Here is a 120,362-nt window from a genome sequence, read left to right as displayed (position 1 = left end):
AGGCCACTCCAGGACCTTGAAATGCTTCTTACGAAGCCACTCCTTCGTTGCCCGGGCAGTGTGTTTGGGATCATTGTCATGCTGAAAGACCCAGCCGCGTTTCATCTTCAATGCCCTTGCTGATGGAAGGAGGTTTTCACTCAAAATCTCACGATACATGGCCCCATTCATTCTTTCCTTTACACGGATCAGTCGTCCTGGTCCCTTTGCAGAAAAACAGCCCCAAAGCATGATGTTTCCACCCCCATGCTTCACAGTAGGTATGGTGTTCTTTGGATGCAACTCAGCATTCTTTGTCCTTCAAACACGACGAGTTGAGTTTTTACCAAAAAGTTATATTTTGGTTTCATCTGACCATATAACATTCTCCCAATCCTCTTCTGGATCATCCAAATGCACTCTAGCAAACTTCAGACGGGCCTGGACATGTACTGGCTTAAGCAGGGGGACACGTCTTGCACTGCAGGATTTGAGTCCCTGGCGGCGTAGTGCGTTACTGATGGTAGGCTTTGTTACTTTGGTCCCAGCTCTCTGCAGGTCATTCACTAGGTCCCCCTGTGTGGTTCTGGGATTTTTGCTCACTGTTCTTGTGATCATTTTGACCCCACGGGGTGAGATCTTGCGTGGAGCCCCAGATCAAGGGAGATTATCAGTGGTCTTGTATGTCTTCCATTTCCTAATAATTGCTCCCACATTTGATTTCTTCAAACCAAGCTGCTTACCTATTGCAGATTCAGTCTTCCCAGCCTGGTGCAGGTCTACAATTTTGTTTCTGGTGTCCTTTGACAGCTCTTTGGTCTTGGCCATAGTGGAGTTTGGAGTGTGACTGTTTGAGGTTGTGGACAGGTGTCTTTTATACTGATAACAAGTTCAAACAGGTGCCATTAATGCAGGTAACGAGTGGAGGACAGAGGAGCCTCTTAAAGAAGAAGTTACAGGTCTGTGAGAGCCAGAAATCTTGCTTGTTTGTAGGTGACCAAATACTTATTTTCCACCATAATTTGCAAATAAATTCATTAAAAATCCTACAATGTGATTTTCTGGATTTTTTTTCCTCAATTTGTCTGTCATAGTTGACGTGTACCTATGATGAAAATTACAGGCCTCTCACATCTTTTTAAGTGGGAGAACTTGCACAATTGGTGGCTGACTAAATACATTTTTTCCCCACTGTAAAAGTATTAACCCCTCGTTCCATGTGTCTCTTCTCAGGCCGGTGGTAGCTGGCCCACTCCAAGAAAGTGAGATCAGGGAGACTCCTCCGCCCCCATTGGACATCGAGGGGGCACCGGCGTACTCCGTGAGGTCCATCTTGGATTCGAGACGTCGGATGGGGGGTCTCCAATATCTAGTGGAGTGGGAGGGGTACGGTCCGGAGGAACGGTGCTGGGTGCCGAGGAGAGACATTTTGGACCCGTCTCTCCTGACGGAATTCCATCGTGGGCACCCGACGCACCCTGCTCCGCGTCCTCCTGGTCGTCCCCGAGGCCGGAGTCGGCGCACGTCTGGAGCCGCGCGTCAAGGGGGGGGGTACTGTCACGGTTTCGGCCGAGGCTGCTTCTCTTCCTTGTTCGGGCAGGCTTCGGCGTTCATTGTCTCCGGAATACTAGCTGCCACCGTTGCATGTTTCTATGTTCGTTTGCTTTTGTCTGTTTGTTGTGACACCTGTTCTCGTTTAGTGTAATTAGTGTCCTATAAGTTTCTCGTTGTGTTTGTCTAGTGTTGTGTGTGATTGATTTATTTCTGTCGTGTGTTGTGCTTGTAGATTTACTTATTCGCTCGGTTGAGCTTTACTCCATTGTGTTGGAGCGTTTTACGCACCTGTGTAGTGCGCCTTTTGTTTTGTCGTCTTCGTGCGTAGTTTCGCCTTCGGGCGAGTTTGTTCGATTTTTCCTTGTTGGAAATTGCACTAAAGTCTTTTGGACTATACTTCGGTGTCCTGCGCTTGATTCCACCACTACACCCACCTACAGCATTACTGACATCATTGGTGTTACTGCCTTGAAAATAATTTATTACAAAGATATACAAGGACCTTGAGCATTTTCTCATGGCAAACTGAAATCGGGGGAGGGGACTATATTAAAGAAAATTCTTAGCTAATCACACCATTTTAGTAGGCCTATGTCATAAATGTGAGGATTCCATTGATAATTTGGTGTTTCTAAATCCAAAGTATCACTTGGTGTTAGTCTATTTAAATGAAGGGAAAAAAACATTGTGAGCAAAACGATTAATCATATCACTTTAGTAAACTATTTTTAAAGGCTTGATTACCTTAGATTTGAGCATTTGTGACCTTTGTGGACATTTAAAGTTAGCCAATTTATTGCACACATTTTTTTTATTATAGGCTAACCTAAATGTATGCCTCTGACCAAAAAGGGGAGATCAGCTATACCCCTGAACAGTTAAGATATTTCATGACAGATATGCAAACATAGTGTTCAGTAGTGCGTAGGCCTACAGCGGAGAGCATAGAACTGTTTTCTCACACCACTGCTATCAATGTTAATTGATGTTAGAAGGGATTTGGCAAGCATGGAATCATGAATCAGCACTGAAACTTGAGTAGGCCTAGGCCTATAGTTGTCGGGTAGTCTGTTGGCATTCAGGCAGGTCTCTATTTCAGTTTATGCTTATTGTAACAAATAGTCTGACTTACCAGACACCTGATAGGGAGTGTCTGCTCTGTTGTCTGCTCTATTGTTAATCCCCGACTCCGTTTTCTGTTCAGTTGGCCCCTCATTTTATTTAATTACTTTTTCTCCCCAAGTTCGTTATATCCAATTGGTAGTTACAGTCTTGCCCCATCTCTGCAACTCCCGTACGGCCCGGGATCGAACCCTGATCTGTAGTGACGCCTCAAGCACTGCGCCACTCGGGAGGCCCCCTCCTCCTCATTCTATGCACTGAGCATGCTATGACAGGTGCTGGGGTGTGGTTCAATGGGATATGAATTCTGAATTGATGCCAATCCCCTGCCAACAGCTGTTGCTAATCAGGCTCGACCTGTTACATTAGACTACAGTTTGTTTAGTTGAAATGACAGGATGTTTGTGTGCTATGGGTCAGAGGAGACTGGATGGCAATCGATGAAAAAACCACAACTTTTCTTTGGAAATGTGACAGGGAGGTTCTTCAATACACACACACACACACACACACACACACACACACACACACACACACACACACGTGTGTATTGAAGTCCCTCCCTGTCACATATACAAAGAAAAGGTTTTGGTTTTTCATTGGTTGCCATCCAGTCTCCCCTGACTATGGCATGGCACACAAACATCCTGTCATTTCAACTAGTGTTCCCAACCGGGGTGTGTGTGTGACGACCCTCCCACTCTGTCTGCCGTATTCTCTTTCTTTGCTCTTGTTGCCTTATTAGGATGCCGGTGGGCGGATTTGGGAGGGTCGTCAGCTACATGGGAAACACCTGGGCTTAGGTGTGTCCCAGGATAAATGGACCTCTTCCACATTCATTGAGGAGACTTTCTCCATGCAGATACCTTGATTGATTTTTGTTGTGGTATTTTTGTGGCTTTTTGGTTGTTTGCTTTGGCACCTTTCAACACCTTGCGTTATTACATTTATGCCTGCAAAACACTCACTTACACTACTGATTACACACACCATTGTTAATTGTACTTAGTTTACTTTAGTTAATAAATATATATTTTGGGTATTCCTTGTCTCCACGTTGTCTCCCTTTTGTTACGAACTTTGAGCCGGTTCGTGACAGTGTGAGAGCGAAAGAGCTTGCATGCGTGTGTGTTATAGACTGTAAAAGATATGGATGAAGCCATCAATGACATCATCCCATTGTTTCCTATGTGACATCACAGTAGCGCATTTGAAGATCAGGACATGTTGTTTTTAGTATGGCTCCATCTTGCTACATGAAGGAGTCAGTGACATGAGGTCAGTGGTTTGGTAGGCACTGGCCAGATTTACTCACAAATAAACATTGATACGCCCAAGTTCACCATACAACAGTTAGCTACAACAATCCAGAGTGACAAAGACCTATTCAGCAAAATTTAAGAAAATAAATTACCCACATGATGTAGCCAAGATACACTAGTGATAGTCTTCGATGACCGCATTTCATATTATCCTACAAAATCACACACAGCTCAACTAACAGCCGTGGCCATCCACAACCGATAGGTGTCACTAAATACCAATATATGGACAATAAGTAGCACACTCAGGGCGTTTTCACACAGTTTTGAGCTTTAGTTCGAATCAGAGTTGGACTATTTGTTACATTGTATATTTTTCATTTGGTCAAATGTCAAACAAACTAAAATTCCTAAACAACCATGTGTCCATCCACATCATTTTTTATTGGACAAACATACTCAAGTTAAATCATGGGCAGATTGGCCGTCTAGCAATTCTGGCAAATGGCAGAAGAGCCAGACCATCTTTTATAATTGTGGGCTGGTCAAAAAAAATAAAACAAAACAAATTATAATAATGGACATGGCCGGTGGCCCATGAGCCATTTTTTTGAATGACTTTTGCGCTATTTCTCTTCTATATTGAGCGTTTGGCTGTCCGGAGGGCTACGGCTGGCTCCCCTACCAATCCGTTTTTTGATTGGCTGAGCTAAGGTTGCGCAAATTCTCATTCAAAGTCAAACACGCATCATCAAAGAGAGTGAGACGCGCTCTGACTGTCAGTCATTCTGTAAAAACAGAAAAATGTAAGGGTGGTGGCAAAAAAAGTTATGCCCCCTCTCTGATTGTCCGAGTGTGACCCCCTCCCCATGGGTTACTGCAGCCAGTGTTGCCAGCACTGCCACTACCTGGGTGAGGGTACCCCACCGGAATCCCCACCGGCTAGGTACAACGTCGTCAAGGTTCTCATTAGCAGCTTTGAGAATTTCCTTATATATTTTGCTCTCCCATCAGGGGGCTCTGGCTTTGTAGGACCAACCCTGCCAGGCAGGCTCAGAATCTTGAGGAGGCGGTGCTGCTCTAGTTGGTCTCTGACCGCATGGTCACCATTTATGAATCATTACGCCCACATCAATAAACCATTTACTAATCATTAGTAGTCTTCTTGCAGCTATATATACTTTATAAATACTAAATCAATGTTTTGAGTGACCAGTGTAATTTCTCACAAAAAGATGGGCATGGCATTGGTAGACTTTCCTGCTGGTAAAAGAACAAGCACACAACATAAAATGTTGAAGGAAATTTACAGTGCATGCGGAAAGTATTCAGACACCTTGACTTTTTCCACATTTTGTTACTAAAATCTTATACTGAGATGGATTTAAATGTGTGTTTTTTCTCATCAAAGCAAAAACAGGGAAAGATAAACGGAGCAAAGTACAGAGAGATCCTTGATGAAAACCTGCTCCAGAGCGCTCAGGACCTCAGACAGGGGCAAAGATTCACCTTCCAACAGGACAACGACCCTAAGCTCACAGCCAAACGAACGCAGGAGTGGCTTCTGGACAAGTCTCTGAATGTCCTTGACTTGGGACTTGAACCCAATCGGACATCTCTGGAGAGACCTGAAAATAGCTGTGCAGCGACGCTCCCCATCCAACCTGCGAGAGCTTGAGAGGATCTGCGAAGAGGAATGGGAGAAAATCACCAAATACAGGTGTGCCGAGTTTGTAGCTTCATACCCAAGAAGACTCGAGGCTGTAATGTGCTTCAACAAAGTACAGAGTAAAGGGTCTGAATACTTTATTTTTATTTTTAATACATTTGCAAACAAATCTAAACCCTGTTTTTGCTTTGTCATTATGGGGTATTGTTTGTAGTTTGAGGGGAAAAAAACGATTTAATCCATTTTAGAATAAGGCTGTAACGTAACGAAATGTGGAAAAAGTCAAGGGGTCTGAATACTTTCCGAAGTCACTGTATATAAAATGTCTACTCAATGTAAATGTGTTATTCTAGCGTCACCATCTTTATTGAAAAAAGAAATACAAATAGACACAACTTTAAGGTACATATTCATTTGACAGAGGTAATAAACTGCCCATTGATCAGCACAGCAATTGATAAAACAGGACCATGTTTGGAAAACAAATGTTTATGAGCTTATGTCAATATTACACAGGTAAGCTAACGGTTACAGAAATCAGGAATGCAGACAGGCTCTATAGACCTCTATATATGAATGACTGTGTCCAACACACCACTTGGTGTTATGTTGGACACCTACTGACCCAAACAATATTTATGAAATGTTTTTTTTTCTCAATTACATTTATTGCTAGGTAAAAAGGTTTAAGGAAATACAGGCAGGCACCACATTACTACAGCTCACGCAATCAAGCATGATGGTCTTGTATGTATAACAGCAAAGCTTGTTTTCATATAATTAAAAAAAGCTCAAAGGTAGTGTAATGGATTAGTGTGGTGTGTGAGGAATCCAATACTTTCTTGTATGCAGTACAAATCACATTATTGTGGGATCACCTCCTCTAAGACTATGAATTAGATTGTTTGAGAAGGGTTGAATCCTAAGCAACATGCATACACATTGCTTGAAGTAATAGACCAACATAGCTACTATAGTAGGTCAAAGCTGTGTGCTGGAAAACCTTGGAAGAGCATGGGTGGAGTAGGCATTGTGGTGCTCATGTGAATTTCTTTCTTTATTGGCTTCAGACCAATACCTACTTCTCACTTAAAACACTGTTTTCTGTTTTTTAATTTGTATAATAAACCAGTTTTAAAAAACAATATACATGTTCATTTAACAGTGACCTGCTATTGCAAAGGAAAATGCATTTAGGCCTACCTCCACTTATGTAAAATTGTTTGAGGTGCATAATATCAATTTTGTCAGTATATTGTTTATGCTAGCTAGCTAGCTAGCTAGCTTTGTTAATGTTAGCTGACACTAAGGGGATACCAGTACCAAACTATGTAGGCACATCCACATAAGCACTGTTTATCCATCAACATGTTTAAAGCAATATGCATGCGCAAACTAAGAAATTAGCTCAATGAAATGAATTAAGCTAGCGTCATAGCGAAAGCAGCAAAGCCCTATGTCCATCAACAGTGACTGGAATCAGGAACGTGCGCATGCGCCAACAATTTGAATGCATTTCAATGAAGGGGAAGGTAGGCACTGTATACGGCGATCGGCAACTCAAAACTGATTTTGAATCATAAAACCATCCAAATCATAGAGAAAAAAGCTAACAAAAAATTATTTAATGTGTTTATATAATTTATTTATTTATTTGGTTTTTCACAACTGCCTACCATGACTCCACGTCACTGGAAGGAGTTTTTTGGAAACATTGCATGCACAGTTTGAGCTACTCAAGGCGGACGTTGCAGGCTATGTCAGTGCTGCCCCGCTCATTGAGTATCTGAAGTTGAAGGCCGACCATGGTACTGCAGGCTGCCATTATTAACTAAATTGTCAGCCACTCCGTAAATTGTCAGCCACTCCGGCCACCTGCGGCGGCTCCACTTTTGCACCAGGGGCCTCATCCAAGCAGAGGAAGCTATACTGAGCCCCTCACCAGAGCAGTATGTCCAGTTCCCACCCCGGCCCCTGCGTCCAGCGACTTGGGGGAAGTCTAACGGATTCCGTCTGCTCTGCTCTCACCTGTTTGGCCAGGGACCTTGGCAAAAAGTCAGCAAATATTGATCACAAACAACGTACCAATAACTGCAGATAACCCTATGCCTGCCTTAATACAGAGTAGCCCCTCTGCTAATATAGCTGAAGAAGACACAAGAAAGCCTGATTGAACTCCTCAGAAACCCACCTAAACAAGCCTTAATCCTTGGAAATGCTCTGTGGAACAATTAAACAAAATTAGAGCTCTTTGGCAATAAAGGTCAGTGCAGTGTTTACTGATGACCAAATGTAAGCATTCAATGAAAAGAACCAAAAAGCAACATACAAAAAAAGTGTTTTTGTGATTCCCTCCATGGCTGTGGATGACACTCTAGCTACCTCTCCCTGTCCTAGTCAATCAACTGCCTGGGCACAGCCTGGACCACCGCGGCCCCCCTCCGCTGGGCCCCACTCTCTGGATCAGAGCTCTGTCCCTTTGGCGGTTGAGGCCTGCACGCAGGCGGCGTCTCAGCAGTCCTCTTCTCAGGTGCGTTCTGAGGCTCTGGCCTTGCAATCTGCTTCGAGAGACAGCAGAGGCAAGATCATTCTGGCGATTGTGATAGGGAGTTCGATAGTGAGGCATATATCTGTACCTGAGGCAGAGACTTTGTGTTTTCCTGGGGCAAAAGTTCAGGATATCACCAGATTGCTTCCCAAGGCTGTGAGTCAGTCACTGGGGGCTGATACTGTCATGGTTTATGTGGGGTCAAATTATATTATGAAGGGCCGCTCCGAACAGCTGAAGATGGATTTTAAAGAACTGATTGGGTCTCTACTTGACACCAACAAACACCCCATAATATCTAGCCCTCTGCCCTCCCTAAATCGTGGAATTGAATGGTTCAGCAGACTTTTAGCTGTCCATAACTGGCTACGAGACTATTGCAGCTCTGTGGCTGTAACATTTATTGACAATTCTGATACCTTCTGGAAACAAAGCTCATATTATAAAGAGGATGGGATCCACCCAAATCAGTTGGGTTCCTGGATCCTTTCACAGCATTATAAGGCTGCGTTGAGACAATGACTTATCAATGACCCAAGTCCAGCTCATTTAGTCCCTACCATTGTGTCACTGAGTTGTCATAATGCTTCAGCAAATGTACATTATCTTAGGGGCGTTGGAAGACACAATGTAAATAACCTACTTTATGTCCATCTTACTGCCCGGAATGCCTCTGCTGATCCTACAGCTATTGTATGCAGTAATCATATGCCTATGAACCAGAGTAATACTGTTAGCACTGAGGTGGTGTGCCCTAGTAGGAAGTCCACTGTGTGCAGCTCACCCTGTACTAATAAAAATAACCTGAGTATGTCTACCTCTGCTAAGCTTCCCAGTAAAGCAAGAAAAATAATCAAGCATCCAAGAAAAGTGTTTAAAATAGCCCACGTTAACATATGTAGCTTAAGAAACAAGGTTCATGAAATCAATAATTTTCTAGTAACAGATTACATTCATATTCTGACAATCTCTGACACTCACTTAGATACAGTGGTAGCAATACAAGGTTAAAACATTTACAGAAAATACAGAAATGCCAACGGGGGCACCTGTAATATGGCTACAGGTTCCTCTGCCTCACCTAAATCCCATTCTGGTGGAAAACTGCTATAGACCACCAAGTGCTAACAGTCAATATCTGGATAACGTGTGAAATGCTTGATAATGTATGTGATATCAATAGAGGTATACTTTCTGGGTGATTTTAAATATTGACTGGCTTTCATCAGGCTGCCCACTCAAGAGAAAGCTTCAACCTACCAGGGTAGTTACAAACAGTACAGGAATGAAATCATCAACATGTATTGATTATATCTTTACTAATGCTGAAGACATTTGTTTGAAAGCAGTATCCAAATCCATCGGATGTAGTGATCACAATATAGTAGCCATATCTAGGAAAACCAAAGTTCCAAAGGCTGGGCCTAATATTGTGTATAAGAGGTAATTCAATTAGTTTTGTAGTGATTCCAATGTTGATGTAGAGAATATTTGTTGGTCTGTGGTGTGTAATGATGAGCAACCAGACACTGCACTTGACACATTTATGAAATTGCTTATCCCAGTAACTAATAAGCATGCATCCATTAAGAAAATGACTGTAAAAACTGTTACATCCCCGTGGATTGATGAGGAATTGAAAAATTGAATGGTTGAGGCAAAAGAGATGGCAAATAGGTCTGGCTGTACAACCGATTGGCAAATGTACTGCAAATTGAGAAATCATGTGACTAAACTGAATAAAAAGAAGAAACTACACTATGAAACAAAGATAAATGGCATAAAGAATTATAGTAAAAAGCTTTGGAGCACCTTAAATGAAATTTTGGGCAAAAAGGCAAACTCTGCTCCATCGTTGAATCAGATGGCTCATTCATCACAAAACCCACTGATATTGCCAACTACTTTAATGATTTTTTCATTGGCAAGATTAGCAAACTTAGGCATGACATGCCAGCAACAAACTCTGACACTACACATCCAAGTATATCTGACCAAATTATGAAAGACAAGCATTTTATTTTTGAATTCCGTAAAGTAAGTGTGGAAGAGGTGAAAAAAGTATTATTGTCGATCAACAATGAATGACAAGCCACCGGACAACTTGGATGGAAAATTACTGAGGATGATAGCGGACGATATTACCACTCCTATTTGCCATATCTTCAATTTAAGCCTACTAGAAAGTGTGTGCCCTCCGGCCTGGAAGGAAGCAAAAGTTATTCCCCTACCTAAGAATAGTAAAGCCCCCTTAACTGGCTCAAATAGCCGACCAATCAGCCTGTAACCAACCCTTATTAAACTTTTGGAAAAAATTGTGTTTTACCAGATAAAATGTTATTTTACAGTAAACATATTGACAACACACTTTCAGCAAGCTTATAGGGAAGGACATTCAACAAGCACAGCACTTACACAAATGACTGATGATTGGTAGAGAAATTGATGATAAAAAGATTAGGGGGGCTGTTTTGTTAGACTTCAGTGCGGCTTTTAACATTATCAATCATAGTCTGCTGCTGGAAAAACGTATGTGGGGAGAAGTCTGTCTGTACTAAAGCGCTACTCTGCATTCTTAACAGCACTATCAACAAGGCAGGTCCTACAGGCCCTAGTTTTGTCGCACCTGGACTACTGTTCAGTCGTGTTGTCAGGTACCACAAACAGGGCAGTACGGCTGGCCTTTGGATGTACACAAAGAGCAAACATTAATAATATGCATGCATGTCAATCTCTCCTGGCTCAAAGTGGAGGAGAGATTGACTTCATCACTACTTGTATTTGTGAGAGGTATTGACATGTTGAATGATCCGAGCTGTCTGTTTGAACTACTGGCACACAGCTCGGACACCCATGCATACCCCACAAGACATGACACCAGAGGTCTCTTCACAGTCCCCAAGTCAAGAACAGACTATGGGAGGTGCACAGTACTACATAAGCTATGACTACATGGAACTCTATTCCACATAAGGTAACTGATGCCAGCAGTAAAATTAGATTAAAAAAACAGATACAAATACATCTTATGGAACAGCGGGGACTGTGAAGCAACATAAACATAGACACGCATACAAACACACAATGATATACGCACTTTACACACATGTACACATGGATTTTGTGTTATAGATATGTGGTAGTAGAGTAGAGGCCTGAGGGCACACACTTAATATGTTGTGAAATCTGTTATGAATTAATTGTAATGTTTTTAAAATGTATAACTGCCTTAATTTTGGTGGACCCCAGGAAGAGTAGCTGCTGCCTTCGCGGCAGCTAATGGGGATCCATAATAAATACAAACAAAGTGTAACATAGAAGAGCAACAATGGTCCACATAAAAAATGGCAGCAGTTGAAATGATCAAAGTTTAAAAACGACATATGAATGAGCATCGAGTCAGTCTTTGGCATTTCTTGACATTCTTCGGCCCTGAGTGACAGTGATTGTAGGTGTGTGCGCATGTGTGTCCAGATTTCACTGTTCTCCATCAGACATGGGTCAGTTAGTTGGAGAGAGAGGGGTCAGATCTGAAAGAGAAAACACAACATAAACTGGAGTACATAAAACCAAGTAATATAATTGACTGGGTATCATCAAAGTTAATTTAAAAATTGTTATATTAAAAGACTGGAAAGGTCTCTTGGATGTAGAAGGAAGCAATCTTACATAGAAATAGAACATACAGTCCTTCGGAAAGTATTCAGACTCCTTGACTTTTCCACATTCTGTTACATTACAGCCTTATTCTAAAATGGATTAATCCTCAGCAATCTACGCACAATAACCCATAATGACAAAGCAAAAACAGGTTTTAGAAATGTTTGAAAAATGTATTAAAAATAAAAAAACGGATACCTTATTTACCTAAGTATTCAGACCCTTTGCTATGAGACTCGAAATTGAGCTCAGGTGCATCCGGTTTCCATTGATCATCCTTGAGATGTTTCTACAACTTGATTTGGAGTCCACTTGTGATAAATTCAATTGATTGGACATGATTTGGAAAGGCACACACCTGCCTAGATACGGTCCCACAGTTGACAGTGCATGTCAGAGCAAAAACCAAGCCATGAGGTCGAAGGAATTGTCTGTAGAGCTCCGAGACAGGATTGTGTCGAGCCACAGATCTGGGGAAGGGTACCAAAAAATGTCTGCAGGTTGAAGTTCCCCAAGAACACAGTGGCCTCCATCATTCTTAAATTGAAGAAGTTTGGAACCACCAAGACTCTTCCTAGAGCAGGCCGGCCGGCCAAACTGAGCAATCGGGGGAGAAGGGCCTTGGTCAGGGAGATGACCAAGAACCCGATGGTCACTCTGACAGCGTTTTAGAGTTCCTCTGGAGATGGGAGAACCTTCCAGAAGGACAACCATCTCTGCAGCACTCCACCAATCAGGCCTGTATGGTATAGTGGCCAGACGGAAGCCACTCCTCAGTAAAAGGCACATGACAGCCCGCTTGGAGTTTGCCAAAAGGCACCTAAAGACTCTCAGACCATGAAAAGATTCTCTGGTCTGATGAAACCAAGATTGAACTCTTTGGCCTGAATGCCAAGCGTCACGTCTGGAGGAAACCTGGCACCTCCCTACGATGAAGCATGGTGGTGGCAGCATCATGCTGTGTGGATGTTTTCAGCGGCAGGGACTGGGAGACTAGTCAGGATCGAGGGAAAGATTAACAGAGCAAAGTACAGAGAGATCCTTGATGAAAACCTGCTCCAGATTGCTCAGGACCTCAGACTGGGGAGAAAGGTTCACCTTCGAACAGGACAATGACCCTAAGCACACAGCCAAGACAACGTAGGAGTGGCTTCGGGACAAGTCTCTGAATGGCCTTGAGTGGCCCAGCCAGATTCCGGACTTGAACCTGATCGAACATCTCTGGCGAGACCTGAAAATAGCTGTGCAGCGACGCTCCCCATCCAACCTGACAGAGCTTGAGAGGATCAACAGAGAAGAATGGGAGAAACTTCCCAAATACAGGTGTGCCAAGCTTGTAGCGTCATACCCATGAAGACTCAAGGCTGTAATTGCTGCTAAAGGTGCTTCAACAAAGTACTGAGTAAAAGGTCTGAATATTTATGTAAATGTGATATTTCACTTTAAAAATAAATAAATAAAATAACATTTTCTAAAAACATGTTTTTGCTTTGTCAATATGGGATATTGTGTGTAGATTGATGAGGGGGGAAAACTATTTCATCAATATTAGAATAAGGCTGTAACCTAACAAAATGTGGAAAAGTCAAGGGGTCTGAATACTTTCCGAAGGCACTGTATGTAAAGTATTCACACCCTTGACTTTTTCCACATTTTGTTGTGTTAAAAAGTGGGATTAAAATAGATTTCATAGTAATTTTTTGTCAACAATCTACACTATTTTTATTCTGTACAGGCTTCCTTCTTTTTACTCTGTCAATTTGGTTAGTATTGTGGAGTAACTACAATGTTGTTGATCCATCCTCAGTTTGCTCCTATCACAGCCATTCAACTTTGTAGCTTTTTTAAAGTCACCATTGGCCATATGGTGCACTCCCTGAGCGGTTTTTATTTTATTTGTTTAATTTAACTTTTATTTAACCAGGGAAAAACACATTGAGACCTAGGTCTCATTTGCAAATATGCCCTGGGAACAATACAGAAAATAGAATTATACACAATTTAAAACATAAAATTAAATACCATTTTTGGTATTTGGTATTTTATTAGGATCCCCATTAGCTGTTGCAAAAGCAGCAGCTACTCTTCCTGGGGTCCACACAAAACATGAAACATGACATAATACAGAATATCAATAGACAAGAACAGCTCAAGTACAGAACTACATAAAAAAAATGTAAAGGCACACATAGCCTACATATCAATACATACACACAAACTATCTACAGTTGAAGTCGGAAGTTTACATACACTTAGGTTGGAGTCATTAAAACTCGTTTTTCAACCACTCCACAAATTTCTTGTTAACAAACTATAGTTTTGGCAAGTCGGTTAGGACATCTACTTTGTGCATGACACAAGTAATTTTTCCAACAATTGATTACATACAGATAATTTCACTTATAATTCACTGTATCACAATTCCAGTGGGTCAGAAGTTTACATACACTAAGTTGACTCTGCCTTTAAACAGCTTGGAAAATTCCAGAAAATGATGTACTGGCTTTAGAAGCTTCTGATAGGCTAATTGACATCATTTGAGTCAATTGGAGGTGTACCTGTGGATGTATTTCAAGGCCTAACATCAAACCCAGTGCCTCTTTGCTTGACATCATGGGAAAATCAAAAGAAATAAGCCAAGACCTCAGAAAATAAATTGTAGACCTCCACAAGTCTGGTTCATCCTTGGGAACAATTTCAAACGCCTGAAGGTTCCACGTTCATCTGTACAAACAATAGTACGCAAGTATAAACACCATGGAACCACGCAGCCGTCATACCGCTCAGGAAGGAGACGTGTTCTGTCTCCTAGAGATGAACGTACTTCGGTGCGAAAAGTGCAAATCAATCCCAGAACAACAGCAAAGGACCTTGTGAAGATGCTGGAGGAAACAAGTACAAAAGTATCTATATCCACAGTAAAACGAGCCCTATATCGACATAACCTGAAAGGCCGCTCAGCAAGGAAGAAGCCATTGCTCCAAAACCGCCATAAAAAAGCCAGACTACGGTTTGCACATGGGGACAAATATCGTACTTTTTGGAGAAATGTCCTCTGGTCTGATGAAACAAAAATAGAACTGTTTGGGCATAATGACCATCGTTATGTTTGGAGGAAAAAAGGGGATGCTTGCAAGCCAAAGAACACCATCCCAACCGTGAAGCACGGGGGTGGCAGCATCATGCTGTGGGGGTGCTTTGCTGCAGGAGGGACTGGTGCACTTCACAAAATAGATGGCATCATGAGGAAGGAAAATTATGTGGATATATTGAAGCAACATCTCAAGACATCAGTCAGGAAGTTAAAGCTTGGTCGCAAATGGGTCTTCCAAATGGACAATGACCCCAAGCATACTTCCAAAGTTGTGGCAAAATGGCTTAAGGACAACAAAGTCAAGGTATTGGAGTGGCCATCACAAAGCCCTGACCTCAATCCTATAGAAAATGTGTGGGCAGAATTGAAAAAGCGTGTGCGAGCAAGGGGGCCTACAAACCTGACTCAGTTACACCAGCTCTGTCAGGAGGAATGGGCCAAAATTCACCCAACTTATTGTGGGAAGCTTGTGGAAGGCTACCTGAAACGTTTGACCCAAGTTAAACAATTGAAAGGCAATGCTACCAAATACTAATTGAGTGTATGTAAACTTCTGACCCACTGGGAATGTGATGAAATAAATAAAAAGCTGAAATAAATCATTCTCTCTACTATTATTCTGAGATTTCACATTCTTAAAATAAAGTGGTGATCCTAACTGATCTATGACAGGGAATTTTTACTAGGATTAAATGTCAGGAATTGTGAAAAACTGAGTTTAAATGTATTTGTCTAAGGTGTATGTAAACATCCGACTGTATATTTTTTTATATGTATATCTTTGCTATATTTGCCTGTTTGTTTGTTTACCTTTCACGTGACAAAGTCACTACTGGCTATCAACTATCAACAGCAATTGTAGGCTATAGCTATATATATTTGGGAGCAGTAACGGTGAGTGGACATTCTCTTTATATTGGAGCTTTTTCCAGCTGCTGTGAAAAGTTTGGATGTGCGTAAAACCCTCCATAGTCTACTTTGTCTTAGGCCTATAATTATATGCCCAAGGGAGCAATTATGGTGCCTCTAACTGTATTAAGACAGCCTATTTAAAACAAGTTGTTGTTTCATTTTATTAGAATTTTATTAGAACTATTCACTGTCTTTTTAGGTCATATCAATAGTGAATTTAATCTTTCTTATTGACGTTTGGCAATTCCATGGCTCAGACATAATCGATTTTACAGTAGGCCTATATCAGTGTGAATGCTATGTTAAAAAAATATTTCCATATTGAAGCCATGCAATTACTGTTCAAAAACACATTCAACATACACTGAATAAAAATGTAAACGCAGCATGCAACAATTTCAAAGATTTTACTGAGTTACAGTAATTATAAGGAAATCAGTCAATTTAAATAAATTCATCAGACCCTAACCTATGGATTTTATATGACTGGAAATACAGATATGCATCTGTAAAAAAAAGGTATGAGCGTAGATCAGAAAACCAGTTTGCCTCATGCAGCGCCACACATCTCCTTTGCATAGAGTTGATCAGGCTGTTGATTGCGGCCTGTGGAATGTTGACCCACTCCTCTTCAATGGCTGTGCAAACTTGCTGGATATTGGTGGGAACAGGAACACGCTGTCGTACACGTCGATCCAGAGCATCCCAAACATGCTCAATGGGTGACATGTCTGTTGAGTGTGCAGGCCATGGAAGAACTGGGTCATTTTCAGCTTCCAGGAATTGTGTACAGATCCTTGCTACATGGGGCCGTGCATTATCATGCTGAAACATGAGGTGATGGAGGCAGATGAATGGCACGACAATAGCCCACAGGATATCGTCACGGTATCTCTGTGCATTAAAATTGCCATTGATAAAATGCGTTTTGTGTTTGTTGTCCGTAGCTTATGCCTGCCCATACGCCTGGGCCATGCATTATCATGCTAAAACATGAGGTGATGGCGGCGGATGAATGGCATGACAATAGGCCTCAGAATTGTATTCGTGGTCCGTAGCTTATGTCAGTCCATACTATAACCCCACCGCCACCATGGGGCACTCTGTTCACAACGTTGACATCAGCAAACCGCTCACCCACACGATGCCATACACGCTATCTGCCATCTGCCCGCTACAGTTGAAACCGGAATTCATCCGTGAAGAGCAAACTTCTCAAGCGTGCCAGTGGCCATCGAAGGTGAGCATTTTCCCACTGAAGTCGGTTACAACGCCGAACTGCAGTCAGCTCAAGACCCTGGTGAGGACAACGAGCAAGCGGATGAGCTTCCCTGAGACAGTTTCTGACAGTTTGTGCAGATATTCTTCAGTTGTGCAAACCCGAAGTTTCATCAGCTGTCAGGGTGGCTGGTCTCAGACGATCCTGCAGGTGAAGAATATGGATGTGGAGGTCCTGCGCTGGCGTGGTTACATGTGGTCTGCGGTTGTGAGGCCGGTAGGACATACTGCCAAATTCTCTAAAACAACGTTGGAAGTGGCTTATGGTAGAGAAATTAACATTCAATTCTGTGGCAACTGCTCTAGTAGACATTCCTGCAGACAGCTTGCCAATTGCATGCTCCCTCCCTCAACTTGAGACATCTTTGGCATTGTGTTTTGTGACGAAACTGCACATTTTCGAGTGCCATTTTATTGTCCCCAGTACAAGGTGCACCTGTGTAAAGATCATGCTGTTTAATTAGCTTATTGATATGCCACACCTGTCAGGTGGATGGATTATCTTAGTGAGCATTTCTCCTTTACTAACAGGGATGTAAACAAATTTGTGCACAAAATTTGAGAGAAAAAACACATGATATCACATATGTAAAGTCACGTGAAATCAAGTGAAAATGTGGTTTTGGAACACTTCCTGTGACATTTCGCGTGGTCCTCTGTAGCTCAGCTGGTAAAGCACGGCGCTTGTAACGCCAAGGTAGTGGGTTCGATCCCCGGGACCACCCATACACAAAAATGTATGCACGCACGACTGTAAGTCGCTTTGGATAAAAGCGTCTGCTAAATGGCATATTATTATTATTATAAAACGTGGTTTTGGAACACTTCACATGTAAAAATGTGGTTTTGGATGTTTGTAAGAGTTTGTTTCACCAGTTGTCAGGACGTCATGATGGTCCCAGATGTTCTTACACCATCCCAAACCATTATATGTAAAGTAATGAAATGGTATGGCAGTTTTAAAGTTAGTGGTACACTGTTCAGCTAAAGTATGACCCCACCTGGCATTTGAACAAAAAAACCTTTGGATTTGAGATGCACTGATCTTTCTGCTGCACCACAAAGTCTGTAACATTCCTATACACATTCATTACCTATAATACATCTCTGCACTTAGCAAAAGAGTTCCATCTGCACTGCTATTTTAGTTATCAATTAATATGACTATTCGCTCATCATTGATTTAATTTACTTATTGCAGCAATTTGAGGATTTTCTGTATAGTTGTCTAATGTTGTTGGGGCATATTATTCTGTTTTCAATATTATAAATGTAAAATAAAAACCTTAATGTAGCCTATAGATATCAATTACACATTTATGGATTTCTTTATGCATTGTTTTCTCTTTATTCAACCTGCCCGCAACCCACCCAAATTGCAAGTAGCCTAATGGGGAGTGAGGTATGACAAACCAGCTCATCCACTCAGCCAGGCAAACAAAACAGTATTATTGTTTTTCACACTATACATTATAGTGACAAAGGACACATACAGCGCATTCGGAAAGTATTCAGACCCCTTGACTTTTTCCACATTTTGTTACGTTACAGCCTTATTCTAAAATGGATTGAATAAAACATTTTCCTCATCAATCTACACACAATACCCCATAATGACAAAGCAAAAACAGGTTTTAAAAAATGTTTGCAAAAAAATACAATAAAATGTGGCACAATTTGGGGGATTTTTCATACCTAGCCGAGCTATTAATGCGCAATTAGACTACCCTTTTGTACTTTAATGGAAGGTGTGAAATACTACACAACTTAATTTGTTCCTTTCCGACAGTCTGTCTCTCTCTTCTCTCAGTTTTTAATTCTACTGAGAGAAAATAAGCAAAACTCAAGCTTGATTGTTTTTATATGTACAGTAATAGATAAATATAGCTTCTTTTGAATTGGGGTCAAAATCATTTACATTTCACTGTGATTATGAACAGTAGCCTAAACACTTCTCTCCATCATGTCACTGGACTTGTTGACCATGGTGCACCACTCTTAAAATAATCATTGATTACCTGTACAGTGCCTTCGGAAAGTATTCAGACCCCTTTCCTTTTTCCAAAAAAATTTACGTTACAGCCTTATTCTAAAATGGATTAAATAGAAAAAACCTCATCAATCTACACACAATACCCCAAAATGACAAAGCAAAAAAAATAATTGGGAATTTTGCGAACATGTATAAAAAATAACCTGAAAATGACATTTACATAAGTATTCAGACCCTTTACTCAGTACTTTGTTAAAGTACCTTTGTTAAAGTACCTGGCAGCGATTACAGCTTAGAGGCTTCTTGGGTATGACGCTACAAGCTTGGCACACCTGTATTTGGGGAGTTTCTCCCATTCTTCTCTGCAGATCCTCTCAATCTCTGTCAGGTTGGATGGGGAGCGTTGCTGCACAGCTATTTTCAGGTCTCTCCAGAGATGTTCGATCGGGTTCAAGATTCCCCAGATTCAAGTCTGGGCTCTGGCTGAGCCACTCAAGGACATTCAAAGTTGTCTTGGCTGTGTGCTTAGGGTCTTTGTTCTGTTGGAAGGTGAACCTTCGCCCCAGTTTGAGGTCCTGAGCAATCTGAAGCAGGTTTTCATCAAGGATCTCTCTGTACTTTGCTCCATTCATCTTTCCCTCGATCCTGACTAGTCTCCCAGTCCCTGCCGCTGAAAAACATCCCCACAGCATGATGCTGCCACCACCATGCTTCATCGTAGGGATGGTGCCAGGTTTCCTCCAGACGTGACGCTTGGCATTCAGGCCAAAGAGTTCAATCTTGGTTTCATCAGACCAGAGAATCTTGTTTCATGGTCTGAGAGTCCTTTAGGTGCCTTTTCGCAAACTCCAAGCGGACTGTCATGTGCCTTTTACTGTGGAGTGCCTTCCGTCTGGCCACTCTACCATAAAGGCCAGATTGGTGGAGTGCTGCAAAGATGGTTGTCCTTCTGGAAGGTTCTCCCATCTCCACAGAGGAACTCTGGAGTTCTGTCAGTGACCATCGGGTTCTTGGTCACCCCCCCTGATCAAGGCCCTTCTCCCCCGATTGCTCAGTTTGGCTGGGCGGCCAGCTCTAGGAAGAGTCTTGGTGGTTCCAAACTTCTTCCATTTAAGAATGATGGAGGCCACTGTGTTGTTGGTGACCTTCAATGCTGCAGACATTTTTTGGTACCCTTCCCCAGATCTGTGCCTTGACACAATCCTGTCTCGGAGCTCTACGGACAATTCCTTCGACCTCATGCTTTGGTTTCTGCTCTGACATGCACTGTCAACTGTGGGACCTTATATAGACAGTTGTGTGCCTTTTCTCAATCATGTCCAATCAATTGAATTTACCACAGATGGACTCCAATCAAGTTGTAGAAACGTCTCAAAGATGATCAATGGAAACAAGATGCACCTGAGCTCAATTTCGAGTCTCATAGCAAAGGGTCTGAATACTTATGTAAATAAGGTTTTCAGTTTATATATATATATATATATATATATATACACACATACATTTGCAAACATTTCGAAAAACCTGTTTTCGCTTTGTCCTTATGGGGTATTGTGTGTAGATTGATGAGGAAAACATTTCATTTAATCTATTTTAGAATAAGGCTGTAACAAAATGTGGAAAAGGTAAAGGGGTCTGAATTCTTTCTGAATGCGCAGTATGCCTCGTCGCATCTTGGAGCTCTACGGACAGTTCCTTGGACTTCATGGTATAGTTTCTGCTCTGACATGCACTGTCAACTGTGGGACCTTATATAAACGGGTGTGTTTCTTTCAAAATCATGTCCAAACATTTGAATTGGCCAAAGGTGGACTCCAATCAAGTTGTAGTGACATCTCAAGGATGATCAAAGGAAATTGGATGCACCTGAGCTCAATTTGGAGTGTACTGAACAAGTCACATTTGTACAGTAGGAAGTTTTTGTTGCTTTTCTTGCCCATGTATAGTCATTGCCATTGTACTGTATGTATCCTGCCCAGTTCTTAATTCACAATTGGAAGATTATAGTATTTGATAGCCTAATAATATACAATAAAATATATAGTTCAATTTAAAGTATGAAGTGTATTCACAATTGCATGGCATGATGACCTCTGATCAGCTTCAAATGCCCTGATTACTAAATGGAGTAGATGTGCTCCAACATGCCCTCTGGTGGTTTGGACAAGCATTAATGGCAAGCACTGTAACGCACAGTAACAAACCGTACCATGATGCAACTTTTAATTGAAGAACCACTGAGTGTACAAAACATTAGGAACACAGACTGACCAGGTGAAAGCTGACCAGGTGAATCCCTTATTGATGTCACCTGTTTAAATCTACTTCAATCAGTGTAGAATGAAGGGGAGGAGACAGGTTAAAAAATGATATTTAAGCCTTGAGACATGTATTGAGTATGTTTGCCATTCAGAAGAAAGAAGTACCTTTGAACGGTGTATGGTAGTAGGTGCCAGGTGCACCGGTTTGAGTGTGTCAAGAACTGCAATGCTGCTGGGTTTTTCATGCTCAACAGTTTCCCATGTGTATCAAGAATGGTCCACCACCCAAAGGACATCCAGCCAAATTGACACAACTGTGGGAAGCATTGGAGTCAACATGGGCCAGCATCCCTGTGGTACGCTTTTGACACCTTGTAGAGTCCATTCCCCGACAAATTGAGGCTGTTCTGATGGCAAAAGGTGGTGCAACTCAATATTAAGAAGTTGTTCCTAATGTTTTGTACACTCAGTGTATACCTGTATGCAACCTTACCTCTGAGAGTGGGCGGAGGACGTGTGGGTTTGATCAAGTTACTCTGAGAGAGAGCGTCCACCATCCAGGACAGGGCACTAGAACAGTACTCCAACTGGGAACAAGAGAAGGGATGGGGGAGAGGGAGAGAAGTTATTTTCCCTAACCCTAAATCTAAAACTATACCTAACCCTAACCTTAATTCTAACCCTAACCCCTAAGCCTAAAATAGCATTTTTCCTTGTGGGGACCAGCAAAATGTCCCCACTTTGAATGTTCCTTGTTTTACTATCCTTGTGAGGACTTCTGGTACCCACAAGGATAGTTCAACCAAAACACACGGGAGGATGGTGACCAGAGATTTCGACCGAGGTGGTGGACCTAGAAGCACAGGTGGCATGGGGTAAGGACTCAATAGCTCCGCTCCTCCACACACACACAAAGCCACCCCCCCCATTAAGGACCACTGAAACCTCAGACCGCTGAAACTCATTGCCACTGGGCAGATAAAGCAGTATGTGTGTGTGCTGCGACCAGTGGGAGCGGCCCAGGCTGACACTGACCTTGGTCTCCAGCATTCTCAGCCTGCGGTCGTGGTCCCGGATCTCTGCCATCTGCTTTAAGACACTGTCCATCCTTCAGACACGACCACAACACAGGACCACAAGACAGGTTAGGGGTCAATTCAGGAAGTGAATTGAAGTCCTATTCATGAAAATAAAATTGAATTGAACCAATCTCTAACACAGGAGGACCAATCTCTTTGGATAATTGTTCAGAAGAATGTGGTACATTTTCACAACACTTAGTACAAAACTCAAAACAGATCATCAAAAAGGCATTTGTTTCAAAACTAAGCACATTTTCAATTGACGAAGTACAACACACAAAATCAGTCACTTTTTCACCAAACTTAGTCAGTGTTTCATCTAAAAATACACATTGCAATACATGTTCATATAAAGTCATTGCTGTTCACAATGCAATGGTCACATTACTTTTGATATGATTGTGTTCTCATTTGTTAAAATACATTTGACTATTACTTCATCTGACTGCTGTTATTTTATAATCACTTTAACCATTTGGTGAACCTATAGATTTTAAACTGGTTTGTCTACAGATTTTGAGAACTACATAATGAAAATATATCTTTGTAAAGTATAAGCATGATACTGTAATGTACTATTATGATGATGACTTCAAAAATCTGGTATTGACACATTTTTGTACTATATATGTATGACATTACATACTCTTTTGGCCAGACAGCATTAGATACATGGGCTACACATACAGTGGGGAGAACAAGTATTTGATACACTGCCGATTTTGCAGGTTTTCCTACTTACAAAGCATGTAGAGGTCTGTAATTTTTATCATAGGTACACTTCAACTGTGAGAGACGGAATCTAAAACAAAAATCCAGAAAATCACATTGTATGATTTTTAAGTAATTAATTTGCATTTTATTGCATGACATAAGTATTTGATCACCTACCAACCAGTAAGAATTCCGGCTCTCACAGACCTGTTAGTTTTTCTTTAAGAAGCCCTCCTGTTCTCCACTCATTACCTGTATTAACTGCACCTGTTTGAACTCATTACCTGTATAAAAGACACCTGTCCACACACTCAATCAAACAGACTCCAACCTCTCCACAATGGCCAAAACCAGAGAGCTGTGTAAGGACATCAGGGATAAAATTGTAGACCTGCACAAGGCTGGGATGGGCTACAGGACAATAGGCAAGCAGCTTGGTGAGAAGGCAACAACTGTTGGCGCAATTATTAGAAAATGGAAGAAGTTCAAGATTACGGTCAATCACCCTCGGTCTGGGGCTCCATGCAAGATCTCACCTCGTGGGGCATCAATGATCATGAGGAAGGTGAGGGATCAGCCCAGAACTACACGGCAGGACCTGGTCAATGACCTGAAGAGAGCTGGGACCACAGTCTCAAAGAAAACCATTAGTAACACACTACGACGTCATGGATTAAAATCCTGCAGCGCACGCAAGGTCCCCCTGCTCAAGCCAGCGCATGTCCAGGCCCGTCTGAAGTTTGCCAATTACCATCTGGATGATCCAGAGGAGGAATGGGAGAAGGTCATGTGGTCTGATGAGACAAAAATAGAGCTTTTTGGTCTAAACTCCACTCGCCGTGTTTGGAGGAAGAAGAAGGATGAGTACAACCCCAAGAACACCATCCCAACCGTGAAGCATGGAGGTGGAAACATCATTCTTTGGGGATGCTTTTCTGCAAAGGGGACAGGACGACTGCACCGTATTGAGGGGAGGATGGATGGGGCCATGTATCGCGAGATCTTGGCCAACAACCTCCTTCCCTCAGTAAGAGCATTGAAGATGGGTCGTGGCTGGGTCTTCCAGCATGACAACGACCCAAAACACACAGCCAGGGCAACTAAGGAGTGGCTCCGTAAGAAGCATCTCAAGGTCCTGGATTGGCCTAGCCAGTCTCCAGACTTGAACCCATTAGAAAATCTTTGGAGGGAGCTGAAAGTCCGTATTGCCCAGCGACAGCCCCGAAACCTGAAGGATCTGGAGAAGGTCTGTATGGAGGAGTGGGACAAAATCCCTGCTGCAGTGTATGCAAACCTGGTCAAGACCTACAGGAAACGTATGATCTCTGTAATTGCAAACAAAGGTTTCTGTCCCAAATATTAAGTTCTGCTTTTCTGATGTATCAAATACTTATGTCATGCAATAAAATGCAAATGAATTACTTAAAAATCATACAATGTGATTTTCTGGATTTTTGTTTTAGATTCCGTCTCTCACAGTTGAAGTGTACCTATGATCAAAATGACAGACCTCTACATGCTTTGTAAGTAGGAAAACCTGCAAAATCGGCAGTGTATCAAATACTTGTTCTCCCCACTGTACATGTCATCTGCCTCAGCCTCGACGACGATGGCAGTCTTATCAGCAGCACCTGTCTTTTTACTAAAGAAATGTGTTTTCTTTATTTCAATTTTCTCTGCCCTGCTCTGAAAGCTCTTCATTGCTGCAGCTTAATTTCAATGAAAGTCACATTTGCGATCTGTTAGGGTGGAATAGTCCGTGGTTAATTAATGACACTTGTCTCTACTATTATGAGGAAAAACGTGGATTATATTAATATTGCTATAAAATATATGTACATAAATTATTGTAAATTATTGATCCATCATTAATTATTATTTGGCTGTATGGATTAATTTACTTTTTTGGAGGCCTTTTTTATCAACAATGGCCAGGAAAAAAAAAAACCTTCCTCCCCATTTCCTTTGCAGATTTTGCTGCTGCTGAACCAGCCTGCTGAAGCAAGACTGAATGAGAGCGATGAGCTGAGCGACAGCAGGTTGTTTGTCGGAGGGGGTTGGGGGGCCTCATGTGGAGCATGGGGGGGCCTCAAGCGGATAAATTACTATTTGTTTTTAAAGATTACGAGTATTGTTTTATTTTATTATGCCCAGCTCACGAGGCCTCTTGATGATGTGAGGCCTGTTCTGCTTAATGGTAAGTCCGCCACTGAAAGTGACAACAGTTAAGTCCACACATTTTGTATGTGTCCCCAATCAAACCCACTGTGGTACTCTGATGTAGCTATAGCTAGCTAGCCATGCTCTTACTAATTGAGCCATACAGGACCACTACAATTCATAAGTACGACACAATACTGTTAAATACAATACATGATTACAATACAGGTGGAGGGTGTATGATTGCCATCCCCATCTATGTCAGGCTTGGATTCGCCATGGCAAAATATTTTTCCCCTGGTGCATGAACAATGAGGACATTTTACTGTGATGTCAATAAGAACCTATGGCCAAATGCTCAAGACAGGCTTGATGCAAACTAGTGCCTGATAAATGTTATGTTTCTTTCTTTCATTCATTGCATTTGTTTAATTTGATTACAGTACACCTATAGTGTAATTATATATGAACAATAAATAAAAATGTTGCATCAATGACTGTGAAAGATGTCTTCGATGATCACACCTTTGACCACACATGGGAGATAAATTATGGAAATTAGATTTGAAGTTTTGATGGGTAGTGTAAGTGTATTGCGTAATGTGAAAACAGTGTAATGTACTGTAATTTACAGTACTGTAGCATACTACATTCAAAAGGCAATTTTGAAACATTGGATTAACTGGTTAGATATCATTATGATGTGTTTTGGTGTTTAAATCAATGTTCTCATGGTATTTCACAGTAAACTTGTATTTTGGATCAATGGTTGAGTGGTGAAAGATCTTTCCAAACAAAATTAATGCACAAATAAAGGTTTTAAATATAAGACTTTCTGCATTACAAGTGTTACCAGTTTGGACCGTTGTACTAAGAGTTTAGAAAATTCACCACATACTTGTGAACATAGCACCAACGCAATTGGGGGAAAAAACTAACTAAAGCTGTTAAATTAATCTGGCATTTAGTCTATGACATAAATAAGTGGCCGAGGGAGAGAGCTGGAGAGATGTCTCACTTGACGGAGGTATGTTTGAGTCTCTCTGAGTCGCTCTCTCTCTCTCGTTTGTTCTGGGCAGACAGTATATTCTCCTTCTGGATGGCCTCCCACATGTTCAGTTTCCTGGCCTGCTTACCACGTATCTCCAGAACTGAAGGAGAGATAGAGGAGAGGAAAAGGGAGGGATTTGGAAGAAGATAAAATTATAAAAAAAATATTCAGCTATTCAGATAATTTTTGACGACAATGGGAGTGGACTTCTAAAACACTAGTAATTTATCAACTGTGAGCATTTTCATTTCACAATACATCACATCTCTAGTGGCTCTCCTCGTCTCCCTCCCTCTCTCACCAAAGTGTTTGATCTTTGTGGAGGGGATCTTGCGGATGTGTCTCTTGATGAAGAGGTGGAGGTGGGAGATGAGGATGAAGGGTGGTGCCAGACAGGGTCTGGAATGGTACTCCATGATCAGATTGTAGCGCTGGAACTTCCAGTAGGTGTCGCTGTGCTCCTGCACTTTGGAGAACGTATGACTGCAGTGAGGAGAGCGAGAGAGCCAGCCATAGTGAAATGTTACCAGCCAGAACATCAGGGAATGCAGCACATTTGGAAAGTATTCAGACCCCTTGACTTTTTCCACATTTTGAAACGTTACAGCCTTATTCTAAAATTGTTTTTTTGTCCTCATCAATCTACACACAATACCCAATAATGACAAAGCAAAAACAGGTTTCTAGACATTTTTGCTAATTTATAAAAATAAAAAAACTGAAATATCACATTTACATCAGTATTCAGACCCTTTACTCAGTACTTTGTTGAAGCACCTTTGGCAGCGATTACAGCCTTGAGTCTTCTTGGGTGTGATGCTACAAGCTTGGCACACCTGTATTTGGGGAGTTTCTCCCATTCTTCTCTGCAGATCCTCTCAAGCTATATCAGGTTGGATGGGAAGCGTTGCTGCACAAATATTTTCAGGTCACTCTAGAGATGTTCAAATCGGGTTCAAGTCCGGGCTCTGGCTGGGCCACTCAAGGACATCCAGAGACTTGTCCTGCATTGTCTTGGCTGTGTGCTTAGGGTCGTTGTCCTGTTGGAAGGTGAACCTTCGCCCCAGTTTGAAAACCTGCTCCAGAGCGCTCAGGACTTCATCAAGGATCTCTCTGTACTTTGCTCTTTGTTTATCTTTGCCTCGATCCTGACTAGTCTCCCAGTCCCTGCCGCTGAAAAATATCCCCACAGCATGATGCTGCCACCACCATGCTTCATCGTAGGGATGGTGCCAGGTTTCCTCCAGACGTGACGCTTGCCATTCAGGCCAAAGAGTTCAATCTTGGTTTCAACAGACCAGAGAATCTTGTTTCTCATGGTCTGAGAGTCTTTAGGGGCCTTTTGGCAAACTCCAAGCGGGCTGTCACGTGCCTTTTACTGAGGAGTGGCTTCCATCTGGCCACTATACCATAAAGGCCTGATTTGGTGGAGTGCTGCAGAGATGGTTGTCCTTCTGGAAGGTTCTCCCATCTCCACAGAGGAACTCTAAAGCTCTGTCAGAGTGACCATCGGGTTCTTGGTCACCTCCCTGACAAAGACCCTTCTCCCCCAATTGCTCAGTTTGGCCGAGCGGCCAGCTCTAGGAAGAGTCTTTGTGGTTTCAAACTTCTTCCACTTAAGAATGATGGAGGCCACTGTTTTTTGGGGGTACTTCAATGCTGTATAACCCTTCCCTAGATCTGTGCCTCGACACAATCCTGTCTCGGAGCTCTATGGACAATTCCTTTGACCTCTTGGCTTGGTTTTTGCTCTGACATGCACTGTCAACGGTGGGACCTTATATAGACAGGTGTGTGCCTTTGAAAATCATGTCCAATCAATTTAATTTACTACAGGTGGACTGCAATCAAGTTGTAGAAACATCAAGGATGCTCAATGGAAACAGGATGCAGCTGAGCTCAATTTCGAGTCTCATAGCAAAGGGTCTGAATACTTATGTAAATAAGGTATGTTTTTTATTTTTAATACATTTGCAAAAATTCCTAAAAACCTGTTTTTGCTTTGTCATTATGGGGTATTGTGTGTAGATTGCTGAGGATTTTAGAATAAGGCTGTAACGTAACAAAATGTGGAAAAAGTCAATGGGTCTGAATACTTTCCGAATGCACTGTAGGTGACACTCGCTCATATAAAATGTTTTGGTTTTATTATACTTTTTGGTTAATGACATTATCGTCCCAAATGTCGCATATGAAAGCCGAGCCAGAAAAACATTTGGCATTTTGATAACACTCAAACACGCAATGCTAGTGGCAAATAGTTATTTAGATGTAATTTAATTCAATCAACTATCATTTATCCAATCAGATCAGTGGTTCTGAGAGAATAAACAACACTATTCAAGACACAGTGAGGAACTAGATAAGAGGAATTCAGCCCACCGATTAGAGGGGCCTATTGAATGCGTGATGATCTGTTGAGGGGAACACAAAGAGAGTGACACAGGGATATGGAGGGGGGTGCTAGATGGGAAAGAGGCACAGAGAGTGAAAGAGGGAACGATAGGGTGAAAGAGGGACAGAGAGAAAGAAGAACAGAGAGGGTGAAAGAGGGACAGAGCGAGAAGGTACGTTACCTGAACATGGCGATGAGCAGATTGACCAGGAGGATGTTGGTGACCAGCAGGTAAATGACCAGTAGGATGACCACCAGCCAGTTGGCGTAGGTACTTATGCAGGGCTCTGCCCCCGCCTCAATCAGGGTGGCGTTATTGGTGCACTCTCTCCCCTCCTCCAGTTTATCAGCTACGGACAGAGAGACAGGGAGAGAAGAGGGGATGGAGAGAGGAGAGGGAGGGAGACGGTGAGAGGGTTTGAAATATACTGAACAAAAATATAAACGGAACATGCAACAATTTCAACGATTTTACTGAGTTACAGTTCATATAAGGAAATCAGTCAATTGAAATGAATGCATTAGGCCCTAATCTATGGATTTCAGATGACTGGGCAACCATGGGGGGGGGGCCTGGGAGGGCATAGGCCCACCTACTTGGGAGACTGGCCCACCCACTAGGGAGCCAGGCCCAGCCAATCAGAAAAATGGCTTTATTACAGACAGAAACACTCCAGTTCATCAGCTGTCCGGGTGGCTGGTCTCAGACGATTCCGCAGGTGAAGAAGCCGGATGTGGAGGTCCTGGGCTGGCATGGTTACACGTGGTCTGCGGTTGTGAGGCTGGTTGGACGTACTGCCAAATTCTCAAAAACGACGTTGGAGGCGGCTTATGGTAGAGAAATGAACATTCAATTCTCTGGCAACAGCTCTGGTAGACATTCCTGCATTCAGCATGCCAATTGCATGCTCCCTCAAAACTTGAGACATTTGTGGCATTGTGTTGTGTGACAAAACTGCACATTTTAGAGTGGCCTTTTATTGTCCCCAGCACAAGTTGCACCTGTGTAATGATCATGCCGTTTAATCAGCTTCTTGATATGCCACACCTGTCAGGTGGATGGATTATCTTGGCAAAGGAGAAATGTTCACTAACAGGGATGTAAACAAATTTGTGAAAAAAAATTGAGAGAAATCAGCATATGGAACATTTCTGGGATCTTTTAATTCAACTCATGAAACAATGGACCAACACTTTACATGTTGTGTTTATATTTTTGTTCAGTATAGATGGGAACAACCAGGGAGAGGGATGTGAAGAAAAAAAGTCAACAATTGAAATGATAAGGTAAAGAGGGTAGATTGGCCAGCGTTTAGGATAAGAGATTAGGAGGGGATACTGAGGGAGAGGGCTGAAAGAACAGAGAAAGAGAGAGCACAGTTAGATACTATTGCTGTAGGTTTCAAGTACACACAGAGACACACACACACATTCACATGAAAAACCACATTCGTACACAAACATCAACGCACCATCCATTTCGTGTATGGGGATCTGTCCAAATATGTGCAGGTATGGCCTGTAGAACACTCTGCGAAATATCCAATTGGGACGGGGGTCATAGGAGTAGAGCAGCACCTGATTGGCTACACCATAAGCCATGAGCCACACCGCCAGGAAGAAGAGGAAGAAGAAGATGTCCTTCATCTACCAACCAGGAAGAGGAACAGATGATTAGGAAATGTATCGCTAAAGCTGAAATAACTCTAAAGGACGTTTGTACAGACCTACATGATGTCGACTCATAGACTTTAACACAGACTCTCCATTTAAAATACTTGAACAGGAGTAGATATCGTCAGTGGTTAGCTTACCTTACCACACAACACAAGTGTGTTTATATACACACTGTACAAAACATTATGAACACCTGCTCTTTCCATGACATAGACTATCCAGGTGAAAGTTATGATCCCTCATTGATGTCACCTTTTAAATCCACTTAAATCAGTGTAGATGAAGGGGAGGAGACAGGTTAAAGAAGGATCTTTAAGCCTTGAGACAATTGACACATGGATTGTGTATGTGTGCCATTCAGAGGGTGAATAGGCAAGACAAAATATTTAAGTGCCTTTGAACAGGGTATGGTAGTAGGTGCCAGGTGCACCGGTTTGTGTCAAGAACTGCAACGCTGCTGGGTTTTTCACTCTCAACAGTTTCCCGTGTGTATCAAGAATGGTCCACCACCCAAAGGACATCCAGCCAACTTGACACAACTGTGGGAAGCATTGGAGTCAACATGGGCCAGCATCCATGTGGAACGCTTTCGACACCTTGTAAAGTCCATGCCCCGACGAATTGAGGCTGGTCTGATGGAAAAGGGGAGGGGAGGGTGCAACTCGATATTAGGCAGGTATTCTTAATGTTTTGTACACTCAGTATAGATAGCATTTGAAATGTTGAAATGTTTACACAATCTTCATCACAAGTTAACATCACACAATCATCTTTCAGTCGACAAAGACCATCACACATAGTTTTAAAATATCACTTACCATGTTGCCGACGATGATGATCTTGGGTCCCAGCTGTTTGTGGATGGCGAAGATGTGGATGAGACGGAGGGTAAACACCATGTAGTCCACAGCCAACACAGCACGGCCAAACTCATAGGACCACGGGAACATTCTAGAACACACAACAAACGCCTGGCTATAGTCACAGGGACACACACACACACTCACAAAGATACACACACACACACTCATATACAGTCAGTGGTCAGTTTATGGAAATATTGATCACTCCTACAGACAGTGACTCACGTGGCCGTGGCTGCTATATAAAGCAGGCAGACAGGCATCGAGGCATTCAGTTACTGTTCGATTGAACATTAGTATGGGGAAACTAGTCACATACAGTGGGGAAAAAAAGTATTTAGTCAGCCACCAATTGTGCAAGTTCTCCCACTTAAAAAGATGAGAGAGGCCTGTAATTTTCATCATAGGTACATGTCAACTATGACAGACACATTGAGAATTTTTTTCTCCAGAAAATCACATTGTAGGATTTTTAATGAATTTATTTGCAAATTATGGTGGAAAATAAGTATTTGGTCACCTACAAACAAGCAAGATTTCTGGCTCTCACAGACCTGTAACTTCTTCTTTAAGAGGCTCCTCTGTCCTCCACTCGTTACCTGTATTAATGGCACCTGTTTGAACTTGTTATCAGTATAAAAGACACCTGTCCACAACCTCAAACCGTCACACTCCAAACTCCACTATGGCCAAGACCAAAGACCTGTCAAAGGACACCAGAAACAAAATTGTAGACCTGCACCAGGCTGGGAAGACTGAATCTGCAATAGGTAAGCAGCCTTGTTTGAAGAAATCAACTGTGGGAGCAATTATTAGGAAATGGAAGACATACAAGACCACTGATAATCTCCCTCGATCTGGGGCTCCACGCAAGATCTCACCCCGTGGGGTCAAAATGATCACAAGAACGGTGAGCAAAAATCCCAGAACCACACGGGGGGACCTAGTAAATGACCTGCAGAGAGCTGGGACCAAAGTAACAAAGCCTACCATCAGTAACACACTACGCCGCCAGGGACTCAAATCCTGCAGTGCCAGACGTGTCCCCCTGCTTAAGCCAGTACATGTCCAGGCCCGTCTGAAGTTTGCTAGAGTGCATTTGGATGATCCAGAAGAGGATTGGGAGAATGTCATATGGTCAGATGATACCAAAATATAACTTTTTGGTAAAAACTCAACTCGTCGTGTTTGGAGGACAAAGAATGCTGAGTTGCATCCAAAGAACACCATACCTACTGTGAAGCATGGGGGAGGAAACATCATGCTTTGGGGCTGTTTTTCTGCAAAGGGACCAGGACGACTGATCCGTGTAAAGGAAAGAATCAATGGGGCCATGTATCGTGAGATTTTGAGTGAAAACCTCCTTCCATCAGCAAGGGCATTGAAGATGAAACGTGGCTGGGTCTTTCAGCATGACAATGATCCCAAACACACCGCCCGGGCAACGAAGGAGTGGCTTCGTAACAAGCATTTCAAGGTCCTGGAGTGGCCTAGCCAGTCTCCAGATCTCAACCCCATAGAAAATCTTTGGAGGGAGTTGAAAGTCTGTGTTGCCCAGCGACAGCCCCAAAACATCACTGCTCTAGAGGAGATCTGCATGGAGGAATGGGCCAAAATACCAGCAACAGTGTGTGAAAACCTTGTGAAGACTTACAGAAAACGTTTGACCTGTGTCATTGCCAACAAAGGCTATATAACAAAGTATTGAGAAACTTTTGTTATTAACCGAATACTTATTTTCCACCATAACTTGCAAATAAATTCATTAAAAATCCTACAATGTGATTTTCTGGATTTTTCTTTCTCATTTTATCTGTCATAGTTGACATGTACCTATGATGAAAATTACAGGCCTCTCTCATATTTTTAAGTGGGAGAACTTGCACAATTGGTGGCTGACTAAATACTTTTTTTCCCCACTGTAAGTGACTTTGAGCGTGTCATGATCGCCGGTGCCAGGCAAGCCGGATCCAGTATCTCAGAAACGGCCGGCCTCCTGGGCTTTTCACGGTTTACTGAGAATAGTGCGACAAACAAAAAACATCCAGTCAGCGGCAGTCTTGTGGGTGAAAACAGCTCGTTGATGAGATAGATCGAAGGAGAATCGCGCAAGCTAACAGGCGGGCCACAAACAGAAAAATAACGGGGCAGAACAACAGTGGTGTGCAGAATGGCATCTCGGAATGCACAACTCGTCGATCCTAGTCACGGAGGGACTATTGCAGCAGACGACCACAGCAGGTTCCACTCCTGTCAGTTAAAAAATAAGAAGAAACCGCTCTAGTGGGCACGTGGTCACCAACACTGGACAATTGAGGAATGGAAAAACATTGCCTGATCCGAAAAATCCCGGTTCCTGTTGTGTCATGTTGATGGTGTCAATGGTACAGGCTGGTGGCGACGGTGTACTGGTGTGGGGAATGTTTTTCTGACACACGTTACGTCCCTTGATACCAACTGAGCAATGATTGAACGCTATGCCCCAAATAATTCAGGCTGTTCTGGAGGCAAAGGGGGGTCCGACCCAATACTAGATGAGTGTACAGGCCATATACATCAACACACAGACACATATAAACACATCTAAATATGAAATATACACACCTGCAGCACGTACCCAGGGCAAAGAGTGAGATGGCCGTGATGTCACACTTATTCCACATGTCCTGGATGTAGAGATTCATCCTCTGATATATAGTGTTGCTGCCCACGAAGAACGTCTGCGAGAGAGAGAGGATGGTCATTAATATGAATGTATATGTTCTTACCTGTCAATTGTGTGTGTGTGTGTGTTCGTGTGATGTGTCCTACCTGTCGAAACTCCTCACAGACCAGGGTGAAGACCCAGAAGTAGAGAACAAACTCTAAGGTGGATGGGCCGTGAGGGGGCGGGGGCTTGAAGTCCACCAATAGGATGTAAGCAAACAGGGCGAGGAACAGGAAGTACATCAGCACGTTGCCTAGGAACGAGGTGACGGGCGCAAACCAGAACTCCCTCCAGCGCATCAGTACGAAGGGCCTCTTGGGATTGGAGGCACCTTTCAGTTTGGCCCTTAAAGCAGCATATTCCTCAGCATCCTCTTCCCTGAGAGGACAATAATGAGAATAATTACTGTGTGTGTGTGTGTGTGTGTGAGTGTGTGAATGTGTGTGTGTGTGTGTGCTTACGTTTGCATGATGTCGGCGAGAGGGAACACGGTGGCATCTCCTCCATCCAGACTGTCTGTGTCTCGACCATGAGTCACCTCCTCCGACTTCCCCTCCTCCTCCTCCTGTTCCCTGAGACAAAGAGAGAGAGAGAGAGACCGACAGACAGAGCGCAGAGTGAGGAAACTTTCCTTCATCACCATCTTCTCTGTATCGTTCCAATTTCTCTAACACTCCATGTATTGAAAATGGGATTGATACAGAGAAGGGAAAGCAGGAATTTGGAATGATACTATCGTGCAGAGTGAAGAAAATAAGCAGTGCTTCACGTATTGGACATTTTCCTGAATCATTCCAATTTCCAACTTTTTTCCCTTCAGCGCTGGTCAATCTTCTCTATATTACTCCAATTTCTCTGTACGCACTGAATGAGGAACATACGGAAAGCTCCATGGATTGGAAATTGTCAGACAGACAGACAGACAGACAGGTAGCCACTAACCTGAAAGTGATGAGGTTGGTGTAGATGAGGGGGGGTAAGAAGAAGGTGAGGACCAGTTTCCAGACCTCCGTGCTCCTCTCCATGTCTCCCCACCAGATCTGCGACAGCAGAGACTGCCACGGGAAGAGGTAGGAGCAGAGTTAAGGCTCTGCATACTAGGTTCAGTTTCCTCCTAGCAGAACCTGGCTAGGCGAAGTGAACGTCTGTGCTTCACATACTCCCTTAAAAGTCCTTTGCTTGAAAAACGAGAACAAAGCGGCAATATTACTGTTTGTCCCTCTTGAGGAAGCCACTCCTCAGTAAACAGCCCACTTGGATTTTGCCAAAAGGCACCTAAAGGACTCTCAGACCATGAGAAATAAGATTCTCTGGTCTGATGAAACCAAGATTGAACTCTTTGGCCTGAATGCCAAGCATCACGTCTGGAGGAAACTTTGCACCATCCCTACGGTGAAGCATGGTGGTGGCAGCATCATGCTGTGAGGATGTTTTTCAGCGGCAGGGACTGGGAGACTAGTCAGGATCTAGGGAAAGATGAACAGAGCAAAGTACAGAGAGATCCTTGATGAAAACCTACTGCAGAGCGCTGAGGACCTCCGACTGGGGCGAAGTTTCACCTTCCAACAGGTCAACGACCCTAAGCACACAGCCAAGACAACGCAGCAGTGGCTTCGGGACAAGTCTCTGAATGTCCTTGAGTGGCCCAGCCAGAGCACAGACTTGAACCCGATCGAACATCTCTGGAGAAACTTGAAAATAGCTTTGCAGCGATGCTCCCCATCCAACCTGACAGAGCTTGAGAGGATCTGCAGAGAAGAATGGGAGAAACTCCCCAAATACAGGTGTGCCAAGCTTGTAGCGTCATACCCAAGAAGACTTGAGGCTGTAATCGCTGCCAAAGGTGCTTCAACAAAGTACTGAGTAAAGGGTCTGAATACTTATGTAAATGTGATATGTCAGTTTTTTATTTTTAATACATTTGCAAAAAAATTATTGCGTTGTCATTATGGGGTATTGTGTGTAAATTGCTGAGGAAAAAAACAATTTAATCCATTTTAGAATAAGGCTGTAACTAAACAACGTGTAAAAAGTCAAGGGGTCTGAATACTTTCCGAATATCCTAAAAGGCACCAAACAGTACCATGTGAGATCATATGTGTACCTCTGAAGGTACATTATGTGTATTTTGATATTTTTGTACCCCAGGGAACAATACTGTACCCTAACCATACCCTTACTTCTGAGAGTCCACACACTCTGAAAATCTAAGTGTCTGGTTAGTTTTACAAAGATGAATGTCAAAACTAAGTTTCTTAAAGTTTTGATAACAAATCAAAAAAAATCCAAGCATGATCTACTGCAGGTAGATTTTTGGAATTGTTTTAAATATATGTGTTTTGGCATGTACATTGAGTGATTGATTTACTAATCTTATGCTACAAAAATATAAAGAACATACATTTTTCTAAACTAATCAAATCATATTTAGATATTTAGCACCTGTTACTGAAATGGTTGTTCCAGTTTTAAATGGTTTAGGTAGTCTCCTCACACTGTTCTTAACCCTGGCAGTCATTATGAATGCAGGTTGGCGTGAATAAAAATGTCAGCTGTTGGATTTCCTAACTCTGGCTGGATTCCAATAGGAATTACACATCCCTTTCCAAGCCAGCATAATGTAACTTGCTGGTAGGGTTGCAAAATTCTGGTAAATTTCCCAAGTTTTCCAGAAATCCCAGTTGGAAGACTCTTGGAAATCCTTCAACCAGGAATTTTTGAAAATCAGGGAATTTGGGGAAAGTTACTGGAATTTTGCAACCCTACTTGCAGAACTGATGTAGCTCGTAAACCAAGAGTTTCAGGCCACTGTATTAGAGTAAAGCTAGGCCTTAAAATAATGTCTTATGAGATATGTAATGTATTGTCATAAAGAGTTTAACTATAATGATAACATTAACCTAGGAACTCACTTGGGGAAGGCCACAGGACTGAAAATGTATGAATTCAACAACCACATTTCTGTCGCTAACAAATACAGTCATGGATGTAACTCTACAATTCACTTGAAAAGTTAAGGCACACTGGGAAATTATATTGTAGGCGTGGCTTAGTGGGGGCGTTACTCAACATTTTCAAGCTGATACAACTCAAATCTGGACCCCCTACAGGGTCACAGTGACTCTGTTTAAGTAATGACTACAAAATCACTTTAAGTAACTGTACTCAGATATATTAAGTGCAACGGGTATCCTCAAAAGTTTTGAATAATGACAGCACATTGGGGTTTACAGTGATAAGCACGCAGGCACGCACGTATAGCCGCGGGAAGATGTTTGGGGGTGGGGGTGCTGTGCAAATATTGATATAATAACCATCATATCGGAGTAAACTTGGAGTCATGCGATCTAAACTCGGGAAACCATGCAGTTTTTTAGGCTACAGATGAAATAAGTTATGATGAACTTCACAGGGTGGTGAAAGTGCATGGTGATCTTGATGTTAAATATTGAGGGTCTAATTCTGGTGACATGATGATCCATGCTAGACTGCCATTTGACAAAAAAAATATTATCCATAATAATCTCATCATGTAGACTAGCCTACCCGCACTGTATCTGTGAGCTGTTGGCTAGAGCGCACGTGCCAAGACCGGAGTGGGCACATTTGCTTTTTAACGCAGCAGTTTTTGTGACAAAACTATCGGTAGAGTTGAAAATGCGATGGAAACATATTGAACTTTAGATTTTTATTCGGTACATGAAAACCTAAGTGAAAAAGTACATTTTGTGTGCACTACGTCATCACGCACTGATTTTATCTGAAACAAGTCAGTTTGGTGGAAACACACCACTGGTGGGAAAATAGCACATTTTCTTTATGCGGATTCAAGAATATTTGCATGAAAATCTAGCTACTGAGAGAGTTAAATGAACACAGAATGTGTTAAGTCTGTGGACCCATATAGACATTGGAACAGTGTTAAATTAACACTCTGCTTTGTGTAAAGCCTTATTCAAATATTTCCCAGAGTGCATTGCCTTTCGAGTAAATTGTAGAGTTACCACCCATAATTGTATTTGTTAGTGACAGATACATAGTTGTAGCATTCATAAATTTTTGGACCTTTTGGATTTTACCAAGTGAGCTCCTAAGCGAATATGTTATCAATAAAAAAATACATTATTTAACACAATACCATACATTTTTCATAAGGCCTTATTTTGAGGGCCTAGTTTTACCCTAATGAAGGGACCTGAAACTCATACACATCACTTTGAACTAAAACCCCGCCCATCATTATCATATTTCCCAGCATCCTCTATTGCAGGTTAATTTTTTGAATTGTTTGTTTAAATATCTATGTTTGTGCATGTACATTGATTGATAGATTAATCTTATGCTACACAAAGATAAATTAAATACATTTTTCTAAACGGCACTCGTTACTGAAATGTTTTGTTCCAGTTTAAATGCCTTAGGTAGTCTCCTCACAATGTTCCTAACCCTGGCACTCTTTCTGAATGCAGGTTGCCGGTGAATAAAAATGATGTTGTATCCTAACTCTGGCTGGCTTCCAATAGGAATTAAACATCACTTTGCAAGTCAGCATAATGTGACTTGCTACCTGCAAAGAAACTTTACCAAAATGTACAGGTTTTCCAGAAATCCTGGTTGGAAGTTTCCTGGAAACTGAAGCAGGCAATCTGAAATACTTCAACCAGGATTTTTAGAAATTCTGGGCATTTTGGGAAAGTCACCGGATTTTTGCAAGCCTGAGGTATGAACTGGGGTACAATTATGCACTTATAACTAAAAGGCACAAATGATGACCTGACAGAGACATGTGTTTGTACCCCTTTAGGAACACATCTAAACCTTTTTTTCTGAGAATATAATACCCAACACCACATGGTTTACAGGCCACATCAGGACTGGACGTCAGATTATGCTGGCTTGCAAGGTGATGTGTAATTCCTATTGGAATCCAGACAGTGTGGGGATATCCAACATTTGGCATTTTTAATCAACCACAACATGTATTCAGAATGACTGCGAAGGTTAGGAAGACTAAGCTATGAGACAACCTAAAGTATCTAAATTGGAATAACCATTTCAGTAACGGGTAAAATAAATCCAAGAGATTCGTTTAGAAAATGTTTGTAATTTATATTTGAGTAGCATAAGATTAATTGATTACTCAATAAATCAATGTAAATGCACCAACATAGATATTGAAACAAACAATTCAAAAAATCTACCAGCATAGAGGATGCTGGGAAATGTGATAATGATGGGCGTGGTTTTGGTTCAAAGTGATGCGTATGAGTTTCAGGCCCCTATATTAGGGTAAAACTAGGTCCTCAAAATAAGGCTTACTTTATGATAACATATTCGCTTAGGATCTCACTTGGTGAAGTCCATAGGACCGAAAATGGATGACTGCAACAACCATGCCGCTTCTTTTTTTTACACTGGAGAATTTGCTGTGTGCATATGGCGGAGGAGTGTGTGAACGCGCAAATGGAAGACGGAGGGGAGAGGGGAAGGGGAAGGGGGTGATTTGGGATTCAGCTACACACACACATACACCTTGACCCCTGACCCCTGGGTTTAGTACAGACCTGCACGCCGTCATGGCTGAAGAAGAGGCGGGCATCAGCTGCGGTGGCCATCTGCAGACAGGTAGCTCCGCCCCACACCGGAGACTTCCTTATAAGGAGGGTGAAGGAGCGGTTTTCACTGCTCTGGTAGCACTCACTGAACACGTCTAGAGAGATGATTAAAGGTTTAACACTCAACACTCACTGAAGACGTCTAGAGAGAGAGGAAATGGGTCACAGGTTTTCAAATGAAGTTTCCCATTAGGAGTGCGGATATGTTTGCTTCAGTCCTCATCTTAAAGGTGTGAAAGCATTGCAAATGGTCCCAGACTGGGATGCCATCCAGCAGACTTTCCAAACAGGTGGTCCCTTACGGTCTGATGTGGAACTGCTACAAGGCATTATGGTGTAACAACCTTCACTCACAAAATACAAGCTGCTCACAGTATGCATAACAGAGTTGATGGCTACTACATTGACATCCTCACAGAACAAACACACAGCAAGGATAAGGCTAACCCACCATGGGCCAAGTTCTCAAACTTCTGGGCTAGCACGTTCATAGAGAGCTTGGTCTCCGTCTCACTCTCCAGCTTAGACAGCTCCCTCAGCATCCTACAGCCTGCCAGAGCACTGTGGACAGACTCCCCAGCCTGGGGGGGGAGGGGGGAAGAGAGAGAGAGAGAGAGAGAGAGAGAGAGAGAGAGAGAGAGAGAGAGAGAGAGAGAGAGAGAGAGAGAGAGAGAGAGAGAGAGAGAGAGAGAGAGAGAGAGAGAGAGAGAGAGAGAGAGAGAGAGAGAGAGAGAGAGAGAGAGAGAGAGAGAGAGAGAGAGAGAGAGAGAGAGAGAGAGAGAGAGAGAGAGAGAGAGAGAGAGAGAGAGAGAGAGAGAGAGAGAGAGAAGCATTGTGCATTGGTAAATTAAAGGTAGACTCAGCGAGATGATGCAGATGCACAAAGTAAACAGCAGTAGTGGGTCAATTTCCACAACAACTAAGAGCGTTGAAGCGCGAGGCTAAACCACTCCACTGTTTCGGTCCCGTACCTACCACGTTGTAGTAGCGTGAAGCGAACCCCTGCAGATACTCTGTGTGACTGTGTGAGAGCGAAGTTTTGCATCGTGCTCATCGCAATATCAGCGGTGCTGCTCGTGGCAACGTCATATCGCTGAGTCTACCTTTAATGAATGGCCTTTGGAGTCCATGTCATTTTCTACAGATTAGACTGTTGAGTGCGCACATTGTTTATCACTGTCATTACAGCTGCCTGGTCCCATATATTCTTAACTGACTCACCCGGTCAGATAAAGGTTCAATTAAATAATTAATAAATAAATTACCATCTCCCAGAAGTAGACTGCCATCTCGCTGCGGTTCTGAAGCACAGCCCAGATGAACAGAGAGGCCCAGGGAGAGAGGCAGCTCTGCTCCTTGTACGGACACTCCCCCAGCAACAACTTATTCATGTGCTGAGAGGGGGGAGAGAGTGAAGTAGTCACAGTTACATTCTATGGCCAGTAATGCAGTGGTATCACCATAGTAGCATTGATCATTCAACTATATTGGTGGAGGCTACCCTATCACTGCATCACTGTACCTTGTCATTGAGAACAAATGCATTTGTAATTCATGTCTATGTAGAACAGTGCTGTGAGGGGACACTACTAGAAACAATGGTTGCATCCTAAATGGCACCTATTCCCTATATCGTGCACTACTGGGCAGGTACACTAGCAGTTAAGGGAGTTGGGCCAGTAACAAAGGTTGCTGGTTCGAATCCCTGAGCTGGCAAAGTGGAAAAATCTGCTGTTGAGCAAGGCAGTTAAACCCCAGCAACAACTGCAGCCCCCCGCACCGCTCTGATTCAGAGGGGTTGGGTTGAATGCATTCAGTTGTGCAACTGACTAGGTATCCCCTTTCCCTTTCCTTACTTCTGACCAGGGCCCTGGTCAACAGTAGTGCACTATATAGTGGAGAGAGTGTCATTTGGAATGCAACCACTACCTTCATTGCTCTCCTGGTGCTGGTGCTCTGGTCCAAACCCAGAAGGCTGTAGTAGAAGGGCTCACACACATCTCCCAGGATGTCCCATAGAAGCCGTGACACCTTGAGGGAGAGGCGAGAGGAAGTCACATAGAACTGAGATGACTACCCACATGAAAAAAATACTATAGAATTCTACAATACTTACTATAGAATGGTGTAGTATACTGTAAAATACTATACTACACACTGTAGTAACCCTCGATCATGTGTAGTACTTACTATAGAATGGTGTAGTATACTGTAGAATACTTTAGTAAATACAACAGTAATGTCCGCAAAAACACTACACTTTTTAAACTATAGTAAATACTACTGTATTTAATTAGCATATACCCTGCCCATTTCCCTCCACCATATCCCAATTTGTGCCAACCATAAGTGAGAAACCTACATATCAAGTATAGACCATATATTGTGTTCCCTACAGGTTATAGAAAATAGCAGAAGCGCTGAACTATCTGTTCAGATTATGGACAATTTGCTCTTTTAGGTTATGGAAAATTTGCTCTTTTAGTATTTCTCCAGTAGGTTTCCTCAAGGAGAAAGCCTCCAATGTCAAAGATAATAAAACTAAAACACTATAGTAAATACTACAGTATAATACAAGCCGCAAACACACTACATTAATTACTATAGTACAGTGCATTTGGAGAGTATTCAAACCCCTTCCCTTTTTCAAAATTCTGTTACGTTACAACCGAATTCTAAAATGGATTAAATCTGATTATTTTCTCATCAATCTACACACAATACCCCATAATGGCAAAGCAAAAACTGGTTTGTAGAAATGTTAGGAAATGTATTAAAAATAACAAACAGAAATACCTTATTTACATAAGTATTCAGACCCTTTGCTATGAGACTCTAAATTGAGCTCAGGTGCATCCTGTTTCAATTGATCATCCTTCAGATGTTTCTATAACTTCATTGGAGTCCACCAGTGGTAAATTCAATTGATTGGACATGATTTGGAAAGGCACACACCTGTCAATATAAGGTCCCACAGTTGACAGTGCATGTCAGAGCAAATTTTCCGTAGAGCTCCGAGACAGGATTGTGTCGAGGCACAGATATGGGAAAGGGTACCAAAACATTTCTGCAGCATTGAAGGTCTCCAAGAACACAGTGGCCTCCATCATTCTTAAATAGAAGAAGTATGGAACCACAAAGACTCTTCCTAGAGCTGGCCGCCCGGCCAAACTGAGCAATCGGGGGAGAAGGGCCTTGGTCAGGGAGGTGACCAAGAACCCGATGGTAACTCTGAAAGAGCTCCAGAGTTCCTCTGTGGAGATGGGAGAACCTTCCAGAAGGACAACCATCTCTGCAGCACTCCACCAATTAGGCCTTTATGGTAGTGGCCAGACGGAAGCCACTCCTCAGTAAAAGGCACATAACAGCCCGTTTGGAGTTTGCCAAAAGGCACCTAAAGGACTCTCAGACCAGGAGAAACAAGATTCTCTGGTCTGATGAAACCAAGATTGAACTCTTTGGCCTGAATGCCAAGCGTCACGTCTGGAGGAAACCTGTCACCATCCCTACGGTGAAGCATGGTGGTGGCAGCATCATGCTATAGGAATGTTTTTCAGCGGCAGGGACTGGGAGACTAGTCAGGATAGAGGGAAAGATGAACGGAGCAAAGTACAGAGAGATCCTTGATGAAAATCTGCTCCAGAGCGCTCAGGACCTCAGACTAGGGTGAATGTTCACCTTCCAACAGGACAATGACCCTAAGCACACAGCCAAGACAACGCAGGAGTGGTTTTGGGACAAGTCTCTGAATGTCCTTGAGTGGCTCAGCCAGAGGCCGGACTTGAACCCGATCAAACATCTCTGGAGAGACCTGAAAATAGCTGTGCAGTGACGCTCCCTATCCAACCTGACATAGCTTGAGAGGATCTGCAGAGAAGAATGGGAGAAACTCCCCAAATACAGGTGTGCCAAGCTTGTAGCGTCATACCCAAGAAGACTCAAGGCTGTAATTCGCTGCCAAAGGTGCTTAAACAAAGTATTGAGTAAAGGGTCTGAATCCTTGTGTAAATTTGCAAAAATTTATAAAAACCTGGTTTTGCTTTGTGATTATGGGGTATTGTGTGTAGATTGATGAGGGAAAAAAATAACAATTTAATCAATTTTAGAATAAGGCTGTAACGTAACCAAATGTGGAAAAAGTCAAGGGGTCTGAATACTTTACGAATGCACTGTATATACTACAGTTTGCTTTTACTACAGTATTTATACTATTGTGAACTGTAAATACTACAGTATACTACAGTAAAGTCAGCAAAACACTACAGTGAATACTATAGTATTTATACCATAGTATACTATAGCATTTTTTCATGTGTTGAAGCAGATTATCAAAGAAATCTAAACATTTGATCAAATGCTCCTCAACTCCACACAGTGAGTGACCCCATACATCCCCTTTCCCCCTCCCTATTTGATCATTTTACCATTTAATTTCTCCACAAATACCTAGTCACATCAGTACTTTAAAAAAGGCTGCAGCTGCAGAGCCGACTGACTTCTTTTTCTCCCTACTAAAGATTCAGAAGTTTCTGCGCATGTGTTTCTTGACCTCTACTTTACCCACACATTTTGTGGTCTCCTTGCCTTGACATTTCTCACTGTCAATCGTGAATGATACGTTTTACCGGTGAAACGCCCATGCCAATAATTTGATCTCAATCAGTTTCATGGGGATATGCATTTAGATATTCTTGAGTTATACATTGTTGTTTCGAAGTAGCTTACACTGTTGTTTTATATGATGTACACTGAGCGACTTTTAGAGCAGATGGTTTTAACAAACTGTAGCATAGCCTACCTGTGTATTTTGCCTAGTATATTGCCACGCTGTTGAGTCTTGGCCATATGAGAGAAAATGCGGTGGTGTTTTTGTCTTACTTGCGTAGAATACTAGCATTATGTTATCTTGCAGACATTGATTCACCTATGACCTAACTTTATTAAACAAGCACCATTTGCCAGAGTATCCTGTTTTCTACGAGCAGAGACCGGGAGTAAAGTAGAGAATAAACAGAAGCTTCAGGATCTTTTGTCTGGAGAAGAAAAGGTCTGATAAAAGTCGGATCCGCAGCCACTACGATAAAATAAAGTGCAACCCCTCCTCACCTCATACAAGCTGAGCTCTTTGGCCGACGAGGGTCCTGATATGGGGCTCTTGAGGGGCGAGGGGCTGTCCGGAGAGCAGGGGACGGTGGGCAGGGACTCGGCCAGGCCCTGCCTCTCTGTGAGGCGGCGCTGGAGCAGCGTGTAGGCCAGAGAACTGTCGGATAGCGAGCGGTACAGGCCCTCCAGACGCCGGTATGTCAGGTAGTGCAGGATGTTGAGGCCGTTCTCAGTGAAGAGACGCACGAACTGGGGCTTGTCGTTGATCAGCGCGTCCGTCATGGAATCCTCTAGGTCCTCGTACTGCAGGAGGATGTTTTTTAAAATATGTCCATCTGTCGATCTATCTCAAATAAAATTGTGTATCTGTCTGTCAAAATTGAAACAATACTATCGTATCGAGTGATAAAAATAAGAAACGCTCCACAGATGTAACATTTCTTTCACCAACATCTTCTCTGTATCGTTCCTTATTTTCCTCATATTATCCGATACAGAGATATTGGAAACATACTGTGTCTGTCATTTTGTCATAAATACCCTGTCAGCTAAATAACATCAAAGAAAATAAATGCTGTTTAACAGTGGTGATAGTGGTGATCGTGAGGAGCAGCTCACCCTCCATTGGATGTCTCCGTTGAAGAGTTCACTCTTAGCGATGTCCACCCTATTCCAGGCTACTGCTAGCTTCAGCTCCTCTGTGTACTCACTGGCATCACTTGACACACGTTTACTAGCTGACAGAAAAATACATCGAGCGAATGAGTAGTTTGACCAGGATCATGTTCAACATCTCTGTCAACAGATATCAAACGCACACACACACCATATCCACACGCGCACAGACACAAATAGACATGCAGATGGAAGAATGCATGCACGCACGCACGCACATACACACACACCCCTACCTCTGACGAGAGCCTTCAGTAGCACTGTGTCAAAATCATCAGGACCCTCCTGCTCCCCGTGGAACACTGTTATAAGATCTCTGTTCTGATAGATACTCAGAGCCTGGTGAGGGAGGGGAGGGGGGGTTAGAGAAGAAAGAAAAACAGTAAGATTATTATCACGTACACAAACTTGCTTTCTCTCTCACAGACACATAGCAGTACTTCCGTCCCTCTCCGTGACCCAAACTGGGCTTGAACCATGGACCCTCTGAACACATCACCAACTGCCACCCAAGAAGCATCGTTACCTATCGCTCCACCAGAGTAAACGGAAACAGCTACATCTAGGTCTCAGAGTGGGTGACATCACCGATTGAACGCTACTAGCGCATCGCTAACTAGCCATTTCACATCGGCCAGACACACACACCCATCCACACACACAAACACATGCACACACACCCATGCACACACACAAACACATGCACACACCCATCCACACACACACATCAGCAAGCTCTCACAGTCTCATTGCAGAATTAAACGTTTATCAATTTCGAAGTGTTTTTGACACCCTGGGTTGCTCCTACTGCTCTGTATCATTCCATTTCTCCAAAAGTCACATTTCTAAGTTAATGGTTAAGTTTAGGCACTCAATCTGAATGGTTAATGTACGGGTTAAGGTTTGGGATTGGGTTAAAACAAAAAACAACAGTGCCCACCACCGGGATCAAACACACAACCTTCTGATCCAGAGTCATGGGATTATTCCCATCTGCTATCCCACAATGCCACAAGTCTACTTGATGGTACTAGTGCTCACTGCTGCCCCTAGTGGCCGGTTTTGAAGGCATTTCCTGACGTCCTCAGTGTATATATAGATAGACCTCCAATTTTGAAGTCAATCTTTAATGATCTCCCTGACACACACACACACACACACACACCCATCCACACACACACACACACACATCCCAGCCCACCCTGCCCCCACTCACCCTGTCCACCAGCTTCTCCAGGTCTGCCTCGGCAGTGAAGTGCCTCCGGACCCTCTCACGGGCCCTGTCACGCAGCTCCGCACTGGGGCTCTCGCTCCCCTCACCCTCTGGCGGGGGAGAGGTGGGGATCATGGGCATGGCTGACAGGGCATCCAGCAGCTCACAGATGAGATCCGCCGCTGGACCAGAACCATTCAACACCAGCCAGGGAGTAGCCTTCTTCAGAGAGAGATCCACCCTCTGAGGGAGAGAGGGAGGGAGGGCGAAAAGCAGAAAAGAGAGTGAGAGAAAGTGAAAGAAGGAGAAATATGAGGGAAAGGGAAATTCAAAAGGGAAGGAGAGAGAGAAAGAGGGGATAAGCGAAAAGTTCTGGTCATGCACAGTAATTTACTATAGGCCTAGTGATGTCATGAAAATTAAAGTAAGTCAAAGTGATGATAGTGATGTTGCCATAGCTTACCTCCAGCATGGCAGCTTCCCCTGAGATGAGCATACACAATACAGGGACATCTATACTGCCACTACCTGGAAAACAAAAGGTACAGGGCATTGTCAAGTTTTTTTTGTCATGAGTCATTCAGTACGGTCATATACACACAATAATATGATTATTGTAAATAGTCAGATTAAAATAATAGTTTGAGTTAACGTTTACATGCTTTGCAAGAAGAACGATTTTTCTTTTACATGGACACATCTGAAATCAGGCTACCTGATTGGACTTTGATAAATGAAGAACATCTGCAATCAAAATAAACGTTCTACCAAAGCGACCATGTTATTTTTGCGAAGCATATTTGATTCTGACACATAAAGTTTGTATGTAAAATTCTGAGATGCATACTTTAAATATTTCCGAACTCCCTTCACTCGCGCAAAATAATTCAATTTGAGCTGCTCGTGCTAGCACATGCACAGATCAAATACACTGCTATAACTCTGAGTAAGGCGTTTACATGTCCTGAATCATTTGAAAGATTGCTCAGAGAACCAGATGTATCGGTTTATGCTTACTTTGATTATGACCGTACGCCGATTAAGATAAGCAGAGTAAGGTGTTTAAAGGACTAATGCCGTACTCGGCCTACTGCCATAATCCGTTTAATATCTCATTATTAGTGTGCATGTAAACGTGATCTTATTGTGAATGTCCATCATATTAATGTCAATGTGTGAATATTTCATTATTTACTACTTATATTAGAATATAAGACTATGTATTTTTACACAAGCATCATTAAATTATTTCCTTATAAAAAATAAAACACAATTGGAACGCTTCACGATATGTCCTACTTGCTTGCGCCTGTTGGAAGGCGGGGAGACCATATTCATCTTCTGTGTATCGATTGAATTTTAATTTGTGCACCGACGGATCTCAGTCACAGAAGAGAATATTGCCAAGTATTTATAGTGTTGATGTCAACAACAAAACTCCCATGGGTTGCTCGCCAGATGAGTTCAACTTTGGATGAATTGTTATATATTGTTAACGTTAGTCTTTCTTACTGAAATATATAAATAACCCACCGAATATTAGCGATACAAAAGAAGTTACACAAGCATCATTGAGTTTAATATCATATCGCAAAGGACATTAGGACATGTAGGTCTGGAAACTCAAACGTTACGAAAATGAAATCAAGTTTTATAATTGCAAATACGTGAGAATTGGATAGGTGCTTTATCGCGTGATCTAGCTATCACATTATTGTGGATCTACTCATTGAAATACATTCATCTAGTCGTATTTACCAAACGCTAGCAAAGCAGGGCTGGCGTTATGGGCGGGCCTCCTTGCCCATCAAAATAAAATATTTAAATATTGATAATTAATTTGACTGAGATGCGCGCCAACAGAAAGATGCATCAATCTCAGACAAAGCATCTGAGAGAGCGAAACAGCGCCCTTCTGTCTCAGTAAGTGTAGCCCATGTATCGGATGCTGTCTGGACAAAAAGAGTATGGCATGTCATAATTATGTAATCACCAATTGTGATTGAAGAATGGGGAGGGCCATTCTATTGTATTGATCTATTATAATTATAATCTCAAAATGATACGTAGTCTACCCTCTATAAATCCACCGAATACAAGCAGTTTTATAGTCTACTCTGGCCTACTTTGAGTACACAGTGAGAACGTGCGTAATTTGCAATGGCAAGAAGACCAAGATGAACGGATGCACATGCTGCGTTAGCGTTGCTACAAAATCTGAATCAAAACGACTCAGATGGTGGGGAAGAAATGAATCATGATGACATCTCTGATGATTATTCTTATGATTCTGAGCCTCAGCTTGAACCTACAGCTCCGAGGCCTTACCGCAAAAAAAGACAGAATGGTGCGCACTGAGCAGGTGGTCGCACAACGACCAAATGAAAGGAAGGGACAACACCGTTTGGATAGAACAAGCTGGTGACAATGCTACTGACCGATTATCAGCACAAAATGTAATCACTGTAGGCAGGCCTTACATCTAAAGCAAAAAACAAAATCCGCAACCACTCACCAGCTTTCGTTGTTTATGTGACATGGACATGCTCCAACTGATAATTGACTATTTTTGACTGCTGTCATATTCATTATTGATTATAATGCCATTATTGCTTTTGTGCTGATTTTCACTATTTATCAAGCACACTTGGCATATCTTATTTACATAAGTATTCACACCCCTGAGTCAATACTTTGTAGAAGCACTTTTGGCAGCGATTACAGCTGTGAGTCTTTCTGGGTAAGTCTCTAAGAGCTTTCCACACCTGAATTGTGCAACATTTTACCATTATTCTTTTCAAAATTCTTCAAGCTCTGTCAAATTGGTTGTTGATCATTGCTAGACAACCATTTTCAGGTAGACTTAAGTCAAAACTGTTAACTCAGCCCCTCAGGAACATTCACTGTCTTCTTGGTAAGCAACTCCAGTGTAGATTTGTCCTTGTGTTTTAGGTTATTGTCCTGCTGAAAGCTGAATTCATCTCCCAGTGTCTGAAAATGTGAAGAGTTGTACTCAGTAATGTGTTGTGTTGGATTTTCCCCAAACATACACTTTGTGTATTCAGGACAAAAAGTTAATTGCTTTGCCATATTTTTTGCAGTATTACTTTAGTGCCTTGTTGCAAACAGGATGCATATTTTGGAATATTTGTATTCTGTACAGGCTTCCTTCTTTTCACTCTGTCAATTAGGTTAGTATTGTGGAGTAACTACAATGTTGTTGATCCATCCTGTTTTCTCCTATCACAGTCATTAATAAACTCTGTAACTCTTTTAAAGTCGCCTCATGGTGAAATCCCTGAGCGGTTTCCTTCCTCTCCAGCAATTTAAGTTAGGAAGGACACCTGTATCTTTGTAGTGACTGGGTGTATTGATACACCATCCAAAGTGTAATTAATAACTTCACTATGTTCAAAGGGATATTCAGTGTCTGCTTATTTTTTTACCCATCTACCAATAGGTGCCCTTCTTTGTGAGGCATTGGAAAACCACCCTGGTCTTTGTGGTTGAATTTGTGTTTGAAATTCACTGCTCGACAGGGACCTTACAGATAATTGTATGTGTGGGGTACAGAGATGATGTAGTCATTCATGTTAAACACTATTGTTGCACACAGAGTGATTTATTATTGCACACACAGCTATCACATTTGGTTCCTTGGAAGTTGTGGGAACGTATGTTTTTGGTTCCACATTGGTTGAGGGAATGAAGCCCTACATTTCTGACCGCCAAAACGTTTTTTAAACATTTCGAGAACAGAAGTGAAAATTTTGCCTGTTCTGGGAATGTTTATTTTTAGGTTGTAGGGAAGTTCTGAGAATGTTATCTTGGGAGCTTTTATTAACGCTCTGAGAATGGAAATTATAGGTTATTTGGAGGTTTTTTAACAACTTCCTTAAAATTATAACTGAATGTTTCAATAAGACTGCTAACTTTTTTTGGATTAACTTTTTTTGAACTCCAAGCACAGATAAGAAACATGGAAATGAATTTCCTTAGGCATTAATCATGCAAACACATTTTTTTTATTGTGACAGAGCATCAGTGAAATTCAAACCTATGAGCTTCTGTTCTCTAGCCATGGAATTAGACCACGGCGCAACTAGGATGGAGCTAGCATGCTATGTTTTTTTACGCATACAAAGCTGTTAATTGTAGTCTATTCAAACAGACCCCATTTCAAAGGAAACAAACACTCATTAAGATCAGGTGTGGCTAATTAGTGGGCGTGGCCAACACACCTGAACACATTTAACAAGATAGAGGATATAAGATAGTATTGTTGATGCTCATAACGGAACGTTCCCAGAATATAATAAAAATATGACATTAAATAGAACCACATAGGCACTTGTGTGGAATGTTCTGTGGAAGTACTGAAATTCCCACAGAAAAACGTTTTTTCTGAACTTTATCGGAACAATTTGAGAACATGTCTTTAATCAAAACCATGAGGAAACCTGTAGGAACCTTTATGCTGAAGTACTAAAATTCCCACAGAAGAACATTGTTTCCTAACATTCCCTGAACTATTCGAGAACATTCACAATGTCAAACCAGTTGGGGAACGTTCCTAGAATTGAAATTAAATGTAACCATGTTTGAGCTTTTAGGACACGTTCTGTTGAAGTAATGAAATACCAAGAAAATAAAGGTTTTTTTGTCAAGTTCCTTAAATGTTCTGAGAATGTTCCAAAGCCAAGCAACTATCCTGCACCATTCCCAGAAAGTTGTGGGAAGGTTGAATGCAAAATAACCATAGAACAACCACGCTCTCACCAAGCTCTAAGAAACAGATGGTTCTCAGAACGTTATGTGCTAGCTGGGCTGTGTCTCACCCCAGATGCCTGTGCGTTGGTGGGAGATGTAGTCCTCCATCTTGGCCCAGAAGGCCATTTCCCCTCCCCGCCGGCCTACACTCCCATCATCCACCAGCAGGAAGGCCTGGTAGTTACTATCCAGGGAGCACGAATCATGGGACGTGTTCTGGACATAATACCGCGCTGGAAAACTACCCTGAGGAGGAGGGAGGTAGAGAAAGAGAGATAGGGGGGGGGGGGGGGGAGAGAGAGATCAGGGATAGAGAATGGGATCAGAGGAGGAGAGAAAAGGGAGAGGGGAGAGTGAGATCAGGGTAGAGAAAGGAGGGTAGAGAGAGAGGGAGAGAAAAAGAGAGAGAAACATAGTGAGAGAGAGAGAGAGAGAGAGAGAGAGAGAGAGAGAAGACATTGTGATTCCCATCCCTTGTGTAATAAAATGTCCTTATTGTTATTAATTTGATTTCCTGTGGTTTTGGCTTTCTCTACGTAAAATTACATCTTATTGAACTGAGAGAAAGAAATAGAGTGAAAGACAGTAGGGATAAAAAGAGAGAAGGACGGGGACAGAAATAAATTAGGAAAGTGAGTGAGGAGCAAAGAGGGGAGAGATGAAAGTGAATGAAATTCTATAATTGTATACAGTGCCAGTGTACAGTAGTGTGTTCCTAAGCATTCCTGTGTGTGTGTGTGTGTGTGTGTGTGTCTGTGTCACGTGCATGTTTAATTCTGTATACATTGAACAGTGTGTGTGCGTGTGCATGTACCCGTGCGTTGATGAGGCGCTGTCTGTTGTGCACCAACCCCCAAGGGGCCACGCCCACAGCGATGACTTTCTTCTGGGACAGGGAGGAGGCCGCCGCTGCATGATCCCTCACTGCTTCCCCAACACAATGACTAACCCCCTCCCTCAGCCCCCCTGTCACTATCCACGCCCCTGGGAGAGAGGGGGGAGGGAGAGGAGAAGGGAGAGAGAGGGAGGGAGGGAGAAAAATAAAAGAGGGAGGGAGAGATATGGGGGGAGGGGGAAGTGAGGGATTGAGAGATTGAGAGAGAGCATGAGAGAAATATTTATGGTACAATAATAATATGCCACTTAGCAGATGCCTTTATTCAAAGCGACTTGCAGTACAGTGAGTGCATAAATGTGACCCCTGCGGGAATTGAACCCACAACCTTGGAATAGCAAGTACCACATTCTTACCAACTGAGCAACCAGGATCATAGACAATGGACAATAGACAGATAAGGAACAGAAGCTTGTTGGTTATGAGTCAAGGGCACTGTGAAAATATGTGACTGGCAGTGAAAGATGTATCCTGTTCCTTCTCTGTACGAGCACTCATCTGACCTTCTGGTTGGCCTCTTACCATTGCTGTATCTGCTAACTTTATGCTCTATGGACAACCTGCTTATTGCCCTGCCTTGCTTTAATCAACAACTGTCTGGCCTAGATGGTCATGTGTCCTGTAAACTTTTAACCCATACAGCCAGAGCAGGAGGAAGAGGAGGAGAAGGAAGAGGAGGAGGAAGACGAGGAGGGTAAGCTACAGTAGCAACTCTAATTGGTAGAACGGACATACTTTTAATTCCACCTGATCCGCTCAGTCCCCACAATACGTTATGAAAGTAAAAAGCTAATGTAGTGACGTCATAGGATCATTGGAGACAGTTGATATCGTCAATACCTATCTATAAAACAACCATGCTGTTTGTCCTCAGTGGATCTTGGGGCTAGGTACAGTATTTCTGCCAGAAAATCATTAGTTCTGTCCATAGTGTTGAAAAAAACTCAAGATAGCATAAGGGGTTCATAGATACTTATGACAAAGCGTATAACGCATTATAACTGCGTCATGATGCATATTTCCTGTATGTTACAGAGATGGTTCATCTTAAGGGGATCACATGTATGAATTAATTATATATTAAACAAATAGATTAAACGGAGTGGGCGTTGTTCTCACCTGTGCTTTGTTCCGCCCTGACCAACCTCAAACCCAGGAAACCTGGGTGTGTGTGTGTCAAATCAAAGTTTATTGGTGATGTATACAGATTTGCAGATGTTATTGCAGGTGCAGCGAAATGCTTGTGTTTCCAGCTCCAACAGTGCAGTAATACCTAGCAATACAAAATAATACACACATAATCCAAAAGGTAAAAATAAAGACATTTAGAAATATCAAAACGAGCAATGTCAGAGTCCGGAATATATATATACACTACCGGTCAAAAGTTTTAGAACACCTACTCATTCAAGGGATTTTCTTTATTTTTACAATTTTTTACATTGTAGAATAATAGTGAAAACGTCAAAACTATGAAATAACACATTTGGAATCATGTAGTAACCACATAAAGTGTTAAACAAATCAAAATATATTTTATATTTGAGATTCTTCAAATAGCCACCCTTTGCCTTGATGACAGCTTTGCAAAACTATACTAAATGTATTCACTTCACCAAATAATTGATTAAAACACTGTCACGACTTCCTCCGAAGCTGCCTCCCCTCCTTGTTCGTCGTCACCGGCCTTCTAGCCACTGCTGCTCCATATCTCATCATTCCATTTGTCTTGTCTTGTCAATTACACACACCTGGTTCATATTCCCCTCATTAGTACATGTATAAGTGTTCCCTCTGCCCCCTTGTCCTTGTGGGTGATTGTTTCATGTGAGATGAGTGTAGCTTGGTGGAGCTACCTGTACGTTGTTTTGTTTTGGTATATATTCCCTGTGTGCCTGTATTTGTTCCAGTGCGCCTGTTTTGCGCACTGGACTGTTGACGCTATCCAGCGTAACTGTGTACGACGGAATAAACTCTGTATTCTGTGATTTACCCTCCTGCGCCTGACTCCTTCAAATCACACTCTCACAAACACACTGTTTTGCAATTAAAGTCTACAGTAGCGTCAGCAGCACTCTGTAGGGTTGCACCATGGTGTAGCCGGAGGACAGCTAGCTTCTGTCCTCCTCTGAGTACATTGACTTTAATAAAAAACCTAGGAGGCTCATGGTTCTCACCCCCTTCCATAGACTTACACAGTAATTATGACAACTTCTGGAGGATGTCCTCCAACCTATCAGATCTCTTGCAGCATGAACTGACATGTTGTCCACCCAATCAAAAGATCAGAGAATGAATCTAGTACTGAAAGCATAAGCTACAGCTAGCTAGCACTGCAGTGCATAAAATGTGGTGAGTAGTTGACTCGAAGAGAGAGCAAGAGAGAGAGAGAGAGAGAGAGATAGATTTGGTTGTAGCTAGCTAGTTTAGCCTACTCAAACACCCGGCTCAAACAGAAAGGGAGGCTATGTTAGCTAGCTGGCTATCCAACACTGGAACTCTTCCAAGTCAAGGTAAGCTTTTGGTTTTATACATTTATTGCCACGGGGGCCGCCGGTGTAACTGCTACACTGCTTTCTGAATGTACACTGTACTGCATGATTATAGCGGGTTTACTAACGCGTTAGTTCTTGACAACGATGTAGGCTGTGTGTAGCGTTAGCGGTCATGATATGAAGGTTTGGCTTGGAAAGGTGTTTTCGCCTGGTCACAGACATCTGATGTGTTGTGCACTGAAGTCCACAAGCGAAGGGAAAAGGTGAGAGGAGGAGAGCGCGTAGATAGTTGCGAGAATTAATTATATATACAACGAGCAAAGTGATCATGCTGATTTTATGTGGCTGCTATGATAATGAACTGTGTTTTTTATTATTTTATTTAACCAGGAAAGGCTCATTGAGATTTGAAATCTATTTTTCAAGAGCGTCCTGGCCAAGATAGGCAGTATCAAGTCATTACACAATTACAGACAGACATCATGAAAAACGACTGTCACGTCTCCTCCCGTTGCTCCCCTCCGGCGCTCTGATTCGCCGGTCTACTGAGACACCAGTCTGAGCGCACCACCTCGGCAACACCGGAATGGAAACCCAACGCACCCTAATCACCTCCAGCGCACCTGCACCTCATCATCTCATCACCACCCCTATATAGCCCTGGACTGTTCAGTGATGTGTTGTGTGTGATTGTTAGTGTCTTGTCGTGTACTCGCTCTTTGTTGTTCTCTTGCTCAGTGTTAAGTAAACCTTTACATTGTTGATTCCTGCGTCTGCGTCCTGCCTCTTCGTATCCTCAGTACTTGTTACAACTACAAGTAATCTAGTAAACATCCATAGAAATCACAGGAGCATAACAAAATCATAAAACAGGAATTTAGAAACATTGACAGGTGAAGGAATCAGCCTCAAAATCCTTCATCAATGATTTAAAAACACCAAGTTCTTCCAGTTTAAAAGTATATTGTAAGGCGTTCCAAGCCGATGGCGCAGAGTACATAAAAGCCCTTTTACCAAATTCAGTTAGGACATTTGGAACAGTTAGCAGGATAAAGCCCTGCGAACCAAGGGAGTACCCACCAAATTTCTGAAGAATAAAAATGGCTAGATAAAATGGTAGTAAATCCAAAATGGCTTTGTAAATAAAAGTATACCAGTGGCAGAGCCTACAAGTGACTAGAGAAGACCAGCCAACCCTGGTATATAAAGTGCAATGGTGCGTAAGGGTTTTGCAGTTTAAAATACATCTCAATGCTCCATGATAAAGGGTGTCAATTGATCTCAAACACTGAGCGGAAGCATTCATATATAAAATATCTCCATAGTCTAGTATAGGCATAAATGTAGCTGATACTAGCCTCCTTCTGGCTTCAAAAGAAAAACAGGCCTTATTCCTAAAATAAAATCCCAACTTCAGCTTCAATTTTTTTGTAAGTTGTTGAATATGCTATTTAAAAGAGAGGCTGTCATCAATTAACATTCCAAGATATTTATATGAGGTTACAACCTCAATCTCATTGCCCTGACAGGTAGTAATAGGTGAAAGGTTCAGTGGTCTGTTTCTTGCTTTAGAAAACACTATTAGTTTAGTTTTGTCAGCATTGAGGATAAGCTTCAATTGACACAAGGTATGATGAACAGTATAAAAAGTAGTTTTCAAGTTCTGGAAAGCTTTAGTGAGAGACAAGGCACAACAATAAATAACAGTATCATCAGCATAAAAGTGAAGTTGCGCATTTTGCACATTTTTGTCTTAATTATTTATATAAATAGTGAATAAGAGGGGACCAAGTACAGAGCCCTGGGGCACACCATTACAGACAGACAATTTAACAGACATGAGCCCATCAAATTGAGTGCACTGAGTTCTATCAGACAGATAGTTAGCAAACCATGCAACTGCATGCTCCGAAAGACCTACACTCGACAATCTCTGCCTCAGTATAGCATGATCAACTGTATCAAAAGCCTTAGAGAGATCAATAAAAAGTGAGACAGTGCTGTTTTTTGTCAAGGGCTTTTAAAAGTGGTAGGACAAATGCTGATTTACAGATCCTTGGAATTTCATTACATTCCAGGGTTAGACTGAACAGATATGTAAGTGGTTCAGCTATGAAATCAGCTGCCAGTTGTAAAAAGCAGGGATCAATAAGATCAGGACCTGCAGGCTTTCTCTGATCTAAGGATTTCAGGGCTTTATGTACCTCCTGCACTGAGAATGGCAAAAAGCTAAAAGTTTGACCAGCTCTCATTGGTTCATCCACACAAGGTTGTACAGAGACAGAGGATACTGAATCAAACAGCCTACCAGATGATACAAAGTGCTCATTGAAACAATTCAGCATTTCAGTTTTGTCATATACAGCAACAGAGTCCTTCAATACACATGACGGTATTTCATTAACATTACTATTACCAGACATAGACTTAATAGCCTTCCAAAACGTTCTAGGGTCATTCAGGTTATCAGTGGTAACAGACATAAAATATTCAGACTTGGTCTTCCTGAGAAGAGAAGAACACTTGTTTCGTAGCTGCCTAAAAAGAAGCCAATCAGCATCAGAACATGACTTCCTTCCTTTAGCCAAGGCTAGATTACGTTTGTGAATAATACAGTACAGCTCAGAAGAAAACCATGGATTATCCCGCCCTTTAACTCTGAACCTGTGGAATGGGGCATGTTTGTTTACTATTTGGAAAAAAAACATCATGAAAGAACTTCAAGGCAGTTTCCACATCAGGAATAAGCTCAATCTTGCTCCAGTCAAAATAAAACAAATCATGAAAGAAAGCCTGCTCATTAAAACTCTTAACATTTCTCTTACGAATAAAGCGTGGGTTTGTCTTAGGTACTTTAGTATTTCTAATAGCAACAACAGCACAATGGTCACTTAAATCATTACAGAAAACACCAACCGCAGAATATTTATGTGGAACATTTGTCAATATCTGTATATAGGATAAGTCATGACTAGAATACAGTATATACATATAAAGTGGGTAAAACAGTATGTAAACATTGACCAGTGTTCAATGCAGCGGTCTCTAAGGTGCAGGGTAACGTGTCTGTGTGTGTCTCACCTGTGCTCTGTGCTGCCCTGACCAGCCCCTGTCTCAGCACCTCCCTGACCCAGGTCTTGACTTTCTCACGCCCCTCACCCCCCACCACAGAAACCACCAGGTTGGGGGAGGGTAACCCCCAGTGGGCTGTCATCAGGGTGTACACGATCTGAGGGGGGGTGTCGCACGACAGACGCAGGAACTGATCAATAGGAAGAGAGAATGGAAGAGGTGGAGGAGGGGACAATGAGTATCGCAATAAAGTGATAATAATCAAGAGAATGTGGTGAATACTGGTGCGGCTACATAAAGTAATTGCTAATTGGTTATTTTGCCTATGGTGTAGTTAATCAGTGGCGAAGAGATATCAGTACAGGTGAGAATATTCCGTCTGACTGAGCCAATGTCGTGAGGCCTGGCAGCACTGCTAGAACACTGACTCCTCTACCATCATTCCATAGAATGCCAGACAGACGTTCTGCTGTGAAATGAATAAATATGACAGCCTCATACCTCACCTCTGCTACATCAAAGCTCTTTCTTTGTGTATATGAAAGACACTTCACTAGCAATTTACAGAGCAACCAGGCCCGACGTAAACGAGCAAGAGATTGAAATGAACTATGTTCATATTTTTATTCATTTAGTGTCAATTAATGCTTGAGTGTCATATTCGTTTCATAACTTATAGCATCTTATAACATCATGAGATTAGGTAAGTAAGTAAACCTTGGAGAATTATGCTTTGTCCGAGCCAGAATGGCCCACAGGGCAGTAGCCTCCTGTTTCTTTAGCGTGAGGCAACTTGATGTACAAGTACACCCCCTAATGCTGAGTGCCGAGCATGGGCATCAGGTCCCATTTCTTAGAGTCTTTGGTATGATCTGACAAGGGATCGAACCCCCAACCTTCCAATTTTAGGGCAGACATTCTAACCACAAAGCCACTAAAATGGTAAATCATGAGATTAGCATAAATTCAATCACTCAGTAGGTTTATGAGGTAACATACACTACATATACAAAAGTATGTTTTTTTGTATTTTTTTGTATTTTTCGTACATATTTCCCTCTCACACTTTTCATCCTTCTACAAAATATACTTTCCTGCAACCCACCTCACTCAATGTGGAACGGATTCTATTATTGACTTACCTTTTATCTAGAATCTCCAGTTGATACCAGCTAGCCAGCTAACTAGCTACTTGCTATTAGCCACCGTTACCGGTTTTCACCCAGAACATCGGATTTTCTGCCGGAATAACTGAATCACTGGACATTAACACCGGATCGCAACTAGCTAGCCGCAACCGAATTGGATGTTTCTGTTTGGCTAATCACCACTGCCCCTGAAGCAAGCACCAGTTAGCCTTGAGCCAGGCCCATATCCCGGCTATCTACCTCTCTGTCTACCGGACGGGAGTAGCCAGCTAACTAGCTACTTGCCATTAGCCACCGCTAGCGGTTTCTCACCATTGTCCGTGGCCTGCACTACCTACCAGCCAGCTCTAGCCTGGACTATTATCGGCCAGTCTGCACTGTCTGCACAGCGCGTTATCGACCCAGAACATATCGGTTTTTCTGCCGGAATCACTGATTCACTGGACCTTTAACACCGGATCCTCGTAGCTAGATAGCTGCAATCAAATGGATGTTGTTGTTGGCTAATCAGCCTCGAGCTAGCCGCGAGCCAGGCCCTTCTCCCAGCTATCTACCTCTGTCAACCGGACGGGACCTCCTAGTGTTGACACGATGCCCCGCCGATCCAACACGGCTGGTCTGCCGACGAAATCGTCTGATGCGATTACAACAGGTTTCCCGTTACGACGTCGACCACAAAGATCCATCTGCTAGCCCCGGCCCGCTAGCACACACTAGCTGTGGCCTCTTGCTCGCCAGTACTATAACAGCCCCCGAACTACCTCCGAACTCTCCTATTGCTGTTCACCGAACCTTATGATAACTCAGCTATACAGCTGATGCCTGCTGGACTGTTCCTTTATACGGTAACGCATCCTGTTTATGTTTAGCCTCAGCCCAAACTTTGTCGCCATTATGAGCTGTTGTCTTAGCTCTCTCGAATAACACCTGTGATTGCTTTATGCCTCTCTCCCATGTCAATATGCCTTGCTTATTGCTGTTTCGGTTATTTCTTATTGTACTATTTCACTGTAGATCCCCCAGCCCAGCTCAACCTGCCATAGATAGCTCCTTTGTCCCACCCCCCACACACGCGGAGACCGACTCAATCGGTGCCTCCAGTGATGCTATCTCTTTCATCGTTACCCAACGCTTAGGTTTACCTCCACTGTACTCATATCCTTCCATATCCTTTTCTGTACATAATGCCCTGGATCTATTCTACAACGGCCGGAAACCTGCCCCTTTTATTCTCTGTACCCAACGCACTAGAAGACCAATACTTAAAGCCTTTAGCCGTATCCTTATTCTACTCCTCCTCCGTTCCTCTGGTGATGTAGAGGTTAACCCAGGCCCTGTAGCCCCTAGTATCACTCCTACTCCCCAGGCGTTATCATTTGTTGACTTCTGTAACCGTAAAAGCATTGGTTTCATGCACGTTAACATCCGAAGCCTCCTCCCTAAGTTTGAGTTATTCACTGCGTTAGCACACTCTGCCAACCCTGATGTCATAGCAGTGTCTGAATCCTGGTTTAGGAAGGCCACCAAAAATTCAGAAATGTCCATCCCCAACTACAACATTTTCCATCTCGATAGAACTGCCAAAGGGGGTGGGGTTGCAATCTACTGTAGAGAGCTCTATCGTACTATCCAGGTCTGTGCCCAAACAGTTTGAGCTTCTACTTCTAAAAATCCACCTTTCCAGAAATTAGTCTCTCACTGTTGCCGCTTGCTACAGACCCCCCTCAGCCCTGAGCTGTGCCCTGGACACCATATGTGAACTGATTGCCCCCCATCTATCCTCAGAGTTCGTACTGCTTGGTGACCTAAACTGGCATATGCTTAACACCCTGGCCAACCTACAATCTAAACTACATGCCCTCAATCTCACAAAAACTATCAACGAACCTACCTGGTACAACCCTAAATCTGTAAACATGGGCACCCTCATAGATATCATCCTGACAAATTTACCCTCTAAATACACCTCCGCTGTCTTCAACCAGGATCTCAGCGATCACTGCCTTATTGCCTGTGTCCATAATGGGTCCGCGGTCAAACAACCACCCCTCATCACTGTCAAACGCTCCCTAAAACACTTTAGCGAGCAGGCCTTTCTAATTGACCTGGCCCGGGTAATCTGGATGGATATTGACCTCATTCCGTCAGTAGAGGATGCCTGGTTGTTCTTTAAAAGTGCTTTCCTCTCAATCTTAAATAAGCATGCCCCATTCAAAAATTTCAGAACTAAGAACAGATATAGCCCCTGGTTCTCCTCAGACTTGACTGCCCTTGACCAGCACAAAAACATCCTGTGGCGTACTGCATTAGCATCGAACAGCCCCCGCGATATGCAACTTTTCAGGGAAGTCAGGAACCAATATACACAATCAGTTAGGAAAGCAAAGGCTAGCTTTTTCAAACAGAAATTTGCATCCTGTAGCACTAACTCCAAAAAGTTTTGGGACACTGTAAAGTCCATGGAAAATAAGAGCACCTCCTCCCAACTGCCCACTGCACTGAGGCTAGGAGACACTGTCACCACCGATAAATCTACAATAATCGAGAATTTCAACAAGCATTTTGCTACGGCTAGCCATGCTTTCCACCTGGCTACCACTACCCCGGCCACCAGCTCTGCACCCTCCGCTGCAACTTGCCCATGCCCCCCCCCCGGCTGCCCCGGTCAACTGTAAGTGCTGTTATTGTATAGTGGAAACGTCTAGGAGCAACAACGGCTCAGCCTTGAAGTGGTAAGCCACACAAGCTCACAGAATGGGACCGCCGAGTGCTGAAGCGCGTAAAAATCGTCTGTCCTCGGTTGCAACACTCACTACCGAGTTCCAAACTGCCTCTGGAAACAGCCGCACACAAGCCTATGATCACCATGCGCAATGCCAAGTGTCGGCTGGAGTGGTGTAAAGCTCGCCGCCATTGGACTCTGGAGCGGTGGAAACACGTTATCTGGAGTGATGAATCACGCTTCACCATCTGGCAGTCCGACGATCTGGGTTTGGAGGATGCCAGGAGAACGCTACCTGCCCCAATGCATAGTGCCCACTATAAAGTTTGGTGGAGGAGGAATAATGGTCTGGGGCTGTACAGAGAAATGGTTTGTCGAGATCGGTGTTGAAGAACTTGACTGGCCTGCACAGAGCCCTGACCTCAACCCCATCGAACACCTTTGGGATGAATTGGAAAGCCGACTGCGAGCCAGGCCTAATCGCCCAACATCAAAGAAGGGACCAACTCCATGTTAATGCCCATGATTTTGGAATGAGATGTTTGACTAGAATGTGTCCACATACTTTTGGTCATGTAGTGTAGCTGAGTCACTTGATGGTTATGAGTTGACGGGCTGTAAGCCAGCTACCTAATTCATTAATCACCCACCCTCCCGCCACTGACAGAGCTGTGTGTGTGTGTCCTAGTGTTATTTATACTTTAGTAATACCCTGGGCTGATTGATTGAGCGCTGGACACGGCTGAGTAAACATACACTGTCCTATGAGGTCATCAACCTGGGACAGAGAACAATCCCGTGTATGTCTTAGCATGTGTATGTCCTAGCATGCCCATGCATGAGTGTGTGCACACGTGTTAGTGTGTGTTACCCACATGGCTGTGCCTACTGCCGGCCCCTGCAAACTCCAACTCTCCGAAGGCGTCGGTGGGGTACTCTGAGGAGTGCTGAGAGCTGTCCCACTGGCTGACGATGGCTGCCCCGAAATAGTCTCTCGTAGCGATGGAGCCGTGCGTTTCACTCACACCCCCACACTGGCACAGTGCCCCATTACTGACAGGGGCAGAGAGAGACAAAGACACACATACACACACACACATACACAGCCAGTCATTACAGTCAACAGAAAATACCCAAAATCAAAAACACAGACCACAGACGGCGACCCAGGGAGGGGCTGTACCTAAAGCAGTCCTCTATGAATGTGGTGCACACTCTCTTCTTGATTATCTTGGGGATCCAACTCTGTGAGGGAAAGAAATTGGGTAACTATTAGTCGCTGTTACCTAACAGGCTACAGATGTTGAATGTTATGCTAAACTGGATGTACACTGTATGGTTGTAATTACAGTTCTTTTTATCGTTTTGGTGCAATTTTCATAAGTACTGTATGGGTACATTTTCACAACTCTTAGTACAAAACTCAAACAGATCATCAAAAATGTGTTTCACACAAAATCATACAGTCACTTTTTCACCAAACTTAATCAGTGTTTCATCTAGAAATATATGTTTCACATTGCAATAAATGTTCATATAAAATAATGTCCTTTCACAATGCAATGCTCACATTACTTTTGATATGAGTCTCTTCTCTTTTGTTAAAATAGGTTTTACTATTACTTAATCCGACTGTTCTTAATTGATTATCCCTTAAACGTTTGGTAAACCTATAGATTCTATAGATTTTGATAACTACATAATTAAAATCTGTCTGTAAAGTAGGAACATAAAAAGTATGTTATTTATATATACACTCAAATGTACTACTATGATGATGACTATTATGATTTTACTTCACAATAAGTTTTTAATATTGACAAGTTCAGAGATGATGGGGCGGGGGTCACACTGCTTTAATAAAATTGCATTGGCAGCCAGTACAGTACTGTAATACCGTAATATATACCATTTACATAGCAGTGACAACAGTCCACACAATTTGGTATGTGACCCCAGTCGGAATCGAACCCACAACTCTGGTGTTGCTAGTGCCATGAACTGAGCCATGTACAGGTCCACTACAATACATATACTGAGTGTACAAAACATTAGGTGCGCCTGGCACCTACTACCATACCCTGTTCAAAGGTACTTAAATATTTTGTCTTGCCCAATTCACCTTCGGAATGGCACACATATACAATAAATGTCTCAATGTTTAAAAATCCTTCTTTAGAGATGAGATACGGAGAGATGTTAAAATATAAATGTTGGTCAAGTTGCGCTGTTTCCCACACACAGCTGTGCAGGCCGAGTGTGTCCCTATAGTACACGGACACATCCCGGATTAAGTTCAGAATGACACAATTTAATGTATACAACATCTAAAGACCTACATCACTATACTGATAGCGTGTCCGTTTCTAAAATGACATATTTTAGAGCTTTTGTTCATGTCTTTTGCGTGCCCTGATACTACACAACGAGCAATAAGGAAGTGAATCGTGGCTGGGGTTAAATTTCTCAAAAGGAAGCCAAATCACACAAAAAGTGTCTGGACCCTTCTATAACATGTAATTTACATAAAAACTAGAGATTTACTTCAGAAATTGGACAATTCTAATGTAATTCCCATTGACTGGTCGTGGTTTTTCAGATGCCTTAACAATACAGTTTGCAGGTCCATCTGAACCCTGATATTATGACATAACCACCATTCCTGGACCTGACTCCAAAAGCGAGACACCGATGGACAGTACCAGAAAATAAGCTCTATTGATTCTATTTCCTCGTGGCAGAGTCTGCACAAGGCTGACTGTTCAATGCCCCATATATTGAGCATTATTTTTGTAGCAATATTTTATATGATAGCTTAAATTGAAACGAACGGATTGATGTGTCAATTGTTGTTTTATATATCAGTTCATAGACCCGATGCCAAGGTATTGGGACATCAAAGACCGGTTCCAGACAAACCAAAATTGTATACAGCATTGCTGTCAAACCTTTTGACTAAGTGAAACTGATACATGTTTTAATTTATACTAATAATTTGAAGCCATTTATGATTTTTTATGGGTGGCAGACAGACTAATTCTTTCATTTCTTCTTTAAGTAATTGTCTCTTCCAATTTTGTGGTAGAGCAGTGATGAGTTGGTTATAATTTTGAATTGAGCATACACCTCCATACACTGTTGTTAGTTGCTTGTGACATAATTTTACCATCCTTGTTTACAATGTCCTTCATAAATATTATACCCTTCTTGTACATTTCTTCCAATATTTTTGTTTTCTCTATCAGTACATTGGAGTTTAGCCATATTATTTGCTGTACTATTAGATCTTCCTTTTCTGGAGGATGAAACTGAAATTGTAGGCAATGTTACATGACTTCATTTAAAAAGGAGGATACATTAAACAGAGATCCATTGTCAATCCACAAAGGTAAAGAGCCCACTCTTAAACAGGATGGGTCTCTCTTAATTGCCTGCTAGAAAACCAGTTTGGATTTTGATGCAATTTCAGTACAATGGAGGCTTTAAGAGAGAGGTTTAATGCCTTAATATTTAATAGTTTTAACCCTCCAAACTCCTTTTCATTTTATAAATATGCTCGTTTAACTTTACCTGGTTTACCATTCCAAATATAGTAACATTGTAAATGGTTTATTGTGTCAAAATCGGAATCTGTATTTTTTTCAGAATTTGGATGAAAAGATTGCATCGCAGTTGCTGAGAGAAATTATGTAAATTGAATCTTGTGTAGTATAGCTTTGTAAACAAAAAGGGAATAGTGAAATGATCTACAGGACTTTCATGAGGACCAGACAACCTTTTGATACAGGATGCACTGATGAGTATTAAAACTGTCACCTGTGATAAAGCAAAGGGCGCTATGGTAGACAGCATCCAAAGGGTTAAGAGTAGTAGTCCCCATAATCAAGAACTGGCAGTTAAGTTGACTGTACAATCTGCTTCCTGCTGTTTAGGTAGAGGCAAGATCTCGTTCTAAAAAAAGAAGTCTGCTTTTTAACTATACTGAACAAAAATATAAATGCAACATGCAACAATTTCTAAGATTTTACTGAGTTAGGGTTCATATAAGGAAATCAGTAAATTGAAATAAATTCATTAGGCCCTAATCTATGGATTTCAAACGACTGGGCAGGGGCGCAGCCATTGGTGGGCCTGGGAGGGCATAGGTCCACCTACTTGGGAGCCAGGCCCAGCAAATCAGAATGAGTTTTTCCCCTCAAAAGGGCTTTATTACAGACAGAAATACTCCTGTTTCATCAGCTGTCCAGGTGGCTTGTCTCAGACGATCCCACAGGTGAAGAAGCCGGATGTGGAGGTCCTGGGCTGGCGTGGTTACAAGTGGTCTGCGGTTGTCAGGCTGGTTGGACGTACTGCCAAATCCTCTGGCTTATGGTAGAAAAATGAACATTCCATTTTCTGGCAAACAGCTCTGGTAGACATTCCTGCAGTCAGCATGCCAATTGCATGCTCCATCAAAACTTGAGACATCTGTGGCCTTGTGTTGTGTGACAAAACTGCACATTTCAGAGTGGCCTTTTATTGTCCCCTGCACAAGGTGCACCTGTGTAATGATCACGCTGTTTAAACAGCTTCTTAATATGCCACACCTGTCAGTTGGATGGATTATCTTGGCAAAGGAGAAATGCTCACTAACAGGGATGTAAACAAATTTGTGCACAACATTTGAGAGAAATACGCTTTTTGTGCGTATGGAACATTTATGGGATCTTTTATTTCAGCTCATGAAACATGGGACCAACACTTTAAACATGAAATCTTTGTCAATCCAAATGCTCAGATATTTATAGGCGGGAACCCGATCGATGGGAGCCCATCCAATGAATAAATAGGTAGTCCATCTGAAACATGTATTTAGTCTTTCCCGCATTATGTACAAGTTTTAAACCAACCAGGGATTTCTGTAAGGCAACAAGGTTAGATTGCAGCTCTAACATAGCCTGGTCAACAGTTGGGGAAATGGCATACATAAGTGTCATCTGCATACAGAGGAATATTACAAGTTTTAACAAATAGACCAATATTATTTATAACATTTATAAATAGTAAAGAGGACAGGTCCCAATACCGATCCCTGCGGTATACCTTTGGTAATATCCAGGGGCCTCATTTATCAAAATTGCGTAGACACTATTCTAAAACACTAACGGTAGCTAACTCCGTTCCGTACATATGTGGGCAACCGCTGCATTCAAACGAGGCTGCAATGAAAACTAATGGGACTGTAGCGACTGTGTTGGCATCAAAATCCAGGGTGTGAACTAAGTTTCAATTCAGCGTTGATTGACATGGTAATGGACCAATTGTATTGGAGAAAAGTTGAAGAAACTAACCCTGCTGACACTCTACGTTAAAGTGTGACATGTCACGACGTAACGTACGGCAGGCATTATTCAACTCATTCTGTGCCGTACAGCCTCTTTCCACCAGGTGTAGCGCTTCTCTCGCAGATTAAAAACAAGAAATGATCAATGGTGAGTGTAATGGTGAGTGTAAAGTTAATTACTCGTGAGTTCATCAATAGTTAATTAATTCAATTGTTAATTTTTCGCATAATCACTGCGAGCCATCATGACTCTCAAAACCCGTGACAACCACAGTTTAATTGTGAAGATAAATCTAGCGCTGCCCTAAAATACCTATTCAAATTCGACACAAACCTTCAAATAGGTATGTAATGAGACTTTATATAAACTCTTTATAGTGTTTTATTTACATTTTAGAGGTGATAAGTTGGACAAATCGGGTGAAATTAGCCAGTTCCCCACACTATGACGCAGCAGCTTTCGCTTCCCCACCCCCCATTTTTAAAAAGACCCTGCGGAGCTCCATTGCTTTCTTCGATCATGCAGAGACGGGCAGCATGAAAGTCTCGTCATTTACTTTGCTGGAAAGGGGAGACATTGTGCTTTACAATGGTATTCATATTACAGTTGACCTGGAAGTATTACGTTTTTGGGGCACTAAAATAAGGTCAAATGTACAGAACAGTGCGATGTACAAAAGTGTGTTAGCTACCGTTACTTACAAACAGAATTTAGAATGTTCATATGCATAGAAAAGTGTGATTTATCAAACAATCCTACACACGTTATACGCACACTGGTAGGAGATAAACATTGATAAATACCAATTGTTATCAGTCTCAGTGCTCGTGCACGACCTTGGCTATTTGCATTTCGAAACTCCCCTAATGAACCACAGATGGTCAGAATCATCCCTGTGTGTGTGCGTGTTTGTGTATATACCCATTGTGTGTTTGTGAGTGTATGCCTGTGTGCATGAGCACTGTGTCCTTACAGCACATTACAACTAGGATTTTGTACTGTTGTATGGACAAGAATGTACTGTGGGATACTGTAAGTGTCAGGTAAAAAAACTTGTATGTAACTGGTAGAACCTGACTAGCAGTAGCTGCTGAAAGGGGATTGACATTCTATTCAGAACTCATATCCTTCATTCCCATTGACCTGCAACCCAGTACCTGTCATAGCATGGTCAGTGCATATAGAAATGATATATCAATTGTGGTGGAACTGCATTAAGACGGCTAGCTGCTATCGTATTCTCTCTGTCTCTCACACACACGCACACACTCTCCATGCAAATATTGAGCCAGTCCACTCAAGCGCCACTATTCAACAGAGTACATTAGAGATAGAGACAGGAGAGGCAAATGAGTGGACAAGCTAAAGGTATCACAAGACAAGTGCAATACCTTTTCTTTCACTGTCTTTGTATTTTCTCTCTTGAACGCTCTTGTCCAGCCTTCAATCACTTATCTCTCCTTTGTTTATTTTTCTCAGATCAATGGCAGTTGTGCATAGTGCATACAGATATAGGATCTTAATTTGAGCCAGTTTCCTACAGCAGGAAAATATTCCTGAGGCAACAGGAAATGTGAATTATTATGTGGGTTATATTCAATGGACATTTTTGTAGAGGTTGATAAAATTCTAAGGGAAAATCAAGTCTGACATTTCAAAGTGGAAGCCTTTTTAAACCTCAAATACACACAACAAATTGTTAATTTCCTGCATTGCACGACAGTTATCCTGCAACAGGGTGATCAAATTAAGATCCTACAACTGTACCAGCATGTGGGCTATCATGCCTTGTCTTTTGTGACAGATTATGGTATCATTTTAATTCCTAAGTTTAGTTTGTTAGAGGCTGCATACTTATGTATGTCAAGAGGCCAGAGGGCCCTACAAGTCATGTTTTTACTACTTTGTTTGTCGGACAGTTCCAGCTGCTGTGCAGCTTAAATGAGTTGTGTGTCCGACTGCTCTTGTCCTGTCAGTTCATGCCTGAGAAAGATGGACTAGCCTGCTCTGGCGGCTTGAGACGCGCATGGCACAGGAGCGGTCTGTTTTTACAACAACACTGATGGTCATTCTCCCGTCATTGCCACTCAGAAAATAGGCGAACATCGACACAGAAATACAATAAAGTAAAAAATCTGGTTTAACATTACATTTTACGAACCCACAACCCTGGCGTTGCAAACGCCATGCTCTACCAACTGAGCTACATCCCTGCCGGCCAGTCCCTCCCCTACCCTGGACAACGCTGGTCCAATTGTGCGCCACCCCATGGGTCTCCCGGTCGCGGCCAGCTACGACAGAGCCTGGATTCGAACCAGGATCTCTAGTGGCACAGCTAGCACTGCGATGCAGTGCCTTAGACCACTGCGCCACTCGTAGGTCTATACCTAGGGCTAGGCCTGTAGGCATTTATCCAGCAGAAGACTAAACTGATGGTCTGTAAGTAACTGTCACAAGGATTGATAATTCACCACATAAATAAATAAAAAATAAATTTAAAAAATGAACCAGCACTTGCACTTTACTACTTTTTGCTAACATACTTAGAAAGTTACCCTAACTAATGGGGCAGCAGTCTAAGGCACTGCATCTCAGTGCTTGAGGCGTCACTACAGACCCCCTGGTTCCATTCCAGGCTGTATCACAACCGGCCATGATTGGGAGTCCCATAGGGCAGCGCACAATTGGCCCAGCGTCGTCCGGGTTTGGCCAGTGTAGGCCGTCATTGTAAATAAGAATTTGTTCTTAACTGACTTGCCTAGTTAAATAAAGGTTAAATAAAAATAAATAAAAAATGGAAAACTGGACACTCAAACATCTGGGGAACATTACAAAAATGTTCTCTCTCCCTAGAATTGTTAGCTGGGTAGTCTGGTTGGAAACTTTCAAAGTGGGCACACTTTCGTATTGGATATCACTCTCCCAACTAGTCTATGTTGTTTTGCATGTCTGTTTTGACAATTGATGGGCGTCAACTTGTTCCATATGGCTGCGTAATCCCACTTGGGTCAAGCTGCCACAGTAGCCTACTGCAATTTTACCCCTAAATGTTTTTATTTTTATTTGATTTAACCTTTATTTTATCAGGGAGTCATACTGTGACCAATGTCTCTTTTACAAATGAGCCCTGAATTGCATCAATTACAGAAAATACACACATTCAAAGATAAATACAATATGCAAGCAGAAAGAAAAACATGGTCATAAAACACAAACATATTAATCAGTAATAAGGTCCTCAATCAGCTTTCTAAATTGCCCTAGAGGCACCAAAACATCATATTTAAGAACATTTTGAAGATTGTTCCACATATAAGGTGCAAGAAAACTAAAAGCTGATTTACCTAACTCAGTAGAAACCAAAGGAATTTCCAGAGTTAGCCATCCCTGAGTGGTAACTCGTATGTCTAAAGTTTAGTAATGATGTTAGGTACAGTGGGACTTTTTGTAAAAGGGCTTTACAAATGAAAACACTGCAATATATCAACCTACGTGACATCAAAGAGGGCCAAACAATTTTCTGTTAGAGAATGCTGGTCTCAGAGATGGGTGGCCTAGCGGTTAAGAGCGTTGGGCCAGTAACCGAAAGGTTGCTGGTTTGAATCCCGTAGGTGAGAAATCTCTCTGTGTCCTTGAGCAAGGCACTTAACCCTGATTGCTCTGGATACGAGCTTCTACAAAAATTAATGCAGTGATGAGTACTAAAATTGTCACCAGTGATAAACTGCATCTAACGTCTTTAATGAAGTGGCAGCTGCGTTCATATAGATGATGTTGCCTTAGTCTAGGACAAATAGGAACGTCGACTGAATAATCTGCTTTCTACTATTTAGCGAGAGGACCCATTTCTATAGAAGCCCATTTTTATTCTCAGCTTCTTAACTAACTCATCAATATGCTTTTTAAAAGACAGCTTTTCATCTATCCAGATTTTGTAAGCAGGGACACGATCAATATGGACACCATCTAAAGTACATATGCTTAAATCATCAGACTTATTTTTATGCGCTCTAGAGAACAACATATACTTAGTTTTACCTGCATTCAGTACTAATTTCAGGTCAATAAAGTTTTTTCTGTAATACATTGAAGGCAGACTGTAGTTCAGGTAGAGCCTGGTCAACTGTGGGGTCAATTGCATACACAACAGTATCATCGGCATACAAGTGCAGGTTACAATGTTTTACAGACAAGTCGATATTGTTAACGTAAACAGTAAAAAGTACAGGACCCAGAATCGACCCCTGTGGGACACCTTTCGTAATACCCAGGAAACCTGATTTAACACCATTAGTAGATATACATTGAGTTCTATCTGTCAAGTAATTTTTAAACCAGTTACATGCAGCCTGGTATGGGCCAATTGAGGAAAGCCTTTCAATTAGCAGTGAGTGATCAACAGTATCGAAAGCCTTTGACATGTCAATGAAGAAGGCAGTACAATGTTACCTTTTATCCATACAGTGAACCACATCATTTATAACTAGGGATGCAGCAGAGATAGTGTTATGACCTGGTCTAAAACCCGACTGATGTACATTTAGAATGCATTTCAAAGATAAGAAAAGTAAATTTTTCTTTTGGCAAACTTTTGTATTATATTATAAAAGTAACACTATACCGCTGCTTTCAGTTAAACATTTAACACAGAATCGCTTGGTGCATAGCCTACTGTACCATTTACGCACGATTTTGGCATACACTACCCAAAAAGACACGGGCTATTTAATATGCGGAATTGCGTGATAACTCAGTAAGGTACAAGTGTTTATAATAGATGAGCCAAACCTGATCTTTATCGGATTTTCTTGTTCCCGTTCTCCCTCTGCCTCCTTCATGCTCTTTATCCGTATCCTTCATTACGCACTCTATCCCCTCTCTCCTCTTCTCAGGCAAGCGGCTAAAATAATTCTCGAATAGGTGCGAAGCCGAGACAGAAACAGCTAAAACCCAATGTTGATGTTTGAAGTTCACCGCTGGATGTGCAATGCAGACAGAGCGATGTAAATATATTTGGAGTAGCCGCCTCAGGCTGCGCTGCGCTCCGCCCACAACCAGTCACAAGGATCTATCTCAGTAAGTTTATATAGCTCGATGGTGCTGTGTTTAGATAGACCTATAGCCGAGCCCCCCTGCAAGTAAGATGTACAGTATGTTCGAGGCACGGTGTAGAAATGGTAGGGCCTATGATAGAGAGCAGGGGAATGGGAGGAGGCCAAAAGGGTTAGGCTACAAGGGAAGGGCGGGCATGTAGGAAAGAATGGCCAGTGTCCGGCCTCCGGTGCGTCTCGAGTGCATTGCATTGCCTCGTGGATTCTGTTTTTCCCATCTTTGGAATAACAATCAAACAAATAAACCTTTGTTTAACATTGTTTGTGTTCAATCATGGCGCAACCATTTTCTGGGGAAGTCCTGGGATATACCTCGGGACAGTGTGTCACGGTGTGTCACCGACCTCACCCAGCATAAAAGCAACAATTCAGGTCATGTTTGATTGCATTTTCTCATAGGTCTACTGGCCAGGAAGCCTAGTTTTGAATAAATTAGGCTACCCATCATGTCCAGAAAGCATAAATTGATTCCAGGATGCTACATTAATAAATTACAAGGTGTAAATTATTTGGAAGAAGCCTTTAGACTGTTACCATTTGAATGTGTCCAATTTATTAAACACATGTTTAATTATAAACTAACCTAAATGTATTCATCTGACCAAAAGGGGGAGTTCAGCTACATCCCTGAACAGTTAGGCTTATAGGATATTTGAAAACTTGCAGGTGGGCAAACTGTAGTGTTCTGTAGTGCTTAGACCTACAGTGGAGAGAAGACACACAACTTTTTTCTCACATCAACACATCAATGTTAATTGATTTTAGAAGGGATATGGCAAACTGGAATCATGAATCAGCATTGAAACTGGAGTAGGCCTCCAACTGGGCACAAACTGGTTGAATCAACATTGTTTCAATGTAATTTGTCAACATATTATGATGTGGAATCTACTTGGAAATTACATTGGATTTGAAAAATGTAGTCAACCCTTTGGAATGACTTCGTTTTGAGGGTGGAATTTCAACCACAGGATTATGTCATCGTTGTAACACATTTTCAACATAGACAAACCTTTTATAAATGTTTAATTTATACATTTGAAACAATGTCAGATCTTCAAAGTTATATCCACTATCAGAAGAAAAAAAACAATAGGCTGGGCAGCACCTCCTACTGGAGAGTTGATCTATCTACAGCTATTCATTTGGTCTCCCATCCAGGGTTTTAACCAAGCCCAGCTTTGATATTTGTCACTGACTACTACCAATGTGCTATCGTGAGAATGATTATTGAGAGATCTCTTAATAACAAAATATATTCACTGTTGCTATCAAAGTCATTCCAAAGAGTAGGTTTAACAGACCAAATGAAATGTAACCATAGTTTATGTCATATATCATCAATTATACTATTTAGGCCTATATAGTATTTGCAAAGTCATCAACAGCTTTTGTTTCAATTCAACCCAGGGTTCAACTAAAAATAAACAATAGGAGTTAAAGGCCTAGTGTTTCAAGCTTTGGTTGATTTCAAATTGAATCTTCAAGTTAATCATTAATATGATAGATTCACATTCAATATGTAGATTCACTTCTCAAAATCAGCCAAACATCAAAGTTAAAGTATAGGACTAAATCGAATCAAACTTTATGTAAAATGCATTTAAAGTGGATATTGAATTGTGTTTGGTTGTCAACGCAACCAAATATCAACATTTGAAGGAGATGTATCTTCTGCTTGGATAGTTTCATCTGTGCCACTGACTTAGTCTGGCTTTAATTCCAGTTTGTCTACAAATTAATCATTGATAGAGTGGGGGAAAAAAGTATTTAGTCAGCCACCAATTGTGCAAGTTCTCCCACTTAAAAAGATGAGAGAGGCCTGTAATTTTCATCATAGGTACACGTCAACTATGACAGACAAATTGAGATTTTTTTTCTCCAGAAAATCACATTGTAGGATTTTTAATGAATTTATTTGCAAATAATGGTGGAAAATAAGTATTTGGTCACCTACAAACAAGCAAGATTTCTGGCTCTCACAGACCTGTAACTTCTTCTTTAAGAGGCTCCTCTGTCCTCCACTCGTTACCTGTATTAATGGCACCTGTTTGAACTTGTTATCAGTATAAAAGACACCTTGTTTTCATGGGCTGGGTTCCTACCTTTCTTTATCAAACAGGGTCAATGTTGGGTGGGACCTCAGGCATCCTCTATTGTTAGTCCCTAACTCCGGCCTGGTTCCATTTCGGTTCTCAGCCCCTTACCTTGGCGCCTCGCTCTCAAGCCTTTTCTGTGTTCACAGATCTGATAGGACTGGATAGGTGAAAGCAATGCGATGGGAACTCCACAGCCTTTTGGAAGACGAGGTGGGATCCGCTCCGTATATCTTAAATTGATCAAGTCCTCTAGCTCAGATCTGTGAACACTGAAGGGGGTTGGCACTAAGGGAAGGGGATAGGGACTGAAAGGGAACTGGGTCTTAGTCATGTCTTGGGGACCCATGTGGAGTTGTGTTATTTCCTGAACTCACAGTACAAATAAAAGGTTCATTTTCCATTTCCAGTCCATACACAATTGTTGTAGTTATTCCCAGGAGAACAACCATCACGTACTGTAATGCAATGTGTGTTGTGCTGAATCAGAGGGAATGTGTGTGCGTTTGTCCGTGTGTGTTTGTGTGTATTGAAGAACCTTCCTATCACATTTCCAAGGGAAAAGGTTTGGTGTTTTATCAGCTGCCATCTAGTCTCCCCTGACCCATAGCGTAGCACACAAACATCCTGTCATTACAACTACCGGTGTGTGTTTGCTTGTGTGTGTATATGTGTGTGTGTGAGCTCTGCAGGCTCTGGGAGGAGGCAACATAAAGACAGGAAACTGTAGCCCTGCATTCTGACAACTCAGGAAACCCACTTCCTGCCCGTCATGACTAAGAAAGGCTTGGTGTAAAAACTGAAAGGATCTGGATGACCTCTACTAAACACTATCTACTGACTCAGGGACGTGTGAAGGACCACAGGGATGTCAGGGTAATGGGGTTGTATTGTCACCACACAACAACATTTTGGGTACTTTTACAACATGGTGTATGCTTTATTATTTTATGCACACAGTGACATGGAAACAACTTCTTTGTTGCTAGCTCTGCTCCCATGTGTCCATTTCCCTCTTTTATCAGATTAGCCACGCCCAGTAGGCGGGTACCAGCAAGGTAATTAAGGGGACACATGGGAGCAGCGATTGGCATGTTTGCCTTATTAAAGTAGGTCTTAAATCCTTGCAAGAATTATACGTTTTTTTTTTTTTGGGGGGGGGGGGCGATATCTGATGAGCCAATCTATACTTTCCGCAGAAAAAGTCCCACCTGTCTCTAAAAACGCACTCTCTGTGAAATGCATCATGTGCCAAATCTTCAAACAGAGCAAGATCAGCCATCTCTCATTCGATTTCCCATTATCTCAGTCTTTTATAGTATTTCAACAATGGTTTCACTTTCACACGTACCTCTAATTTAACAAATGACTGTACTTTATATGGATTATTCACTGATGTGGTGAAATTCACAATGGAAATACAATGAAATCTTAAAATGATTTAATTATTACTCTCACAATTTCACACATTTTCAACATACATACTTCGGAAAGTATTCAGACCCCTTGACTTTTTCCACATTTTGTTACATTACAGCCTTAAATTGAGTTTAAAAAATGATATCCTCAGCAATCTACACACAATACCTCATAATGACAAAGCGAAAACAGGTTTGTAGAATCTTTTGCAAATGTAAAAAATAAAAATACAACTGAAATACCTTATTTACATAAGTATTCAGACCCTTTGCTATGAGACTCGAAATTGAGCTCAGGTGCATCCGGTTTCCATTGATCATCCTTGAGATGTTTCTACAAATTGATTGGAGTCCGCCTGTGGTAAATTCAATTGATTGGACTTGATTTGGAAAGGCACACAGCTGTCTATATAAGGTCCCACAGTTGACAGTGCATGTCAGAGGAAAAACCAAGCCATGAGGTCAAAGTAATTGTCCGTACAGCTCCGAGACAGGATTGTGTCGTGACACAGAAGTTTGGAACCACCAAGACTCTTCCTAGAGCTGGCTGCCTGGCCAAACTGAGCAATCGGTGGAGAAGGGCCTTGGTCAGGGAGGTGACCAAGAACCTGATGGTCACTCTGACAGACCTCTAGAGCTCCTCTGTGGAGAAGGACAACCATCACTGCAGCACTCCACCAATCAGGCCTTTATGGTAGAGTGGCCAGACGGAAGCCACTCCTCAGTAAAAGGCACATGACAGCCCGCTTGGAGTTTGCCAAAAGGCACCTAAAGGACTCTCGGGCCATGAGAAACAAGATTCTCTGGTCTGATGAAACCAAGATTGAACTCTTTGGCCTGAATGCCAAGTGTCACGTCTGGAGGAAACCTGGCACCATTCCTACGGTGAAGCATGGTGGTGGCAGCAGCATGCTGTGGGGATGTTTTTCAGCGGCAGGGACTGAGAGACTAGTCAGGATAGAGGGAAAGAACAGAGCAAAGTAGAGAGATCCTTGATGAAAACCTGCTCCAGAGCGCTCAGGACTTCAGACTGGGGCGAAGGTTCACCATCCAACCTGACATAGCTTGAGAGGATCTGCAGAGAAGAATGGGAGAAACTCCCCAAATACAGGTGTGCCAAGCTTGTAGAATCATACCCAAGAAGACTCTGTAATCGCTGCCAAAGGTGCTTCAACAAAGTACTGAGTAAAGGGTCTGAACACTTATGTAAATAAAATATTTCAGTTTTTTAATTGTAATACATTTACAAAAATGTCTAAACAGTTTTTGCTTCGTATACCCAGGGGTGTTATTGGGGTTCTTGCATTGGAATTAAATTGAATTTTGCTTATATCACGCTATATTCACAAGAAACATAACAGTTCAAATGCCGACACCATTGAGTGCTTTTTACCATGAAGTGACAGGTTGGCATGAACTCCACTGTGCTCTACCAGCACCATGGACAGCGCCCTACACGCTAAAGCAAGGCTGTTACACCTAGGCTGGTGGCTAAGGAAGTCATTTTACCATTTCATACCCTAGTTTTTTGCTGAAATGATGCCACTGGCTATACCACCAAGATTTCGATCAAAACCAACCAGCTATGTGTTTTCTTACCTTTTCAGAAGAGTTGCAGCCTCCTTGATGCTCTGTGGAACTTCCTGAGTAATCGATCATTCCATTCTCCCCGAAATCTTCTTGTAAGATCCCCCTCAAATTCCAGTTGGATTAGTTGAGCTTTCCTCTGGTGTAGCATTCTTCTTCTGTGCTGACTGAACACGTTTGTCAAAGTGGAAAATGAGTTCTCACATGTAGTCTCCTTTCCTTTTGAATATTGTGGGACGTATGGCATTGTGGAGTATGGTGCTAAACACCTTGGCAAGTTCCTTGTCGTTTCAGAGAGTATATTCCATCATAGACAGAAAAAGTCCACTGCCCCCCTCCCTTCGACTCTATCGCGTCCAATGTCCCCCTCGATGATGTCCACAATCGCAGACAAATACCAGGTTCCCATCATTAACAACTGTTGACACCGATGTTCCCATAGCACTTCGAACTTGTTTTTCTTTCCACATTGCAGTGCAATTCAAACAAAACAGCAGCAGACTAAAGAAACACATGAACAAAGACAAGGAAGGGAAAGTGTGTGATGTATCTGTGTAAGGGGTTAGAGTACCAGTTTGGGTTAGGTGGTGATCAGTATGGTGTAGAGGGGAGTGTCTTTATAGTGTATTGCTTTACTTGTATGTATGTGAGTGGGGCTTATTGGTAGGCATTGTCAAAGAGGTGGGCTATAGGAGGAACTGAAAGATGGTGATGGAGTCAGTCATTGATGGCTGGAGGGAGGGAGCTTGGACCTGGGGATGACAAGGTGGCCTTCTGTGGTGGAATGGAGTGCTCGTGTGGGTTGGTAGGGGAGAAGAAGGTCTGAGAGGTGAAGGGCTTCGTAGGTCGTGTGTCCTGATAGAAATGTGCCGTTTTCACATACAGTGAGGGAAAAAAGTATTTGATCCCCTGCTGATTTTGTACGTTTGCCCACTGACAAAGAAATGATCAGTCTATAATTTTAATTGTAGGTTTATTTGAACAGTGAGAGACAGAATAACAACAACAAAATCCAGAAAAACGCATGTCAAAAATGTTATAAATTGATTTGCATTTTAATTAGGGAAATAAGTATTTGACCCCCTCTCAATCAAAAAGATTTCTGGCTCCCAGGTGTCTTTTATACAGGTAACGAGCTGAGATTAGGAGCACACTCTTAAAGGGAGTGCTCCTAATCTCAGTTGTTACCTGTATAAAAGACACCTGTCCACAGAAGCAATCAATCAATTAGATTCCAAACTCTCCACCATGGTCAAGACCAAAGAGCTCTCCAAGGATGTCAGGGACAAGATTGTAGTCCTACACAAGGCTGGAATGGGCTACAAGGCCATCGCCAAGCAGCTTGGTGAGAAGGTGACAACAGTTGGTGCGATTATTCGCAAATGGAAGAAACACAAAAGAACTGTCAATCTCCCTCGGCCTGGGGCTCCATGCAAGATCTCACCTCGTGGAGTTGCAATGATCATGAGAACGGTGAGGAATCAGCCCAGAACTACACGGGAGGATCTTGTCAATGATCTCAAGGCAGCTGGGACCATAGTCACCAAGAAGACAATTGGTAACACACTACACCGTGAAGGACTGAAATCCTGCAGCGCCCACAAGGTCCCCCTGCTCAAGAAAGCATATATACAGGCCTGTCTGAAGTTTGCCAATGAACATCTGAATGATTCAGAGGAGAACTGGGTGAAAGTGTTGTGGTCAGATGAGTCCAAAATCGAGCTCTTTGGCATCAACTCAACTCGCCGTGTTTGGAGGAGGAGGAATGCTGCCTATGACCCCAAGAACACCATCCCCACCGTCAAACATGGAGGTGGAAACATTATGCTTTGGGGGTGTTTTTCTGCTAAGGGGACAGGACAACTTCACCGCATCAAAGGGACGATGGACGGGGCCATGTACCGTCAAATCTTGGGTGAGAACCTCCTTCCCTCAGCCAGGGCATTGAAAATGGGTCGTGGATTGGTATTCCAGCATGACAATGACCCAATACACACGGCCAAGGCAACAAAGGAGTGGCTCAAGAAGAAGCACATTAAGGTCCTGGAGTGGCCTAGCCAGTCTCCAGACCTTAATCCCATAGAAAATCTGTGGAGGGAGCTGAAGGTTCGAGTTGCCAAACGTCAGCCTCGAAACCTTAATGACTTGGAGAAGATCTGCAAAGAGGAGTGGGACAAAATCCCTCCTGAGATGTGTGCAAACCTGGTGGCCAACTACAAGAAACGTCTGACCTCTGTGATTGCCACCAAGTACTAAGTCATGTTTTGCAGAGGGGTCAAATACTTATTTCCCTCATTAAAATGCAAATCAATTCATAACATTTTTGACATGCGTTTTTCTGGATTTTTTTGTTGTTATTCTGTCTCTCACTGTTCAAATAAACCTACCATTAAAATTATAGACTGATCATGTCGTTGTCAGTGGGCAAACGTACGAAATCAGCAGGGGATCAAATACTTTTTTCCCTCACTGTATGTAGACACTGGTTTAGTGCTGGGGATTATGAATATGAGGTTGAAAAGTGGCCAAGTTGCCCTTTAAGACTTTTCATCCGAAAAACATTACAAGTATAGTGAGGTCTTTATTTTGTCTAACGGTTAGCAAATTAGGTAAATTGAGAAAGCTCACTTTATTTAACCTCAATGTCAACTTGTAGATTTTAGCTGTATAGATAATGTATTTTGGATGTTTTCAATGTATTTCCAATGTGATTAATTGTGATAAAAAGAAAATGGTGCACTAAAATTACAAAACGTTTATTAAAACTGATTAACTCTGACAGCCCTAATAATTATATACTTACACAGTTTTGAGGTGCTCTTGATGTTGCTTGGAGTTGACTCTTTTGGGACTGTTCCATTGGTTCCAATTCTGACTGTCTGACTACTCAAACACTTGTAGAGATAAACTGACTGGGGTGTTCACCTACTAACTTTGACTACCGGAGACCTGACCATGAAAGGAACGAGCGTATGCTGATACATCCATCACAGTTCACACATCCCAGGTACCCAACACACGTTGACTCACCGGCTATAGCTTCAACTTCCAACATTATTTTATTTCTTATGTCGACGAGTGAAACATTTGATTATGACTTAAAATAAGCTATAACTTTGTAGTAAATTAATGGAACGTGTGAAACCAAGTCCCAGAAGACTTCATTTTCATGGCTGCTTTTAACAGTCAGCTCTGACGTCACAAGTCATATGCTTTCAATGTGCTTTCAATTTTATGTCAGTTTATTGACTGATGCCACATTTGTGATGGATTAGAAAAATGCCTTACTAACACTAACAGAAACCAATGTAGACTCAAACAGACTAAGCAGAGTAGTAGCATGAAATTGCACCTAAAAACAAACTGAGTTTACAAAACATTAAGAACAATTGCTCTTTCCATGACATAGACTGACCAGGTGAATCCAGGTGAAAGCTATGATCCCTTATTGATGTCACTTGTTAAATCCACTTCAATCAGTGTAGATGAAGGGGAGGAGACAGGTTAAAGGATTTTTAAGCCTTGAGACCAACAACCTGACTATTTGACAGGTTTTATACCACACAGAGAGAAAGGAGAGTCAGTGTAGTGTACTTACAGTATGTACAGTATGTATGTGTGTGCGCACGTGTAAGTGTGTATGCATGCGTGTTCTGCATGTGTATGTGTGCCATTCAGAGGGTGAATGGGTAGGACACAATATTTAAGTGCCTTTGAACAGGGTATGTTATTAAGTGCGCTCCAGTTTGTGTCAAGAACTGCTAGGTTTTTCACGCTCAACAGTTTCCCGTGTGTTTCAAGAATGGTCATCCAGCCAAAGGACATCCAGCCAACTTGACACAACTGTGGGAAGCATTGGAGTCAACATGGGCCAGCATCCCTGTGGAACGCTTTTGACACCTTGTAAAGTCCATGCCCCAATGAATTGAGGCTGTTCTGAAGGCATAAGGGGGCATGCAAGTGCAACTCAATATTAGTAAGGTGTTCTTAATGTTTGGTGAACTCAGTGTAGGCCTAGGGTTTCAAGCTTTTGGTTGATAAGGGGGGAAGGGGATAGGGACTGAAATGGAACTGGGCCGTAGTCAAAAAGTTGATTAAAACGGATTAACTCTGACAGCCCTAATAATTATATACTTACAGTTGAGGTGCTCTTGATGTTACTTGGAGTTGACTCTTTTGGGACTATTCCATTGGTTCCAATTCTGACCGCCTGACTGGTCAAACACTTGTAGAGAAAAACTGACTGGAGTGTTCACCCACTAACAGAGACTACAGGAGACCTGACAATGAAAGGAACAAGCGCGTTGATACATCCAACACATTTCACACATCCCAGGCACCCAACACGCGTTGACTCACCACATATAGCTTCAACTTCCAATGTGTGAACCCATCAAGTCACAGAAGACTTCATTTTCATGGTTGGTTTTAAGTCAGCTTATATCACATATGCTTTCAATGTGGATGCCCGTTTCATTTGATGTCCATTTGACGGATACCACATTTGTGGTCATGGACTAGAAAAATGCCTCACTAACACGAATAGAAACCAACAGAGACTCAAACAGACTAAGCACAGAGTAGTAGTGTGAAATTGCACCTACAAACCAATCTAAGGTCAGTTTTGCAGTTCCCTCCTTTAAATGGGTAGGGTAAGGATTGTGTGGAGGATAAAACTGATCCCAGATCTGCCTGCCTATGGGAAACTTCTACCCAGAGCAATTATAGAGTTGAGAAAAACTCGTCAGGATTAGCCAAAATTCGGACTGTTTTGATAACAGTGTGTGTATGACAGAGAGGGATGCACAGATGCGTACAATTACTTTAGGCTGCAAAGTGGCTCTAATTTGAACTAAAGTGTCTACATTCTTACATAACTCAAACATTCCCTACAGTATTTAAGCCTGGTTCAGAAACAACCCTTCTAAAGAATCTATTACAAACAGTTCACCCAGTCAGTGACAGGTCTGCTGCAAGCCTGGAAACCCATAGCTTGTAGGACAGTGACACCTTGTGTTCTTTTATTTCTCCCTGCCTAAGCACTGATCAGAGCACACAAACAGATTAAGCCTGGTCCTGTATTAAAAGCGAACTCGATAGAGAATCTCCTGTGCTCAGGAAACCGCCCCTTAGAGGACAGACTTCAAATAAAAGACAGGGACAGAATATCAAGTGTCAAATCTCTATATTTAACCCATCCATCCATTCTACCGACCAACAACCTGACTATTTGACAGGTTTATACCACACAGAGAGAAAGGAGAGAGTCAGTGTAGTGTACTTACAGTATGTACAGTATGTATGTGTGTGCGCACGTGTAAGTGTGTATGCATGTGTGTTCTGCATCTCTCCCTCAACATTGTACTTCTTTTTTATTCATATACTGCGTGTGTATATTTCACAGTTATCTACTCAATATTTCTGTACAGCAAGACACACAGGAGACGAGAGAGGGGGTGGGGAGGTTACGCGTTTACATGGGGACAGCAAATAAGGAGGGGAATAAAACAACTGTCACTATGGCCTCAGTGGGCCCAGTCACATGCAAGGAGTGGGGGGGCTGGTCCTTGGGCGGCAGAACCAATGGGAGTAGGGGGAGAGCGACCCCTGGTCCAATCAATAGGAGGAATCCATCTCTCTGTCCTCCCTCTCTTCCTCGTCCATCTTTCGACCGTGCTTCCTGAAGTACTTGTACCTCTGAACGTAAAGCTTGACCAGGTTGCTCACCTTGACTGGGTTGATCTCTCCCGTTCGACTGTGGCAGATCTGAGAAGCAGAGACAACCACACATAGGTCGGTATTAGTCATAAACACACTATATATCAAATGGCTGTTACACTGTAATTACTTCCAATTGTAACTGTGTTGGAACATAGTTACATATTCTGTATTATAAACCAGGGTAGTTTGCGTCCTGGATGCTGATTGGCTGAAACAGCATTTCAGCCGTGTGTATATTAGACAATATACCACGGGTATGATGCAAAAATTCTTGTTTACTGTTCTTTTTATGTTGGAATCCAGTTTATAATAGCAATAAGGCACCTCTGAGGTTTGTGGTATATGGCCAATATACAGCTTCGCGTCGTGCATAAGAACAGCCCTTGGCCACTGAACAAAAATATAAACACAACATACAACAATCACTAAGATTTTACTGAGTCACAGTTCATATAAGGAAATCAATTAATTAGGCCCTAATCTATGGATTTCACATGACTGGGAATACAGATATGCATCTGTTGGTCACAGATACCTTAAAATGTATGGGGGTGGATCAGAAAACCAGTCAGTATCTGGTGTGACCACCATTTGCCTCATGCAGTGCGACACATCTCCGTCGCATAGAGTTGATCAGGCTGTTGATTGTGGACTGTGGAATGATGTCACACTCTTCAATGGCTGTGAGAAGTTGCTGGATATTGGCGGGAACTGGAACACGCTGTCGTAAACGTCGATCCAGTGCATCCCAAACATGCTCAATGGGTGACATGTCTGGTGAGTATGAAGGCCGAGAAAGAACTGGGACATTTTCAGCTTCCAGGAATTGTGTACAGATCCTTGCGACATGGCCTTGCATTATCATGCTGAAACATGAGGTGATGGCGGATTATGAATGGCACGACAATGGGCCTCAGGATCTCATCACGGTATCTGTTAGTTGTCCGTAGCTTATGCCTGCCCATACCATAATGCCACCATGGGGCACTCTGTTCACAACGTTGACATCAGCAAACCGCTCGCCCACACGTCTGCCCAGTACAATTAAAACCGGGATTCATCCGTAAAGAGCACACTTCTCCAGCGTGCCAGTGGCCGTCGAAGGTGAGCATTTGCCCACTGAAGTCGGTTACGACGCCGAACTGCAGTCAGGTCAAGATCCTGGTGAGGACGACGAGCACACAGATGAGCTTCTCAGAGACGGCTTCTGACAGTTTGTGCAGAAATTCTTCGGTTGTGCAAACCCACAGTTTCATCAGCTGTCCGGGTGGCTGGTCTCAGACGATCCCGCAGGTGAAGAAGCCGGATGTGGAGGTCCTTGGTTGGCGTGGTTACACATGGTCTACGGTTGTGAGGCCAGTTGGACATACTGCCAAATTCTCTAACGGCATTGGGACGTGGCTTATGAACATTAAATTATCTGGCAACAGCTCTGGTGGACATTCCTGCAGTCAGCATGCCAATTGCACGCTCCATCAAAACTTGAGACATCTGTGGCATTGTGTTGTGTGACAAAACTGCACATTTTAGAGTGACCTTTTATTGTCCCAGCACAAGGTGCAACTGTGTAATGATCATGCTGTTTAATCAGCTTCTTGATATGCCACACCTGTCAGGTGGATGGATTATCTTGGCAAAGGAGAAATACTCACTAACAGGGATGTAAACAAATTTGTGCACAAAATTTAAGAGAAATAAGCTTTTTGTGCATTGTTTTTTTTATACATTTTTTTATTTCAGGCCAATATATAACAACTGCCAATACCTGTTTGTGGAAATTCTATAAACATTCACAAACAAGTCAAAATAATTGTATCGACACCACACTACTCAGTCTAGTAATTATGCCAATCTTTTAAAATGTGCAAGTCACAAACAGGTTGAACAGCAATTGTTATTCCTACGGAACAAAATGCACCTACACTCTGTTACTGAGAGACACTACAGCCTAAACCCAAAAGCCTGACCATTGCTGAGCAGACTTTTTTTGTTCCAGCCCAGCATTAACACACCTGATTCAACTACTGATCCAACTGTTCATCAAGTCATTCATAGAATAAGGTGTTTTACACCATCGAATAATAAAGTTAACACTGTACCAAGCCATGTAATAACACTGTACTAAACCATGTAATAACACTGTACTAAACCATGTAATAACACTGTACTAAACCATGTAATAACACTGTACTAAGCCATGTAATAACACTGTACTAAACCATGTAATAACACTGTACTAAGCCATGTAATAACACTGTACTAAGCCATGTAATAACACTGTACTAAGCCATGTAATAACACTGTACTAAGCCATGTAATAACACTGTACTAAGCCATGTAATAACACTGTACTAAGCCATGTAATAACACTGTACTAAGCCATGTAATAACACTGTACTAAGCCATGTAATAACACTGTACTAAGCCATGTAATAACACTGTACTAAGCCATGTAATAACACTGTACTAAGCCATGCAATAACACTGTACTAAGCCATGTAATAACACTGTACTAAGCCATGTAATAACACTGTACTAAACCATGTAATAACACTGTACTAAACCATGTAATAACACTGTACTAAGCCATGTAATAACAATGTAATGCAGCTAAAGCAGGTTTAGAGGGCTGGGTTACCTTGTGCACGGCCTTCCTCAGGATGTCCTTGTAGTCGTCCTTGTTAATGTCTTTACGCTGGTAGTAGGGCTTAATGGCCAGCTTCACCTCCTCCACCGCACGCTCCTGAGTGTGGAGCTTCTTCAGGTACTGAGAGAGAGAAGAAAAAAAATGAGAGGTGCAGTACTAGTGTTGCACGGTATACCGAAATGTCAGTACTCTTTCGATACCAGAACATGAAAAACTTGTTTTGCAGTAGAATTTGTGTTACTTTCGGTACTTCTGTCAAACGGATCAAGCCTGTCTTATCAGCGCAGGCTTATTATAGCGCCTGCTCCACTTGCTTAATGCTAGCGTCTGGGCTGTATCATGTTAGCTTCCCCCTCATGCTGCACAGAAATTAATAGACTTGAAACTGTTAATTCCTGTTCGCAAAACAATGTCGACACAGGCTAGAACTCTTTACAATGGAAGAATATACCGATAGTGTCCAGCTTTGTAGGCTAACTTTCCTTGCTAGGTGACAGCTAACGCTAACATCAATTCACTACCCTAGACTTTGTTTGCGATAATATGCAAACCATAACGCATAATATGTTGATTACAAAGCTGATTGCCACTAAAAACTTCATGGATTCACTTATTCAGTCGATCTGTCACATCTCTCCAAAATATGATCTATTGCCTCAGTGAACTGACTGCCTCATGAATGACATCATTACTGGTTAAAGAGACAATGCACATTTTTATGAAAAAAGCTAAGTCTATGCAAATGTTGTTAATGAATACAATAACCTTTGTCCCAAATGGAAGGGAAATGGTTTGTCATCTGTAGCCCCATGGAATCACCCAAAACAAGCTCAATAACTCAATGCATGCACACACATATTGAATATGCATTCACCTGTATTGTGGATAGGCTACAGCTTGATTTACCCAATAGAGATTTACCATTCAAATAAATGATTACCATTATGTAGTTAGATTGGTAAAAACAAAGTCAAACTGATTGCAAGATTGCATAATTGATTCATTAATGCAAACGTGGCTGTCTCTGAAAAATGTTTATGTAAAAAAAATGCTAATGTAATGATATTGAACTCAAAAGATGACCAACGATTGAACAGAGCTGTTGCTGAGTCATCTGTCTGGATCAAGTGCTATTCTGTGACTTTGGCTAATATGCTTTTTTTTTGCCGTGGTTTCGTTTTAGTATCGAGCATCGTGATCCTAAACCTGGTATCGGTAATGAAGTAAACATTCTGGTATCGTGAAGACACTATGCAGTACTGTACTGATAGTCTGATGACCTTATTCCTTTCCACAAACACCAGTAATTGGAAGATATGGGAGCAGTAGAAAGACATGGTTTTCAATGGTGCTACCTTGTCAGGGTCCTTGCTCTCGTTGTCCCAGCCTATATCACTAGATCCCCCGGACCCTCCCAAGAACCCAGAGGGCATGGGAGGGGGCGGGGTCTGGGCACATCCGCCACCCATAGACATGCCAGGGTGCAGGTGGCTGGGCAGGGATTTGGTGCAGCCCACCAATGGGAGAGAGCTGTGCAGGATGAACTGGGCAGGGGTGGGGCCGGGGGGAGGAAGAACCTGGGAGGAGGAAGAAGAGGAAGGGGCATGCTGCGATGAATGGTTCTGATTGGTTTGGGAGAGAATCTGCAAGAGAGAGAGAAACGGAAGTGTTTGGTAAGATATCGAACACCTTCAAAACAATCCAAGACAAATATGTCACACGTATACAGTGCCTTCAGAAAGTATTTACCTCCCTTGACTTTTCCACATTTTGTTGTGTTACAGCCTGAATTTAAAATGGATTAAATAGAGATTTTGTGTCACTGGCCTACACACACAATACCCCATAACGTCAAAGTGGAATTATGTTTTTAGAAATTAAAGGCTGAAATGTCTTTAGTCAATAAGTATTTAACCTCTTATAGCACGCCTGAATAAGTTCAGGAGTAAAAATTTGCTTAACAAGTCACATAATGAATTGCATGGACTCACGCTGTATGCAATAATAGTGTTTAACATGATTTTTGAATGACTACCTCATCTCTGTACCCCACACATACAATTATCTGTAAGGTCCCTATGTCGATCAGTGAATTTCAAACACAGATTCAACCAAGACCAGGGAGGTTTTCCAATGCCTTGCAAAGAAGGGCACCTATTGGTAGATGGGTAAAAAAAAAAAAGCAGACATTGAATATCCCTTTGAGCATGGTGAAGTTATTAATTACACTTTGAATGGTGTATCAATACACCCAGTCACTACAAAGATACAGGCGTCCTTCCTAACTCAGTTGCCGGAGAGGAAGGAAACTGCTCAGGGATTTCACCATGAGGCCAATGGTGATTTTGTTTGGCACATTTTTATTTTACCCCCTTTTTCTCCCCAATTTCGATCTTGTCTCATCGCTGCAACTCCCCAACAGGCATGTCCTCTGAAACATGACCCGCCACACCGCGCTTCTTAACACCCGCCCGCTTAACCCAGAAGCCAGCCGCACCAATGTGACGGAGGACACACTGTCCACCTGACGACTGAGGTCAGCCTGCAGGCGCCCAGCCCGCCACAAGGAGTCGCTAGAGCGCATTTAGCCAACTAAAGCCACCACGGCCAAACCCTCCCCTAACCCGGACGACGCTGGGCCAATTGTGCTGGGCTGGGCCTATGGGACTCCCGATCACGGCCGTTTGTGATACAGCCTGGGATCGAACCCGGGTCTGTAGTGACGCCTCTAGCACTGCGATGCAGTGCCTTAGACCGCTGCGCCACTCTGGAGGCCCAGCCAATGGTGACTTTAAAACAGTTACAGGCTGTGATAGGAGAAAACTGAGGATGGACCAACAACATTGTAGTAACGCCACAATACTAACCTAAATTACAGTGTGAAAAGAAGGAAGCCTGCACAGAAAAATATCAAAAATATTCCAAAACATGCATTCTGTTTGTAACAAGGCACTAAAGTCACTTTGTCCTGAATACAAAGTGTTATGTTTGGGGCAAATACAACATCACTGAGTATCACTCATCATATTTTCAAGCATGGTGGTGGCTGCATCATGTTATGGGTATGCTGGTCATCAGCAAGGACCAGGGAGTTTTTTTTTGTATAAAAAGAAACTGAATAGAGCTAAGCACAGGCAAAATCCTAGAAGATAACCTGATTCAGTCCGCATTCCAAAAGACACTAGGAGACAAATTCACCTTTCAGCAGGACAATAATCTAAAACACCAGGCCAAATATACACTGGAGTTGCGTACCAAGACAACATTGAATGTTCCTGAGTGGCTTAGTTACAGTTTTGACTTAAATCTGCTTGAAAATCAAATCAAATGTTATTTGTCACGTGCCGAATACAACAGGTGTAGACCTTACCGTGAAATGCTTACTTACAAGCCCTTAACCAACAATGCAGTTCAAGACATAGAGTTGAGAAAATATTTACTAAATAAACTAAAGTAAAAAATAAAATAAAAAGTAACACAATAAAATAACGAGGCTATATACAGGGGGTACCGGTACCGTGTCAATGTGCGTGGGTACAGGTTAGTCGAGGTAATTTGTACATGTAGGTCGGGGTAAAGTGACTATGCATAGATAATAAACAGCGAGTAGCAGCAGTGTAAAAACAAAGAGGTGGGTGTCAATGTAAATAGTCCGGGTGGCCACTTAATTAATTGTTCAGCAGTCTTATGGCTTGGGGGTAGAAGCTGTTAAGGAGCCTTTTGGACCTAGACTTGGCGCTCCAGTACCGTTTGCCGTGCAGTAGCAGAGTGAACCGTCTATGACTTGGGTGACTGGAGTCTGACAATTTTTGTGGGGCCTTCCTCTGACACAGCCTAGTATATACACAGTACCAGTCAAAAGTTAGGACACACCTACTCATTCAAGGGTTTTCCTTTATTTTTACTATTTTCTACATTGTAGAATAATAGTGAAGACATCAAAACTATGAAATGACACATATGGAATCATGTAGAACCAAAAATTGCTGAATCTCAAATTTAAATATATTTTGATTTGTTTAACACTTTTTTGGTTACTACATGATTCCATATTTGTTATTTCATAGTTTTGATGTCTTCACTATTATTCTACAATGTAGAAAATAGTAAAAATAAAGGAAAACCCTTGAATGAGTAGGTGTGTCCAAACTTTTAACTGGTACTGTACTGGTAAACATACATACACACACACACACACACATAACGGAATATAATTACTCAAAGACACACACACCTGACTTGTAGCATGGATGAACTCTTGGGCTTTGGCTCTACTTGCGATATTGGCCTCTTCCATCTTAAACAGCAGAGCTGTCACTGAAATACAGAGAGCAGGGGGTCAGTTAAACCTTATACATATTATATACTTCATAGTAGCAACAGGAATACACAAAAATGTAATGCCCCTCCACCAAAACTCCACTTGTTGACATTGTGATAATGAATAATATTGATAGAGACTTGCATGCTAAAACTCCTCCGGCCGTGCAGTCCACTCCTGTCTGCAGACTCCAGGGGAGGGTAGGGGCAGCAGGAGGAGGGGGAGGAGGAGGCGGTGGCAGCTTGTTGGCCGAGGAGGAAGAAACAGAAGAGGATGAAGAGGAGGAGGGGTCTGTGGAGGAAGGAGGAAGGGAGAGAGAGGCGGGGGCAGAGCCAGATGAGGAGGAGCAAGGGGGTGAGGCCAGGGATTTGGGGCCTTCGTCCAGAGGGAGGGGCTTCATGTTGGAGGGGCCGTACTGTGAGAGGCCTGCCCCCTGGGAGGAGGGTAGGGCCGGGGGACTGGAGGGGGGCAGGTTGGGGGTGCTCTGGGTCTGAGCGGGGCAGTCCTCAGGTAGGAAGGAGGGCTCGGGGGTCTTACAGCTGCTGTCCACCGTCTGAGAGTCGGGAGAGGACTCCCGAGCATCACGCGAGGCAGGGAGGGAGGGCGGAGAAGTGTGGGGGGGTGAGGAGGACGGGGGGAGGACACTGGTGGAAGAGGACGATGATGAAGAAGAGGACGAGGAAGGGATTGGACCGGCTGGACCGGAGCGCGGACTGGAGGGTTTAGCCCCGACTCCTGATTGGATGTCGGAGGAAGTCCCACCCCAGCCGCCGCCCTCAGAGCTACAGTTGGCCAAGGCGCCATCCACGTCCGTCAAACCACCGGCTAAGCCTTTCTCTGCCCGCGTCTTCTTCGCCAGCCGCCGCCTACGCTTGGTTGCCAGGGCCAATGAGGGCGAAGACGCAGAGGAGGAAGTGGAGGTGGTGGAGCTGGGCTTGGCCTTCTTGGACTTCAGCGTTGCCACCGTGGGATTGGCCAGCGAGGAGGAAGGGGGAGCGGCCAGGGAACTGCGTTTGCCCACCTTCCCCAGGTCCTTGTTGCGTCCACTCAGCAATAGAGGCTCAGAGCAGGGCTTGAGGAACGGAGACCTGCTCTCATTGTCTCTCCTAAAGACCACTGCAATGGAGCCCCCCACCACCGGCCCCCCAGAGCCCCCTACTGGCCCGCCCGCCCCGAGGAGCTCCATGCCCAGCTTCCCCGAGCCCACCGGGCCCCCCGTGGTGCTGCTCACGCCCTCACGCACCAGCACTGACACTTTGGACTGCAACTTGGCTTTCCTCCCACCACCACCGCTCAATTTCTTGGACCTGCCAGACCGACCAGACTCTTTCTTTCCTCCTTTTTCCCCACGCTCTTTCTCCTTCCCTATCTTCCGCCCTCGTTTGCCCAAGGAGGGGAGGGTGGCTGGGGCGGAGGCCGGGCCGGAGGTGGCCTGTGTCGGGGAGAGTGAGGAGGTGGAGAGCCCCTTGCCTTTGGGTCGAACTGAGGAGGAAGAGGACGACTCGGACTGACCAGCTTTCTTGCCCGTTCGGGATTTCTTCTTGAAGTGGTGGCGTCCAGATTTGGTGGCGGTCTTGGGTTTGGCGCTGGGGCTGGGGGCAGCGGGTTCCAGAGGCTGGGGAGGGGGTGGGGAGTCTTCTATAGAGGGGTAGTCTGAGTCCAGGGCCTCTCCGTCCAGAGAGTGTATGTCTATCTCCAGTTTGTCTGAGAAGTGGTCCGAGTCGTAGCCATGGTAATGTGACGGCGGCGAAAGGGAGCGGCTCCCACGCCGGCCCATGCTGTCTTCCAACCCTTCGTCCGAGCGCCGACGCCTCTTCTTCTTCCTCTTGTGGGGCTTGTCGGAGCCCTGGGAGGGGCTGCGGGGGGAGGATGGAGCCAGCGGGGGGGAACCGGGGAGAGTGGTGGTGGTGGTCGTGGTGACCGTGATGGTGCGCTTGATGGCGAACAGGTCAGAGCCGTTGAGATCCTGGATGGACGGCGGCACCACGGGTCGACCGTCTCGACGTCTCTCCCTGTCCCTTTCTCTCTCCCGGTCCCTTTCTCTCTCCCGGTCCCTTTCCCTTTCTCTCTCCCGGTCCCTTTCTCTGTCCCGGTGCCTTTCTCTGTCCCTGTCACTTTCTCTGTCACTTTCTCTGTCCCTGTCACTTTCTCTGTCCCGGTCCCTTTCTCTGTCCCGGTCCCTTTCTCTGTCCTGGTCCCTTTCTCTGTCCCGGTCCCTTTCCCGGTCCCTTTCTCTGTCCCGGTGCCTTTGTTCTATGCTTCCTTTGGACCTCTTGGAGTGTCCTCTTTCTCGGCTAGTCGATTCGCGGCCGCCGTCTCGCTCTCTTTCCCTCTTTATCCGGCTGGAGTCTCCATCCCTCTCCCTTCTCCGGGTGTCGTCTTTCTTTCTGTCCTTGTCTCGATCTCCGTCTCGTTCCCCATCTCTGTACCGGTCTCTGTTCTTCTCTCTCTCTCTCTCTCTGTCCCCGTCTCTCTCTCTGTGTCGGTCCTCTGAAGTGTTTGACCAGGAGCGGCCCCCGTGCGTCTGCTGCACTGAGGAGTTTTGTGAGCGGGGGCGTGCTGAAGATTCCGGAGTGCTCCGTCGTCTCTTCTTCCTCTTCCTGCTGTCGCTTCTGCTGCTCCTCCCCCTCTCCTCCTCCACCTTTGTTTTCTTCTCTTTCTCACTCCGCCGCCCCCTCTCCCTTTCCCTGTGTCTCTCCTTCCTCTCCCCACTCTTCTCTCCACCACCATCCTTCTCTTTCCTTTTCCTTCTCCTCCTCCTCTCCTCCTCCTCCCCTACCTTGCCCTCCTTCCGCTTGCGCCGCTCCCTCTCCTTGGAGCTCTTGGAGGACTTGCGGCTCTTGTCCTTCTCGGCGGTGAGCGGGGAGGGGGGGGAGGAGGGCAGAGGGAGGGTGTGAGGAGACGGTGGGAGGTGCTGAGGCGAGAGGGAAGAGCGGCAGGAGGAGCGGTATCTCGCATTACGCCGGCTGACCAGCTTCCTCCTCAGATCGCCCACCCCGACCACCACCACCTCCTCCTCTTCCTCTTCCTCCTCCTCCTCCATGGGCTCCCCATCCTCCCTGCCAGGCATCACCGGCCCCGCCCAGTCCCCCTCAGCCCGCACCGACACAAAGCTGTCCCCGTCCAGCACCCTCAGGATCCTCTCCGGCTTGGCTCCCCCGTGGAGGAAAGGACTGCCGGAGGAGATGGGGAGGACGAGAGGAAGGACTCCTTCCCGGCCTCTCTCCTCCCTCTTCCCTCCATCCCTCTCGGTGGCCCCCACGATCTCACCCTCCTCAATCTCAGAGTGGTCAGAGTGGTCTGCCTTCTCTCTCCTGTCCCGTACTTTCACCCGGGGCTCTTTGGTTCGGTCCAGCCTCCTCCGGAGGGGGAGAGGGAGGGAGCGCGGGGAGAGCGGGGGAACAGAGAGAGCGTCCGTGGAGTCTGGAGGAGCATTGTCTTTCTCCTCTCCTCCTGTCCTCCCCATCTCTGCCTTCCTTCTCTTCCCCTTGCTGCTCACGCTGTTCCCTCTCTCGCTCACTCCCCCCGTCTCTCGTTCCTCCTCCTCTCTCGCTGAGGGGGGAGAGCCGGTCGGATCAAAGGGGTCGTACTTTTCCCCTTCTACCTCCTCGGCCGCTCCTCCCTCCCTCTCTCCTTCCGTGGGGTGAAACGGGTCGTAGATCTCCGTCTCGCATTCTTTTTGTCCGTCGGTTCCCCTTTGGGGTGAGGAGGAGAGGCATAACAAGGGATCAGAGGAGGAGAAAGGGGGGTCAGAGTGGGAGGAGGGGGGAGCCAGAGAGGCGGAAGTGGAGGACACCACGTCACCCATCGTCACGCTGTTGGCCCTTCCCTCCTGGACGTCGTTGTGGTAGCTGGTGGCCACGGTGCCAGGAGAGGAGGATGAAGAGGAAGGTGGGGAGGCGGGAGAGGAGGAAGGGGAGGAGGGAGAGGTGGAGGAGGGCAGGGGGCTCTTGGCAGTCTCTGTGATCCTGTGAGGAGGAGGGACAGCAGGCATCCCTTTAAGGCCTGGGGTTCGAGTTAAATCCATGGCCCAGGATGGGAGCTGGCCCTGGGGCAAGCTGTAGTCCAGTACTCCCTGTAGCCTGGGGTTGTGGGTGGAGGAGGGATGCTGAGGGCTGGGGATCAAAGAGCAACCCTGAAAGATGAGACAAGAAATGTTAGGCCTTTATCGTCCACCTGGGGGTCTACAATCTGTCAAGTCTATGTGTATGTGTGTGTGTTTGGGGGAAGTAGAGTATTGTATGTGTGTATTGGAGTTGGTACAAGGTATTTACCCGTCTTCCTGCTGCCTATACCAGGGGTGACAGTGGACAGGATACTGAGCAGTGACGAGCCCTCCACTCTCACCTCAGCTGTCAACTCCACCTCAAGGTCAGAACTGGAATACAAATAGAACACTCATGAAACCACGCATAGTGGAACTGGCACATCTAAATTCCCTGTTATGTCATTTATTATATTGGGTGTCTACATTTCAGCTTACTTTTCACTCTGACATCCTCTCTTAAGCCGGGCATATGATTTTGGCCCCAATTTAGCTGTCCAGGAAAAGTTTGAGATCGGAGACAAAATCCCCATGTGGTTGCCTACTCGGGGCGTGCGGTTGTCACCGATGCTCGTTTAATGTGAGCGGGTCAGAGAAGAAATCTGAGAGCTACCGATCCAGTCTTTGAGACATCCCGATATTTTCAAAAATGTTGGATTTTATCGTCACTAAATATGCAATGCTCTTGTAGTGTGAGATGTTTAACGACAAGTTTTGACCACGGTGATCAGCAATAGCCAATGAGATCCTAGCAGTGATGATGACGTTTCGCATCAGCCAGAATGTGTACTCTTAAACAAGAGCGATGACTACTACTAGCATGCATTTGTACTTGCCTTTAACCTCTACGGGATCGGTGTCCCGTATATGGGACGGTTGAGCTAACGTGCGCTAATGTGATTAGCATGACTGTTGTAAGTAACAGCAAACTTTCCAGGACATAGACATGTCTTATATGGACAGAAAGCTTACATTCTTGTTAATCTAACTGCACTGTCCAATTTACAGTAGCTATTACAGTGAAAAAATACCATGCTATTGTTTGAGGAGAGTGCACAACAACAAAAAAACTTGGCACGACAACTGGTTTTATACATTCACCTCTGAAAGTAAATAATGTACTTACATTCAGTAATCTTGCTCAGATTTGTCATCCTGAGGGCCCCAGAGATAAAATGTAGCATATTTTTGTTTGATAAATTCAAATTTTATATTCAAATGTAGGAACTGGGTTCTACAGTTTGAACCCCTGCTGTCTCTGGCTCCACACCCACCCCGCCATCTAGATGTGTGAAAGTTAGTGTATAAGCTAATGATCCATCATGTGTGACATTCCTGGGAGTGTGTAAACTTACATTTTGTATTACCATATAATTTTTGTATGTTCTCTATAGGTATGTACTTGAAAATGTATCAATTGACCAATTCGGCACATTTGGCCAGACTTGATACAAAATAGTCCAGTATTGCAATGCTTCACTGGATCAATCTGAAACTATGCACACACTGCTGCCATCTAGAGGCCAACATCTAAATTGCGCCTAAACTGCAATATTATATTGTGGCCTTTCTCTTGCATTTCAAAGATGTAAAAAATAAACAATAGAAAACACATGTTTTTTTTGTTTGTATTATCTTTTACCAGATCTAATGTGTTATATTCTCCTACATTAATTTCACATTTCCACAAACTTCAAAGAGTTTCCTTTCAAATGGTATCAAGAATATGCATATCCTTGCTTCAGGTCCTGAGCTAAAGGCAGTTAGATTTGGGTATGTCATTTTAGGTGAAAATTGAAAAAAAGGGTCAGATCCTTAAGAGGTTAACCAAAGCATCAAATCATTACAGCTCTGAAGTTGACAAGCAATGTCATCCAATTCAAAATGTATTTGCTAGATATTTCAACTCTGTATGGCAAGCGTGAATGTCTGACTGAAAACGTTTATGAGGCGGCTTTTCGCGAGACAGCGTGGTATTGAGAATCCTCACGACCAAGTGAAGAATTGTATAGTGTGTGACCTCCCGTCTCTGCCACATCGTTTAGTGTGCGCACCACTATGTTGGCAAGACAAAAAATTACAGGAAATATTTTAAAAGTAATGTAGTGTACGCCGGCATTACCTGTCAAGGAGATGCTGTGGAGAGCAGTGAAGAGAGACCAGGCAGGGAAGTGGTTCGGGGGTTGCAGTAATGGCAGCTCCCTATATGAAGGGGACAGACAAACACACACACACATTAATAGCTGATAGTCAGTGGAAGAGCTTTAAAAACACACAATCACACTCACCAGCTCACTAGGCTCATCATCTGGGCTATCCCTATCACCTTGGTAACACCTCAACCTCCTCCTACTCCTTTCTTCATCCTTCTCTGTTTCCTCTTCGCTGGAGTCTTTGTCTGAAGAGACATAAGTCAAATCAAATTTTGTTTTGAAGAATCTTGTAGTGTAGTGTGTGATGACCCCCGTCTGTGCCACATCGTTTATCACGTGAGGTATATTAGAAAAATGTATAGACCTTTAGCCTACAGTGAATATGAAAAATGTATGCACTCACTAACTGTAAGTCGCTCTGGATAAGAGCGTCTGCTAAATGACTAAAATGTAAAAAATGTGAATAAATGTAAGCATTCCTAAATTCAAATAAGTTGCAGCATGACCATAAACAAAATGATTGAGCCAAAACCCACAACTTCCAAGGTACCGCTAAATTAATTTGAGAAAGCAGTTACAGCACAATCATTTTTCTGGGATTCAGGCTGTCTCCATCAGTGTCTTCCTCTATGCCCATCTAAGTGAGAACAATAATGAAATTGTACTCCAGCTAATTTAACTATTTCCTGCGAAAACACGACAGATGGTCGATAATGACATTCAGACAGTGATTGGGTCGTAACTAGGTAATGCTAACTGGCTAATAAGACCACAGATCTATCATGAAAACTGCAGCCAGCTAACAAGAGAGCTAGCTAATGCTAGCTAGCTATCTAATTAGCCATTGCATTAGCTATAACTGGCAGAGGCTAGCTAACGTTAGCTGTTGCAAAATACCTGGATCAGGCCGCACTCTGGTCTGTTGCTTGCAACATCAGTTGACTAGGCTGACAACCTACAGCAACTAACTTAACTAGCAAATACATTTGATCACTGAAAACGAGTTACAATCGTCACATGTTTTCACTGGAATCAGATTCGTAGCTAGCTAGCCAGACCTGCCAGAATTAGCAGTAACGTTAGCTAGCCGGGTACGTCAACGTTAGCTCTCCTCCTAGCTACACCAGTCAAATACATGCGCTAATTACCTTAGATCCAGTTATATGTTTTGTCCGTTTAAATCCACAATCTCCAACTACCCTTTATTTTCTAAAACGTGCAATTTACGTTTAAAATACAGTTTTAAAGGTTGAGATAGTATTCTTTTAAAAGCACAATAAGAGGCCCATCCCATCCATCGCCGACATTTTACTTCCCTTCGCTTGAAACCGGTCAACAAGGGCCGATGGGAAATGAAGTTTTTCGTCGATCGGTCTGATTTTGGGGATGCCATCCTTCCAAATGCTATTTGAAAGATCCTGCACAAATTTAAATACTTTTCTCGCCAATAAATCTACACGTGTATTTAATCCTGAAGATTATATTTTTCCACGTTTCGATTATTGAATATCATGCCTTTATTATAACAAAGAATCACAGGTTAGAAACTGACTAGACACTATTTTATTGTTTAAATGTGAATTGACTTTCAAACGTTTTATTCTATGTTGACCCATCTCCTTTTACTGTATATCCTTCTGAAAATTTGAACACTTTGCACTGGTGTAAACCCATGCTAAATTTGTCTCAAAGTGTTGTAGTTCTGTGGTTCCCCAGATCTTTGCTTGTTGGCCTTTGGGCTTGAAACTAGTACAGCAACAGCGTTCTTAAGTATTGCAGTAGTTTTCCAGGTCATAGTAGTTTCAGAAACCCCTCTTTAACAGTCTGTGGTCCTCATCTCGCTCCCTCTCTCCATTCTCCAGCATCACCTTGGTTTCCATTTGGAAAGGGGCTATGTCCCTCATCATGATACCAGTGGAGGCTGGTGGGAGGAGCTATAGGAAGATGGGCTCATTGTAATGGCTGGAATGGAATTAATGGAATGGACTCAAACATGTGAATTCCATATGTTTGAAGTGTTTGATACCGTTCCATGAATTCCATTCCAGCCACTACAATGAGCCCATCCTCCTATAGCTCCTCCCACCAGCCTCCACTGGATGATACCTGTTAGGGTTGAAAACAGGGTACCCCGTTACACAAAAACAGGCACCTACAGTCACATAGACACACACAAACTTACGCAGGCCTATGTTGTCCTCTCTGACCCGTCTCCCAGGCTGGTAGAACAGCCCCTTCTCTCCACAAACCAACAGCAGAGCTTCGACCAGCTGGATGCCACACAGACTACGGCAGAGGGAGCAGGCAGGACAGGGAGACCAAGGAAGCTCATCCTACTGCTACAGAGGAGGAGTACAGAGTAGAGAGGAGCTACATGATGTGGGGACAAGTCAGTTTGTGAGAAAGAGAAATAAAGGAAGGTTGGAAGAAGGGAGGGAGGGAGAGAGAGAGAGAGAAAGAAAGAAAGAAAGAAAGACAAAGGACTAGCTAGATAGAAGTTAGAACAAGAGAGGAAGGAGAATAACAATTTGTTAGCAAGAAGTGACAGAAAAAAATATTTAGAAAGACATAGTAGAAAAAGAAGTAACCCGACAGAAAGGCGGAGAGAGAGAAAAAAAGAGAAAGAGAGAGGTGAGATTGAGGGCGAGGGACAAATGCTAAGAAGAAAAAAGTTGCTGTGAAGGCAAAGACGGAAATGCAAGTAGAGTTTTAAGTAGAGTATTAAAGTACAGTTAACTTACCCTGTTGACTGGCTGTTAGGGCGTTTACTTTCAATGCCAGCTCAGGCTGTGAGAGTCCCTCTATGTGCTCATGTCCACATGCCAAAGATTATTTGCTCCTCTCCAACCTTTCGTGTTCCTGTTGTGTCATCTATATGTATCCCTTACCTCTCTCTCTCTCTCTCTCTCTCTCTCTCTCTCTCTCTCTCTCTCTCTCTCTCTCTCTCTCTCTCTCTCTCTCTCTCTCTCTCTCTCTCTCTCTCTCTCTCTCTCTCTCTCTCTCTCTCTCTCTCTCTCTCTCTCTCTCTCTCTCTCTCTCTCTCTCTCTCTCTCTCTCTCGCTCTCGCTCTCTCTAAGAGTAAGGGACTTGGTGAGAATAGGGGGTAATAGTAGGGTGTAGGGAAAGACTAATATGTCACCTTTCTGTCCAGGAACTTTGAGTGCATCTTCATGTCCTCCTCCCACACCAGACGCCTCTTCTCAAACACTGGCTTATCATCCATCAACTCTGACACACAACACACATACATGTAAATAAGGGAACATTCCTAATACTGTGTCTGTGTACCTGTGCATGTGTGTACCTGTGTGTATTTCCGGCAGGAGCAGCAGGAGCCTCATGTTGATGGGAGAGCCCACCTGCACTCAGCTGTCAGGGTGCCTAAACAGGAACAAAGGGAGAAAGAGATGGCAGGAGCAGTGGTGCCCTGTATGTCCCGGGTTCCCCTGGTGTAGGCCGGGTCATGGTAAAAGCACTTTGTGACAACTGCTGATGTAAAAAAAAAAAAGGCCATATATAATTTGGCTTCATTTATTGTATAAGTAGAAGTGATGTCCACTTACCCATCAAGTAGGAAGTAGCAGTGTCAACACTGCCAAGTGCCTGGGATGTCCTCCACTGAGTCCACCGTCCTCTCCACCCCAAACACCTCCACCACGTCCACCACCGTCTGCTGTCTGACGTCTGCACCCCAGCTCCCTCTAACCACAGTTTGACACATTGGCCCACCAGACTCTTCACGCATTTGGGCGGAAGTGTCTGGGAACGAGATTAAATCAAACACAACTGAGAACACACATCAACTTCAAGCTTATCTCTCACAAAAAACACACACTTTTATTAGTATTATGAGTAGGGCAGACTAAAACAACTGACATACACACACATGCAAGCACGCACAGACACACTCACATACTGTATGTGGGGGTTGAGATGTGTGTGTCCTGGTGAAAGGAGAGGAAGGAAGGTCATGTTTTCTGGGACATTCTTCCTCAGAGGCAGCAGCATCAGAAGCAGCAGGCTAGAGCCCTCACACAAAAACCCCTTCAGAGAAGACAGAGGGCACGACACAGTCTGCCTCCTCACTTCCTACACACACACACACACACACACACACACACACACACACACACACACACACACACACACACACACACACACACAGACCACACACACACAGGTTAGAGCCTTCAGATACATACCCTCTAATAGATCACATCGGAAAACACTCACTCTGCCCCCTTACAGTTGAAGTCGGAAGTTTACATACACCTTAGCCAAATACATTTAAACTCTGTTTTTCACAATCCTGACATTTAATCCTAGTAAACATTCCCTGTCTTAGGTCAGTTAGGATCACCACTTTATTTTAAGAATGTGAAATGTCAGAATAATAGTAGAGAGAATGATTTATTTCAGCTTTTATTTCTTTCATCACATTCCCAGTGGGTCAGAAGTTTACATACACTCAATTCGTTTCGGGTAGCCTTCCACAAGCTTCCCACAATAAATGGGGTGAATTTTGGCCCATTCCTCCTGACAGAGCTGGTGTAACTGAGTCAGGTTTGTAGGCCTCCTTGCTCGCACACGCTTTTTCAGTTCTGCCAACACATTTTCTATAGGATTGAGGTCAGGGCTTTGTGATGGCCACTCCAACACCTTGACTTTGTTGTCCTTAAGCCATTTTGCCACAACTTTGGAAGTATGCTTGGGGTCATTGTCCATTTGGAAGACCCATTTGTGACCAAACTTTAACTTCCTGACTGATGTCTTGAGATGTTGCTTCAATATATCCACATAATGTTCCTTCCTCATTATGCCATCTATTTTGTGAAGTGCACCAGTCCCTCCTGCAGCAAAGCACCCCCACAGCATGACGCTGCCACCCCCGTGCTTCACGATTGGGATGGTGTTCTTCTGCTTGCAAGTCCCCCCTTTTTCCTCCAAACATAACGATGGTCATTATGGCCAAACAGTTCTATTTTTGTTTCATCAGACCAGAGGACATTTCTCCAAAAAGTACGATCTTTGTCCCCATGTGCAGTTGCAAACTGTAGTCTGGCTTTTTTATGGCGGTTTTGGAGCAGTGGCTTCTTCCTTGCTGAGTGGCCTTTCAGGTTATGTCGATATAGGACTCGTTTTACTGTGGATATAGATACTTTTGTACCTGTTTCCTCCAGCATCTTCACAAGGTCCTTTGCTGTTGTTCTGGGATTGATTGCACTTTTCGCACCAAAGTACGTTAATCTCTAGGAGACAGAAAACGTCTCCTTCCTGAGCGGTATGACGGCTGCGTGGTCCCATGGTGTTCATACTTGCGTACTATTGTTTGTACAGATGAATGTGGTACCTTCAGGCATTTGGAAATTGCTCCCAAGGATGAACCAGACTTGTGGAGGTCTACAATTATTTTTCTGAAGTCTTGGCTGATTTCTTTTGATTTTCCCATGATGTCAAGAAAAGAGGCACTGAGTTTGAAGGTATGCCTTGAAATACATCCACAGGTACACCGCCAATTGACTCAAATGATGTCAATTAGCCTATCAGAAGCTTCTAAAGCCATGACATCATTTTCTGGAATTTTCCAAGCTGTTTAAAGGCACAGTCAACTTAGTGTATGTAAACTTCTGACCCACTGGAATTGTGACACAGTGAATTATTGTCCCGGATTCTGCTGAGGCTGTCCTTCCTCCTTGCTCGGGCAGGCTTCGGCGTTCGTCGTCACCGGAGTACTAGCTGCTGCCGATCTATGTTCTATGTTTCTATGTTCTACCTGTTGTTGTCTGATTGTTTCACACCTGTTTCCCATCTTGTAATTACTCCGTCCCTATTTAACCCTGTGGCTCCCATTGTGCTCTGTGCGTGTTTGTTTGTTGTTTCGTGTGTCGTTGGTGAGGGTGGTTGTTCCTCCCTGCGTGGAGGTTTACTTGTTTCTTTACGTGTTCAGTAAAGTTATGTTTTCATTTAGTTCTGTGTCCTGCGCCTGACTTCGTCTACCGCACTACACTGACACCGTGACAATTATAAGTGAAATAATCTGTCTGTAAACAATTGTTGGACAAATTACTTGTGTCATGCACAAAGTAGATGTCCTAACCGACTTGCCAAAACTATAGTTTGTTAACAAGAAATGTGTGGAGTGGTTGAAAAATTAGTTTTAATGACTCCAACCTAAGTGTATGTAAACTTCCGACTTCAACTGTACCTCACACATACACACACCTCCTTACCTCACACATACACACAGTGGTGTAAAGTACTTAAGCAAAAATACTTGAAAGTACTACTTAAGTAGTTTATTTGGGTATCTGTACTTTACTTTACTATTTATATTTTTGACAACAGCATTCTCACGTAAATCTGTGGATCTGTTGGGGCGGTATGCGAATTGGAGTGGGTCTAGGGTTTCGGGGATGATGGTGTTGATGTGAGCCATGTTTCACTAGTCTACCCTAATATTGATGTTATGCTGGCACGGTTCAACTGTTGTTCATACAATAGTTTTGTTTTTTGTTTTACAGACAATACCATGTGGTGACTGGGCTTCTTCCTGGAGTGGATTCTAGAATTCCTTTGCCTGCGTGTGCCATTGTAGCAGAACTGTATCCTGTGAACTGTATCCCTCTCCAGGGATTAGACATTATGCTAGATTTCAAGCAGATTACTCATGAGGAGCTGATCATGACAACACTCCTCCCACAGCTTCACAAGCGTGGATTTCTAGAAAACAGCTGCTGGTTGTCAGTGAAAGAGCAGCGCGGAGAGATGCAGAAGGAAAGCAGAGTTGTGGCCTTGAGTCACATGACTTGGACTCGAGTCTGACTCGAATCACAAATTTGATGACTTGAGACTGAACTTGATATAAAATAAAATAACTTGACTTGGACTTTGAGCCTCAAGATTCAGGACTCGACTTTGACTTGAGACTAATTAATTGAAATGATCTGGCCAGGTTTTGTAAAGTTGTGTCACTAATTTTGAGGCACAGTCTACATAGATTACTCTACACGTAGCGAAAGACAGTAGCCGCAGCATCGCCCTTGCAAAAAAACCTGCAACAGATTGGCTAATGAAACGCACACTCGGCTCTCTGATTGGACCAGTAAACTGTCAATCAACACAGGTTGGGTGAGCTAGCGAATAGATTGCTGATTTGCTGTAGGCCTATAGCTATAGGATCGGGTGCAGTGCAAACGTCAAATTGTAGAGAGAGAGGATTGCGATAATAAATATGCAGCTCCAAAAATTGTTTGGTGATCAAGAATATTAACCATTTACTTTGAAAGTTTACCAGCAATGGGGCATCAAGCAACAATTACTAGCATAGGCCTACTGGTCTTTTGGTATGTCAAAATTGCTTTAAATTGATCATTTACTTATGAGGCTTGCGTTTGGAATTTGTTATTAAAATGAATTATTACTGTGGCGAAGATGCACCATAGGTGCAGCTCTCCACTTGCGCTGTCCAAACTCCCGCCAGTGGAGAGTGTTTTCTTCTCTTGTTTAAATGTTTGATGTTGCTTTCACACGTTTAAATGCATATGTGGTAAATCTATATTCCATCTAATACTACAATAATTGCCAGCATTTCATCATTCCATCAATGTAATGTTTATTGCAACACTTAGACATTTCTGTTTCATGTTTGATAGGCCAACGATACATTTTCATTTAGGTAACAATTTCTTACCCTGCTCTGAGTGGGTGGGATGTTTATTGTACACATGAACGTTCGCAAGACTGAGGTAGAAGTTCTGTTTATTTAATTAAATGTATGGTTTCCTTTGTTCATATTTCCCGGGACATGTCAGAGTTCCGTGTGTCTGTATCCTATGTCTCTGTCATATTTGTTATGCGTATTAGGAGCGTGCGCCTCAGTGCACATAGAAATAGACCACGTGGCCTGCGCTCCACGCTTTGGAGTCAGAATGTTGAATAAGCGAAAATGAATGTTTCATGTATGCATGGTGTTGAAATATCATTAATAATCATGAAGTCTGACTAAGACGAATGTACGAATGTAACAATGGATGTGGAAATGGCCTTTAACATTGTAGAACCAGTTGTAATTGCCAATTGGGTAATTGTATGGTCCTGGGGGTCAAGTGCTTATATTATGTACCTGTTTGAGCTCCTGTTAGACAGATTCGATTTGGTTTCTCAAGGGGAGGCTGTGCAGTCTTGCTCTCTACCTGTGTCCGTTCAAATAGGACAGGTTAAGCCTGATACAGAGGCTATTTCTTTTGGGCTATTGCCCTTGTATATTTGGTCAATCTACTTGTATATTTTGTATGATATGGCGCTTTCACCATTGGATCACCAAGACCTGTAAATAAATATACTCTGAGCACATCAGCCTGCCTTGCCTTCTGGTGATTTCATGCCCTTATGAGGTTTTACTTTACAATTACATATGCTAATCAAAATGTGTTGTAGACAAAATAATGAAAAGGGCTGTCTGGTAGCCTCAATAAATACACAAAGATTTGTAGTTGAACAAGTCCTTGTATGTATAGATTCTTTTTTTTTTATTGACTTGAGACTTGACTTGAAAAAACTTGTGAAAAGACTCGAGTTGACTTTCTATTAGAATGCACGACTTGGACTTGACTAGAGTCTTGATCCATTCTACTTGGGACTCGACTTGAGACTCGGACCTTGTGACTAGAGACTTGCTTGTGACTCGAACAATAGTGACTTGATCCCACCTCTGGAGGAAAGTCAGTTTTAGGTAGTCAGTGAAAGAGCAGCGCAGAGAGATGCAGAGGAAGTCAGTTTTAATTTGTTCGATATCCACTTGTAGGCGTAGGGCACTTTAATCTGCCTTATATGGCGAGCTGCTCTGTGCCCATGCAGCGGCATTGTGGCTTACATAATTGAGAACCATAGCCTAGCCAATTGCCAATTTGGTTTTCGAAGTGTGACACATTTCCCCGGGACTGTCTGGAGAACACTGAAGTTGACACAGTCCAGGAGAGATAGACAGATCAGGGCCTCTTTCCCAGTTTCGATGTGACTTAAGCATAACGGTCATAACAGATGCATAGTTATTTACGATCCAACTTTTTAAATGTTTCCCAAAGAAGCACGTAGAATGAACCTGTACTAGGCACAGCTAAGAGCGTCATTGGTGGCATGTTCGTTTTTTTACATGATCCCGTTGGGGGAACTGTCAAATCAAATCAAATGTTATTAGTGACATACACGTGTTTAGCAGATGTTATAGCGGGTGTAGCGAAATGCTTGTGCTTCTAGCGCCGACAGTGCAGTAATATCTAACAAGTAATATCTAACAATTTCACAACATATACACAATACACACAAAACTAGTAAGGAATGGGATTTAAGAATATATACATACAGTGGGGAGAACAAGTATTTGATACACTACCGATTTTGCAGGTTTTCCTACTTACAAAGCATGTAGAGGTCTGTAATTTTTATCATAGGTACACTTCAACTGTGAGAGACGGAATCTAAAACAAAAATCCAGAAAATCACATTGTATGATTTTTAAGTAATTAATTTGCATTTTATTGCATGACATAAGTATTTGATACATCAGAAAAGCAGAACTTAATATTTGGGACAGAAACCTTTGTTTTCAATTACAGAGATCATACATTTTCTGTAGGTCTTGACCAGGTTTGCACACACTGCAGCATGGATTTTGGCCCACTCCTCCATACAGACCTTCTCCAGATCCTTCAGGTTTCGGGGCTGTCGCTGGGCAATACAGAATTTCAGCTCCCTCCAAAGATTTTCTATTGGGTTCAGGTTTGGAGATTGGCTAGGCCACTCCAGGACCTTGAGATGCTTCTTACGGAGCCACTCCTTAGTTGCCCTGGCTGTGTGTTTCAGGTCGTTGTCATGCTGGAAGACCCAGCCACGACCCATCTTCAATGCTCTTACTGAGGGAAGGAGGTTGTTGGCCAAGATCTTGCGATACATGGCCCCATCCATCCTCCCCTCAATACGGTGCAGTCGTCCTGTCCCCTTTGCAGAAAAGCATCCCCAAAGAATGATGTTTACACCTCCATGCTTCACGGTTGGGATGGTGTTCTTGGGGTTGTACTCCTCCTTCTTCTTCCTCCAAACACGGCGAGTGGAGTTTAGACCAAAAAGCTATATTTTTGTCTCATCAGACCACATGACCTTCTCCCATTCCTCCTCTGGATCATCCAGATGGTCATTGGCAAACTTCAGACGGGCCTGGAAATGCGCTGGCTTGAGCAGGGGGACCTTGAGTGCGCTGCAGGATTTTAATCCATGACGGCGTAGTGTGTTACTAATGGTTTTATTTGAGACTGTGGTCCCAGCTCTCTTCAGGTCATTGACCAGGTCTTGCCGTGTAGTTCTGGGCTGATCCCTCACCTTCCTCATGATCATTGATGCCCCACGAGGTGAGATCTTGCATGGAGCCCCAGACCGAGGGTGATTGACCGTCATCTTGAACTTCTTCCATTTTCTAATAATTGCGCCAACAGTTGTTGCCTTCTCACCAAGCTGCTTGCCTATTGTCCTGTAGCCCATCCCAGCCTTGTGCAGGTCTACAATTTTATCCCTGATGTCCTTACACAGCTCTCTGGTCTTGGCCATTGTGGAGAGGAGAGTCTGTTTGATTGAGTGTGTGGACAGGTGTATTTTATACAGGTAACGAGTTCAAACAGGTGCAGTTAATAAAGGTAATGAGTGGAGAACAGGAGGGCTTCTTAAAGAAAAACTAACAAGTCTGTGAGAGCCGGAATTCTTACTGGTTGGTTGGTGATCAAATACTTATGTCATGCAATAAAATGCAAATGAATTACTTAAAAATCATACAATGTGATTTTCTGGATTTTTGTTTTAGATTCCGTCTCTCACAGTTGAAGTGTACCTATGATAAAAATTACAGACCTCTACATGCTTTGTAAGTAGGAAAACCTGCAAATTCGGCAGTGTATCAAATACTTGTTCTCCCCACTGTATATGGACAGAGCGGCATGGACTAAGATACAGTATAATATTATAGAATAGAATGCAGTATATACATATGAGATGAGTAGTGCAAGATATGTAAACATTATTAAAGTGACTAGTGTTCCATTTCTTAAAGTGGCCAGTGATTTCAATAGGCAGCAGCAGCCTCTAATGTGCTAGTAATGGCTATTTAACAGTCTGATGGCCTTGAGATAGAAGCTGTTTTTCATTCTCTCAGTCCCAGCATTGGTGCACCTGTACTGACCTCGCCTTCTGGATGATAGCGGGGTGAACAGGCAGTGGCTTGGGTGGTTGATGTCCTTGATGATCTTTTTGGCCTTCCTGTGACATCGGGTGCTCTAGGTGTCCTGGAGGGCGGGTAGTTTGCCCCCGGTAATGCATTCGGCAGACCGCACCACCCTCTGGAGAGCCCTGCGGTGGCGGGCGGTGCAGTTGCCGTACCAAGCGGTGATACAGCCCGACAGGATGCTCTCAATTGTGCATCTGTAAAAGTTTGTGAGAGTTTTAGGTGCCAAGCCAAATTTCTTCAGCCTCCTGAGTTTGAAGAGGCTCTGTTGTGCCTTCTTCACCACACTGTCTGCGTGGGTGGACCATTTCAGTTTGTCAGTGATGTGTACGCCAATGAACTTGAAGCTTTCCACCTTCTCCACTGCGGTCCCGTCGATGTGGATAGGGGGGTGCACCCTCTGCTGTTTCCTGAAGTCCACAATCATCTCCTTTGTTTTGTTGACGTTGAGTGAGCTGTTAATTTCCTGGCAACACACTCCCAGAGCCCTCACCTCCTCCCTGTAGGCGTTCTCGTCATTGTTGGTAATCAAGCCTACTACTGTTGTGTCGTCTGCAAACTTGATGATTGAGATGGAGGCGTGCTTGGCCACGCAGTCATGGGTGAACAGGGAGTACAGGAGGGGGCTGAGCACGCACCCTTGTGGGGCCCCAGTGTTGAGGATCAGCGAAGTGGAGATGTTGTTTCCTACATTCACCACCTGGGGGCGGCCCGTCAGGAAGTCCAGGACCCAGTTGCACAGGGCGGGGTTCAGACCCAGGGCCTCGAGCTTAATGATGAGCTTGGAGGGTACTATGGTGTTGAATGCTGAGCTATAGTCAATGAACAGCATTCTTACATAGGTATTCCTCTTGTCCAGATGTGATAGGGCAGTGTGCAGTGTGATGGCGATTGCATCGTCTGTGGATCTATTGGGGCGGTATGCAAATTGGAGTGGGTCTAGGGTGACAGGTAAGGTGTAGGTGATATGATCCTTGACTAGTCTCTCAAAGCACTTCATGATGACAGAGGTGAGTGCTACAGGGCGATAGTCATTTAGTTCAGTTACCTTTGCTTTCTTGGGTACAGGAACAATGGTGGTCATCTTGAAGCATGTGGGAACAGCAGACTGGGAAAGGGAGAGATTGAATATGTCCATAAACACACCAGCCAGCTGGTCTGCGCATGCTCTGAGGACGCGGCTAGGTATGCCATCTGGGCCGGCAGCCTTGCGGGGGTTAAAATGCTTAAATGTCTTAATCACGTCGGCCACGGAGAAGGAGAGGCCACAGTCCTTGGTAGTGGGCCTCGTCAGTGGCACTGTGTTATCCTCAAAGCGGGCGAAGAAGGTGTTTAGCTTGTCTGGAAGCGAGACGTCGGGGTCCGCGACGTGGCTGGTTTTCCTTTTGTAGTCCGTGATTGTCTGTAGACCCTGCCACATACGTCTCGTGTCTGAGCCGTTGAATTGCAACTCGACTTTGTCCAGTTCCCTGGTGCTGAAATTGCTGCCGCTTGCATCATATGCAAACACCACTAATAGCCCACATTTAATGTGAAACGTAGGCCTATACATTTCGCAGCACTAGTTTGAAATGAAATGAATGAAAATAAATAACACCATAATCTACAAACCAACCACTTTCGTCATTTAATGATTTGAACCCCGGTCGTCTCCTTTCCTCCACAGTGCTTCCTTATCAAACTGCACCACAATGTTTTGACTTGGGCCTGGTTTCCCCATAGCGATGGAACTTTTTAGGTTTACGATTGTTTTAATGATGCATCTTTCCTACAACGGCCGAAGATCTAGGCTAACATGCATTTCCAAAAACACCATGCAGAAAAAACGGTTGTTAAGTATGTTATTGAAGCAAATAGCTGAATCCACATATTTGAAGGGGTGTCCACATATCTTTGTATATACAGTGCATTCGGAACGTATTCAGACCCCTTGACTTTTCCATATTGTTACATAAAAGCCTTATTCTAAAATGGATTCAATTGTTTTTTTCCTCATCAATCTACACACTTTGATGTAAATTTTTATGTTTATGCTTTTCTAATAACCAATTTCTGTGTTCATGCAAGTGACTGATTGAACGAATCCTCACTATCTGTATCTGCAATTTGGCAGCACACCCAGACCCTTGTTTTGAGAAAGGGATATCTCTGTTTCAAGGTCTCAGCTTAGAGAGAAGAAGCCTTGTGAGGTATTGGTCTTTCACATGCATGACCCAGTATTGGTAGGTCACATGAAGGAAGCAAACGTTAATGATGAATTAATTATGAATGATGAATAAGCTAAATCATACAAATATAACTTGTCTGTATATAAGAGAACTAACGGGACTGCCCCGGGTAAAGCTCCTGATCGACGTGTACTTGGTGTTTTGAGTTGGTTGGAACCTCTACACCGCGCTGATAATAAACAATTATTCATTTAAGATTGACTTCGAATGTCTCTGTGTAAGAATTTCCACGACAACACAATACCCCATAATGACAAAGCAAAAACTGTTTTTTAGAATTTTTTGCAAAAATAAATAAACTAAAATAATCCATTTACATAAGTATTTAGACCCTTTACTCAGTACTTTGTTGAAGCACCTTTGGCAGCGTTTACAGCCTCGATTCTTCTTGGGTATGATGCTACAAGCTTGGCACACCTGTATTTGGGGAGTTTCTCACATTCATCTCTGCAGATCCTCTCAAGCTCTGTCAGGTTGGATGGGGAGCGTCGCTGCACAGCTATTTTCAGGTCTCTCCAGAGATGTTTTGATTGGTTTTCAAGTCTGGGCTCTGGCTGGGCCACTCAAGGACATTCAGAGACTTGTCCTGAAGCCACTCCTGCATTGTCTTGGCTATGTGCTTAGGGTCATTGTCCTGTTGGAAGGTGAACCTTCGCCCCAGTCTGAGGTCCTGAGCGCTCTGGAGCAGGTTTTCATCAAGGATCTCTCTGTACTTTGCTCTGTTCATCTTTTCCTCGATCCTGACTAGTTTCACAGTCCCTGCCGCTGAAAAACATCCCCACAGCATGATGCTGCCACCACCATGCTTCACCGTAGGGATGGTGCCAGGTTTCCTCCAGACGTGACGCTTGGCATTCAATCTTGGTTTCATCAGACCAGAGAATCTCGTTTCTCATGGTCTGAGATTCTTTAGGTGCCTTTTGGCAAACTCCAAACGGGCTGTCACGTGCCTTTTACTGAGGAGTGGCTTCAATCGGCCACTCTACCATAAAGGCCTGATTGGTGGAGTGCTGCATTGATGGTTGTCCTTCTGGAAGGTTCTTCCATCTCCACAGAGGAACTCTGGAGCTCTGTCAGAGTGACCATCGGGTTCTTGGTCACCTCCCTGACCATGGCCCTTCTCCCCCGATTGCTCAGTTTGGCCAGGCGGCCAGCTCTAGGAAGAGTCTTGGTGGTTCCAAACTTCTTCCATTTAAGAATGATGGAGGCCACTGTGTTCTTGGGGACCTTCAATGCAGCAGAAATTTTTGGTACCCTTCCCCAGATCTGTGCCTCAACACAATCCTGTCTCGGAGCTCTATGGACAATTCCTTCGACCTTATGGCTTGGTTTTTGCTCTGACATGCACTGTCAGCTGTGGGACCTTATATAGACAGGTGTGTGCCTTTCCAAATCATGTCCAATCAATTGAATTTACCACAGGTGGACTCCAATCAAGTTGTAGAAACATCTCAAGGATGATCAATGGAAACAGGATGCACCTGAGCTCAATTTCGAGTATCATAGCAAAGGGTCTGAATACTTGTGTAAATAATTATAAGTAAATAAATAAAAATCTAAAAACCTGTTTTCGCTTTGTCATTATGGGGTATTGTGTGTAGATTGATGATGATAAAAAAAAAATCCATTTTAGAATAAGGCTGTAACGTAACGTAACAAAATGTGGAAAAAGGGAAGGGGTCTGAATACTTTCCGAATGCACTGTATCCATAAAAATTATGCCAGCTGATTCATGATTTCGACTGGCTGAGAAACGCTGCCTGCCTGTCTGTCTCGTCCCGACTCCCGACACGTTCATTACTATGTGTCACGGTTTCGGCCGAGGCTGCTCCTCCTCCTGGTTCGGGCAGGCTTCGGCGGTCGTCGTCCCCGGAGTACTAGCTGCCACCGATCTATGTTTCATGTTCGTTTGGTTTTGTCTTGATGTTGTACACCTGTGTCTTGTTAGTCCTCGTTAGTGTCCTATTTAGTTCTCGTTGTGTGTGTTTGTCTTTGTGTGTGATTGCTCTTCTGTTTTGTGTTGGAGCTACGTACTTCCCTCCAGTGTTTTGGAGAGGTTTTTCGCACGTTAGTGCGCCGTTTGTTTGACGCCTGTGTGCGCCGTTATTTCGCCTTCGGGCTTATTGTGCTTATTTTCTACGTGAATATTGCACTAAAGTCTTTTGGACTGAGCTTCTGCATCCTGCGCTTGATTCATGCACCACACCCACCTTCAACACCCCTTGACAGAATCACACACCAAAATGGAATCAGCAGGATCTGCAGTTACGCCTGAGTCGCTCGAGGTGCATGTTCGCGGCCAAGATGACCAGATACGACAACTGGGGACCGCTCTACAGGACGTCATCAACACCCTGCACCGATGGGAGGCCAGCGGGGTACCAACACCTCCACCTACCCTGCCAACCCCATCGGCCGGTCCACCAGTCCCAGGTCCGGAACCCAGGGGGATTCGGCTCTCGCTCCCGAGGGCGTATGACGGAACAGCTGCCGGGTGTCAGGGGTTCCTCCTACAGGTGGAGCTCTACCTGGCCACTGTACACCCGGTGCCCTCGGGACACGAGAGCGTTTCCGCCCTCATCTCCTGTCTCACGGGCAAGGCGTTGGAGTGGGCTAACGCCGAGTGGAGGAAGATGGACGCCAACACCATCTCCTACGCCGAGGGAGCGTCTAGTCCACCTAAGACAGGGGAGGCGGAGCGCACAGGCGTTTGCTCTAGAGTTCCGGACTCTAGCGGCGGACGCAGGGTGGAGTGAACGGGCCCTCATCGACCATTTTCGATGTAGCCTACGGGAGGACGTTCAACGTGAGTTGGCCTGCAGGGATACCCATCTCACCTTCGACCAGTTGGTCGATATGTCCATCCATCTGGACACCCTGCTGGCCACCCGTGGACGTCCCGAGGGGGATCCGTCCATTCCGCCCTCCGGCACCTTCGAGCCGAGCCCTATGGAGCTCGGGGGTGCCGGCGCTAGAGAAAGGAGGAGGAGGAGCCCGAGGGGGCCTGTCTCCTGCACCAAGTGCGGTCGTGGAGGGCACACTGCGGCCAGGTGCTGGGGAGGGTTCTCCGGGGGAGAAGACAACAGGCCACGCACTGGGGGGGCCTCCCAGGTGAGTAGACGTCCCACTTACCCAGAGCTTTCTGTTGCGCACTTTTGTATACCTGTGTGTTTTCCACAGGTTGCACCTCATTCCCAGCATAAGGCGCTAGTAGATTCAGGCGCAGCTGGGAATTTTGTTGATCGGAAGTTTTGTTTAGATTTAGGGATCCCTCTCCTACCTGTTGACAAACCTTTTCCCGTTCATGCCTTAGATAGCCTCCCGTTGGGGTCGGGGTTGATTAGGGAGATCACAGCACCACTTAGGATGTGTGCGCAGGGGGGTCATGAAGAGACTATACAGCTGTTTCTGATCGACTCTCCTGCGTACCCAGTGGTGCTGGGAATTCCCTGGTTAAGCACCCATAACCCTGCTATTTCGTGGCAACAGAGGGCTCTCGATGGGTGGTCTGCTCAGTGCGAGGGGCGATGTCTGGGTGTTTCCGTGGGGGCGACATCGGTGGAAAGTCCAAACCAAGTGCCCGCACTGCACATTCCGCCTGAATATGGGGATTTAGCTCTCGTGTTTAGTAAAACTAGGGCGACGCAGTTGCCTCCTCATAGACAGGGGGATTGTGCGATTGATCTCCAGGCAGGAGCAGCGCTCCCACGGAGCCACGTGTATCCTTTGTCTCAAGAGGAGAGAAAAGCTATGGAGACTTACATAGCCGAATCTTTGAGACAGGGATACATTCGGCCCTCCACTTCTCCCGCCTCCTCGAGTTTCTTTTTTGTGAAGAAGAAAGATGGAGGGTTGCGCCCGTGCATTGATTACCGTGGTCTCAATCAGATTACTGTGAAATACAGTTATCCACTCCCTCTGATTGCGACCATGACAGAGTCATTGCATGGAGCGCGGTTTTTCACAAAATTGGATCTCAGGAGCGCGTATAACTTGGTGCACATTAGGGAGGGCGACGAATGGAAGACAGCGTTTAGTACCACGTCAGGTCATTTCGAATATCTCGTCATGCCATATGGGTTGATGAATGCTCCATCAGTCTTCCAATCCTTCGTAGATGACATTTTCCGGGATATGCAGGGACAGGGGGTGGTCGTGTACATTGATGACATTCTGGTGTACTCGTCTACCCGAGCCGAGCATATAACCCTGGTGCGTCGTGTATTGAGGAGGCTGTTGGAGCACGACCTATATGTCAAGGCAGAGAAATGTCTGTTTTTCCAGGAGTCGGTCTCCTTTTTGGGTTATCGGTTGTCCGCGTCAGGGGTGAGAATGGAGGTGGATCGTGTGTCCGCTGTGCGTAATTGGCAAACTCCAACCACTGTAAAAGAGGTGCAGCAGTTCTTGGGCTTTGCGAATTACTACCGGAGGTTTATCCGGGGTTTTGGACAGGTGGCAGCTCCCATCACGTCCCTTCTGAAAGGGGGTCCGGTGCGCCTGCAGTGGTCAGCTGATGCGGACAGGGCCTTTAGGAGACTGAAGGACCTGTTTACGTCGGCTCCGGTGCTGGCGCATCCGGATCCCGCATTACCCTTTCAGGTTGAGGTAGACGCGTCTGAGGCTGGTATAGGGGCCGTTCTCTCTCAACGGTCCGGCACGCCACCTAAACTCCGCCCCTGTGCTTTTTACTCAAAAAAGCTCAGCCCGGCAGAGCGTAACTATGACGTTGGGGACAGGGAGCTGTTAGCTGTAGTTCAAGCCCTTAAGGTGTGGAGGCATTGGCTTGAGGGGGCTCAACACCCTTTCCTCATTTTGACTGACCATCGGAACCTGGAGTACATCCGGGCAGCGAGGAGACTGAACCCTCGCCAGGCTCGATGGAGTATGTTTCTCACCAGGTTCGTATTTAAAATCACGTACATCCCTAGGTCCCAGAATGGTAAGGCAGATGCGCTGTCCCGGCGGTATGACACGGAGGAGAGGTCCGTTGAGCCTACTCCCATACTACCGGAGTCTTGCCTTGTGGCACCGGTGGTGTGGGAGGTCGATGCCGAAATCGAGCGAGCGTTGCGTACCGACCCCAGCCCTCCACAGTGTCCTGAGGGTCGGAAGTACGTTCCGCTCGAGATTCGGGATCGACTCATTTACTGGGCTCACACGTCACCCTCCTCTGGACATCCGGGTATTGGCCGGACAGTGCATTGCCTTAGCACTAAATACTGGTGGCCCACTTTGGCTAGGGATGTGAGGGTTTATGTCTCCTCCTGCTCGGTGTGCGCCCAGTGTAAGGCGCCCCGACATCTGCCCAGAGGTAAGTTACAACCCCTGCCCGTTCCACAACGACCATGGTCCCACCTCTCGGTGGATTTTGTGACAGACCTTCCCCTCTCTCAGGGGAATACCACCATCCTGGTCGTTGTGGACCGGTTCTCTAAGGCCTGTCGTCTTCTCCCTATGTCGGGTCTTCCTACTGCCCTACAGACCGCTGAGGCCCTATTTACCCACGTCTTCCGGCATTACGGGGTACCCGAGGATATAGTGTCTGATCGAGGCCCCCAGTTTACCTCCCGTGTTTGGAGAGCGTTCATGGAGCGTTTGGGGGTCTCGGTTAGCCTTACCTCAGGGTACCACCCGGAGAGTAACGGGCAGGTAGAACGTGTCAACCGGGATGTGGGTAGGTTTCTGAGGTCGTTTTGCCAGGGCCGGCCGGAGGAGTGGGCACGGTACATTCCCTGGGCCGAAATGGCCCAGAACTCTCTCCGCCACTCCTCTACCAACCTAACCCCCTTCCAATGTGTACTAGGTTACCAGCCGGTTCTGGCACCTTGGCAGCAGAGCCAGTTCGAGGCCCCTGCGGTGGATGATTGGATGAGGTGCTCGGAAGAGACGTGGAACGCTGCCCACGTCCACCTGCAGCGGGCCGTCCTTCGTCACAAGGCGAGCGCCGATCTCCACCGCAGTGAGGGGCCGGTGTACGCACCCGGAGATCGAGTCTGGCTCTCTACCAGAAACCTACCCCTCCGCCTGCCCTGCCGGAAGCTGGGTCGGCGGTTTGTGGGGCCCTTTAAAGTCCTGAGAAGATTGAACGAGGTGTGTTATAGGTTACATCTACCTGTTGAGTATAAGAATATTAACCCCTCGTTCCATGTGTCTCTTCTCAGGCCGGTGGTAGCTGGTCCACTCCAGGACAATGAGATAGAGGAGACTCCTCCGCCCCCACTGGACATCGAGGGGGCTCCGGCGTACACCGTTCGGTCCATCTTGGACTCAAGACGCCGGATGGGGGGTCTCCAGTATCTCGTGGAGTGGGAGGGGTACGGCCCGGAGGAGCGGTGCTGGGTGCCGCGGAGGGACATCCTAGACCCATCTCTCCTGTCGGAGTTCCACCGGGACCATCCCGCGCGCCCTGCTCCGCGTCCTCCTGGTCGTCCCCGAGGCCGGGGTCGGCGCACGGCTGGAGCCGCGCGTCAAGGGGGGGGTACTGTCACGGTTTCGGCCGAGGCTGCTCCTCCTCCTGGTTCGGGCAGGCTTCGGCGGTCGTCGTCCCCGGAGTACTAGCTGCCACCGATCTATGTTTCATGTTCGTTTGGTTTTGTCTTGATGTTGTACACCTGTGTCTTGTTAGTCCTCGTTAGTGTCCTATTTAGTTCTCGTTGTGTGTGTTTGTCTTTGTGTGTGATTGCTCTTCTGTTTTGTGTTGGAGCTACGTACTTCCCTCCAGTGTTTTGGAGAGGTTTTTCGCACATGTTAGTGCGCCGTTTGTTTGACGCCTGTGTGCGCCGTTATTTCGCCTTCGGGCTTATTGTGCTTATTTTCTACGTGAATATTGCACTAAAGTCTTTTGGACTGAGCTTCTGCGTCCTGCGCTTGATTCATGCACCACACCCACCTTCAGCACCCCTTGACACTATGGGACAGTAGGAGATCGAATTTCAGTATTGAAACAATGTTGCAAATGTGTGAGAGACAGACAGCAAGGTTTATACAAATCTCCGCTGTTGAAAACAAATGTTAGTCTAAAAGAAATGTGAGATAATGTCTCGATGCTTTATATAGTGGAGATGAAGTTTATACATTGCCTGGCTGGGCTGATGAGACAGTGGAATGCGCAGTCAGATGGAACAGAGTAAATAGGCATCATAGATTTAGCCTGTGGTAACTTGTGGAATAGACACCAGCTGGAATGCGATTTTAACCAATCAGCATTCAGGATTAGAACCACCCGTTGTAAAATGGGGTTTTGATCTTCTCGAACAAGGCCAATATTTGCAATTCAGTGCTTTTGTGGTCTGCCATGAGAAAAAGATTTGTAGATGTGCAAACAGATATTTGCAAGCAAGGAGAGAGCGACTTGGACAATAGCTTCCAAAAATGTTTTACAAAAGGAAAAAAGCTAGCTAACTAGCCATAAAAGAAAGACATTTAAACTTACCCGCCATGACAAGTAACAGCTGGGCTTTTTGGTGGACATTGCGCAAGTGGTAAACTGGTAATGCACGTCGCGATTGACAGGTGGTTGCGCAAGACAACACACCCATGTGAGCTGTAACCAACCAACCAGTGTAGAGTAGCCTACGGGTCTATAAAAAAACGAATCTGATTGGTTAGAAGAAACAGGTTCCAAGAGCTCCTGCTCTCTCTCTCTCAATTCAATTCAATTCAAAGAGCTTTATTGGCATGGGAAACATATTTTTACATAGCCCAAGCAAATTAAATAGATAATAAACAAAATAAATAATCAAAAATAAACAGTAAACAATCAACTCACAAAAGATCCAAAGGAAAATAGACATATCTCTCTCTCTCTCTCTCTCCCTCTCTCTCTCTCTCTCGCTCTCTCTCTCCTTGCAAATCACTGTTTGCACATCTACAAATATTTTTGTCATATTAAAAAGCACTGCCAAAAGTCTGAGCGTGCGAAATTGACATGCGCAGGTGTACATATGCAATTATTGCTCGCAAATATTACAAGTTTGGGAATGCGATTACAACTACAATCTTTCTTTTTATGTTCACAACTCATCAGTTACACGTTTGAGAATGTGTTTACAACTACAGATTACTCTTTCATGTTCACAACTCATCAGTTACACACTTGCAAATTGTGTTTACTACTACAAATCTATTCTACACGCTCAAATCATTATGTGAATGATTTACCTACATATGTTATTCTCTTTCTTGTGATGTAAGTGTCAAGAAGATGTGTTAAATCCCCAACGAAGCATTAGCGTTCTTGGATGCAACGGAAAGATTTCCGCGGTCGTAATGTTAACGGAAAAAACAACAGGCACATGCAAGAGTATCAAACTCACAGGAGTAAAATGAAAGCAATCAATCCATCGAGGTTTAAGTGAGAAGTGGATTTTGCACCACTCAAACACGGGAAATAGATTGCTGACAAAGACAGATCCTCACCATTCCCCTCATCCCTCCCTCCATCTATCCATCCATCCCTCCATCCCTCTTTCTGTTTCAAATTACCCTAATTAGTAAATAGGCTCACAGGCTTTCATCTCTCCGACTCCCCCTTTCCACAACTCTCTTTTCAACCCCCCCCCCCCCTTTCTTTAACAGGTATGAGCAGCATCAGTACCTTGTCAACGCGCCCTCCTCTCATTTTTTTGTTGTCTTTTCTCTTTTTCTCAAGCCTGTCTGTCTGTCTATGAGGACGATAAAATATAAAAACATTCTCATTTGTGAAGCATCTCTTCATTTCCTCACGCTTTTGCTTTCCCTTCACTACCAGGCTATCTTCTCTGTATTGTTCCAATTTCTAATCTGTGAAACGTTCCTTATTTTCCTGTCTGTCTCTGTCCATTTACTAGTCACTGTTCACAATATAATCCATGGCCTGTTGTACTGTGAAAAGAGAGAGAGTGGGAGTGAGCGAGAAAGAGGTGAGGGAGATTAGATTAGATTACATACAGGGTTTAGGAGATAGAAACTGCACAGAGAAACACAGAGAGACAAAGAGACAAGACCAAGGTTGCTATCTGTATCCTGCCATTGAAGGGACACCAGGTTTGTGGGGTGTAGATGTAGGTGGAATGTGTTCCGCATGACTGAAGGTGATAGTATTGAATCTTGTATGTTAGGATGAAAAGTAATGCTTGATCACACTGCTTTGGTTCAGCATTGTAATGGTGGGTGTGTGTGTGTGTGTGTGTGGGTGTGTGTGTGTGTGTGTGTGTGTGTGTGTGTGTGTGTGTGTGTGTGTGTGTGTGTGTGTGTGTGTGTTTTAAAGCATGGATATGGACTTGGAGAGGATCATTCAGTGCATCAAACAAGGAGACCAGGACAGTGTCCAGACACACCTAGACCACTACAACACTCAGGTACTACACTGCCTGAGTTACTGTGACTACCACACTACTGTAAACAACTGTCTGTAACCATGACTACCACACCATGGGGCTGTCTGTTTCCATGACTACAATACTCCGTGACTGCACCATGTATCCTTGACTGTATTCTTATACCCTCTCCTTCTCTTTCTTTTTCCAATTATCTTTCTCCCTCCCTCCCACACATCCCACCATCTTCTCCACAGAATGCTGAATGCTTCTTCTTCAATAAGGAAGAGAGGGAAAGAAGAAAGGTGAGGACGAAGATAAGACTTGAACTATTCTTTATTTCTGTCATTCCTTTGCATAATTTCTCTGTTGCCTCTCTCTCTTTCATTCTTCCGTCATCCCTTACTTTCTATTTCTTCCTCCCTCTGCCCTTCCCCATCTATATCTCTGTCTATTCCCCTGGCCTGTCCATGTCCTCTCAGTGTCAGGCCACCAGAGGCTCAGATTAACCATGTAATTAGTCAGAATCCTGCTCATCCCTCGCCACTCATCTTAATCTCCCTCTTTCACTCATACTCCATCCCTGTCGTTCTCCTCCCCTCCCTGTCTCGCTGTCCTGTCTATCTGCAGTTCTCTTTCTTTCTCTCTTTCTTTCTTTCTTTCTTTCTTTCTTTCTTTCTTTCTTTCTTTCTTTCTTTCTTTCTTTCTTTCTTTCTTTCTTTCTTTCTTTCTTTCATTCTTTCTTTCTCTCTTGCTTTCGCTCTCTTTCTCATATCCCACTGGGCACAAACGTCATTTCAATATCTAGTTTTGATTTATATATGGTTATGTTGTCAAATAACGTGAATTGAATGTGAAATCAACAAAAAAGTTCATAATGTCATTGAATTTAGGTCAACATTTGGGTGAAAAAAAGACATAATTCCCTTATGTTGATGACTTCTTGCAAATCCAATCAATTTAACTTTGTTGTTGAAATGACGTAGAAACAATGTTAATTCAACCAGTTTTTGTCCAGTGGGATGGTTCTTTCCCCTCCCTCCCCTACAGTTATCTTCCCCTCTCATCCCCTCTTCTCCCTCTCTTCTGTCATCCCCTTCTCTTCCTGTCTTCTCTCTCTGTCATATCTCTTCATATCTCTTCACAATGTTAATGATGTCATTACTCATCGTTTCTATGTCTTCTTTCTTCCACCTATAATGGCTCTACTCCTTCATGGCTGTGCAAATGACTGCAGCAAAAAGAGCTGGATGAGGTAAAAAGACAAAGACTCATTACACCATCAGAGAAGAGAGAGAGAGAGAGAGAGAGAGAGAGAGAGAGAGAGAGAGAGAGAGAGAGGAGAGAGAGAGAGAGAGAGGAGAGAGAGAGAGAAGAGAGAGAGAGGAGGAGAGAGAGAGAGAGAGAGAGAGGAGAGAGAGAGAGAGAGAGAGAGAGAAAGGAATAGAGAGAGACAGAGA

The 120,362-nt window shown here is 43.6% G+C and overlaps 3 protein-coding genes across 3 annotated transcripts in view; 1 reads left to right on the top strand and 2 right to left on the bottom strand.

The window, feature by feature from the left end:
* Window positions 1-9,149: 9,149 nt before the first annotated feature.
* Window positions 9,150-71,961, bottom strand: trpm4a (transient receptor potential cation channel, subfamily M, member 4a). The gene is made up of 27 exons (XM_084146166.1): window positions 71,802-71,961; window positions 62,873-62,934; window positions 62,565-62,742; window positions 57,829-58,009; window positions 52,172-52,341; window positions 51,426-51,603; window positions 47,051-47,115; window positions 46,591-46,830; window positions 45,611-45,713; window positions 45,318-45,436; window positions 44,703-45,002; window positions 41,526-41,627; window positions 40,862-40,990; window positions 40,048-40,177; window positions 39,546-39,691; window positions 34,924-35,036; window positions 34,443-34,553; window positions 34,086-34,359; window positions 33,879-33,994; window positions 31,230-31,362; window positions 30,207-30,381; window positions 28,916-29,084; window positions 26,641-26,822; window positions 26,307-26,439; window positions 22,368-22,440; window positions 21,826-21,919; window positions 9,150-11,664 (listed from the first exon to the last, which is right to left on the bottom strand). The coding sequence occupies exons 1-27, from the start codon at window positions 71,871-71,873 to the stop codon at window positions 11,636-11,638; spliced, it is 3,777 nt and encodes a 1,258-aa protein (XP_084002292.1). The 5' UTR covers window positions 71,874-71,961; the 3' UTR covers window positions 9,150-11,635.
* Window positions 71,962-82,393: 10,432 nt separating this feature from the next.
* LOC311104339 (uncharacterized protein) lies at window positions 82,394-97,440 on the bottom strand. Its single transcript, XM_084146152.1, has 9 exons — window positions 97,261-97,440; window positions 96,248-96,357; window positions 96,082-96,161; window positions 94,189-94,292; window positions 90,059-94,049; window positions 89,828-89,910; window positions 86,949-87,236; window positions 85,585-85,713; window positions 82,394-82,991 (listed from the first exon to the last, which is right to left on the bottom strand). The coding sequence occupies exons 5-9, from the start codon at window positions 93,939-93,941 to the stop codon at window positions 82,842-82,844; spliced, it is 4,533 nt and encodes a 1,510-aa protein (XP_084002278.1). The 5' UTR covers window positions 93,942-94,049; window positions 94,189-94,292; window positions 96,082-96,161; window positions 96,248-96,357; window positions 97,261-97,440; the 3' UTR covers window positions 82,394-82,841.
* Window positions 97,441-118,854: 21,414 nt separating this feature from the next.
* LOC311103828 (chaperone Ric-8A) overlaps window positions 118,855-120,362 on the top strand; it is a gene marked incomplete at both ends in the record, with an annotated part of 5,105 nt that continues 3,597 nt past the window's right edge. The window contains 2 exons of the mRNA XM_084145465.1: window positions 118,855-118,944; window positions 119,160-119,207. Of these exons, the coding sequence (XP_084001591.1) occupies window positions 118,855-118,944; window positions 119,160-119,207 (138 nt within the window). The remainder of the gene's footprint in view (window positions 118,945-119,159; window positions 119,208-120,362) is intronic.

This window comes from Coregonus lavaretus (assembly GCF_964263955.1).
Source record: "Coregonus lavaretus genome assembly, chromosome: 28".
NCBI classification, from domain to species: Eukaryota; Metazoa; Chordata; class Actinopteri; order Salmoniformes; family Salmonidae; genus Coregonus; species Coregonus lavaretus.
This window is presented reverse-complemented; position numbering and strand designations above follow the sequence as displayed.

Excerpts from the sequence above, each read along its gene's own strand:
- trpm4a (XM_084146166.1), bottom strand. The coding sequence starts at position 71,873 with ATGAAGGATACGGATAAAGAGCATGAAGGAGGCAGAGGGAGAACGGGA. Across the intron at positions 46,831-47,050 it reads GGGAAGCTGCCATGCTGGAG|AGGGTGGATCTCTCTCTGAA; the intron begins GTAAGCTATGGC and ends TCTCTCCCTCAG. Across the intron at positions 26,440-26,640 it reads CACAAAGATCAAACACTTTG|TTCTGGAGATACGTGGTAAG; the intron begins GTGAGAGAGGGA and ends TCTCTCCTTCAG.
- LOC311104339 (XM_084146152.1), bottom strand. The coding sequence starts at position 93,941 with ATGGATTTAACTCGAACCCCAGGCCTTAAAGGGATGCCTGCTGTCCCT. Across the intron at positions 85,714-86,948 it reads AGAGCAAGGACCCTGACAAG|TACCTGAAGAAGCTCCACAC; the intron begins GTAGCACCATTG and ends TCTCTCTCTCAG. Across the intron at positions 82,992-85,584 it reads TGAGGAAGGCCGTGCACAAG|ATCTGCCACAGTCGAACGGG; the intron begins GTAACCCAGCCC and ends TCTGCTTCTCAG.